At 39.2% G+C, this 144,179-nt stretch overlaps 1 protein-coding gene across 2 annotated transcripts; it reads left to right on the top strand.

Annotated features, from left to right (window-relative positions):
* Positions 1-49,099: 49,099 nt before the first annotated feature.
* ELL2 (elongation factor for RNA polymerase II 2) lies at positions 49,100-130,515 on the top strand. 2 transcript variants are annotated; one of them, XM_007197467.2, is made up of 12 exons: positions 49,100-49,410; positions 68,860-68,907; positions 92,525-92,646; positions 97,413-97,576; positions 112,760-113,019; positions 115,743-115,867; positions 116,030-116,117; positions 117,884-118,451; positions 120,935-121,001; positions 124,301-124,472; positions 126,462-126,506; positions 126,598-130,515. In XM_007197467.2, the coding sequence occupies exons 1-12, from the start codon at positions 49,264-49,266 to the stop codon at positions 126,712-126,714; spliced, it is 1,923 nt and encodes a 640-aa protein (XP_007197529.1). In that variant the 5' UTR covers positions 49,100-49,263; the 3' UTR covers positions 126,715-130,515. The 2 variants fall into 2 exon arrangements, with proteins under 2 accessions (XP_007197529.1, XP_057395704.1); XM_057539721.1 differs by lacking the exons at positions 49,100-49,410; positions 68,860-68,907; positions 97,413-97,576 and having other exon boundaries at positions 92,530-92,646.
* The last annotated feature ends 13,664 nt before the right edge of the window (positions 130,516-144,179 follow it).

Here is a 144,179-nt window from a genome sequence, read left to right as displayed (position 1 = left end):
TAGTAATCATGCTACTTAGCACTCTTTCAGTTATAATTAATAAAGACCCAGTTAAAACTGACCTAAGCCAAAGAGGATATTTATTGGCTCACATGACCAAAAAATCTGGTGTGGATTCAGATACAACTGGATCCAAGTAATCAAATAATATCACCTGAGTGCTCTCCCTCCCTCTACCTCTCAGCATTGCTTTCCTCTTTATGGCTAGAGTCTCTGTCCTAGTGATTTCAGCAAAAGACTTGGACCTATCTCCCACTGGCCTGCCTGAAATAAGTCACATGTCCTTTTCAGAATGAATCAGTGGAGTTAGGAGAATGTATTTCTCTGAATGTCCTGGTCTGAATAATCTGAATAACATACTCATGTCTGGAGCCATGAATGAGGTAAGCCTCCATCCAACCACATGGACTGGGGAGTGAGAATAGGGAAAGGTAATTTCCCAAAGAAAACAAAACATTGTACCCAGGTTGTAGGGGAATGGACACCAGGGAAAGGAAAAGTGAGATACTTACCCTACAGCAGTCATTTAGGTTGTTGACAAAAAAAATGCTCAACATGGCCAAATGAAAGGATAAATAAGATACTTACAAACATAAAGATATTACCTCTAAAAATGATTTATTTTTATATTTGGTTTTAGAGTATGGTCCCAGGAAAAATGAATGAATGAGTGTTAGGTCTAAAGGAAGTAGGAGAATATCACCTCCACATGTTCAATACTGCCTAAGGTTTAATTTCCTTAGTCTATTCATATTGAATCCCCAAACTGTAGAAGTTGGAGAAGGCCTGTGTCTTAGACAGCTGGGCTGCTATAACAAAATACCATAGACTGATCTGTGGCTTAAACAACAAACATTTATTTTACAGTTTTGTATTTTACTGTATTTATTTTACAGTTTTGGAGGCTAGGAAGCCCAAGATCAAGGTGTCAGCAGATTCAGTTCTTGGTGAGGGCAGTCCTGGGTTGTAGACAGCTGCCTTCTCATTGTGTGCCCACATGGTCTTTCCTCCATATGTGCTACTGAGAGAGCTCTTGTGTCTTTTCTTATAAGGGCATTAATTCCATCATGGGGGCACTACCCTTTTGACTTCATCTAAACCTAAATATTTCCCACAGGCCCCACCTCCAAATACTATCACATTGTGGGGTATGGCTTCAACAAAAAAATTTTAAGGGAACACACACATTCAGTATATAACAACCAGCAAAAGAGCTGTAAACAAGTTCAAAAGTCAAGGGAATGACCAAGAGAATGAAGTTTATTTAGCAATTATTCACACACTAAAAATCAACAGAACAGATGGTCAATTCAGTCTTGCACCCAGAAATGGTATTACTCTTAAGGAAGCTTAATCTGCACATACAGTGAGAAAAACATTCTCTGTAGCACCTCTAAGCTTTCTCACTTGGATCAGGAACTAGTATAGAAGTCAATAAATCAAGGAAAAAGGCCTCAAGGGTATACAAATTAAACTATGTCCCACAGGCAGGAAGCCCAAGCAACAAGAGATTACAGAAAATGGAAGCAAACTGGTCAATTAATTGAAGAATATGACATCAAAACCATCTTTTGCAATCCACAAGAATATCTGATAATTATGTGATTGAGGGAAACTGGAAGTGCAAGATATAAAATGGGTAATGCCAAAATAGAGAAGAAAATTACAGGTTATTATGCCAATTAGGGCTTTTAAAACATTTTTAAAGCTTAGATATTTAGCTATTGCAGGGCTGTCATTTTCATTCGCTGGATCTACAGAGAGAAAATAAGGTTTGAGACAAGTTTCCTGCAATGTCTAGTTCTCAAAATATAAAAAGGGATTTTAAAAGTATAGAAAGTAGTAAGGAAATAAGTAAACCTGCCTTAAAACTTGCTAGAGAGCCCAATGCAAGCACTGTAAGCTCACCATGGTTTTGCTTCAAAGTCAGTCTCACTGTGCTGGGGTTTATGCCTGCAAGTTTAGTGCCTGTTCTGATGACAGCAACAGTTAACAGCACATATCTTTGGTGCCCTGGGACAGTTACACTCCTGCTCCTGTCATCAGAAGCTTGATTTCTAAGCCGCACTCTACCAGTAGATCAGCAGATAAATCACTTAATTCCTATGAATTCAGTCTACCATTTAGCCAAACACATGGAAAGGAATGGGGGAGCTAACGCTCAACAACAGATAGCGCAATATTTTGAAGATGTGGCCTAGCCACATACGCTCACTGACCACCCCACCCCCAACTAGTCCTACACAGCTTCCAAGTTCGTCTACTCTTAGTGATTTAGGATGATTAAACGGGAGAGAAGAAGTGAACTTAAATAATCATAATCCAAAACTATAGTAATCCACTAACGAAAAGAAAATGTTAGTCACTTAATCTTAAACATGGATTCATTCATTATTTAAAATATATGTTTCCATGAAGAAGAATAAACTGACTGGCAATATTGAATGATTCAAAATAGAAGACATAGATGTATTAAAATATTTATTAATAATAATGCAATATTTTATCTTAATTGTTCTGAAAATCAATCATAAAATTAATTTTATTTTCTGTATATCTGGATGTTCATTAATTATACTATATTTAATATGTGATATAGTACATATTATACTGTACTCTTTTCTTTGTTTCATCTTTCTTGTTTCCCCAATTAAATTTTTTGAGACTTTATCTTTCAGAACAGATTGAGATTTACAGGAAAATTGTGAAGACAGAGTTCCCATATACCCCACACCCAGTTTCCCCTAACATCTTTCAATGGTTTATTTCAGTTTGAACTGCTTTTATTCCCACTTGATTTTTAATCAATATAACTGATATACTTGATAATATAATCACATGGTACTAAAAAGCTGATAATCAAATCATCAGACCCTGCTGTATTCTTCCCCATGAATAATCACTTTCAGCTGTATAGCTATTTCTCTAGTTATTTAACCTTTGTGCTTCTAAGTAACCTATTTATACTGAAATTCCTTAGTTCATCAATATTAGAAATTTTGACAATTTTTTCCAAATGCTTCATCAGATTTATCACAGACCTATCAACATTATTTTCTGAGCAGTCTAGTGTTATCAGATAATCCATCCATTTCATTTCTTCCCTACTTCCATTAGGGAAGTCCTACCCTCTTGCTCCAGTCTGCAACTGGTGGCTCTCTAGGTTTGATGCAAAGCTGAGACTTCCTTCACCAATCTCCTGTGTTGGATCCCACGTTTCTTGGGCCTTGGGACTTTATCTTTCTTGGGTTGTGCCCTCATTTTGTTGGGATTGATATTCCAGTAGCTCCCTAAGAAAAGGCTCAAGGGAGGTTAATTTTTTTAAACTTCACTTATCTAAAATTGTCCTTACCTTTACAATTGATTGCTCAGCTGAATATAAAATTCTAGGGTGAAAACCAATTTTTCTAAGAATTCTAGTGGCACTGCTTCATTGTCATCTACCTTCCAAAATTTCTACTAAGATGTACTATGCCATTCTATTACCTATGACACATGACCTGGTCTTCCAGCATTTTCTCTTTAATCATAGGGTGCTAAAATTTTATGAAGACTTGCTTTATAAGGGTCTCTTTTCATTCACTATTCTAGGCACTCAGTGGGCCTTTTCAAATGGAAGGCTCAGGTTCTAGCATCTTATTCTCTGCTTTCTATCTTCTAAAATGGTGTTGAAATCTCTTATCTATTAATGACACCATTCCCACATTTTATCAGAAGTCATTTGAGGTAATATTTTAAGTATATAGTCAACTCAATTATTAACTCTAATAGCATGTATATTGTCTTTGGAATAGGGTCTAAAATTTTGGAATGTATAGCATTTCAAGCCAAATAATAAAGCTACTGGAAGAAAACCCAGGCACCTGAGTTGAAGTTATCCAGTTTTCTCATCTGCCTTCACATGTAATTACCCACATAGGACAGATTAAATAAATTATTAAACATTTAGATAGTAGAACATCATGTTATTATTGTTGTAAACCATTTGAGAACAAGTTGGAGACATCGTGCCCTTTACCACTAAATATTTCAGTATGTATTTCCTAAGAACAAGTCACTCTATCACATAATGCTTCTCATTTTATGGCCAGTAGATTGAGGGAACAAGATATGTTCTTGCTAAAATTAACCACATGCATAGGAATTCTGTATATAATGTATCTACACTGGACATAGTCCAAAGAGATTTAATGATAACAATACAGCAGGTCCTTTTTGTAATGATTTCACCTTTTCTTTCTTCCTGTGACAGAGGGCCCATGCCAAGCTCTAGAGGATAGCAACGTGGTATAACCAGCCAACATCGAACATGTTTTCTAAAGCCAAAATCAACTTACATTTTATTGCTTGTCTTTGATATGCAAAGAATTCTAATGTGCTATATTTAAATGTTGGTTTGTTCTGTATGTATGCCACCCCTTCTTCTCACTCTATTTTAAAAGCTGGAGCTGTCCTAATTTATGAGTAAGAAAAAAAAAAAAGATTACTGTATTTGGACTTGCTATTTAAAACGCCTGAATGTACTTCTCTCCTTCATATGTGTTTTGGAATTTTCCCCCATCAGAAAGTTTATCAGGGTCAAGATCTGAGAATTGAAAATGTCCTATACAAGGGAAATGTGGTTTACTTGAAGCTTATAACGGTGGTCAATTAAAAACTGTTTTCTAGCCTTTAGCAAGAATTTGAGACAAATTCCATTCAGAAAAATTTTTTTAATTCTAGGTAAATAAACACCATCAACACATTTAAGTTATCAAAGAGGAACCACTTCTTAAATGATCTCCCTTAACTAGGACACTTGTGATTTTTATTGTGAAATAAACACAGTCTGTGCAAGCAATCACAATGAGAATATTTACAAAAACTTGATAAAATTCAAAAATTGATATTAAGAATTGACACTGCATGTTAATTCAGTGAAAAGGTATTATATTACCATAAGAAAGATTAAGAGAGAATGAGTTAAATAGATCCCTAGAATATTTGAGATGGTTACAAAGATAAATAAATGCAGCAGTATTATTAATAGCAGCTTTGCATTTTTGTGGCAAATGAAAGCCAGTGCTCCTTTCACTTAGAAGTGTTTAATAACACCTTACCAAATACAGTGGACATCTGTTGTTTGTGTCTGCCCAGCATCCACTAGGCACTTGTTCCTCTTTCACCCCATGTGGATCTGGAGACTGTCAATCAGAGGGCCTCACTCGGCTCTGGCTTCATGAGCTGGGACAGTTCCTAGGCCAGCAAATCTTTATACCTTCTTCTGCTGTTCACAGAGGTTAGTGCAAAGGGTGAGCATATGACTCACACAGGACCAACACGGTCTCCTGATGAGATCCATTATACGGGATCTCTCTCTCTCTGATCTCGACTTATAAAGACCAGATAAGTCTAGAGGTGCCAGTGGCCATCTTTAACTACCACACACACAGAATCTGTCTGAGAATGATGCCAATACCCCGAGGAATGCTGAACTGAGTGACAGAGGGCAAGAGAGCCAAGAGTTCTGTTGAGTCTCTACATAGAGCTGTGCTAAATTCAGTTCCACACCTGGACTTTCTGGTTAAAAGAGCCAATAAATTCTCTTTTTTGCTTGAGTTCATTTGAGTTGGATTTCTGTCACTTGTAACATAGCATCTTAATAGACCAAAGTAAGGCCTTTTCAAAACACAATGTATAATTAAGGTATATATAAGTACACTTGAACAACACTTGCTCCTAAATGGTGCATCTACCAAATAAAGATTATAGAGTTAAATGAATGTAATGTAATGTTAGCTTAATTTTCTTATAACTTTGCAAACAGTTCCACTACTCGCATATAAGCAGCCCCAGACTGTCTATTGACAAGAAGAGAAAATGAAGCGTGTGGAGGTAAAGAGAGGAGAATCAGAGGGGAACTTAAGACAAAGGAGCACAGACTCCCCTGGTCTGAAAAGCTTCAAAAGTCATAGGCTCAGTGTCTTGTACATTACACGAAAGATTATTAGGTTATTTAGGTTCAAGTCTGAAGGTGCCGTAGTTATAAAAGGAAGTTCAGAAAATGTATTAGAGAATGTGACTCAGAATCTGAAAGGCAAGTCTTGGGAATGGGGGCATGAAGTTGATTTCTAGCAGATTCATGTTCCTGAAATATATTAAAAACATACTTCTTAACAAAATGTCTTATACTGTAGGTTTGCTCTTTGGGAAAACCTGATATATAAAAAATAGCCATTATAATTTTCAGTGCAATAAAGAGAACTGGATACCCAATATCTGCTAAGTTCTTTATATAGTCCCAAGTGTTATATATCTTTCTCTTTTACTTTTCTTAGGGAAATAAACATATCTTTTTCCCACAATGTGAAAAAAAAAAAAATCTCATTGTCCAAAGTTTGGTTGCAACTGTATAGGCAGGAATTCCTGTCCCACGTCTGATGTGTGAATTCTTTCCTGCAGAGCATGCTCTGTAACCTGATCCTTAGGTCATCTTCCCTCTTGCTTCATTCTCCCCAGTTAACTCCTCAGTCAAAAGAATGCACTTCTAGACCCAGGGAATCATAGAACTAGCATAAAATGTGCAACATAATCTTTTAATGATTTGTTTTCACATCCCTCTCTATTTGGCATCTTTGTCTTACCTTTGCTTGATAGTGCCTAACAGTGCCTGGCTCAGAGTGAGTACTCAATAAATGTTGACTGAACGAGCAAATAGAGCATCCCAAGGAAAAGACATTAGAAATGAGCTGCCACATTATAATGGAAGAAAAATTGACAGTTTGAGATGTTAAGTAATGTTCCAACAACACAAAGCCATTAATGGGAATCTCAGGACTAAGTTTTTTGATCCCTAATGTTCATACACTAAACAAGAGTTTTCAGCCATTTTTTAATAATATGTACCTGGGAGACATGTTCTCAGGGCATAGCCTGGTATGTGGTCAATTCTAAAATATCACTATAGTCCCCACTCTAAGCATATCAAGTGTTTTTTTTTTTTTTTTAGTGATCATTAGCAAACATCATTATGTGAATTCTTAATAATCATAAAATTTTAGAGATATGTCTTAAAACAGATGGTGACAAACTAGTGTGTTCAGACACCAAACAAGCTGAAACCATTAAACTAGACTAGACTAATATGTACAGGTCTTTTTCCCTGAAGCCACCCGCTTGATTTTACCTCAGAGTCATTCTTCTTTAAGTCACCAGATCTTGAGTTGGTGTGTCCCTCTGTTTTATGCTCCTTGGTTATGTACATATATCTCTCTAGACTGTACTTAAAGTTGGAAATTATATCATTCATTTTTGTATCACCAGTGCCTACCCCAAAGCCACGCACTCAGTAGATGTCAGTTTATAAAACAAATGAGGACAACTGAATATTCACACGCAAGATGATGAACTTAGACACTCACCTCACACCATACATGAAAATTAATTCAAATGGATCTTAGACTTAAATATAAGTGCTAAATAGAAGAAAATCTCTAAGGTATTAAATTAGGCAGATTTTTTTTTTTAGATAGACAACAAAAACACAAAAAAATTGATAAATTGGACCTCAACCAACTTTAAAACTTTTGCACTACAAAAGACATCATGAAGAAAATAAAAAGACAAGCTACAGACTGAGAAAATACTTGCAAACACATATCTGATGAAGGATTTACATCCAAGATATATAAAGAACTCCTACAACTCAATAATAAAAAGACAAATGACTCCCTTAAAAATGGGCAAAATATAAGAGCTGATATTTCACTAAAGAAGATATGCAAATAGATAATGGCTAATAATGATATGAAAAGATGTTCAACATCTTTAGTCATTGGGGAATGCAAATTAAAACAAGTATGAGATATCATTCACACCCACTAAAATGGTTACAATAAATAAGGCAGACAATAACAAATGTTGGTGAGGTGTACAGAAATGCGACCCCTCATATATTGTTACTGGGAATATAAAATGGTGCATCCACTATAAAAAACAATTTAGCAGTTTCCCAAAGCTAAACATAAGACTACCAAAAGAACCAGCAATTCTACTCCTAGATATCTATACAAGAGAAATAAAAACATGTCTCCACCAAGCCTGACATAGAAATGTTCCCAATAAACAGGTGACTAGATACACAAATGTGGTATATCCATATAACAGAATCCCATTCAACAAGATAAAGGAAGGAACTATCAACACAAGCTACATCACAGATGAACTCAAAAACATTAGGCAGAGAGAAAGAAGCCAGATACAAGAGACCACATATTATATGATTCTATTTATATGAAGCATCCAGAAAAGGCAAATTTATAGACATAAAATAGATTAGTAGTTGCCTGGGCCTGAGAATGGGAATGGAGATAATTGCAAATGGGCGTAAGGGATCTTGTTGGGAGGATGAAAATGTTCAAAAACTGATTTATAGTGATGGTTGCCCCATTTGGTAAAGTTACTAATAATCATTGAATTATACACTTGAAATGGATGAACTTTATGATACGTAAAATATATATCTCTATGTTGTTTTTGAAAAAGACAAGTGAATGGATCACTGCTCCACTTATATCCCTTGAAAAGACTGTTCTCTTCATTGTCATTTAGTATTCCGTTACACGGATATACCACCAATTACTAGAAGCTCTCTACTCTCCTTATCTTTAAGATTCTTACCCTTCCCCACCCCCTCACCAAAGCTCTCTCAAAATCCCTTAGTATATTTTAGCACACTTGCCCCAGTCCTTCCATTCACAGGGAAACATGTGTCCTTTGACAATGGCTTAGTCACATTTTTATAGAGCCTCTATTCAGTACAGGTCCCTGGCCCCCAGAATGCTGATAGTTGGACAGAAAAGATAGGATTCACATAAACAACTATGAAACAGAGGTTCTGAGGATGGCAAGATCCTACTGGATGTGGATGGGAGAAAACTGAGAAAGTCTTTCTGCAACAGGTGTCATCCAAATGAGACCTTGCCTGACAGAACTCCCACACCTGGAAATGAGCAGTGCAAGACCTCCTTGACCAGGGCCAGTGGCTGAGTACCTCTCTTCTGAGTGCTGTGAGCTGCAGATCTTTGTTCCTGATCTTCCTCTTTTCTTGCCCAACCATGTTCACCTGCTGTTGGCTCTGTTATCATGCCTAACTACTCAAACTCAGGCAGAGAAAGAGCAAATAACTGAGCTTTCACTTGAGCCCTGTGATTGTTATCTCCACATCCTCAATAATTGTGTCTTAGAAGGTACTATTTCACAAATGCTGTTTTTCTCAGATGTAAGCTCCTGTCACCCAGAGATGGTGCCACAGAGGGGAGGGCTAGAAGAGCAAGAGAAGGGGAAGTCCTGCCAGAACACAAGCACTAAAGCTCTGGAAAAAGACACCTTCTTAAGTGATAAACATGTCAGAGGGTACGCGTTCCCCTGATAAATGTGAATCAAACATCAGTATGTAGTATCTTATGTTTGACCGTGCATGGAAAATGAATCCTGGCTTTAGTGGGAAACCCACTGAACCAGAAGTTTGACCCTTACAGAAGCTACTGAATCACTGTATGGAAAAATATTACTTAATTTGCTTCTTTGGTTCCAAAGAATTCTTAGATTTTGAACAAAACAGGTAAAGTGTCACTGTTTTCAATATTTCTGTCCTTTACTATTTATCATGCAATGAACAAATTCAGTTATTAAGCAAATACAGAGTACGTACAATATACCAGACACTGGGCTAACGTTGATGAATGAGATAAATAAGGATGAAAGATGTGTAAGGATTTCAAGTATAGTTCAGTGTTTATAAAAGTATGGTCAGTGGACCGCTTGCATCGGAATAACCTGAAGAGTTTTAAAAGGCAGATTCCTGGACCCCTCTCAGGAGAAATGAATCAGAATCTTTGTGAGTAGAGCCCAGGAACACACATTTTAACAAGCTCTACAGGTGATCTTTTTTTTTTTGGAAAGCCTAATTTTTAATGAAATGCAGTACTTTATATACAGAACTGTAGAACTCAATAGTAATAACAATCAGACATGTGCCATAATAACAATGTACTTATCACAAAATAAGAATCATTGCTGTGCTCCTAGAGAGACCCACATCACAAACAAATGTAACACAGTAGAATAACAGATGTCTCCATTAGGTTCATTGGTTATTATGTGCCAGAGTGCTCTCGTATAATATTTTCAGTGATGATAATTTTTACATATAAGCTTCTAGAATAAACAGTCTCCAAAGAAACCACTATAAAATTATTGATATCATGAAAATAATGATCACTGTTAAAGGAGGACACAAAGGAGGATGAAATTGATCCACCAGAGCCAGGAAAAGTATCATAGAGGAAATACTTGAGTTGGGTCTTACAGCTAGAACTTTAAGCTGGGTCAACCAGTTTTGAAGCTTTGTCTTAGTCAGGATTCTCTAAGCATCACACTCAAGAACTGGATGAATCAAGTTGTTGTTGCCACTGCTGATCCTAAAAAGACTTGGCTTCTGCCATCCACTCTGGAACCAGTAGAATGATGCCTTGTGACCAGGCTGTTTCCTCCCTTAGCTCACTTCTGAGTCAAGGTCTTCCTTGATGCAGCAAACTGGTATCATTCAAGCCACATATCTAGACACTAGCTACAGGGGAGAATGGGAAATGTAGCTTTTTAGTTTTGTTTTTATGCTACCTTGGGAAGGTGAAATTCACAATGCAGGGAAATATCAAAACATGGAGTGGATGGTCAAGAGATTTGGAGCTGCTATGAATGTCATATGTCTACCACAGAGTCTAACTCCAGAATCTAGGGTTTTAGCCGCTCTGCTATACTGCTTCGTACTGTGGCCAGGGGTAAGCAGTACTCTTATTGCCCAGATCTGAGTTTTGCATAGAATGTAGGAGGTTGTCTTAATCTGTTCCAGTTGCTATAACAAAAATACCATAAACTGGGTGATTTACTAACAACAGATATACTACTTTTCACAGTTCTGGATGCTAAGCCCAATACGAAGGCCCCAGCAGATTCGGTGTCTAGTGAGGGCCCACTTCTTGTTTCATAGACTGTCTTTTTCCCTGCGTCCTCACACGGCTAAGGGATCTCTCTGTGGTCTCCTTCATAAGGGCACTAATCCCATTCAAGAGGACTCTGCCCTCATGAACTAATCATCTCCCAAAGGCCTCATCTCCCAATACTTTTACCTTGTGGATTAGGATTTCAATGTATGAATTTTGGAGAGGCATAAACATTCAATCAATTGCAGAAGTGTTTGGAATAGGAAGGGATGAGCACTTCACAGCGGATAGTCTAACCCCCCAAAATACTTAATATAACTATTTCCAAAGTCCCCTCTCCTTTAATAATGCCTAAGCAATCTGAAGTGGCACAGTAAATGGGAATGCAAAAATTCTCCCCTTTGCTAACGACCTAAGACCACAAGAAGTAACTGAATCTGTTGATCAATTGCTTCAGAAATTAATAATCCAGTATCATGTATGCCAAGACCCAAATACTCATTTTCCACCTACAAATTTTAGCAGCACTCAGATGGAAAATACTAAATAATTCAATAGGTCAACTAATGTAATTATCTGAGGTTATACCTTGAAGATAACTTGGCAGCCTTATCAGGCTGCAGACCAGCTCAAATTAAAACACTGTACATGATTCATATTAAAGTTCTATAGAAGCAGCAGGTAACTATTGATACTTATCAATGGAACTTGTCTTTTCTGCTTGTGATATAAAATTCAGGAATTCAACACCATGCTTGTCTAAACATTTAAGCATATAAAACCCTATGTGGGGTGGGATGAGTTCCACTGGGGTGGGTGTTCTATTCTTATAAAATTGTCAACACCTACAAGCTTCATTTTTAGATCATACCTCACTCCTTCTCCGTGCGCTTAAACCACACCTCCTTTGTTCTTGAGCTCATATCAATTGTCTTGATCAGGTTACTGACATCCAAAAAGCTGCTCCAAGGGGTTGAACAATGGGAAGCTATGTACTTTACTTTTGTTTCCAGGAAAAAAAAAAAAGGTTTCTTCATGGTCATTATAAGAGTCAACCGTATGAAGAATATTTCTAACTTTTAAAAGTCCTTTAGAAAATATTGCCCAGTGTGGTACTTAACGTTCTTATGTGAAGATTCTCACATAAAATTACTCTCCCGCTTGTAAAAATGTGTAGTCTTCTGACAGGCAAATACTCTTCCATTTATGACATAATGAAAAGTATATAGAACATGCAGTTTTCATTTTTTTATTATCTACCAGAAACCTTGAAGCTAAATTTACTGCTCAATTGCAATAATTACCTTTAGCTGGTTTTTTTTTTTTTTTGGTATAATTAACTTTTCTCCTTTATTATTTGGTTCATATTATCTTACTAGCATGTTATTAATTTCAAAGTCTCAAGTTATTTTTTAAGTTTATATTTCTATTGGTTAAATTTAACATAAAATTCACTCCCTTTAAATGTACAGTTTGATAAGTTTTCACAATTGCGTATAATCAACTGTAGATTATTACCACAATCAAGTTATAGAACATTTCTGATACGATCAGGGTTCTTGGCCTTCCCCAATCAACAGAAATTGATAAGAGGTGAGACAAGAAACTCAGGCAAGGCTTTACTGGGGCCCCTGCTGTAGCAGGGGGTAGTGAAAGCAAGTAACACGTTCCTTTGCTTGCTCCCCAAGGGGGGTGCAAGCTGGTTCCTTATATGGGGTGAAGATAGGGGTATGTCCAGGGGTCAGGCCAGAAGGGGTGGCTTAGGTTTGCCCACCCCTTTGCTGGTGTTGAGTGCAGGGGGCATTCACAGTACCCTACTTTTGCTTCCGACACCCTGTTTTTGCTGCCAGCTCTTCAGAAGTGGCAGTTGGATTTTGGGGGGCTTTTTGTATCTTGTTGTCCATAATTTGCCCCAACTGCACATGTATGCAGTTATTTTTAGTCCCTTGTAGTTTCTTTATACATTGTTGCTGGAAGAGACGTTTGTCCAGGTGCAAGCTCTGCAGCAAAGGGTCCCAAGTCCCAGGCCCCAGCCTGTCTTGTTTCCAGCACCCAAAAAAATTTCCTCTCTGCAGTTGATCCCTTCCCTTGACAACCAGCCTCAGGCAACCACTGATCTACTTTCCGTCACTACAGTTTTACCTCTTCTAGAATTTCATATGAGTGGATCATACAGAATAAAATTTTGTGACTTCTTTCACTTAGCTTAAGATTTTTGAAATACATCCATGTTATTTTGTATCAATATTCCATTCCATTTTTAATTACTAAATAGAATTTCATAGTATGGTTATACTACAACTTGTTTATCCATTAACCAGTTGATGGACAATTGGATTGTTTCATTTGAGACTATTATGAGTACTGTGGTTATAAACATTCACATACTCTCACAGTTTTTGTATGGACATATGTTTTCATTTCTCATGGGTAAATACCTAGGAAGTAGAACTGCTGGGTCCTATGGTAAGTAAATGCTTATTGTATAAGGCAATGTCAAGTTGTTTTCCAAAGTAGCTGAGCCACTTTGCAATCCCAAGAGCGATGTATGAGAGTTCCAATTACTCCACATCTTTATCAACACTTGATGTTGACGGCTTTTTAATTTTAGCCATTCTATCAAATGTGTAGTAATTTGCTTTTCCCTGATGACTAGTGATGCTGAGTATCTTTTCATGTGCTTATTGGTCATATTCTTATATTCTTTTTTGAAGTATCTGTTCAAATCCTTTGCCTATTTGTATTAGGTTGTTTTTTTTCTTATTATTGGTTATGAGTTTTTTATATATTCTGAATTCAAGCATTTTGTCAGATACATGTTTTGCAAATACCTCCTACCAGTCTGTGATGCCTTTTCATTTTCTTAACTGTATCATTCATGGAACAAAAGTTTTAAATTTTCATAAAGTCAATTTTGTCAATTGCTTCCTTTTATGATTCTGATTTCTTGTGATCTATTTGAGAACTCTGATTAACCCAAGCTTTTTCAACCTCCGTACTATTGACATTTTGGACCAGATAATTCTTTGTTGTGCGGTTGTCCTGTGCGTCATAGGACATTTATCAGCATGTCTGGCCTCTACTCATTAAATACCAATAGCATGCTCCCCACCCTAACTGTGACAATCAAAAATGTCTCCAGACATTGGCAAATGTCCCTTGAAGGACAAGTTGCCCCTGGTTGAGAACCACTGGCCTAACCCAATGTCACAAAGATTTTCTACTATTTTTTTAGAAGTTTTAGAGCTTTAGCTCTTACACTTAGGCTTACAATTCATGTCAAGTTAATTCCTGTGTAAGGTTAATGTAAGAATCAAAATTCCTTTTTTCCAGACAGATATTCAATTGTTCTAGCACCATTTGTTAAAAATATTATCCTTTTCCCCATTGGACTACCTTGGCACATTATTCAAAACTCATTTGATCTTATAATGGAGATCTATTACTGAGCTCTCTGTTCTGCTCCATTTCCGTATGTCTATCCTTATGCCAATACCACACAGTCTTGATTATTGTAGCTTTATGATAAATCATGAAATTAGGTAGTCTAAATACCTCATTCTTCTTTTTCAAAAAAGTTTTGGCTAAACTAGGTCCTTTGCCTTTCTATGCATCTTAAAACAAGCTTGTCAATTTCTTTTTTTCTTTAATAAACTTTTAATTTTTGAATAATTTTAGATTTGCAGAAAACTTGCAAAGATAGTATGGAGAGCTCCCATATATCCCTCACCTAGTTTCTGTTTCCAGATGTTACCATCTTACGTTACTGTGGTACATCTGTCAAAGCTAAGAAACCAACATTGGTACATTGCTATTAACTAAACTAAACTCTTTATTTCGATTTCACTGGTTTTTCTATGAATATCCTCTTTCTGTTCCAGGATCCAATCTAGAATACCACATTGCTTTCAGTCATCACATTTCCCCTCTTTTTCTCAGACTTTCCTTGTTTTTCACACATGATCTTAATGGTCTTGAGGAGTACTGGTCAGGTATTCTGTAAAATGTCCCCCCAGTTTGGTTTATCTAATGATTTTCTCATGATTAGACTGGGGTTATAGGTTTTCAAAAAGAATGCCACAGAGGTTAAATGTACTTCTCATCACATAATATCAGGGGAGACCTACTATCCACATGGCATCACTAATGATGTTAACCTTGAAGTCAATTTCCTTTTTAAAAGCCTGCTTTGATTATTTTTTATTTTTTTATTTATTTTATTTATTTATTTTTGGCTGCGTTGGGTCTTTGTTGCTGTGCGCGGGCTTTCTCCAGTTGTGGTGAAAGGGGGCTACTCTTCGTTGCAGTACATGGGCTTCTCATTGCGGTAGCTTCTCTTGTTGCAGAGCACGGGCTCTAGGTGCCCGGGCTTCAGGAGTTGTGGCTTGCGGGCTCTGGAGCGCAGGCTCAGTAGTTGTGGCGCATGGGCTTAGTTGCTCCGCAGCATGTGGGATCTTCCCGGACCAGGGCTCGAACCTGTATCCCCTGCATTGGCAGGTGGATTCTTAACCATTGCGCCACCAGGGAAGCCCGCCTGCTTTGATTTTGATTGGGATTGCGATGACTCCACATGCCAATTTGCAGAGAGTTACCATCTTAATGACGTGGAGTTTTCCAACCCATGGACATGGTTTATCTCTTTACTTATTTAGGTCTTCTTTAATTTCTCTCACCTCCTCTAAGAATGTATTTCTTACCAGGATCTGCCCACTTCTGTTCATTGCCCTGTGCCTTCAAGTAGCTACATTATTATTATTATTATTACTCACATGTTCCAGAGTCTACAGTTGTTAACCGGAATAAGGTCAGTTCAGTAAGATCTAACTCAGCCATTACTGAAAACAGAGCCCAACATTGCCTCAAATACTTTTTAAAGGTAGACAGGGAAAAGTGGACAGACAAATTTATATTATTATCCTTAAAATACCCTTATAATAGAGTCATAATCACAATCTGTGCCGACCCAACCTGCAATCTTAAAGTTCACCAACAATCAATAGATAGTTTGTGATCATGAAACAGACTTTTTCTCTGAGGCAAATGAATTTGACTATATGAAATTGATGGCTTTATACTTGGTTGAAATTTCAAATCCTAAAAGATCAAACATGGGAGAATAATATTAAAATCTTGGTAAAATTATTCAATGCTGCCCACACTGTGGTAGAATGGGCATAACTCTGTAGAGTAATATATTTTTAATGGGAATACAGGTCTGGTTAACTCTTTTGGAACACAAAAAGCATTAAAATTATTATCTTTGACCTAGTAATTCCACTTCTGACACTCTATCCAGTGAAAACAATGCTAAATAGAGTCAGATGGAAGAGTGACCCTTATACAAATATTTTCGCTAAACATTTTTTTCTAATGTAAAAAAAATGATACTACTTAAATGTCCAACAGGAAAAGAAATAATTATATTCACACAGCCATTTAATAATGATGTTTATGCAATTATTCTACAACAAAGGAGGCAAAAATATACAATGGAAAAAAGATAGTCTCTTCAACATGTGTGCTAGGAAAACTGGACAGCTACATGTAAAACAATGAGATTAGAACATTTCCTCACAGCATGTACAAAAATAAACTCAAAATGGATTAAACACCTAAATGTAAGACCTGAAACCATGAAACTCCTAGAAGAGAACATGAGCAGAACACTCTTTGACATAAATCATAGCAATATTTTTTTGGATCTGTCTTCTAAGGCAAAAGAAATAAAAGCAAAAATAAACAAATGGGACCTAATTAAACTTAAAAGCTTTTGCACAGCAAAAGAAACCGCTGACAAAATGAAAAGACAACCTACAGAATGGGAGGAAATATTTGCAAATGATATAACTGACAAGGGGTTAATATCCAAAATACATAAACAACTCATAAAACTCAATATGAAAAAAAACAAACAACCCAATCAAAAAATGAGAAGACCTGAATAGACATTTTTCCAAATAAGATGTACAGATGGCTAATAGGCACACAAAAAGATGCTCAACATTACTAATTATTAGAAAATGCAAATCAAAACAACAATGAGATATCACCTTACACCTGTTAGAATGGCAATCATTGAAAAGTCTACAAAAAACAAATGTTGGAAAGGATGTGGAGAAAAGGGGACTCTTGGACACTGTTGATGGGAATGTAAATTGGTGCAGCCACTATTGAAAACAGTATGGAGGTTCTAAAAACCAAAAAGTAGAACTACCATATGACCCAGCAATTCCACTCCTGGGTATAGATCCAGAAAAAAATAAAAACATTAATTCAAAAAGATACATGCACCCCAATGTTCACAGCAGCATTATTTGCAACAGCCATGATACAGAAGCAGCCTAAGTGCCCGTCAACAGACAAATGGATAAAGGAGATGTGGTATATAAATATACAATGGAATATTAGCCATAAAAAAGAATGAAATTCTGCCATTTGCCACAATGTGGATGGACCTAGAGAATATCATGCTTATTTAGTGCAATAAGTCAGAAAGAGAAAGACAGATACTATATCACTTATATATGGAATCTAAAAAATAATAAATGAATGTATACGCAAAACAGAAACAGACTCAACAGGTATGGAGAACAAATGAGTGGTTACCAGTGGGGAGAGGAAAGAGGACGGGGCAAATTAGGGGTATGGGATTAAAAGATACAAACTACTATGTATAAGATAGATAAGAAACAAGGATATATTGTACAGCACAAGGAATTATAACCATTAACCTGTAATAACTTTAAATGGAGTATAATCTATGAAAATATTGAATCACTACGCTGTACACCTGAAATTAATACAGTACTGTAAATCAACTATACTTCAAAAATTAATTAATTAATTAATTAATTAAAAATGATTTTATGAAAAGCTTTCAGTATTATAATATTAAGCATATGTATATGCTGTATGAGTTCAACTCTATTTTTTTTTAAGTATAGAACAAAAGACTAGAAGTTAATATGCCATAATTGTAATGGTGGATAGTGAGACTGTAGTAGTTTTCTTCTTCTTCTTCTTCCTATTTGCTATTTTTTAATAGTGAGGCAAGAAAACAACAAAAATTTTTTCAATTTAAAAAAATTTACCTTATTATTGAATTTCTGAGCTGGAAAAAACTTTAGAAAACTAGTTGACCCCCTGTACTTCACTGATAAGAAAATTTCCTTATCAATAGGAGGCACAGAGAGTTTAAAATATTTGTCTAAGTACACAAAGTGAGTTGGTAGTACTCTAAAACTGATTGTCTCCTGACTCTTTGGATATGATATCACATTCTGGTCATTTTTGTTGTGTCCCAGCCTCCATTTCTAGGGTTAAGGGGATGGCATGGTTCACATGAGCAATATTTAATTAAAACAATTTAAAGTTTATTAAATAAAACACCTCAAACAAGGTTAATTTTAATATAAATGCTCTGGAACCTGGGAAATGGAAGGAATTTTAGAGTTGTTTTTCTAATGACTATTTCAAATGCTAAGTAAAAGTGGAGTTTTATCCTAGAAAGCTTTTTAGTTTTGAGATTTAAGATGCCTAATAAAGAACCTATATTATATTTATTTATTAAAAGCTCATCATTCCCTTGTTAGAGTTACTACTGTTTGTTTGCAATTGCCCAAACAGAAATGACAGGGTACAATGTGATCTTATAAATCAGGACTTTCTGTTATGAACTGGTTCACCTTTACTGTTCAGCTCTCATGAACTAAATGATACTGGGCCAGAATTACTAATAATTATCTACTAAATCATACATTGGACATAACAACTTTTAACTTGGTTTCAAATATCCCAAACAATTTTTCCTGAAGTCTTTCTAAATATAAAAACAAAATTTTAGTTTAACATTTCATACCATTGGAAGATAATCCAAAGGGAATGTATAAGGTTAGTGGAGTGTTTATCTTATCAAAAGTTGTCTGGTCTCTTTGGGTTACTGTTTGGATTCCAGCTAATCAGGCCTATTTACTAGTTTAAGAACTTTCAGCAATTAACAGTATTCAAACAGCACCTATCTGCAATGTTATATCAGCTGGGAAAACAGCTATATGAACCAATACAGTTTCCTTACTAAAAATAAGTGATAACACTTTCCACTCACTGAGGAGTTAAGTTTTTAAGTATGTCACACTGTCACACTGCATAACAAAACCAAAGAGTGTGAAATATCTCAATAATAAAAAACCCAAAAGACATGCCATGTTTTCAGATTTTAAAAAATAATAAAGTAATTTTGCCAACAAAAACATCATTGCAGGAAGACAAAACAAATACAAAGTGAATTTAAGAAGTAGGCTGTGGTCCCTTTGCCTTCAAGAAACACTACTTTCCTTGTTTGTAAGACTGCTTGGTTTTATTAGCAATTTTTAACAGACAGTAGCTCAAATCAACAATTCATTTGCTCTTCAGACTTTGACACTTCCCCAGCTGCTAGGCCTGTGCTTAACTAAACAAGTACAGTAGTGCAAGTAGAACATTTATGTAACACAGAAACTATAAATGTTCTTTGAGAAACAAAGAGGCCTATTCATTCTAGAAGATATGACAAAGGGCTAAGAGCATTACATTTTCAAACAGATTTAGAACTCCTGTGAGGAATATATCTCTTAAACTTGTAGTTAAAAGCATCATATCATTTGTTTACTGAAAATAAAATATCCTTTCTTTTCTCTAAATAATTTTTTTAATTCATTTAGCATCTATCTGGTGTTAGACATTGTACTAAGAACTTTACATGTATTCTTTCATGTAATTCTTGAAACAATCCCATGAGGTGTAGATACTAACATTTATCTTAATTTTGTAAATGGAGAAACTGAGACTTAAGGTCACTCAACTATTAAATACTGGAACATGGTTTGAACTCATGAGGTCTGACTTCAGAGCCTGTGCTCTTACCCACTGTGGGCAAATCAAAATGACACTAAAGAATTTTTAGAATAGAAGATATATCAAAATACCTGAAATAAACATTACTGATAATAATATCATAAAACACATCCTGGGGCTTCCCTGGTGGCGCAGTGGTTGAGAATCTGCCTGCTAATGCAGGGGACACGGGTTCGAGCCCTGGTCTGGGAAGATCCCACATGCCACGGAGCAGCTGGGCCCGTGAGCCACAACTACTGAGCCTGCGCGTCTGGAGCCTGTGCCCCGCAACGGGAGGGGCCGCGATAGTGAAAGGCCCGCGCACCGCGATGAAGAGCGGTCCCCGCACCGCGATGAAGAGTGGCCCCCACTTGCCGCAACTAGAGAAAGCCCTCGCACGAACCAAAGACCCAACACAGCCAAAAATAAATAAAAGATTTAAAACACATCCTATCTATGGCCTTTCTTTTCCTGCTGACGGATATTTAGTGACTTCCCTTACCAGTGCTAATTCTTTCTTCCCCCTCTGCCCCTTCTTCTTCCATAACACACATGAATGCATGCACACACTCACACATTTACACACACACACACACACACACAGCTTCACTAATAGTACCTGTGGTACTTAAAAATAGGGCAGGAAAAAGTTAATGTTCTACTTCAAAAAATGGACTAAATGCTAAGTGGGCCTCAGAGCTTGTGGGGTAGGGAGAGGAAGAGAGATCCTTATTTGAACAATCGATTAGCTGTTCCAACTTGTTTGTTTACTTCTAGGTAAACTCATTTACAAGTATATAAGAACAAGAAAAAAAGTCTCCACAGAAGAGCTGGTTCCTGGATTTCCTTCACTACTCTGTTCAAGCCAGAAGGCCTGCTGTTTACCTGACAGAAACAAATGTAGTGGGTTTTCCAGAACAGAATTAAAAATGAATTTTCTCTAAATAAACTTAGCTCTTAGTGAAGCAGATCCTGTAGGCTATCATTTTGCAGTCTAAAGAACTTTCTGTGATGAAGGAAATGTTTAACATCTCAGTCTGATACAGTAGCCATTAGCCACATGTGACTGCTGAGCACTGGAAAGGTGGCTAGTGGGACTTGGAAACAAACTGTTTAACTTTCTCATTTTAAACAATCACCTATAGCTAATGACAATCATTTGGACAGAATAGCTCTAGACTCATCTCAATAACTACCATTCACTGAGTATCTACTATGTGCTACAAAGCTACATTTGAGGAAGGTACAATTTTGTCCCCATTTTACAGATAAGGAAATTGAAGCTAAAAGAGAATAAGTGACTTGCTCATGGCTTTACAACTAAGTGGTAAATTCTGGATTTTCCAGCCATGTCTGTCTCTCTCAAGGCCTGATGCTTTCACTACCAATTGTTCTCAACACTGGCTGGATATTAGGCTGGTGTGCTTTTCAAAAATACTCATCCCTTGGGCTTCCCTGGTGGCGCAGTGGTTGAGAATCTGCCTGCTAATGCAGGGGACACGGGTTCGAGCCCTGGTCTGGGAGGATCCCACATGCCACGGAGCAGCTGGGCCCGTGAGCCACAACTATTCAGCCTGCGCGTCTGGAGCCTGTGCCCCGCAACGGGAGGGGCCGTGATAGTGAAAGGCCCGCGCACCACGATGAAGAGCGGTCCCCGCACCGCCATGAAGAGTGGCCCCCGCTTGCCGCAACTAGAGAAAGCCCTCGCACGAACCGAAGACCCAACACAGCCAAAAATAAATAAATAAATAAATAAATAAAGTAGCTATAAAATTAAAAAAAAAAAAAATTCCACTAGTCTTCACACCAGACAAGAGGTTGTCCAGGGAGTTTAAAATCTAATAAGTTTCAAGGAAGTTAGTTTACCTTTAAAAAAAAAATTACTCATCCCTAAGTCCCATAACCCAGTAATTTCTATTTAATTTGTCAGGGGCAGGGCTCAGGCACATGCATACCTCTGAAACTTCCACTGTGCAACACCACTGGTGTGACCAAGGCCTCCTGGTAGTGGACAACAATTTCCAAAAGGGAGCTGCGATGAAATTCTACCTTTACCTCTTCTCTTAGGCATGGTTAACAGTTTAATGCTAAAAAGAGTCCCATTCCTTCCTTTTGCAGATCAAAGTTAATGACTAAAAGCAGTTACTCTGAGCTAGGGTGAGGTCATATAGCTGGTGCTTTGATGGAGCTGAGACCAGGGCCCAGGTATGGGTTTATATGTAAATGCTGCAGCTTTTGGTGCCACAGGGAGAGCAAACAAGCAAAGGTCAGGAAAGCTCAGCTAAGGGATTTAAAGCCCCATTCAGCAACTCAGAAGCCCAATGACAGACAAAGGCTGGAAGTGCACAGCATTTGACTATTTCTAGTGGTGGGAATGCTTGGCTCTTCCAGACTTGTCAGCTTCACCTTCTCCATCCCCTCTTTCTACTGCTCCAAAGTCCTCAGGAGTGGTCCAAGGGCCTCTATGCAGCATTTTTCACTCTGCCAAGGTTGCTTCTTCTTTTTTTTTTTTTTTTTTGTATTGAGATATAATTGACATATAACATTATATTAGTTCCAGGTGTACAACATGATACAATATTTGTATATTGCAAAATGACCACCACAATAAGCATAGTTAACATCCATCACCAAACATAGTTACAAAAATGTTTTTCTTGTGATATGATGAACTGTCAACATTATATTTAACAGAGGTAACCTTACCCTTGCACATAGTAGGTGCTTAAAATTATGACTGTGAAATTAATGAAAACAGATTTTGGAATTCCAGAGGCAGATTACTCAGCTTCTGGATGGGTTCAGATATCTGAATATGTGTTTGGTAAATAACTTTTCAAAAAATCAAATCAAAAAGTCCCTTCAGAACCTTTGCATGTGACTCACAAAAGTAGGTAGAGAAGATGACGTCAGTCTCCAGGGCAGGATTACAGGCATATCTCCTTTTATTGTACTTTGCAGATATTGTATTTTACAGAAATTGGAGGTTTGTGGCAACTCTGTGTCACACAAGTCTATTGGTGCCATCTTTCCAACAGCATTTGCTCACTTCACACTTCTGTCACATTTTGGTAATTCTCACAATATTTCAAACTTTTTCATCATTATTACAATTGTTTTGGTGACCTGTGATCAGTGCTCTTAGATGTTACTACTGTAATTATTTGGGGGCATCATAAACCGTGCCCACTTAAGACGGCAAACCTAACAGATAAATGTTGTGTGTGTTCTGACTGCTCCACTGACCCAATCTCTCTCCCTGTCCTCAGGCCTTCCTATTCCTAAGACACAGTGATATTGAAATTAGGCCAATTAATAACCATACAATGGCCTCTAAGGGTTCAGGTGAAAGGAAGAGTTAAACATCTCTCACCTTAAATCAAAAGCTAGAAATGATTATGCTTAGTGAGGAAGGCATGTTGCAAGCTGAGATATGCTGAAAGCTAGGCCTTTTGTGCCAAACAGCCAAGTTGTGAATGCGAAGGAAATGTTCTTTAAGGAAATTAAAAATGCTACTCCAGGGCTTCCCTGGTGCCGCAGTGGTTAAGAATCTGCCTGCCAATGCAGGGGACACGGGTTCGAGCTCTGGTCTGGGAAGATCCCACATGCCGCGGAGCAACTAAGCCCGTGAGCCACAACTACTGAGCCTGCGCGTCTGGAGCCTGTGCTCCGCAACGGGAGAGGCCGCGACAGTGAGAGGCCCGCGCACCGCGATGAAGAGTGGCCCCCGCTTGCCGCAACTAGAGAAAGCCCTCACACAGAAACGAAGACCCAACACAGCCGAAAATAAATAAATAAATTAAAAAAAAAAAAAAAAGCTACTCCAAGGAACACACAAATGATGAGAGCAAAACAACCTTTTTGCTGATACGGAGACAGCTTTAGTAGTCTGGATAGATTAAACCAGCCACAACATTCCCTTAAGCCAGCGGTCCCCAACCTTTTTGGCACCAGGGACCAGTTTCGTGGAAGACAATTTTTCCACGCATGGAGGTGGCGGTGGGGTGTGATGGTTTAGGCGGTAATGCGAGTGATGGGGAGCGGCAGATGAAGCTTTGCTTGCTCGCCCACTGCTCACCTCCTGCTGTGCGGCCCGTTTCTAACAGGCCGTGGACCAGTAACAGTCCATGGCCCGGGGCTTGGGGACCCCTGCCTTAAGCCAAACCTTAACCCAGAGCAAGGCCCTAACTCTCAATTCTATGAAGGCTGCGAGAGGTGAGGAAGCTGCCAAAGAAAAATTTCAAGCTAGCAGAGGTTGGTTCATGAGTTTTAAAAAAAAGAGCCATCTCCATAACACCAAAGTGCAAGGTGAAGCAGCAAGTGCTGATATAGAAGCTGCAGCAAATTATCCAGAGAATCTAGCTAAGAACATTAATGATGACTACACTGAACACCCTTCTAATGGAAGAAGATGCCACGTAGGACTTTCATAGCCAGAGAGGAAAAGTCAGTGCTTGGCTTTAAATTTTCAAAGGACTCTCTTTTTAGGGGCCAAAGAAGCTGGTGGCTTGAAGTTGAAGCCAATGTTTACTTATCATTCCAAAAATCCTAGGGCCCTTAAGAATTATGCTAAATCTATTCTACCTGTGCTCTATAAAGGGAACAACAAAGCCTGGATGAAAGTATATTTGGTGACAACATGGTTTATTGAATATTTTATGTCCACTTTGAGGCCTACTACTCAGAAAATAAAAGATTCCTTTCAAAATATTACTGCTCATTGACATCTGGTCACCCAAGAACTCTGATGGAGATGTACTACGAAATTCATGTTGTTTTCATGACTGTTAATACATCCATTGTTCAGCCCATGGATCAAGAAGTAGTTTTGACTTTCAAGTCTTATTATTTAAGAACATTTTATAAGGCTACAGTTACCATAGATGGTGATTCCTGTGATGAATCCGGGCAAAGTAAACTGAAAACCTTATGGAAAGGATTCACCATTCTAGATGCCATTAAGAGCATTAGTAATTAACGGGAAAAGTCAAAATATCAACTTAATAGGAGTTTGGAAGAAGTTGATTCCAACCTCCATAAATGATTTTGAGGGGTTCAAGACTTCAGTGCAGAAAGTAACTGCAGATGTGGTGAAAATAGTAAGAGAACTAGGATTAGAATTAGAGCCTGAAGATGTGACTGAATTGTTGCAATCTCATGAAAAAAAACTTGAACAGATGAGGAGTTGCTTCTTATGGATGAGCAAAGAAAGTGGTTTCTTTTTTTTTTTTTTTTTTTTTTTTGTATTTTGGCCACTCTGTGCAGCATGTGTAATGGTTCTCTGACCAGGGGTCAAATCCGGGCCTCCGCAGTGAAAGCACTGAATCCTAACCACTAGGCCTCCAGGGAACTTCTCCAAGAAAGTGGTTTCTTGAGATGGATTCTACTCCTGGTAGAAGTAGGTTCTGTGGTAGAAGCAGGTCCTGGTAGAAGAAGATGCTGAGAAAATTGTTGAAATGACAACAAAGAATTTAAAATATTACATAAACTTAGTTGATAAAGCAGAGGCAGGGTTTGAGAGGACTGACTCCAATTTTGAAAAAGTTCCACTGTGGGTAAAATGCTATTGAACAGCACTGCAATCTATAGAGAACTCATTTGTGAAAGGAAGAGTCAATTGATGTGGCAAACTTCATTGCTGTCTTACCTTAAGACAGGCATCAATATCAAGGTAAGACCCTCCACCAGCAAAAAGATTACAACTTGCTGAAGGCTCAGATGATGGTTAGTATTTTTTAGAAATACAGTATTTTTATTTTTATTATTTTTTTAAATAAATAAATTTATTTATTTATTTTTGGCTGTGTTGAGTCTTCATTGTTGCACATGGACTTTCTCTAGTTGCAGCAAGTGGGGGCTGCTCTTCGTTGCGGTGCACGGGCTTCTCATTGCTGTGGCTTCTCTTGTTGCAGAGTACGGGCTCTAGGCGCATGGGCTTCAGTAGTTGTGGCTCGCGGGCTCAGTAGTTGTGGTTCGCGGGCTCTAGAGCTCAGGCTCAGTAACTGTGGCACACGGGCTTAGTTGCTCCGTGGCATGTGGGATCTTCCCGGACCAGGGCTCGAACCCATGTCCCCTGCATTGGCAGGCGTATTCTTAACCACTGAGCCACCAAGGAAGTCCAGAGATACAGTATTTTAAAATTAAGGTACGTACCTTGTTTTTATAGACTTAATGCTATTGCACACTTAATAGCCTACAGTATAGTGTAAACACAACGTTTACATGCACTGGGAAACCAAAAAATTCGTGTGACTCGCTTTATTGTGATATTCTCTTCATTGTGGTGATCTGTAACCAAACTTGTGAAATCTCTTAGGCATGCCTGTATTTTTTGTTTCAGGGGTTGTAAAGGCTTGAAAGTGATAAAATAAGAAGAGAAAATGAGAATATTGACCAAAAGTTGAACAGAGGAATTTATACCATACTCATACGTACTCCAAGAGTCCTAATAAGCACTGGAAACCTGCATTTATCCTTGTCTTGGGCTAGGAGACCACTAAATTGCGTTCTGGGGGTTGAAAAGAAAGTCAACAATGCAAAGGAAACTGCCACAAAAATAGAAAATGCTGCTGTAAACAGTACCTTTCAGACTAGCCAAGTATGCCTCTCTCTCCTACAATAAAGAAATAACAAATAAAAATAATTTGTGGTTTAAATTATCCTTAGGAATGGTGCGTGGCTATAAAATGCACTATGGAAATCATCTCTTCATTCAGGAACTCAGCACAGCTGTGCCAATAAGGAGGCTGTGTATGTTCTGAAGCTAAATGAAATTGTGTTCTAAGAATCTGCCTTTAGAACTAACAGCTCTGAAAGCAATGAGCAAAAAAGTCTCAAGGATTATTGTAGCAAATGGCTTCAAATAGAAACATCTAGTCTGTTGGCAAGTGCCTTTTAGAAGGCAGGACTTGAATTCTCTTGAGACAAAAACCCCAATCATTCCTGTGGCCTGCAGCTTACAAAAGTTACAAAACATAGGTTTTTCGAGCTACAGCTGCAGATTCAAAAATTAGTCCCAGTAGATTTTGCTTTAGTGATATAAAAAGTAAAACACCCCAAAGAGAGCAGAAAGAATTAGCTAAGGATGTTAGAGATGTGAAAGAAGATAATGGTAGAAAAAAGCCACTTCAAACATCTCCAGACTTGAATTATAAGCCAAGGTTTCTTTTGAATCTTACATCTACCTCACTCCCTGTCCCCACTCCAGGCCTTTTCCCCCACTTTCTTAATAGTAATATATGCCCAAGGCTTAAAAATAACACAAAAGTATGAAAAATAAAGTGTTAAAATCTTATAACCGCTATCTACCCTCAATCCTATTCCAAATACCTAGAACTTTTAAAAAATCATTGTCTAGCTCATAAAAGGTTAAAGGAACACTGTGTCCAGTGTGTAGTGAGTCTGCTTCTCCAGCCTCAGATTTTCTATTAGGGGCCAGTTGTAAAAGCTAGAAAACAGGAGACACAGAATCAAAAGATGGAGGCTCTAATCCTCACTTCTTCCCAACCATTTTTACGCCTTTGAGCAAAGCACTTCCTTCCCTGGGATGCTTTTCCCTATCTGGAAAATAAGGAAGGTGAAAACGCTGGTTCTTGGTTCACTTTGAACTCAAACCTTCTGTACCAGCACTGTCTAACAGAAACACAAATGAGCTACAAATGTGAGCCATGTTAGTAATTTTAATTTGTTTAATAACCACATTTAAAAAATAAAAAGAAACAGGTGAAGGTAATTTTAATAATTTCACCCCAATACAGTTAAAATATTATCATCCCAACATGTAATCAATATTAAAACATTAAAATTTTAACAATAATATTAACAGTTTACATTCTATTTTTCAAACTTAGTCTTCAAAATCTAGTGTGTATTTGACAAAAGACATCTCCGTTCAGATTAGCTACATTTCAAGTGCTCAGAAGCCACATGTGGATCATTGCTACTGTTTGAGCAGCAGCAGTTTTATATCAGTGCTGGACGTTATTTGAAAAAAGCTCTATTTCAGTGAGTAGCTCACTTCTGCATCTCTATACTTGATTGCCTCTGTTGCCAACAAAACATTATTATTGATTATCATTTGTTGGCAATATCTAATTATCAACGAAAAAGTATTCAACCTACCTAGACTACACATAGAGTTTCAGTATCAGAGCTTTGACTAATTCTAGTGCTGTTTCCCTATAATACATTTCGTCTTCAAGGGAATTTTTCTTGTCTGGTTAAGTCATTCCTATTGAATTTTAGATCACTTACCCTGAGCTTCACAGAACAATTAAGATACAGTATCATTGTTAATTAATAATTTGAAAAGTATCCTATGCTTTTAAAAGCAGATTAAATCACTCACTTGTATCCTATCAATAATGTTCTCCACCTCTCAATCCTCTTACTAAAAAAATACCTAACATATTATAAAGCATATAGCATTACCAAGCAATGAAAGTTTAGCAAGTGAAATTTCACTTAAACATTGTACTGCTTATTAATAAATTCAACAAATAACACTTGATTACCTTCCATAGGCCAAGACCTGTGCTTGGTTTTGAGGATTCCTACCTTGGTGGTTTAATTTCAAAGATTCCATCAGAGTAGTCCATTATCAGAGGCTTTGGAATTTATGTATTGGGGTAAGAGTGTAGGTTTGTATTCTATGGTATCTTTTCCTACAGACAAGCCTTCCCCCACTCCCACCCTGCCCCCAGCCAAGTCAGACACATTTTTAAATAGAACCCTTTCTATCTCTTCAAGTCTATTCTGCCTATAAAACAAAATATGCTGTAATATACTATATACCACCTTGGGTGTGTGCTATAAATTTAAAAGTACTACATATTCATTGTAAAAGAAAATATTCAAAGAACTCAGAAGTATATAAAGTAAAAAGTGAAAATTCTCCCCTCTCTTAATGCATTATTCCCAGGTGCACCCCTCACAGGTGACCACATAGAGAATTTTACGAATATCATCCCAGAACTCTCCAAGCATATATAAATATGTATACACATATGTATACACAGACATATACGTATGCAAATTTTGAGAAAGTACTTTTAAAGTAATACATGATTATGAAGAAAATGCAAATAATACAGAAGCATATAAAAATGGAATGATCATATGCACATAGAATATTTGAGGGAGTATTTTAAAACAAAGTAACACATGATTATGGAGAAAATGCAAATTATGGTAAAAAGCAAGTTGTAAAATACGAAGTAAAAATTTCTCTATCACACAGTCCCACTACCCAAATATGGGAATAAAAAATGCCCATAGTTCTTTCTGTGTGTGTTCCCTTTGTGAAATTTTCTATGAATACACAACAATACACATACATATACACACACATATGCATATATATGCCCAATATACACTTGAATATATATAAAAAATATATATGCTTAATGTAGACATGAAATAGGTTCTTATTGTGAAATCAGTATATACATAGATAAGTATACAAAACAACAAAGTGAACCCCCTTGCAATCACCACCCAGATTGAAATGTAAAACATTGCCAACCTCTTAGAAGCCCTCTTTATGACTCTTAGTCACTACCCTCTCCCACCCTCCATTTCAAAGACTTCCACTATCCTGACTTTTAGGGTAATCAATTCCTTGTTTTTCTTTTTAATTTTAGCACCTAAGCATACATCATTAAGGACTATAACTTTTCCTATTTTTAGATTTTTAAATAAATGAAGTCATACCATATGTATTATTTTGTGTCTTGTTTCTTTTATTTGCAATATTTATTTATTTTCAGCTTAACACATCTTGGGAATCTTAGTCAATATATAGAGAATTACCTCATCCTTTTAATTCCATGATATAGAATTGAACAAATGGCCTGATAAATACCATATTATTTTCACTCTTTTTGATCATTATGAATAATGTTATAAATAACACATTGGGCATTCATTTTTACAAATCAACTACTTTAACTCAAAAAGTAATCTTACTGCTAATATAAAATGAAATGAGGTGGCATGTTAATTATTTCAGAATTCTTAAACAAATTTCAGTTCCAATAAAATAAAATTTTAACAAGGGATGATCCTGTCTTCTAAATTCTAGACCGCTTTCCAAAACTTACATTTTGCTTAGAGCACATTGGTGTTGTGTTTTTCAAAGTATAATCCTAAATTGCTATCACCACAGTTACTGAAGGATCTTATTAAAATGCACATTTCCCAGCATTCAATATCTTTGGAGATGGGCCTGATAAATTAGTTAAGATACAGTCTAAACTGCTATAACCAAGAGACTACAAAATATAGTGGTACCAACAAGATAGAAGTTTACGTCCTTCTCATTTAACAGTTCAGTACAGCACAGGCTGGCCAATGTGGAGAAGGCAGCTCTATTCCACAAAGCTGTCCAGGGAATCAAATTAATGCTGTCTTGTTACTCTGCCAATCTTTGGGACATGGCCTTGCTTGTATGATAGAAGTTGGTGCCTGACCATGTCCATGGGCTATCACATTCTCAGCAGAGGGAAGTGGAAAGCAAGGAAGTAGAGGGCAAGCAATTTGTCAGGAAGTGCAGAAGTTGTGCACATTCCATTCCCAGAAAAATATGGCCACAGCTAGTTACAAGGCAAGCTGGGAATAGGTGGCTTATGGCTCTACTGGCCATGTGCCCTCCTAACACTGGAAGTGGCAGGGTTTAATTACTAAGAGGAAGAAGAGGGTGGATATTGGAGGGGGGGTGGCAATTAGTCTCTGCAGCACCTGGAAATCTACTTTGTTAGATGCTCCAAGTCCTCTGTCCTCAAGGTATGACAGGTCACTGGGCTGGAGAAATGCTCTTTTATATTTGGTTTAAAGTCACTTCTCCCAAGTACCCCTGGAACTTCGTGAGCTATCTACACTTACTAAGAAAACCAGGAATTGGTTTTAAAAAAAAAAAAAATTTAATATCAATAAAGTGCTAATTATATACCAAGAACTTTACATGAATTACTTCATTTAATCATTACAACAAGTTTAAGGTACTGTTTACTAACACCCCTGATTACAGATAAGGAAACTATGACTTAGGGAAGTTCCTTGACCAAGCTGTACAATTAGTCTGTAATTAGTATGGGTTGGGACTTGAACTCAGAGCCTATGTGCTTAACCTTAGTCTGTACAGTGAAGCATTACATATAAAAGGACATCTACCCTTTAAAATCTATATATGTTCAATATAAAATTCACTGATGTTAATAGTTTTGACAGAAAGAAGCAAAATTTGGGGCAATTGTTGGGAGATGATATCCAAGGCTGTCCCAGTCCTAATATTAATGATACTATTAATTGATACTGAGCATTTATACTCTGTAAGGCTCTGTTCTAAGTGCTTCACTCTTGCAAAGGCCCTGAGTTAGGCCCTCTAATCAAACATCTTCAGTTTACAGATAAGGAAACTGGGGCATAGAGATGTTAAGTCACTTGGCCAAGGTCACACGGCTGATAAGAGTAATATGCTTAACCACTAGCCTATACCACCAACATGCAAAGAGAAGCAGGCATAGTCTCTTGGGACTGCTGATAATTATGAGTCATATCTACCAAAGTTCTGATACATATTGCCTTTTTACAGGGTATTTCTTAGGTAACAAGTTTTATGTGTGAAGTTGGAGGCTGTCTGATACACAGATAAGGCAATTAGTAAGTCCTCTGAACATTATGATGTCAAACATCTTCATCATTATCAATTAATATTTATCAATTTCTATACTAAGTCCTGGAGCTCAACTGGGTGTATCTGGTTCTTATTTTCATCATGGCCCCTTTAAGTAAAATGATTCTCCCAAATTTGCATTTGACTTTGGTCATGCAAGGCACACTCCAGGATGAGTGGATGGTACTAGGACAAGGAATGTTGTATTTCCCTCAAATGACCAGTGTTATTTTTGCTCCCTAAGCTTCATCTTACCTCATTGCTTCAGTGAACTTGGAACTGCCACCTCATGGTTTGCTGCATTCTAGAGACAATTCTCACTATAAGAAAAGAATAGGCATTATGATTATATGAATTATTGAGAATTTCCAATGTACTGTATACACCTTTGGGGGGCATGAATTAAAGGGGTAGCATGAAGAAGTTTCTCTGTGGTGAGAGAACAGTTCCATATCTTGATTATGGTGGTAGGCACACAGATGTATACATGGAATGAAATTGCATCCCGTACACACACACACACACACACACACACGCAAATGTATGCAAGTAAAAAATGATGAAAATGGAATCAAGTCTGTAGTATAGTTAACATTATTATATGATGTCAATTTCCTGGTTTTGATATTATATTACAATCTTATTACCTATTGTATTACATACAAGATGTCACCACTGGGAGTTGGGTGAAGGGTACGTAGGAGTCTGTGAACTATTTTTCCAACTTCTTGTGAGTCTACAGTTATTTTCAAATAAAATGTTTTAATGGTGGGGGTGGAGAGGGTGGAAAAGTGGTTCCAAGACCAGCTCTGGCCATCAGCTGAGAACTTGGTAGAAAAACAGAATCTCAGGCCGTACCCCAGACCTACTAAATTAGAATCTGCATTTTAACAAGAACCTCAGATGATTCATATGTACATTAAAGTTTAGAAGCACTGCTATACAAGAAATAAAAGTCATATTCAAGTATTTCTCACTCTTTCAAAAAAAGTTTCTTCATTTCAGTGTCAGAGAGGTTATTCCAGAGGTCCAGGCCTGCTTCATTGGTGTTCAGCCAGTTTGGTCACACAGGGTACTAGCTCAGAAGACCCTCCTCCCCGCCATGAGATTTAATACTCTATCTTGAAATTCTTAATAATTTTATCTTTGCCTTTGTGTTTTTTAAGTGAAGTCCTATGAGACCACAGCCCATGCACTAGGAGCTTGGAGCCTCAACTTACCCACCAGCCCACTTCCCTGCCTCACTGAGATGGGTTCTCAGCTGCCCTGGCACTTTAGAACCCTCACCCCAACCCCCCTGGTCCTCATCCAGCTATTACTACTGAACTCCAGACCCAGCAGGGGTCTGAGCATAGATGGAAGGGTTGCATAGCTCCCTGAGACATCTCAGGGTGAGGCATGTGGCAGGCATCCCCGTCCCAGACTGGCAGTGCCACAGGGTGTTCACAATGTAACTGTGGGTGAAAGAGAGCCTCTCACCCACCTCTGATCAAGGTATTTAGCAAGTTCCAGCATGGAGGTGGCACTACCCTCAGCGGTCCCCCGTCCGCCATGGATTCCCGCGGGCAGTAGCCCAGGGGTAAGGGAGATATCTGGCAAGAATTCTCTGCCTCCTTCCAGGACGTGGGTCTGTCCCATGGCTGGTGGAGGGGGGATGCCAGCAGCTGGTGGATGGTATATGTGCTTAGTCACAGGATGGGGCTCTTTCAGAATATGCGTTTGCCAGGTTAAGTGGCCCTATGCCTGCAGATGTGAAACATTAAATAGCAAATAAAAACACCGTTACAAATTGGAAAGACTGTGGAAGAAAGAAAACAGCTTTATATTTTACTTTTCTTGCTTTCTGAACAGGGGCTCCACATTTTCATTTTGTACTAGGCCTGGGAAATTGTGTAATCAGTGCCGCAGAGGGATTGGGAATCAAAAAATGAACTTTCAGCACCTGCATGGTAAGTACCTGGGCCCAGTGGTGAACTCTAATGGGTACCGAAAGCAGCCTTCATTGTAAGATGGCTCCAGGAATCCTTCAGCAACATAAGGTGTGCTTGTCCCTCTCTTTAAAGAAGACTTTCCAAAACGGAAAACATCAGCCAGCACCAAGAATTGTAAGCACAGCTCTCCCTATTCTTTCTGTTTATGCCTACTTGTACCCAGGTATGCTTCCATATTTTCTAATTGTAAGAAAAGAAGACATAATCAGCAGTAAATATTCTTCCACTTTTAAAAATTAAAATTCCCAAGTGGAAGAATACAGAAAAAAAAAGTGGGATTTTGGAATAAGTCTGGGAAGAGAGAGAGAAAGAAAGGACTTAAGGTTTTAGAGACTATATTTATATTCCTATATGTTTAGTTCTTCCTTAATTCATTCATAAAATAATTACTCATTGAGCCATGCCCTAAAAGATCACTAGTGAACTTAATTTCCTCTGAAGCATTTTTGGAATCCTGCACTTTTTCCGTAAATAAATTTAAATCCTTGCCTTTTTCAACTCTTCCCCATAATTTATTTATGAAAAAAAAGTGATATTCAGAAATAACACATCATTTATTATTTATTGTCTTGTAGAAAGTTCTTAGTAACGGTTGTTTTAGGGTATGGAATTACAGGTGATTTTAGTTTTCCTCTTACTATTTCCCCGTTTGTCTGCAGTCAATATTATAGGGAGCATTAGCAACATTACATGATAGGGCCCTAATGCCTCTGATACTCATTATTCTTTGATACGAACTACTTGGATTTTTTTCAGAAATGTACTTTGATCTTTTGGATACAGCCATCCGTTCACTAACAGGAGTGATAAAGCTAAGTATGAACTTCCCACATTTAAGGGGTGCTAATTCATTCAACAGCCCAATTAAGTCACCACCTGATAACCCAATTTATTACAACATATCAGACTCCAAACACCCAATTAATTAACTCCGCTGCTCTACATGAGCATACATATCCTGACTCTGTTAACTGAATCATGAAGTTTGTTTTTTATTTAAACCAGTGATTTCCATATTATGTTGTAGGGCAGTGAGTCAAAGCAGCCTAAAAACTCCTTATTATATTTTCAATTGAAAAACTGCCTGTCTTAGAATTATGGGGAACCTACAATAATAAAGTATATTCAGTATGTACTAACTAAATAATTGTAACTATTAATTTGTCCTACTTTCAACAGCTTTCAAATAACTTCTGTCTTCCCACAGTATTTTTTAGACAGAACTTAAACTGTAAAATGGAAGGAAAGGAAGCACAGGCATTTAAGACGGTTAACACTGCTAATGAGGCTAGACTTTGAGAATAATCCAGTCTGGTGGTCCTCAATCCTCACTGCACCTTAGAGTCCCCTAAAGTTGTTTAAATATACAGATGCCTGAGCCCAACCCCAGATCAACTAAATCAGACTCTTAGAGAAGGGCTTAGGCATGGCAATCTATTTTATATACTAGTCACCATTCTGAATGCTTTTACATAATCATTTAATACTACACCTCATAACATAGGTACAATTTATCATCATCTCCACTTTACTTGTGAGGAATTGAGGCTTAAGGAGGTAAACTGAAGTAAGCGACAGGTCTAGGATCATTCCAGGCCGCATCACAACCTGCGTTATGCTATGAATTTCGCAACCCTTCAAGCTATCTTCCCAAAGACTAGAACACTGCCATATAATTCTTACCCAGGATATATATACTCAGAAGAAACAGTCAGAAATGAATAAATGTATAAAATGCAGACTGACTTTAGGGAGAGCTAAAAGCACCAGTAAAATAGAGGCGATGACATAAATTTTGTAAAAGACACCTTGAAACAATGAAAATTAGGACAGCATAGTCTGGCTGGTGGTGATCAGGATAATGCTATCATTTATTGAGTGCAATTTTAGAGAAAAGAAAACTAAGGCAGAGAGAGGATAAGTAACTTGCCGAGGATCACACAACTAGTAAGTGACAGGGCAGGGATCTAAAGTGAGGAAATGTGGAGGCCAAACCCATGCAACCGGAAAACAGGGAATGAGAAAAACAAGCCAACTTAGTGATAAAGCTCACAAATATTTATTTAGGCCAACTGTGCAAAATGAAGCCTTCTTTCTCAAGAAGCTAAACTTGATTATTAATATAATTTCATGTTGAATAAAAGTGCATGAGTAAAATAGAAACTTCTCCCTTAAGAGGCTGACAATTAGGTGGGAGAGTTAAAGTAGAGCAAGATGAGATTCAAAAATTAGGTAAGAGATAGGATTGGATGTTCTTAAAAGTACCTTCCAACTCTGGAAGATTCTATGAATCTCTTTTTTGCCTTATCAAAGTTGTGCTTTGAAAAGTTTCGGAAGGTACTACATAAACCACAAGCGTGGGGCTTCCAAGGAGGGAGAAAGAACCTCTGGCTTGGGTGTTATCATTCTGCAATCTGCAGAACTTTGTCTGAATTTGAACACCAAGCCAACACATCTGATTCCTTTTGTTACATACAGGAAGAACCAATTTACATCATATCATATTCATTTGTGCAGTTGCATTGTGTCCAGAAACTAGAAATTCTCCATCTTACCTAACTATCATTAAAGGGAGGGGAAAATCCTAACCAAAATATATTCAAGCTGTTGGTGTGAGCAGATAGAAAGGATGCAATGTTAGGTCTACAAAATACCTTGTGGAGAAGCTGGATTTCGATTGCTTGTGTTTGATGGGATTTTCAAATTACCTTCAAAAGTAGGTCATAAGTGCCTGCCTGAATTAGAGGAAGACTCTCTAGGGACTCCTGCTGTGTTTTAAGAAATCTCCTTTGGAGCACAGGCGGCCTTGTCCCCAGAAAGGATTATATGCAACAATTTCTATCTTGTCTCTAACATGACCAGAATGGGTAGAGACACAGGATTCAACACCCTCTGGCTATTGTCCAGGGACCAATTACTATATTCACAGCTAACTTAATGGGATCCTGAGCAACATCATTAAGGGCACAGTAGGCAATAAATGATTATTAAGAACCTTGTGACATTCCCTAGGTATCTATGCCTGGTCTACCTCTCTTATCTAATACCATCTGTGGATGCACAGATGACCTGGAAATGGAAATTGTGTAACTAATAACTTCTAATTGAAAGAAATCTAAAGTAAGCTTCTGTATACTGCTCATTGCATGTTACATCTTAGTTCACACCTAGGGAATCTAAACTAGTTATGGCTAACCGCTTTGGAACTCTGAAGATCAATCATTAGGTTTCATAACACCTACTTGTTCTAAGTGAAATAGTATTTTAAAAATTAAGTTGAGTGACAATAGTTTTTGTTAGGAGAATTTTGTAACTTCTTGAGAGATGACTCAGGGTGCCAAACAGAGTGAGGTTGTTAAAATGCAGATTCTTGGCCACTCCCCAGACCTGCTAAATCCAAACCTTCAGGGCTGGAGTCTAGGGACCTAAACTTTAACAAGCTCCCCAGGGGATCCTTATATACTTCAAAGTTTGAGAACTTCTGCCCTAGGGTATCACTAAACCAAAGCTAAAAATCACTTGTTACTACCAAATGCTATAAAATGTTGAACTTTTAGCACAACTTTAATTGGCTATAGGAAATCAGCACTTCTTAGTATTAGAAAAATTCCAGTCACAATTTGACTTTCTCATATTTAGGGGCATGATTCAGCAGGTAGCAAAGATGCCATCAGCATCCCTATAGAAATCTGGCCCATCCTGTACAAGGCTGCTGCACACAGGCTCCCTCCCCACCTCTTGACTGGTACTATGATCGGTATGACCCAAACTTCATCACTGTCTTTTCCCTTCATCATCATGCTCTCTCCGTTTCTCTAAAGGACAATGTTAATTTGGGGTATCACGTAAAAACTAGTACACTTTTCCCTTAATGATATTTAAAATTTTTTCTTATATTGTTCTTTTCAGTGTATTTACTGACTGAATGGCACAAAAGCTTGTCCCTATGGTGGCAAAATTCTTTGCCCTCCTAACAAATATTCTGCTTTTAAGTAATATTCATAAGTCTATCTGAGCTAACAAAACGACAAAAAACTCAAACAAACCAGAAAACCCAGGATTTTGGTTTCAGCAGCCTAAGAGAAAGACCATGTCCACAAGATATATGAAGCTATCCCCTCAGGCACATGAGAATTATTTCACCAAATTCAAAGTGTAATCCTATCGTGGGCAGAGAGTTTTTTGCCTTTTGGAGAATATCAGAAGCCTGAAAACTTATAAAACTATTAAAGAATTGGTAACATGCAAGAACCTTTTATTACAGAAGTTTCCATGCTCGTTTGTTTTTCAGGAAGAAATACAGCAAGTACAAACACTTGATGAAAACAACATTTATCTACCTAACTGAGCTCACACAGAAACTAGAAATTGAAACGTACCTGTCAAAAAAAAAAAAAAAAGTTCAATTGCTTAGGCACTAGAAATCAAACCTCTTTCATAAAGAAAACTCTCCCAATCAGACACCATTCAGCATGGCTCTATTAGCGTCACTTCTCAAAAGGCATAAGTCTTAAATGGTATGAATCATAACAGCTGGCTTCCACCAACTGCCACTCCAGCAGACAGGAAGCTGGTCGTCAATTGGGTGGTAGGGTGTCACTGTCGGGGCAGCTCAGCCTGGGTGGTGGTGGGGCCCGTGAGAGGAGGGGAAGCCCATCTAGGGAAGTTTTGCAGGTAGTAGCTTAGTAAATGGTTCTTTCGCAAATTTTTGCATTTAGACTGTGATGCAGAGAAAGCTCTAGTTAAATGTCATAGTCCACTGGGGTCTTTTTCTATCCAGGGAAGGAATATAAGAAGTATGGCTACAGCCCATGCTGAATTTATAATCAATATATAAGCTGAATGAAGACAAAAGACATTGAAATTGTTGAGAAATAATCCATTTGCTTAGATAATAAGATTTAAAAGGAAATTGACTAGAATGCTATAGAGAATTTGTTTCTTCATAGCAGAGGTGTTTAAAGTTAATTCTGTAAAGCTACAATAATCATGACAACGTACGGTATTGGGAAAAGGATAGACAGATCAATAAAGAAAAGAGTCCAGAAATAGACCCACATAAGTACTATGGCCAACTGATTTTTGACATAGGTGCAAAGGCATTTCAATGGAGAAAAGACCACCTTTTTAACAAATGGTGTAAATTTATTATGTGGGAAAAGAAAATGAACCTAGACACTTATCTCACATCTTTTACAAAAATTAACTCAAAATGGGCCACAGACTTAAACGTAAATGTAAAACATTTAGGGGAAACATATGAAAAATTTTCGTGGCTTTCAGATAGGCAGAGAGTTCTTAGATTTAACACTAAGAGTACTGTCTTTAAAAAAAATTGATAAATTGGACTTCATCAAAATTAAAAACTTATTTTGCTCTGCAAAAGATACTTTAAGAGAATTAAAAAACAAGCCAGAGGGCTTCCCTGGTGGCACAGTGGTTGAGAGTCCCCCTGCCAATGCAGGGGACACGGGTTCGAGCCCTGGTCTGGGAAGATCCCACATGCCACGGAGCAACTAGGCCCGTGAGCCACAACTACTGAGCCTGCGCATCTGGAGCCTGTGCTCCGCAACAAGAGAGGCCGCGACAGTGAGAGGCCCATACACCGCGATGAAGAGTGGCCCCCGCTCGCCACAACTGGAGAAAGCCCTGGCACAGAAACAAAGACCCAACACAGCCATAAATAAATAAATTAAAAAAAAAAAAAGAAGACAAGCCAGAGACTGGGGGAAAATATTTGCAAATCACATACCTGACAAAGAACTTGTATCCAGATTACACAAAGAATTTTCAAACCTCAACAATATGAAGACAAACAACCCAATTTTAAACATTGGCAAAAGATCTGAAAAGACCCTTCAAAAAAGAAGATATAAGAATGGCAAATAAGCACATGAAAAGGTACCCTACATCATTAGTCATTAGGGAAATTCAAATTAAAACCACAATGCGACACTAATATGCATCCTCTGGAATGACTAAAATTAAAAATGAAAAGTTGACAACACAAAGTGTTGGTAAGTACACAGAGAAGCCCAAACTCCAAAATAAATAAATAAATAAAAAGGAAATGGGATAGCCACTTTGGAAAATGTTTTTGCAGTTTATTATAAAGTTAAATACACACTTACTATATACAGTTAATCCCACTCTTAGGTATTTGCCTGAAGGGATAAAACTCATGTTCACATAAAAACCACTTGTGAATATTTATAGCAGTTTTATTCAGAATCACCAAAAATTAGACAGAATGCAAACATCCTTCAACTGATAACCAAACTGTGATGCATCCATAATGGAATACTATTTAGCAATAAAAAGAAACAAACTACAGATACATTCATCCACATGGATGAATCTCAAATGCATTATGCTAAGTGGAAGAAGCCAGACCAAAAAGGCTACATACTATGATTCCATTTATGTGACATTCTGAAAAAGCAAAACTGTAGGAATAGAGAACTGATCAGTGGTTGTCAGGGGTTAAGAGGGAGGGGAGAAGTGCCTGACTACAAAGGAACAGCATGAGGGAGTTTGTTGGGAGTAATAGAACTATTTTGTTTGTCTAAAACAAAAGTAAATTTTACTGTACGTAAGTTAAAAATAAATTTTAAAGAGTTTATTCTGAGCTAACACTTGAATATTTTACAGCAAACCTTCTGGAATTGCCACTGCAAACCAAGACATGCTTCAAATTTTCTATTTTTAAAGTAAATTTCCAATATATCACAAATTATGTTCTGTTTTGGAAAACAGTCAAAAATAGCATTCAATTGATCTATTCAAACCAATATGCTTAGAGTGAGTGTGTAAAAAACAGGTTAATTTTAAAACCACAAGACAGAAACATTTTTTTTTAAAGATTCAGGAAACTAAAAATGAAGCAAAGATACTGATCAATTCAAAATCTACATAGGACAGACCTCTTCCTCCATGCAGAATACAAGAAATGTCAACATTTGACAAAGCTAAATCGTGCTGCTTGGCTTTCTATACTATTGAAGTTTAATACAATCTGCTGACTCCAGTACCATTTTTTTTACCACGGGTCAGAGTTACAATAGATCATTAACATTCTGGACTGTTGTTTTTAAGAAATGTGACTATCCCTGTTAGAGACTAATACTTTTTTTTTTTAATTGAGATATATAAATGATATACAACATTGTGTGAGCTTAAGGTGTACAACATATTGATTTTGATACATTTATATTGCGATATGAGGCTAATACTCTTGCAGGTAAATCAAATCATACTTTATACTTTTAATATTTTTTATGTTGGCTCAGTTGAGAAATATTTTTTTTTAAGATTTTTATTTTTTTATTTTTTTCTTAATTTATTTATTTTTGGCTGCGTTGGGTCTTTGTTGCTGCGTGCAGGCTTTCTCTAGTTGCAGTGAGCGGGGGCTACTCTTCCTTGAGGAGCACGAGCGTCTCATTGCGGTGGCTTCTCTTGTTGCAGAGCAAAGGCTCTAGGCACGCGGGCTTCAGTAGTTGTGGCACGCAGGCTCAGTAGTTGTGGTGGCATGCGGTATCTTCCTGGACCAGGGCTCGAACCCACGTCCCCTGCATTGGCAGGCAGCCTCCCAACCTCTGCGCCACCAGGGAAGTCCCTCAGTTGAGAAATATTGAAGAGAACTATCACAATTCAAATAACCGGAGTATTTAAATTACCTAAAATAATCTTACACATAAGAGAAGTGATTTATTCAAGGCAAAGATAGAGAATCAAGAGGTACAGAATCAGAATCAGAGAACAGTTCTTCTCATTCTCAGTTAATGGCCCTGCTTCCAAGACCAGGTTACAGATTGACTGATTGATTGATTAGCTGTATCGGGTCTTAGTTGTGGCACGTGGATCTTTCATTGTAGTGCATGGGCTTCTCTCTAGTTCTGGCATGCACACGGGCTCAGTAGTTGCGGTGCACTGGCTCTCTAGTTGTGGTGTGAGGGCTCCAGAGTGCATGGGCTCTGTAGCTGTGGCACGCGGGCTTAGTTGCCCCGTGGCATGTGGGATCTTAGTTCCCCAACCAGGGATCAAACCGGCGTCCCCCGCATTGCAAGACAGATTCTTAACCCCTGGACCACCAGGGAAGTCCCCAGATTACAGATTATAAGCACATTTCTGTTAATTAGTCATCATTAAAATTAATTTGCTATAACAATTTGAAGGGGGCAGTACTATGCAACCTTATCAACCCTTGGAGACAAATGTATTCCTTTCCTTTTCCAGGCATATAATATTCCCTACAATTGAACTGAAATTTTAATCCACTCAGGATGGACAACAGTCAATGTACAGCCATGAAACTTTATTCAGTAAATATGTGACTACTACCGGTAGCAACTATCTCTTACTCTTAAATACTTTTTGCAAATAATCACTTTTTTAAAAAATTTTATTTTATTTATTCTTTTATACAGCAGGTTCTTATTAGTTGTCCATGTTATACATATTAGTGTATACATGTCAATCGCAATCTCCCAATTCATCACCTCTCCCTCCCCCCGCCACTTTCCCCCCTTGGTTAGGAATTAGTGCCTGAATGGTGCTTCTCATCTAATATCCCTTATTCTCATATCTTACATCCCCTGTTAGACTATGCTGCCCTGTTTCGAATTCTGTAAATATTGTAACCTATAAGGGTCATGTTGGTTCTTAAATTTCCAAAATCCAAAGCAACAGCGAAAGCCATGACAGATCAAAAGATCAAAGATGATAAATATGATACTTGAATAAACTGCTGACTGAAAACAAAATGGGATCAGGGCAAATGCAATTCTAATTCTCTAAGTAGAAACAGAAAAGCTTCTGTGTTCATATGTGTGATATATATATTTTCTACTTTTTACCATAATACGTTCTGGAAACCATGCTATAAAGTGAGTGGTATTTTGCTTTTGGAACAAGTGATATCATTGGGGATTGTGCTTTTGACCAAAGACTCATTATCAAATAAATCATAGATATGAACAATATACAATAAAAGCAAAGATATAACAAGTATAAATCCTTATAATTTAAAATTATAAGACAAGCATTTTCTTTTTTTCTTTTTGGCTGTGCCATGCAGCTTGCAAGATCTCAGTTCCCCAACCAGGGACTGAACCTGCACCCTAGGCAGTGAAAGCCCGGAGTCCTAACCACTGGACCACCAGGGAATTCCCAAGATGAGCATTTTAAATGGGCACCTGTGCACACATTTGTTATACCAAGGGTTCCAATATATCACAAATTATCTATGCCACACATAAAAATAGAATTAGCTTTCATAAATCTCACTAAAGTCAATATGTTAGCTATAATAAACCAAAGTTAAATGAAACATTTTATTTACCTTCTAACTATTTAACAGAATATTTGGTGTTTGTGTGGAAGGGGTGATTCAAATGAACTTAAGTCCTTCTTTCAAGACCAACAACAATATAAAATAGATAACTAATAAGAACCTGCTGTATAAGAAAATAAATAAAATTAAATTTAAAAAATTTTAAGGGCTTCCCTGGTGGCGCAGTGGTTGAGAATCTGCCTGCTAATGCAGGGGACACGGGTTCGAGCCCTGGTCTGGGAAGATCCCACATGCCACGGAGCAGCTGGGCCCGTGAGCCACAATTGCTGAGCCTGCGCGTCTGGAGCCTGTGCCCCGCGACGGGAGGGGCCGCGATAGAGAAAGGCCCGCGCACCGCGATGAAGAGCGGTCCCCGCACCGCGATGAAGAGTGGCCCCCGCTTGCCGCAACTGGAGAAAGCCCTCGCACGAACCGAAGACCCAACACAGCCAAAAATAAATAAATAAATAAATAAAATCAAGTAAAAACTTTAAAAAAAAAAAAAAAATTTTAAAAAAAAGACCAACAACAAAACCAACCCCCAAGCTGCCCCCCAAAGTAGAACCAACCATTTCCTTTTTATTAATTTTACTGTGACAACATGACACATTCAGTGTAATTCCTCAGACCTTAGAGCCATGTTCAAAGACAGAAGTGCTAGATTTGGAAAAGGAAATTTTAGGTTCTGACCAAGCTCGGTCACTTACCAATCGGGTGACCACAGCCTCTCTGAGCCTCAGTTACCTTAAAGGTAAAATTAGTATAAAACAATGACTATCTCACGGAGTACAGAGAAAATTCACAGAGATAATATAACTTAATTGTTTTTAAAATGCAAAGTCCTGGGCTTCCCTGGTGGCGCAGTGGTTGAGAATCCGCCTGCCAATGTAGGGGACATGGGTTCGAGCCCTGGTCTGGGAAGATCCCACATGCCGCGGAGCAACTGGGCCCGTGAGCCACAACTACTGAGCCTGCGCGTCTGGAGCCTGTGCTCCACAACAAGAGAGGCCACGACAGTGAGAGGCCCGCGCACCGCGATGAAGAGTGGCCCCCACTTGCCACAACTAGAGAAAGTCCTCACACAGAAACGAAGACCCAACACAGCCAAAAATAAATAATAAATAAAAATTAAAAAAAAAAAATGCAAAGTCCCATCAGGAATTCAAGCTATTATTAATTATCAATATTGTTCTAGATGTTGATGGCATTTGGTCCACTATTAGCATGTTTTAAAGTGAAAAGCTGAACAGGCATTTTGCCCTATCTAATCTTCCTACTTCCTCAGTTTATTCAGAAATGCATGTGCTCCTTTTCAGTACAAAACAGCATGGAAACAGTTAAGAGTTGTGAGGTCACTCTTTACCACGCTTCTCATTCTCAGAGCTTATTTGACACCTTTCAGGGCACTTTGCACTATGCTGAAAAGCCACAAAAACAATTATCATGTGGGAGAAAGGGACATTTTGGTCACTATATTGTGCAATTCTGTGGACAGGACATTTTTCTCAGTCAGTACAGAGGGAAAGAGTCTTATTGGTGTGCAGGAGAATTAAACCAAAGTCATTTTGCTTTCAAAGACATACAACTTCCTAGAGACTGCTCTTCAAGTGGGAAAGGCAAGGAAAAAAGAGGGAGAGAAGCCCAGAAAAGTGTCAGTCAAGACTGGGTATCTCTGTCTTAGGAAGCCAGAGCTGTATTTTCCATATAGCTGAGAGAATGAGAGAGAACCCCGCCCACCTCACCTTCTACACAGCAACACCCAGAGAAAGAAGGAATTTGAACTGGAGGGGAGGAAGTGAGAGGGGGTTGGGGGCAGGGGGATACTTACTCCCAGATTACAATTTTTGAAAAGAACCAGAGGGTCCTAGGAGGAGGAAAGAACTTTGGAGACTAAGAGACTGTAGAGAGAGTAGTCTAGAGCTGGGATAGCTTCCCCCAAGATTGGGAAGGGAAAGAGGCTGCCAGTCCCAGGAAGGGTTCAGCCCAAGTCCACTGTCTTTTCAGCTCCCCAGGAAAGGACACACCTGGAGAGGAGAGTTGGACCTAGTACCCCAGTTCCCAGATGAGCTATACCTCTCAGGAAATCACATAGACCACCATCATAAATGTTTCAGTGCTAAGTAGTGACTAGGGAAAGTTCAGCCTCCCTTCTCATAATCCCTATCAACGCCACCCTCAATGCAATGGCCATATAAACACACAATCTAAAGTAAAACCAGTGTGTTTGCTATGTAAACCCAGTTTTAATTCACATCCCCTGGTTCCTTCCATGCACCCAATCTTAAACCCTTCCTAAAGGGAAATTCTTGAGCTTCTAAAGGATTATACCAGCACCAATGGACATAGACCAGAGAGCCCTCCCCATGTATTCTGGGACCTCTGTAACACCTGTAGATTTATTGTTCTACCACACAGAGAGATGGGGGGCTCAGCGCCAAATTTACCAATAATGATGATGATGATGATAAATAATGCAATATGACATTTCTTACACTTGAATGGAATGGAGTAAAAAACAATCACACATGACACAACAATTGCTCAGCTTAAAATCTGTGTTTAGGCAACAAATATTTATGTCCCTTTTGTAGGTATTTCACTTTTATTCTCTATGAACATTTAGTGAAGTTCCTTTTAAACCATCAAGCTCCTACTTCAGCTGTGTCCAAGGAAAGGAGGAGATTTTTGCTTCTCAGCTATAACTCCATAACATCTGTGTTCTCTTTTCATAACAGAAGCCACTGCCTTGTATTAAGACATTAGTAGAAACTATCTTATAAGTGGCTTTAAGAAATAACTCACAAAACTACTAAGACGTGTATAAGACAGAATGGCCTTCAGCACTGAAAAGCACTAAAGCAGAGACTGAAAACTAGAAAGCTGTGGGCTAACTCAGGCCAAGAGACTTTTTTAACGTCCACAAAACGTTTATTGACATTTTTAGTAAGGTGCCAACAAATAAACTCAGAAAGCCCATGTAAAAATCTTCAATTTACAGCTTTTCTTGAAAAATTAGAAGATTGGACAACACTGGGTCCCTGCAGGTTCACCTGGCAACAATCAGCCAAACCAGAAAATCACTGAGCCCTTTAAACACCCCCAGCTCACCACAGTCCAGCACCTTCAGTCCCTGCGGCAAACTGGCCACTTCACTCATTTCGGGTACCTAATGGTCCCTGAAGGCATCTGAACTGGTGACCTCAGTTCCAAAGGATAAGTAAGAAATGCTCATTAAATACGTGGCAACCCAGAATAAGGGGTGGCCCAGCACTTGAAGACCAGCGATGGTCTTGATGTTCACACACCCTCTGCACCGCGCGCTAGACATCAGAGATGGAGCAAGTCCTGAACAAGGTTACTTCCTTTTCACTTTTTTCTTCCACTGAATTATCATATAAGACAGATTTCTTCTCAGTTATTCAGTCCAAACAATAGCTACGCAGTGTATATAGTGACTAGAATGACACTGAAAGAGCTGATTCAGACCCTGCTTCTCCTGGTTGTAATAAGTTAGGCAGGTTGCTTTTAAATTAAGTGTCTCAGTCTCCTCATTAGTAAAATGAATGAGTTTAGCTAGAATGGTCATTAAGGTCACTTTTAGTTGGCCTCTCCCCATCTATACCACCTCTACTTATCTAGAATCTATCTAGTCAACCCTCAAAAAATGTTCAAGTTCCACACCGCCACAAAACTTCTGCAGACTTCTCCTTCCTTTGAAGTTTTAAGCTCATAAACACTACCACCCAAATTAGCACTTACTAATTCTCTAATCACTTTGTTTGTTGGTTCTTTCCCCATATTCAAACAGAAGATCTCTTTAAATAAGAGACTACCCCGTTTATTTTTTAAATCTTCCACAGTATTTTACATTTATTTAGCATTCAATAATTGTTAATTAAACTGAATAATGAGACAGAAAATATAAGGTGGTAAACTTCTCAAAGAGCAACTTTCACCAGCCTCTTGAGAAGGAATTAACCTTATCAGCGTCACAACTTGCCCATTTGATTCAGGCAGGCATAATGTGTACTATGCAATGAAGAGACACACAACTAGATTATCCTATTGTTTTGTACATGTTCATTGCTTCCTTCCATAGTCGAAATGCTCAAAAGAGGAAAAATACAAACAATAACTCACTACAATAATATACTGTATTACTCAGTGAAAGACTAGGTTACTCACTAAAATACAGCATGAGAAAAATTTTCCTACCACAATTAAGAAAAGAAAATCAATTTCTGTTAAGGGGCTGCGGGTCAGACATTTAAAAACTGCAGTGAAAACCACCCTTGCTCCTCCCCCACCCCTTGGATGTCATCAGAAGTTCTGAGTAAGAGGAGGCCAAGTTAAGATGCCATGTGGGCGGGGATTTACCCACCTTCACCAGAAAAGCAATGGTAGACAGGTTTTACTTGTTCTGGTCAAACTCTCCTCCCCACCCCCAAATAATTAAAACTTTAGATATGTGGTCAGTCAGTCCTTCCCTATCAAAAAGCAAAGTAAACAGGAGAAAAGAATAATTCAAGTATAAGATTACTTTAAAAAATTTTTTTTGTGATTGCCTTAATTTATTCAATGAATTTAAGATAATTAACACTCTAGTAAACTAAATTAGCAAGTGTTAATCACGCCTTAACAGCTAGCCGAATCTAGCGGATTGAAGTTAAATCAATTTTAAAAATGCTCTCCTGTGATGGAACAACATTTAATACAGGCGTTTCCACTTAACCCATATTCTGTGGAAGGAGAATTCGTTCTGTAATTTGTATTATACACATACAATGCTTGAGGATCTGAATCAAGAGGTAGTGTACATGTAGGCTAGAGAATTTATTAAGGGGAGGGGATGAATCATGAAAAAAATCTCACTTGGACCTTTCTGGAAAATCATAGCCCTATCCAATTTAAAAGTATGGGAAATACTGATTAAATGCCTATAAATTTTTCTGGGGAATCCCTGTAAAACGCAACAAGGTTTTACAATCTGAGGAAAACAAAAATCGCCTCAAATTAAAAAAAAATAATCATTTTTAAAAACTGCCTTGCAACAGTTTCAAGCCTTTGAAAGGTTTGTTTTTATCTGGTGGTGCTGATCACCCAGTTAATTCATCCCCTCTGACGGGAAGCCTGTCACTCCCTCCACACACTGCCTGAAGAGGGCTCCTGATTAGGCTTCCTCCTTTAGCCACGCCTACACATGGAGCATCGCGAGGAACGGAAAGTATGCCCAGCCTCCGCAGCCCCTCACACACCCATCTCCTACGCTTAACATCAATAGCTTAAACTCTAGGTTTTTCCCACACCCCTGTCAAATGAAATGGACAGAACTCAAACGAACCTAAGAATGATGTCGCTGTTTCTCTTAATTTAGGTCAAGGACACTTACACTCTTCTACTGCCCTTTGAAAGGAAAATCCTAAGTGCCGCTCCAAGTCCCATAAAAAGGCACAACCCTGCTCCTATGGCGAACTCCAACGGAACGGAATACCGCTTCTCTGGGATCACAACAGGGCATGGCGTGGGAAAAACCTTTAAATTCCGTTTTCTTTAGTACTATGCCCACCACACCGAAGGGATTTAACCTTTAGGCATGGTGTTGTACTTAAGATGCTCCACACAATCTAGCAGAAACTCTTAAAACCAAGGGCCAACTCACTAATTTCAAATTTAGGGTGAAATGACGGAGAAGGGCATCCTCCCCCATTTCGGTCGCTCAGCAATAGCAATGAGTTTTGAGGAGAGACTCTCCAGTGACTCCGCCTACAGCGACCTCCCTCACACGCACACATCCTACTCCACAAACTAACGCAGCCGTCGGGGGACGAAGTCCTTACTTGGCCTCACATTCGGGGTGGGGATCCTCCTCTCCAAGGACGACCAGCGCAGGAAGAGACTCTCCCCTACACTCCCGGCTCTCTACTACTATACCCCCATGGGGCGGGGCTTCTACCCCAGGTAACCAGACCAGGCAATCTGGACACCCAATTAGCAGGGGATCCCCCAAACCAGCCTGGCCAATAGCGGCCAGTGGGCCAAGACGACCAGACGTGACGTCAGGTGTGATTAACTTGGCGCGTCACCTCGACGTCAGCCTCTTACCTCTCGGACGTCCCGTCCCGGGAGCAAACTCCAGCGACTTTGGGCTCCGCCCCCGTGAGAGTGGAGGGCGGCCAATGAGGACGGCTCTGAGGGGACCGGGGCCAATGAGACGAGCCCGGGGCGGGGCACGAGGCCGGAGGGTGGGGCGGGTGGCGGCGGTGGCAGCCCGAGGTCTGGCTGCGCGCAGTATATGACAGTACGTCAGCAGCGGGATGGCCGTAGCTGTGGTGGCGGCTGCAGAAGCCCGAGCAGCCGCGGCCGCAGTGGAGGCTAGAGCCCGACTGGCGTCGGCGGCGGCACCCCGGGGAGTTTAAGATGGCGGCAGGGGGGGCGGCGGGCCTGCGGGAGGAGCAGCGCTATGGGCTGTCGTGCGGGAGGCTGGGACAGGACAACACCACCGTACTGCATGTGAAGCTCACCGAGACGGCGATCCGCGCGCTCGAGACCTACCAGAGCCACAAGGTGAGCTGGGCAGTTGGCCGGGCTCGGGAAGGAAGAGGGCGTCCCTCGCCGCTCCGCCGCGCCTCTCCCTGCCCCCGGCACCTGGCTCGGGGCCGGTGGAGCAGGGGCTCGCCGAGGCTGCCGTCAGCGCCCGCGGCGGCAGGGCTGGGCAGGGCCAGGCAGGGTCGCTGACGCCGCTGTCCCGGGCCAGCTGGGCGCCTGGGCGTTGGGAGGCGGGCGGGCGGGCGGCCCCTGGCGGCGGGGCCGAGGCAGCCGCAGCCCTGGCTCGGCTGCGCAGCCGCTGCGGGACTTTCCGACGGCGCCCGGGTTTTCTAGCCTTTTCTGTCCCGGTGAGGGAGAATGGCAACAGGGAGACGAGTGAGATGGCTCTTCTGCCCACGGCGTGTGGGGGGTGGGGGAGGGGGCGGAGGGCAGCGTCCGGGTAACGAACCCGAGAGGACCGGCGGGCACTAACCGTCCGCGTTTTGGGGGTACCACCGCGGACCAGCAGAGACCGGGACACAGGCGCTCCGCGTATGAAGGTGGGACACACATTGTACTCGCAAGAACTTGGGGATACAGGCGCTGAGCGTATGGGGCCGGGGCGGGGGGCACACCGTGTACTCGGAAAGGCTGAGGCACAGACACTCCGCGTATGAGGGAGGAGGGGGACACACCTTACACTTCCAGAGATTCGGGCACACGGGCGCTTCGCGTTCCCGGAGACACAACACCGCGTAGCGAGAGCCACACACAGCCAGTGCTCACCCGGGAGCAAAGACATCGGTTACTGAGGAGAGAGAGTCTCCGTGGCTCCTCATACCCGAAAGACGCGTCGCTCGCGTCTGAGGCGGATTCACAGACATGGAGACTTGGATCGAGGGGCCCGGGCGGGGGCGGGGCGGGGAGTGGGGAGGGGATACACTGCGTCCCGGGCGGACTCGGGTTTCTCACCCCGCACCGCGTCCCGGAGAGAGATCCGAGGACACACACAACTCGAGCACAGCGAAGGCTCTCACGTACTCGGCAGTTGGAGGACAAACCCAGGGACGCGTTTTCACGTTAAAAAAAAAAAAAAAAAGTGAGGGAGAGAGTGGGAGGCATAGCGAAGAAACGCCGCCACCGGAGTGCCTGGGGAAGCCGTTTATGGAGATGCAGTACTGTGAATGGGTGAGGGAGGCAGAGTGGACGCATCGCATAAGGGGAGGGATATACCATATGAGCGACCGGTAACAGTCACTCTGAGAAGAGAGACCGTCCGTGGAGCAGAGAACCCACGGGGCATCCCGACAAATAGCCGAGCCCATGCCAAGGAAACACGCTCGGATTAACTGATCTCATAAAGCAGGCACAGAGGGCCAGAGGGACACCTGGACATGCTCCTAGTTGTTCAGATAAAAGTGGAGAAAGGAATTAACATCTGTTGAGCTCCCACTAGTGCCAGGCCCTTTAAATGCTTGGAAGGAAGGCCCAGAGTTGGAGGCAAAACCGCAGGAGAGGTGTGAACCTGGGCCAAGGGAGACTTACCTTCAGGGGGCCCCTACATAAGCATGCACACAGGAGGAGGCACACAGTTGTGCACAGCTTGAGGAGTACATGAGCTCACGTGATAGTGTACATGTAAACAGCAGGAGAGACTCAGAAATGAGCATGCCCTCAGGATGGCACTCACAGAATTGAGTGGACACATGGATGTACATTCCAGGGCATATGTGTTACCCACCAGAGAAGCATAGGCAAAAAACACTCAGACTCGGAGGTGGAGGGAGGAGTGCATGCACAGGGAGAAAGATACTTTTCCTACACCCCATGAAGTCTCAGGGAAAAAGGGTCTCATGTATGACTGGGAAGTCACGCAGCAATAGGAATGCGAGGAAATACAAGAAATAAAAACTGCATGTGTCAGTAGCTACTCCCAGACAGGTGCATCTGAAGGGAAGAGACCAGCACCAGCACCAGCATGGAGTGGGAGGCCCATCTGGGGGAAGCCAGATAGGCAGGCAGAGGCACACAGGGGCAGACACTGGAGAGAAACTCAGCCCTGCAAGATGGAGAGATAAGCTTGCCTGTTCCAAGGGGAGGGTGTGGGAAGGAATGACAGTGGGAAGAAGGTAGGTCAGGGTATGTACAGAGAAAAACACCGGAGAGGAAGAAGCCAGCAGGAGGAGGCCAACCTCCAGTCAGAAACAGACCCAGGGAGCAGATAAAGACTGACACACAGGGGTGGGGAGAGGCATCTCTGGGGACAGTAGGTCAGCCAGCCACCTTGGGGGGACAACTGGCGAACTGTACAGCTGATTACAACAAGATTGACAGACACTGACAGGGAAGAGGTGGGTGAGGAGGCCCACACAGGGAAGGGATGGTACCCGGGGAGAGTGAGGTGACAGAGAAGCCCCCGGTGCTCACTGAGAATGCTGTTTGTTTTTCTCCCTTCATTTCTGCCTCCTACACCTTAGTGTTTACATGCTTGGGATTAAAGTTGGAATGCTTGGATTCTAAAAGCCCCACATATAGTCCACTGTCTTAAGAAACAGCAGATCAAAAATTCTTCCTCTTCCAACCCACCACTTAGTTCTTGATTTTTTTTTAAGTTATTTATTTATTTTTACAGTCAAAGGTACCAAAGTCAATGGCTTTCCTTGCTCCTGACTACTTCTATTGCCTATTAATATCATTACCATCTGTTTCCATCTCTGTGCATGCAAATTAATGTGTCTAGTCAATCTGTACAGAGGCAGAGCAGGGAAAGGGAGAAGACTGCCAACTCCCTCTACCCTTCTGAGTTGGACCCAGGTAGATTGAGATAGTCCGTGGATTCCTTTTCTTCTAAAAGTTGGTAGTAGAAGCAGTACTATGCAGGGAGAGGAGGAAGAAATAAGCTCACTTCGCCATTGCAGTTGGACACTGCCTTGTTTCTAACTTAACCAGTTCCTGTCCCCAGGCCTCACTGTCACTTTGGCCACAGAAACACTTCTTAAGGGGCTTGGAAAAGCAGGATTTGGGGTGAGACTGTTAACTTCAGACAGCTGAAAAGTGGGAAGAGACAGAAGAAACAGAAATGAGGTACTGTTGGAACTTACTACAGTATCCTCTGGTGTGTTCAGCCAAGTCTCCCACAGTGTGTCCTCAGTGTCCCACCTTCTGACTAGGGCCAGACCAGGGCTCCCCCATCAACACAGTAAAGTTGCCAGCAGTGGGCATATGGCCGAGCTTTTATCCTCCAGTAGAAGGATACATACTTGGTCTTTTACGCTTTCACTTTCCACCCTTATCAAATTAGGGCTCCTAACTTTAAATTGTAGCTGCGTTTGGAAAAATGTTGGAATGCATTGGCTAGTCAGGGAGAAATTTCTATTCTCTCCTGGGGAGGGGGGCAGGATGGCTTTAACTTCTCATATAAAACTGCCCCTACCATTCCTGTGCTTAGATAGGAAGGTGCTTGATGCTTGACAAGTGGCCTCCAAGTGGCTTTGGCCCATGCAATGTTATGACTGTTATGCCTCCTCTTCTGATGACTTTCTAAGAGCCAGAAATTTCAACAGGTTAATTTCCTAAATTAAGCATCAGAGAGTTATTTTTATCCAGATTATTTTGTCCGTTGGATTTACTCTCCTAAATTAATCCACTTGACCTAAGACTTCAGGGAGGTAAATTTAAGAATTTTAGGAAACTATGACTTAGGCTAAATACAGATGTTCTTTAGATATAATTGAGCAAGTATCTGAACTTATTAGAGTTCATGGAAACAGAATCTTTAATTAGAAACAATTCCTCACTGTTTCAAAAGACAAACAAACCTAATTGACCTTCATTACTCAAGTTTTCTATTTTTAGAGAAGAAATGAGGAAAGCTAACTTGGGAACCTTTTAAACAGAGATTGGGGTGCGGGATAGAAACATTGTGATTCCAGGAATGGGAGTTATAGTTGGAGTAAATATCTCCTAAAAGTTGTTTTTCACTCAGTTTGAATACAGAGACAGTTTCAAGTTGATTATATTTTAAAAAGTGTTAAATGGAAAGTTATTTTCATGGTTTGCAGAATGAACTCAGAATACTTATACAGATATTTAGTATATATTGCAAAACTACTTTTTTTTTTACTATAGGTAGGTTATTTTGAATGAAGGTACAGGTTACTAAATAAAAATCACGTATTACAACTTTATAGTCATTCTAAACTGATGTCTGAATTTGTGGTCTATATAAGCCCCACATATTTTAAATGAGCATATGTTACTGTAATTACATATTTCTCCCAAATGTATCCTAAAACTATTTCAAATTAAACCTCAAAATTCTAAAATTTATTATAGCCAATTCCTTCAGTAATGTGTAGCTGGCGTTATTTTGACATTTGAGTAACTCATTTGGTAGTAACAAAAATCTTATCAAAATTTTCTTTTCAGATTCTCTCATTGCTGAGCCTGTTGTTGTTTTTTAATGTTTACTCGAAGTTTCAAAGGTGGTGGCTCAAATAATACTGTCATGTTTATCCAACTATTACATAAAAAGTCTTGCATAGATGCATCTGGAAGCAGGGGCCATTCATTCTCTATGCCTGAAGATGAGAAAGCAGATGACTTTAAGAAGGATTCTGTTAACACATTCTCTTGCCAACTCCAATTATTGGCTTTAAATTTCCCTGCTTTGAGTAGTGTCTTCTAGGAAAATGATAGTGTTTTGAAAATTTGTACAAATATACTTATGTTTCATTTTGCATGAGGAATTCAGTCTCTTTCAGTATTACTAGTTACTGTTATTTCCAGTCAAAGCATAAAGTCTTATTTAAACCTCTAAAGTTACTGTCCTTCACAATAGCTCCCTTTAATGTGTTCCGTGATCTTATAAAATCACTGATCCTACAGGTCATGGAGTAGGAGATATCCTCTCCTTTCCTTTATTTTTACCTCGTGAACGTATCAGCATTTGATTCATTGTGGTTTAAGGCACAAAAAGACTCATACCTTACTTTTTCCTATCTCTTCCTTTTTGTGCCTGCCCTCAAACAATTTTGAGTGTGTACATGTGTGTTCAATAATCTGCTTTTACAAATACAGTAGACCCTGTTCTCCTTAAGGCACCACTCAAGCATCCAGACCTGCCAGCACAGAGCTGTCACTGCTGCTGACATGTTTACTAAGTAAAACAATGAGGTTTGCCTTAGCAGATTCCTTTTGTTGCAGTTTTTAAATACAGCCAGTTTTAATTAAAGTAAGTTAATCTTACTGACTTTAACTTAGACCCATCTTCAGGCTGAACTTGATATTAAAATGCTTTTTATCAAGTAAAGTCAAGTTTGTGCCCCATTTTGCAATAAGTGTTTGAAAAGTTTTTACAGATGATCAGGTGTTCAGTGCAAAGAAGGGTGCTCCTCCTAGTGAAAAGCAGTAGCCAGATTGCCTAAAGAGATAGACAGGGAACCTTGGCACCAGAACTGAGAGGAGAAAGAAAGAACATATGTGAAGGATTGGAACATGTTCAAGAAAAGAATTTAAAAGGAAAGGGGTGTAAAATTCTCAGAATGATTTACGGGAAAGCTTATCAAGGACAGTCACCAGATCCAACCTTTCCATTTGCTCCATTTGCACTTGTAAAAAACTATGGAAGCTGTGCTCATAGCGCTTATTAGGTAATTTGTGATAAAGCCGGCAAAGTGAGGAAAATGAGAATTTCAGGAGAGCCACTGCTGGGTCATTTTTAACAACTTGCAGTGACTACAGAGAGGCTCAGGACTGTGGCACCAGAGTTCAGCCCAATTATTTGCCAGTTTGGGTCAAATGTGTTTGGAGTATTTGAGAAGATGTCTCTAAAATGTGATGATATGGGCGTTTCTTCAGGTAAGGTGAGCTGAGTTTTAGAATAAAGAAAAGAGCATGTATATAACCACAGCACATTTGACTCTCCTGCATACCTCAGCTCCATAGGACATTTCCCATGACTTAATGCAGAAATCTAGAAAAGCAGGTCTGGAGTAGAATACAATAAATTAATGACTGTGTCTCTACAGCCAAATTGAAGCTGAAAAACATGGCATAAATCAGCTCAGATTTACCGAGGAGAATTGCTTTCTTTTCTTTCCCTCCCTCCCTTCCTTTCAGTTTATCTACCTATCTATCTATTTTGGTTGTGGCATTATGGCTCTTTAGAGCCACATTAAATCTTTAGGAAGAACTGGTTTAAGGGTGTCCACTGATACTTTGCCAGCAAAGGCCAAACCTGGAATCTCATGGCTAGCAGTTTAATATAGGATATAAAAAGAGAGAATCTTATTAATTAGACTATATGCTCCGTAAAGATTCATGAATCAAATTAGCACCTTGAATTGAACTCAGTAGTCAGAGCATTTGCTACTAGTTTAATAATAACTAGGTTGTTAGACAAATAGCGTAAGTTTCTTTCTTGTTGGGGATCCTATATGTTATTGGTCTAAAAAACATCTTTGGGTCTTACAGGAGTTTAACAGGCAGAGACTAGATGGGGGGAATCACATCTCCAGCAGAAGGAATGGCACAGGAAAGGAAAGGACAGCAGTAGAAAAGCTAAGGCAGGCTTTGAGAATTGCAAGGAAGACCCTGTTCCACTTAACCTCGAGTGTAGGAGAAAATATAGTTGGATTTAAGAGAGGAAAGGGAGACTGGAGCAGGTTGGAGTTTATTCTCTCAAAACTGGAGAGACACTGAGTAGAAATTTAAGGTGATTTGAGCTAATGCTTTAGGATTATACTGGCCTCAGTGTGCATGATGAGTATAAGACGAATCCGGAAGGCAGTAGACAAGTTAGGAGGAAGTATGTGGTCCAGGTCAGAGATGAGTGGGATCTAAACTAGGATGCTAGTGGGAGACAAGACATTACAGATGAATAGAATCTATAGAATTTAATAACAGATTTTAAAGGAACAGGGTTAAGTTGAAATTTCTAGCCATCAGCACTAGGAGGGGTACCCTTAGTAGAAAAAAGGGAAATCAGAAGCAGTTGGGAGGGTGGGCTGGGGTGGGAGAGATAAAGTACCATTTTAGTGAACGTTCACTCAGTCTTTTGTTTGGTGACGAGACTTAGGTTTGATTAGATGTTTCATATTTGAGAAGTATATTTGGGTCTGAGGCTAGACTAGAACAATGCCATATTTACATGTCTCAAACTTTTCCATTTGGATGGAAATTTTGGGGATTGGTAATGTTTTGGGGGAAGTTGAAATTATTAGGTGGAAGAAATTTTGGTTTTGAACAGGGATTTTCAAATTTTGCTTGTATTTTTATAGGCTTCCTTTATCCAATAACGTTCTCTATAAATTGCACTTAAGAATGTCGTAGAGTACAGATAATATGAAAATTGAATTTGATTTTAACATGAAGATCAGACTTTCCATGGTTTCTGTCCCAAGTGATTATTGAAACATTAAGTAACTCTCTATAATGTGCTTGGATTTACATTTCAAGCATCATTTTTAAATGATTCCTAAAGGCCTTGCAAGGGTCAGTGTTTTCACTTCCAGATTACTTTCACTTCTGTTTTGGTGTTTTGATTCCCTTTTTTTTGTTTGACAGTTTGTGAAAAACAAACGAAAAAATAATCATGAGTACATGAAGCTTCTGTTATACATATACATTGTCATGGACTAGTTATGGGCACTTGGTTCATGGTCCGTGGAGATAACCTTGGCTAGAAGACTTTTCCCATGAAGACTGAGCTTGTTCAAGGGTGGAGCCAGGCATGAACTTTCTAATAAGATTCTTTGAGATACTTTAGGATCTAAATATGCTTACTTGTAAATTTACGTGTCAGCAGATTTTTAAAAGACATTTACTTAGTATCATGGCTTTTGGTTTTCATTGTTGGAAACCATGATGCCTCAGATAGCCAGAAAACACATCCATGTGGTAAAAACTCAGTTGAGTGTCTTGAGATGTTTTTTCTTTAATAAAAGACTAAGAGGTAGGAACAGGAATTATAACTATAACTGTCAAATATGCATTTATTCATTTAGCCAATGTTTGTTTATCTTCTGATATGTGCCAGGCGTAGTACTAGGCACTGGATATATAAAGTTGAATAAGTCAGGGATGGTCCAGAAAGTGCTCGTCCTTAGTAGAAACAAGCAGACATTAAAAATAAATAAATACATACATACATACATACACACATACATACAGTAAAGTCTCTGTGCAAGGTGACACCTAAAGAGAGGATTATGTTTGAGGATGTGTCTGAGAAATAGTGTCTGCTTTTTCATCTCCCATCCTCTGCTCAGCCCACTCCAGTTGGGTTGTGTCCATCACATCCCTGAGATTGCACCTGACTAGGTCCCTTGTTGTCAAATCTAGTGGTCATCTCTCTGTTCCTGTCTTACCTGACCTCAGCATCATGCCATCCAGTTGACTACTCCTTCCTGTTAGAAACACTTTCCTGATTTTCCTCCCACTTCCCTGGCCATTCTTTCTCAGTCTCCTCTGCTGATTATCCTCTGCTTGACTGGCCTCTGAAAGTTGGAGATCCCAGTTCCCTTCTCTTTATCTATTCACTTCCCTAGGTGAGCTCATCTAGTCCTATGGATTTAAGTGTCATCTATATGTTAACGACCTCCAAATATTTATCTCCAGCTCTGACCTTCCTCCATTTCCAGGCACTAATTTTCAACACCTGATCTCTTTATCAAAGTTTAATAGGTTATCTCAAACTTAACAGACCCAAACACAATTCCTTTTTTTTTTTTAAACATCTTTATTGGAGTATAATTGCTTTACAATGGTGTGTTAGTTTCTGCTTTATAACAAAGTGAATCAGCTATGCATATACATATATCCCCATATTTCCTCCCTCTTTCGTCTCCCTCTCACCCTCCCTATCCCACCCTTCTAAGTGGTCACAAAGCACCTAGCTGATCTCCCTGTGCTATGCAGCTGCTTCCCACTAGCTATCTATTTTACATTTGGTAGTGTATATATGTCCATGCCACTCTCTCACTTCATCCCAGCTTACCCTTCCCCCTCTCCATGTCCTCAAGTCCATTCTCTACATCTGCGTGTTTATTCCTGTCCTGCCCCTAGGTTCTTCAGAACCATTTTTTTTCTTTTTTTTTCTTAGATTCCATATATATGTGTTAGCATACAGTACTTGTTTTTCTCTTTCTGACTTACTTCACTCTGTATGACAGCCTCTAGGTCCATCCACCTCACTACAAATAACTCAATTTCGTTTCTTTTTATGGCTGAGTAATACTCCATTGCATATATGTGCCACATATTCTTTATCCATTCATCTGTTGATGGACACGTAGGTTGCTTCCATGTCCTGGCTATTGTAAATAGTGCTGCAATGAACATTGTGGTACATGACTCTTTTTGAATTATGGTTTTCTCAGGGTATATGCCCAGTAGTGGGATTGCTGGGTCGTATGGTAGTTCTATTTTTAGTTTTTTAAGGAAACTCCATACTGTTCTCCATAGTGGCTGTATCAATTTACATTCCCACCAACAGTGCAAGAGGGTTCCCTTTTCTCCGTACCCTCTCCAGCATTTGTTGTTTGTAGATTTTTTGATGATGGCCATTCTGACTGGTGTGAGGTGATACCTCATTGTACTTTTGATTTGCATTTCCCTACTGATTAGTGATGTTGAGCATCCTTTCATGTGTTTGTTGGCCATCTGTATATCTTCTTTGGAGAAATGTCTATTTAGGTCTTCTGCCCATTTTTGGATTGGGTTGTTTGTTTCTTTGATATTAGTTGCATGAGCTGCTTGTAAATTTTGGAGATTAATCCTTTGTCAGTTGCTTCATTTGCAAATATTTTCTCTCATTCTGAGGGTTGTCTTTTCATCTTGTTTATGTTTTCCTTTGCTGTGCAAAAGCTTTTATGTTTCATTAGGTCCCATTTGTTTTGTTTTGTTTTTATTTTCATTTCTCTAGGAGGTGGGTCAAAAAGGATCTTGCTGTGATTTATGTCATAGAGTGTTCTGCCTATGTTTTCCTCTGAGAGTTTTATAGTGTCTGGCCTTACATTTAAGTCTTTAATCCATTTTGAGTTTATTTTTGCCAAGCACAATTCTTGATTTCACCCTTCAAACATACATCTTCCTGAGTGTTCCCCATTTCAGTAAGTGGCAGTACTCATCACCAGTTGACTAGTAATTGACTAGTATTCCTTGATTTATCTCCCCTTTTCTTGACTTAGTTGATCCATCAGCAAGTTCTGTCAGTCTTCAAAAATCTGAAATCTAACCTCATCCATCACCACCACTCCAGTCCCAGCCACCATTATCTCTCTTGAGGACCACTGCCATGGACTTCCATCCAGCCTCCAGGCTTCCACTCTTCCCCCAATAGTCCATTCTCCACACAGCAGCCAAAGCGATCTTTTTAAAACACGAAGTGTGTGTGATCATGTAGTTTCCAAGTTTCAAGCCTTCTAATGGCTCCCTTTGTTGTAGATGCTTCATTTTACAAATTTCTACTATTTTAAAAATAATACCCATCTTCCAATCCAAGTTTATTTTACTGTTTCTCCTTATACTTTACTAGAGATCATGATCCCAAAGAACAAATCTTCATTTGCATTTATAATCAGATTTGACATGTAAGCTTATTACACAATTATAAAGTCCACATTAAGTGCTCTCTTGGAAAAAAATGATGGGATATTATGCTTCATATATTGTTATAAGGGCTTGTCACAGTAACTAACTTTTTAGGTGGTTGTTCAGTTTGGATTTTTGCCTTCCATATTCCTTTAAAGAGTTGTATGAAATAGTAACGTTTAAGACAATAATAATTTGTTTTTTAATTTGGCCTGCATCAGATAGCTACAGTTTTCCAGAAACTATCTTTAAAAACAAGGACTGTGTTAAATAAATTAGATGTTTGACTTCTCACTACTGTTTCGAGAATCTCCTTTATATTTCATTCTTTTCTATGCTGTAAAGGCTAGAAAGAAATTATTCTTTATTCCAAATGCTCTTTAATCTGGTTCTTCCAAATCTGCAGAGAAGGAGTTTCTCCGATGTGTAAGGTTGGATTGACTGACAAAGCAAAATACTAGATTTTGTGAAACTTAATGACTCCCTCTCTCCCTCTCCCCCGGGGGGTGGGGGAGCATCTAATAAAAGATTGGGGCAAAGAAGGAGATACCGTTTACTAAGGTATCTTTGGATTACCTCAAAATTTCACATTCATACTATCATTCTAAACATATTACCAGCTTTTGACGAGAGCTGGGTATATTTGATTTCAGGATTAACTGATTTCCTGTGCTACTGCCTGCTTATACTCCATCTTTTTTTTTTTCTTCCTCTTCTTTCCCTGCTTAGATTTTATTTTTATTACCATGGTTAAAATATAATTATTGGATAGTCTTTGGTTTCTCTATCAGGTGATGTTTTAAAGAGCAGAATTAAATGACTTCTTAAATAAAAGAATTATAACCACAGTTCTTTAAATGGTATAGTACCTCTTTTAGGAAAGAAAGATCTATCTTAAATTGTATCCCAGGATAAGTCATAAATACTTTTTACTATTTACTTGCATAAGTGAAAAGAAATTCAAGTGTCTGATATTTTCCTTAAGTTGTAGTGCAAAACCAAAAAAGTGATCCCCAAAGAGCTATTGATTCTTATCAGTTCTTAATTCTGTAGCGTTCAGATATTTCACATTTTATATAACTTGTTAAGGAGGAGCAGGAGAGGCTAGCTGTGTAGAGTGCTTAGTTCTTAAAGTGAGACAGGCCAGAGTTTGAGCTCCAGGTCACTTATTAGCTGTGTCACCTTATGTGATTTCACAGGATTTACCTGTGGAATCCTGTGGAAATAATAGTATATACCCCACAAGGGTGTTCTGAGAATTCCCACAGGTGATAGTAAAAGTGATTACACTGGCCTGACACATTTTAAGCGCTCAGTAAATAGTAACTAGGTGGCTATAATCATTTCCTAAAACAATCTCACTTAAAGCAGTCACCTGACCCATCACCATTTATAGACAGTTTTCTGGTTTTGACACAAAGTTCCAAAATTATATTTGACTTTGGAATTTTTGTTTTTTGCACTATCTTTAAATATTTTTTAAATTAATTAATTAATTTTATTTTTGGCTGCCTTGGGTCTTCGCTGCTGCATGTGGGCTTTCTCTAGTTGCGGCGCACAGGCTTCTCATGGCGGTGGCTTCTCTTGTTGAGCATGGGCTCTAGGCGTGTGGCCTTCAGTAGTTGTGGCACGCGGGCTCAGTAGTTCTGGTGCACAGGCTTAGTTGCTCTGTGGCATGTGGGAATCTTCCTGGACCAGAGCTTGAACCCATGTCTCCTGCATTGGCAGGCGGATTCTTAACCACTGTGCCACACCGGGGAAGCCCCTTTTGCACTATCTTTAGCTTGACTTATAATGCAGCTTAGGTACGCAAATAAAATATGAAGTATTTAATAAATACCTATTGGTTAATTTTAAATAATTCAAGAGTTAACTTTAAGTTGAGTCAAAGCTCCATGATGGGTTCAGAAGGGAAGCTGAAGATATTTCAAGTACATCTCTAACCTTAGAGAATAAAATTAGAAAGATCTCTATAATGTGTTTCTTAGAGAAATCACTCTTTTCTAGAACAGAATGCTATTTCTTATGGTTGTATGTTGACAAAACCAATAGTGGTTGATAGAATAAAAGTAACCATAGGTTTAATTTGGATGGATAAGCACTATGTAAATAATCAAGAGATGGTTATAACAACCTTTATAGGATAAGTAACTCTTTTATTTATCCCCAAAGAAACCTGAGCTTTGCTTCTTCCCTCCTACCCTAAAAGAATCGTGTCAGAAATTAATATTACTCAGCACAATTAAAATTACTTAGTAAAATTACTTAGTAAATTACATATTACTTTTATAGTCCTTATATATTGCAAGGCATAGTCCCTGGAAATAAGTGGACATAGATTTCTTTGGTCATAGAGCAGTTTTTATTGCAGTAGAATTGGCTTATTATAGTGGCAGATATCAAGAACTAAACTTTTGAGCATTTTAGTATTGTCTACACTTTTATTCTAAGCTTAAGAATGCCCTACCTTCTCTGAGAAATACAGAGGGTTAATTCAAGGAAATCTAAAATCAGTGAACCAACCAAGAGTTTAACAGAATCTTTTGACTATAAAACATCACCTTGTTGAAGCATTTATCAAAACGGTTTCCCTAGCAGTTCCAGTCTGCATTGTTTCTTGGATGGATGAAGATACTAGATCACTATCTTATTTATACCTCAAGTACTAGTCAGTTAAACCCTAGAGTTACTTGATTTTCAAAAGAGCTAGTTGGTGCAAATATTTAATTAAAGCTAAAAATCAAAAAGTTGAAGTCCTATTGAAATTCCATTTGTAATGGAACTGTACTTAGTAAGTTAAACATTATTCTAAAACATGCCATATCATATTTGGCCACCTGTAATTACATTATCTTTTAAAACTGGATTGCATTAAAAAATATACAATGAGTTGAGGTTATGTTTGTGCAGTTAAACTTAGGCTAAAAAACATTTAGGTGAAAAACTAAGGTGCTTGAGACATTTGCTTATAGTGGTATTGACTTTTATTTATTTATTTTTTAAATGTTCAATTTTTTTTAAGATTTATTTATTATTTATTTATTTATTTTATTTATTTATTTTTGGCTGCGTCGGGTCTTAGTTGCAGCATGCAGGATCTTTCGTTGCGGTGCGTGGGATCTTTGCTGTGGCACTTGGGCTTCTCTCTAGTTGTGGCGTGCGGGTTTTCTCTTCTCTGCTTGTAGCACGCAGGCTCCAGGCCACATGGGCTCTGTAGTTTGCGGCACGGGCTCTAGTTGAGGTGCGTGAGCTCAGTAGTTGTGGCGCTCGGGCTTACTTGCCCCGCAGCATCTGGGATCTTAGTTCCCTGACCAGGGATCGAACCCACGTCCCCTGCATTGTAAGGTGGATTCTTTACCACTGGACCACCAGGGAAGTCCTGGTATTGACTCTTAGAACTTATTCCGGGTACCTTTCCCATTAACACAGTAGTCAGAAGCATAAAAAGTGGTATAGCATTCTAGCTGTCTCTCTTGTTGCATTTTTTAAAACATTCAAGAACTGTAGCATAGTACCTAACATCTTCTTGTCTAAAATTGGGATTAAAATCAATAAAGGATTTGAGGTTCTCTTATGTATTTTTCTCTTCTAGGTTGTTAGATATCTTAAAGGAGTTTTTCAGCAACAGTAATCCTAGTTTATCCTGTTTGGATAAGCACCCACAACCACTCCATAGTTGAGGGTTTTATTTTTTTAATGAAAAATGTTAACACAAATATTTATATATGTTCCTTTACTATACATGGTCCTTACAGAAAAAAAAAAACTGTTGTTTTTTTGGTTTTTATTTAATCAGAAACTGAACCTTGGAAATTATAATGATTTTATGAAATTCATTTTCTTTGGAAACAAAATGCCAGAAGAATTGAAGGAGCATTTAAGTGCTTTTCATGTTCAGCCCTAGGAGGTAACCTGTTACAGAGGCAAGATAAGGAAAGGGTACTGTATTTGAAATTCAGAAGTCTGGATTTGAGGTCCAACTCTGCTAACCACTAGCTTGGTGATTCTGAGCAATGAACTTTGCCTGTTGGAGACTCGTTTATCTCCCTCTGAAATGGGGGATGATGATGCCTTTCTACCACCCACGGCTGGTTTTAGGAGGCCTTACTTGAGACTATGGATATAAAAATACTCTGTACATTACAAAACTATGTAAACAAAAACAAGTTATCATTTTTGTTGAGGAATCAAGCAATACAGATAGAACTCTAAGCATATCAGGAGTTTAGGTTCTAAATTCAGGTCATGAGGCAAAAGATTGGGTAGAGCCCGCGAGCCACAACTACTGAAGCCCGTGCACCTAGAGCCTGTGCTCCGCAACAAGTGAAGCCACCGCAATGAGAAGCCCGCGCACCGCAATGAAGAGTAGCCCCTGCTCACCGCAACTAGAGAAAGCCCGCGTGCAGCAACGAAGACCCCACGCAGCCAAAAATAAATGAATAAATTTATTGAAAAAAAAAGAAATTACTCTTGAAAATCCCTAAGTTGATGTAAAGCATTAGTGGTATTGTTTTGTCTATACAACCCAGAATAGTAATCTATAAAGTATATAATGCGTATAGTTGTATACCGCATATATAAAGAGAACATAGCCAAAGTGATTTTATAATATTTTTTTATCATAATGTAGATAAATACTTGTAAGTTAAATATGTGTTAGACTCTTCTGTATCATAACAACTAGGAGTAAGAAAACCTATGAAAAAAATACACCCCCAGTGTAGTGGTACCATAGACACAGGCATCTGGAAAAAACAATAGCTAATGGTAGCTGAAGTGGGCATAGTTCAGAGTTAGCAAAATGGTGGCAGCAGTGTTTTGTTTGGTGAGAAAAAGGTTTAACATTTTAAAATTTGAGTCCTTTCTCAGTTGGGCATTCATTCCCCAGGTACTCGCCACTGCCCTGTTGCTTTCCACCCAGTCTCTTTCACATTTACCTGCATTGGGTCCTTAAACTCATTGAGTCTTTGATTTCTGATTTATCTAAAACAAGGCCTAGCTGAGGAAATTAATCTTAAGCTTGAATGTTAAGTGATTAGTATGGATTGGCAAAATAGTGTTTGGGAAGGTATGCCAGGTTGAAAGAACAGATAGGAGGTAGAAATAGAGAGGAAATTGTTTATAAAACAAACAGACTGAAAAAGGTTAACACTGCTGAGCCACAGTTGGGAAGTGGAAGATGAAATTGGTTGGTGCTATAGTTGGACCGTCTGCTTTCTATGCGGAGGAGTTTGTTTTGCTTTGATAGAACCCACTGCAGGCTATGTGACATGCTGAGGGTGGTATCTGAGAAAGCTTCTGTTAGCTATTTGAACGAGTAGCCTTTGGAAGGAATTGAAGGAAGGGAGGAAGGCCTTTGTCTAGGTGCGTGGTGATAGGGACCTGAAACAGGCTAGGAGCTTTCAAAGTAGAGACTAAGCTTAATATGAGGGAGTCTGGGGCAGACTGGCCCCAGATGATGATTGAGAGCCCTGAGCCACCTTTGCTTCTTTTGTGCGTGTGTGCACGTGTACGCCTGATATTCAAGCTTTCATCACATTTTATCATTCATTCTTGGGAAGGTCTGCTCATTCCACCATCTCGTGTTTGCTCCAGATGAAGCCATACTAATTTAGGCCTTTATCACCAGAGTGTTCCTAAATAAAACATCCCCTGGAGCTGATGTCTAATCCTTTTCCCTAGCCCCAATTGATCTCTCTCTCTGTCTTTCTTACACATGACTGAAAGAGCTGCTTTCCCTGAAACACTTCCTTATTTCAGCAACTCACTTTCTTATTCCAAAAATCAGAAGAGCCTCCAGTTGTTTATCATGTCAAAGACAAGACTTAAAGGCCATCCCTAAAGGGGTAATGGAAGGGATTAGGATAGGGTTATTTCACAGGGTGATGAACCTTTAGAAATTATGAGGTCTGAAATTTAAATTACTGTCCTATTTATTCTGTAGTGGATAGAAGCTAAAACTGAAGACAAATTTTGAGGTCAAGGAGAGATTAGCCAGGGATCACCAGGTCCAATTCTCATCCTTTATGTTATGTTTCACGTGTGAAAAGACCTGCCATCTGCCTGCACAGTACCCATTCCTGTCTCCTTGCTTTTTTGCTTAGGGTACTCCCTCTCCCTGGAGTTTGTCTTTTCAAAATTGCTACTCAAGAGCCATCTTTTCCATGAGCCTTTTCTCTTTTCTAGTATCTCTTCTAACCCATACTTTTCTCCTTTGTGAGAATCCTTACTGCACCTCCCAGCAGTACTTAGCCTAGTACAATATTTAATAATTTTCAAATGTTCTCCAACTAAAATGCGAACTCTCTGGCATAAAGGAGCAAGTGCCCATGAATCTACCATAACAGATGTGTGTGGAGCCCAAGATAGTAGAAGAAAAACAGTATGGCAAAACAGGAAGATTGAGTCCTAGATTCTGGTCCCAGCTTAGTTATTAATGGGACGCGTGGCCCATTGTGGTTAAGGGTGGGGGGTGGGGCTGGGCACCAACTGGAGTACCTCTGGACCTGGAATTCTGTGATTCTAGCAGTGTGCGATTGCCTAATAGAGTACGGTGAGGGGAGAGGGAGAAGAGGCTGTGCGTTAAGGTTGTGAACCTGGAGAACCAACAAGATAGAAGCACCCTTGCCAGAAAGTAGGAAAGAGGTGCCAGTTTGGCGAGGGGCGGAGGTGGTTTAGTGTTTGCCAATTTTGCTGTCATTGAGAGTTTCTAATGCAAAATGTCCTAGGCTGTAATAAGTTCCAAGTTGCAGAGAGATGCCAAGTTGAGGAATAGGAAAGAGATTCAGAGTCATCACCAAATAGGCAAGGTGAGCCTCCAAGAGAGACTGGATCTAGAAAGAGGAAAGTGAAAGGCATGATCAAAGAGCTAGGAGGGGGCTTCCCTGGTGGCGCAGTGGTTGAGAATCTGCCTGCTAATGCAGGAGACACGGGTTCGAGCCCTGGTCTGGGAGGATCCCACATGCCGCGGAGCGGCTGGGCCCGTGAGCCACGGCTGCTGAGCCTGCGCTTCTGGAGCCTGTGCCCCGCGACGGGAGGGGCCGCGATAGTGAAAGGCCCGCGCACCGCGATGAAGAGCGGTCCCCGCACCTCGATGAAGAGTGGCCCCCACTTGCCGCAACTGGAGAAAGCCCTCGCACGAACCAAAGACCCAGCACAGCCAAAAATAAATAAATAAATAAAAGAGCTAGGAGGAGTGGTGTCTCCAGGTGACATCCAGTGGAGAAGTGAGCAATTTGAAAATTGAGGAAAGTTAGCATTTGTTTGACCAAGAAGAATTGATGATAGAGAAGTTCAAATTCCAGTGGTGAGCTGAAGATAACCTGCCTGCAAGGAGTCAGAGAGGAAAGTGTAACCAGCCTCAGAGGAGATGTTCATTGTTTGTGATTTGAAGAGAGAGCAGGAGGCAGGGCTGATTGAAATATTCAGAAAGCTAGAACCTGACCTGTCTTACCTAAATTGTAGTGCCACCTACTTACACACAAAGGGGGCCTCCCCAGGGCTTCTGCAGGCAAGCTACCATTACTTCAGGTAGAGGTTTAGCTATGGAAGGTAGGTTTGGGTGAGGTTTTCTCCCTCTAAGGAAATTCAAGTTAGCGTTAATCTGTATTTTATATTTTCATAAAAGACTGTGAATTAGAATGAATCACTATGAAAAATTGTTACCTACTTCTCCCACACCAAGAAATAAATTTTGTCACCCAGTAGTGCTTTGATTCTGCTGATAAGTCTAAAGTTAAATTATCTTTTTATGGTGGTAGAACAATGGTAATAGTATCTATTATGTTTTCTTCAAGAAGATGTTTACCCATTTTTATAAATAATAATAGAATGGTTAATGCTACCACTTGATTTTATATTCAGATGATCTGTCTTTTAAAGTACTTATCCTTTCCTTATTTCTCTTTAGTTTATTGTAATCATGATTAGTAAACTTTTAAATCTGTAGAGAAGTTTTGGGAAGTACCTGGTAGGTAGTAGTTAATGTGCAGTGGCTGAGGGAGGGGCACATGGGTGCCTCTGTATTTTTCTTTAAAGTAGAGTTGAGACCAGAAACCACTGCTTTTGTTTTTGTGTATTGGGTTTGGATACAAGGGTATGAAGAATAGTTTACAGGCTGATGTGTTACTATTAAAATGCTACCCAAATCTGATTTCCCCATGAATTTCTGTTAGAAGTTTGGAAAAGCGTTCCAATAGTGGTGAACCAGCCCCATACTGGTGACTTTAGGTACAGGAAATCATGCCTGAGACTATGGTAGATGTTTACAGTTTCAGCTTTTGTTCTAAATACACAACTCTATGAGAAAATATAAAAATTATGAACAGGACAAAGCTCATAATAAAACAAAACATTGTTCTAGAAATTATATTCTCCTGGGAGAATCTTGTGAGAAAATTGATAATCTGTTTGACTCTCAACTAAAAACTAATCTCTCATAAAATGTGAGAAAATGGAAACCACAGTTCATTCTCAAATATTTTAATTTTATATTTCTAGCATCCTCTTAAGAGTTTTGCAAAGTTTCTTTGACTATCTCTTGCTTTCCCCTAACTTTTTAAAAAACATATCAAGAAACTAAGCAATAATACTTTTTCATGTAGAATTGAATTAGTACACTAATCATTTTTTGCCAAATCATGTCAGTCATTTTCAAAAACCTGATTAGCTACACTGCCAAAAGATACCTTCGGTTGTGTATTCAGAGAAATGTCAGTAGTGCAGTATCATTTATCAAGGCATCTTAATATAATGACATATAAACCTAAGTATGTAATGAAAAGGTTTTCACAGACTATAGCACTGACCAAGTGCATAGATTTAGAGTTTAATCATTTAGTTCTGTGTCCCAGTAACCAAGGTTGATGTGTTTGTTTCTTATGTTTCTTTTAATAGAATTTAATTCCTTTTCGACCTTCAATTCAGTTCCAAGGGCTCCAAGGGGTGAGTACTCTTATTGTTTTAGCAAGAAAATCTAATCTGACACATTATTATATTTACGTCTTAAAATTTGTTTTCACCTGTGCCTCTTAATATAATGTCGCTCATATTTTGTGAACTTTGTGACTAAATGTAAATTTATGACACCTTTAAGACTTGAATTATCTTCTTGATTTAGCTAAGTAATTCAGGTATAGATATTGAGAGTAGTTTTTTTCCAAGTCATAGATAATTGATTTTTTAACGTTTTTATTGAAGCGTATCATACATCATAGTATTATGAGATTATATTTTGTTTACCACAATTAAGTAACCATAAAGAATTATTAATTTCAGGCAAGTTACAATTATGTGATTGTTGTTAATATTAACAAACTTTTGCTGTCTATGGACTTAATTTCTTTGATTGTACATACTAAGAAATGAAATGTATATATAGAAAATTGAATTTTTCTAGTACACAGAATAAACAGAGTATTGTCTATTTTATTGCTGGATTTAAAAGTATAATAAATGATAACTCCTAATAAAATGCACCTATGAATTTTTTATTTGTAATAGATGATAAATTTTACAGGAATAGTGTCAATATTATTTCATAATTATTACTATTTAATATTAATAAAATAAATAGACTCAATCATTCCTTCATTTAAATTAATATGCATTTCTGAATTTGTCTCTATATACTGTCTACAGTATGGAGATTTGGAATATCTGTAAATGGATTTTAGAGCTCTAGAGAAAAGGCAACCTGAGGGGGGAAGATCATATTCCTGTTTATTATAAATCTATACACTTGTGAATTTTTGTTTATGTCACAAAATGCAAAAATTCAATGTGAATAAATACAGTCTTTCTAAACTTTATAACTTGAAAACATTTCAAGAGTCAAGAGATTAATTGTATCATTCAACACCAGCTAAGAGTACTTCTAAATCTTGTGGAATGCTAACCTGAAGGAGATGTTTGTGTGTGGATGTCAGAGGTTTGCTTCTACATGATAGCTTTACAATGAAGTCCTTTTTTTCTCCCCCCAGTAACTGAGTGTTCATGAATGGGATCCTAATTGGAACAAGCTTTCTTCTGAATTTTGTTTCATAGCTTTTTAGATAGTCTCTAGTGCATGCTGATACTATTTTTGAGGTATTAGTGTCAGTTGTTTACTTGAGGCTTCTTGAATTTTCTTACAAATTTTAATAGCATCAACAATATCTGAAGGGATGTTCGAGAGGCAGGCCTGACTTCTTGAGCTCAGCAGGGCTGTGCATTTCAGTAAAGGGTTATCTGGGAAGAGAGGGCAGTACCCAGGGGAGAAGAGTAGGGTTTGAGCTGCTTTTCCCTCACTAGCAGCTGACACCTTGTTTGGTGTCTGCTTCTTCCCTCTTCCCTTAATTCTTTTATTCTCCCAGTTGGGACCTGGAGGCCAGGGAAATGCAAGTGAGAGACATTTTCTTAGGAGGCACTAGGTTAGACTGAATAATGAGGAACCAATATGTGCAGGCTTCCAAGCTCTTGATTCAGAAACATGTAGCTTTTAGCAGTCTTAGAAGGAATATGGTTTTCTGTAGCATACCAGTTACCCCCCAGGCCCTAGGTACCTTTACAAAGCAGGCAGTTTCTGTTTGAAACCTTGGACCTCCCTTTCAGAAATCTCCTACGTACCTCCCCCAAACTTTCCTATCTCTGTGTCCATGCTTCCCCAGTTTATCTTTGCAAGCTCCATTCTCTCTACCTACTCTATTCTTTGTCTGAGTATAGTTCACTGATAAAAGTAATTTAGATATAAATGACTGATAGGTTTAAATCTTAATGCGTGTTTGAATTTTAACAGATAAGCTTTTTAACCAAATGAATGGTTATTGGAGTTGGGAGAGTATGAGTGTAGGGAGAGGAGGGGGTGCTGCAGAATGAGAGCTATGGAATACTTGGCCCTACCTTGCTTATTCTGGATTCTGTCTTCTCCATCCCCTCACCCCCCACTGCAGTCCCCTTTTTATTATTCTAACTGGGAACAAAATGTATGGACTCAGCATTGTTTCAGAGCCTGCAGCTGCATTCCATCCACCCCTCCCCCCCTTCTCTTTGCAGCGCTCTCACCAGCCCTTTGGGACTTAGTAAAAACAAAGAGTCATTACTGGGGAGAGAGTGGGTTGGCACAGCCCACAGGGAATACACAGAGCCACAAATGTGAGGGTCTTCTGTACAGTGTTCCTCTGTTTTTCTTGAGAGCCACGATAATTTAACATTGCCTGTGCTGATTGCTTTAGAAACTATCTGAAGAAGTATACTTAACAGAGTTTTCCTACATGGAAAATGTTTAGGACTTTAAATTGGAAGGTTTTAATTTAGATTTCCCACAAAAGAGTTTTTCTCAATGAGAAATTTTAGTTGTCTTTTAATATAGTGTTTCAGACACTTTGAAACTTTCTCTAGAAAGAATGTGGCAAGTCTAACAAATTTACAGGCTTTACATCAAATGTGATTGAAAATATACATTAACTATCATGATAGTGTCCTATATAGACATATTTGAAATACAACTGAAATATTGTTAAAATATCATTTAAAAAGTGAACATTTAGTGTTAAGATTATTTCCTCTTTCCCTGATGCTAAGCACTGCATGTTTATGCTGTTCCTTGTTACTAATTATAGGATTTTTTTTTCCCCCTCTGTAATGTCTTTAGAAGGTCAGAATTTGGGTCTTGGCAGGTTAACTTTTAAGCATATTTACTATTGTGCCTTAACACGTTCTCTTTTTTTTTTAATAAATTCATTTATTTTATTTATTTATTATTTTTGGCTGCGTTGGGTCTTTGTTGCTGTGCGCGGGCTTTCTCTAGTTGCGGTGAGCGGTGCCTACTCTTTGTTGCGGTGCACGGGCTTCTCATTGCAGTGGCTTCTCTTGTTGTGGAGCACGGGCTCTGTAGTTGTGGCGCATAGGTTTAGTTGCTCCACGGCATGTGGGATCTTCCTGTAACAGGGCTCAAACCCTTGTCCCCTGCATTGGCAGGCGGATTCTTAACCACTGCACCACCAGGGAAGCCCTGAACATGTTCTCTTAAATTGAAGTTTTCTTCTAAAAAAAAATGCAGACTGGACCATTAAACGAAGTATAGCAATATGCTCTTAAAGAGTGAAAATTCTGAGAACCATTGATTACCTGGATTTTTATCATCACAGTTGGGCAGCAGCTTTTATAGCATAAAAAATGAAAATTTGTCTTTCTCACTTCATCTCACCCTTTTCCCTTAGTGGAAAAGGGTAGTCAGGAAACTGAATGGTCATTGAAGGCATTTTATGGATTCTGAAAAGATGAGGAAATATCTCTAGGAACAGTTAATTGTGTTTTCAAAACTCATAAATATCAGGAGCTGAATAAATCAGCCAAAATTACCTTGTTGATTTTTAAGAGTATGGCTCAACCAATTATCCTTGCAGTTCTAATACATACCTAGGATACTCATAACTAAAGGTTTACTAGGATTGTACATTTTTATAGACCATTCTAACTGAATAGAAAAGGTAGCTGGTAAGATTCACATGGCTACAGTATTGAGGTGTTCGAGTTATAACATTCAGAGGGGTGTAATGGTATAATGCACATGGTTTCCAAAAGCTGCATCTTTATTGTTGAGCAAGCTTTATCCAAATCAGGTTAGTTCTGTCTCATATTTTAACTGGATACTGAAAATGTGGCAGGGGAAAATTTTCCAAAAATGTGTGTTTCAGTAAGGTTTTAAAAACGAATTACTCTTTATTTTTATGTTTGTTGAAAGTTTCTTATCTAAAGACACACAGCTGATGGAGACACAGCTGTAACTACTGTCTAGGTCTTCACTCTGCCAGGGAAAATTCTCCCCACTATACCAAACAGCTGTAAAAGGAGAGGTACTGGAAGTAAGTTAACTCAGTATTTTCAAGTAATGGCAGTTGTTACTGATGCAGTTATCTACTAAAATAATTATTCAGTAAACTATAAACAGGTGCCTAATCAGTGGGTGTGCTAATAGCTTTATTGTTCTGTTTGTTTCTTATTTATTGCACAAACATTCTTTTAGCCCTTACTGGTGCCAAGTACTTTGCTAAGTGCTTTGTGTGCAAAGATACAGGGATGGGTAAGACATGGGGTGTGCCCTCAGGGAACTCAGAATCTGACAAACATATATAGACTAATACTCAGGAAAGAATTAATAATGTAGGACTTATCCAGAACCCTCCTTTCAGAACTTCTATAGGTACAGGGGACTCTCAGGAACAAGGCTTATGTATTTCTGATTGGTATGAATCAGGGTTTTAAACAAAGGTTTTGGTAGATGCAAAATATTATATCGTGGAAATAGGTATGTAAAATTCCAGAAGGTCTATTAAAATCTATGTACACACTCATACACAAAAAGGTAGATCTGTGGTATGTTTATAATTCAGATAAAATCTGAAATGGCAACGTTTTCAACAGCAAATAATGGCCACATCTGTTGGCCTGTGGCAGCCTTGCAGAGTGGACTTGCCTGTGGCATCAGGGACTCATGTGCAGGGAATGATTGTCCCAGGGCAGTGAGAAATAATGTTAACTTTGTCACAGTAAATAGGATTCCAGACCTCAGTATTAACTCAGTATTTGTTATGAGAATGTTGTTCCAAAATTCTCTCTAATTTAATTGCTTACTTCAGACTCAGCAATCCCAGAGGCTTTAAAAAATAGAAGTTCGCTTTGCATATGTAATTTAGAAATTAACCTTAAGATGAGGACAGAAAATATTGTCTATAAGTACCATGTCATGTCTCCTGTGAAATACTGAGTAACACACACTTTTCTAAGAATGAGCAAGGAACAGCCAGTCAAACAGCTTTTAAATGTACGTCTTCCAAAAAGGCACACTGACCTTCTGAAGATGAAATCAGCATTTAACTGCTAACTTAAAAGGCTTGAATAGTGTTAAAATTTTTGCAGTAGAGCCATAAACTCTAAAGAACAGAGTTGGATTTTCTTTTTTTTTTTTTTCTTAACTTCCAAACTTAGCAAAGCATTCAGAAGTATTTTGTTAATTATTTATTTTCCTTTTGGGGGGCTGGAGAGAAGATTGGGTTTGAAAAACTAAATTATACAGTATTTGAAATTAGTAGCCAATTTCAACCCACCTGAAAATACTTCCCACAGACTACCCTTCTCTAATCTACTTGATACTCGGGAAGCAAAGATAACTATCTGCTTGAAACAGCAGCAGAGATAAAAATAAATCCCCAGCACTGTCATTCCTTCTTAGATGATATGCCTGCGCTCTGCTTTCCCCTGCTGTTTTTGGTTTGGCTAGTCCACTGGTTTTGCCAACGGTTGTGTTTAGTCAGTCTGCTCAAAGGTTGCTGACTAACAGCTACCTTTATACACTCAGCTCTGAATGTAATTAATACTACAAAGGTGTTAAAATTAAATCCTTTTATGGCAGTTCTGGTTTAATTTTTTTAATATTACAGTGGTTAACATGTGTAGATAACATATTTGCATTGAATTATAACCCATTAACCACATGTTAATTTACTAAGGTATTAATACAATAGTAAATTACCCAATTTGAAAGAAATATTTAACTTTGATATATATCAAAGATTATATAATTTTTTATGTATATAGTATAATATACTGTGTGTGTGTATGTGTGTGTGTGTGTGTGTGTGTGTGTGTATGTATATATATGTAAAATGTCATATTTGGCCAGTGGTATGGGCTGACATTCTGGAAACTCCTATTATCTCAAACAATAACTGAATAATAGTTTGAAGCTATTGACCAACTTCTCTACTTTATGTTGCCACCCACCTCTGCTCTCCTTTTCTTTCTGGATAAGAATTACCTGTGGGGTTTCTAAATAAAAAAAAGTAGAGAGCTAAGTTCACAAATCATGGCCAGGTACCACTACAGACACCAGTGACATAAAGGAGACGTGCAGAATGGTGAGGGTGGGAGGGTGACTTTGACTGTATGGTTGTGTTGCCTGAGGAAGCTATCTCAGCGTACGCCACACAGGCTCCATCCAGTGTGGGCCACAGCAGGACAAGCCTCCCAAAACACACTTCATGAAGGAGTTGAAGACTAAATCATCCTGCTCTGTCCTTCACCAAACTGCAGTCACTTTGGAAAGCAGCCATTGGAACTATGATTTAAATCTGAATTTGCTACAAATACCATTAACTGCATTCTTAGCGGTCAGTTAAGCTTACTATCTTCATTCAACAAGCATTTGTGAATATTTGCACTGTACCAAGCACCACGGTAGACAGTGTTTGGACAAAGGTAAATAAGACCTTGAAATGCCAGCTCTTGTTCCTGACACCATCTGTTTGTCAATAAAATCTGCCACTGATGGCTTTGCCTTTTTGTTTCCCACCGAAAACTGAAACTTGTGAAATTCAGTTGTCTATGTTACAGACATTGTCACTTAACAGCACTCACTTATTTAAGCTTGGAAAATAATAATCTTTAACCATTTTATAACACCTATGGTTCTTATAGCTAACCCACCCCTAAATTTGAGCCACAAGCAGTATGTAAATATCTTTTGACCTCTTACTCTGTGCAAGGCCTTATCCTTATAAGAGCTTTATTAAAGAGCTTATAAGAGCTCTATTAAAAAGAAAAGTCAAAATTTAAAGCAGGAAAAACAATTTAGCAGAATATGTCCAAGCCCCAGATCTTATTTCAAACAATATTTAACACAACAACAACAAAATTACTATATGTTGTTGATTCCAAGGCTTGTTTTCTTTTTAACATTTAACGTCTTTGGAATTAGAATGTATCTCAGTATCAACAGCATCTTAGTACTGTGTCATAGTTTGTCAGCATTTTATATTATGCAATGGTACATAGCCATACAGTTGCTGGCACCTAAACTACAGCAATGCAGTGGAAGTATTTAGAGAGTTCCTGTATTCTGCAATAAGATTTTATCTAACTAGAATCTTTTCAAAAGTTTTCTTTCCTGACCCTACCCTTGACTAGTTTGCTTGTTAGCTCCATGTGTTAGATAATCTGGAGAATTTATAGGGAAGGTAAATTTTTATAACTATTCTTGTGATTTAAACTGGAAGGAACAAGAGTATGAAATTAAAATGTTCTCAAATTTGTTTTTAGGCTAAAAACCTTTACTTATAAAAGTAATTTGTTTGGAAAACAAGTTTAGAAGAAAAGAGTTTTACTGACTTAAAGACTTAAAAAGCTCATAGACATGCTTTGAGGCTAATGAATTTGCCCTTATCAGGCTAGGAATTTTCAAATCTCACCAACTAGTCTTTGTACTGTATTTACCATAAATGCACAGTCATCTATTCTATTATTTTGCTTACAGATTCCAACTTTTTTCAATAATTTTAGCTAAAATTTATTGAATATTTATTACATGCTTAGAATCCTATACTAAGCACTTTATATATATTATTCTCATTTAATCCTCACAGGGATGTCATGAAGCAGATATTCCCATTCTGCTAGTGTGCTAACTATGGCTCTGAAGTTAAACCACTTGTAAAAGCTCACACAATTAGTGACTAAAGGAGCCGGCACACAAACCTAGGCATCTAGTTCCAGAGCCTGTTTTCATCACTACACTGATTTACCTGCCTGTAATAAATGTTCAATGAGCATTTTATTCTGACATTCATATGAACATTTGTTGAGTATCTCCCCAGCTAGCAAGAGGAAGCAGGACAGTCAAGGAGGTCTCAGAGAGGTAGTAAGCACATGTGGCAAAAGTTGCCACCTTCTTAAGGAGCTTGAATTTCACCTTGGAGATCAGTGCTTCTTATCTATAAAGTCTCCCTGGGGGTCTATGATGAGGTCTGGAAGTCTGGCGTTTAAAATTTTTCCCCCTAGATTTCATTCTAATAGCTAGGTTCACTATAATTAAGAATATGATAAGAATATGCACATATGTAGGTATATACACATTCTCTTCTCAGGAGAAGGTTCATAATTTTCATCATTTTCTGAAGGGGACCACTGACTACAGTAGATGCTTTTAAACACATTTAGTAACAAGTCACAGTAAGAAAAAACATTTTACATTGTGACCCTTTACAGATATCAGTGTACACATTCACACAGCTAAAATAAAAGTTTCACAGCACATTATTTATCCTTTACCAGTATACTCTGACATTTTCTATTTCAATTTAAAAGAATCCTGATCACAATCCACTAAAATAGTGTCATAACCTTCCAATGGGTCACAGTCTGTGGTTTAAAAAACACTACAGAAGATGATCATCTTCTTTTTTTTCAATTTTAGAAATTTTAGCCAGGGAGTCATGTGATCAGATTTGCATTTTAACGTGTTTATCCAGTAGCTACCTTAACTTTGTTATTCCTTCTGCACGGGGAGAAAGGAAAGAGAGGAGTTGAGGATGGCGCCATATTTATGATGAGCGTTTGGTTGGATGGTGAGGCCATTATTCAAGATCTAACATAGACGAAAGAACAGGCTGAGGCAGAACTCATGGGGTGTTTAATTTGGGACATGATGTCCATGAGGTGTTCAGATAATAACTCCATACCTTAGGTTCTATCAAGATGGAGCTGTCCAGGAGACATTGGTATTGGGGGATTTGGAACAAAAGGATTTTCAAGAAACTGCTCCAAAGGACATTTTATAGTATTTAATTATACTTGGCAGTCCAGTAGTGAGAAGACAAAAAGTGTGTTTATAGTGGAATTCTGTTATAAAGCTCTATTTAAAGACTTATTTTTTTTTTCAATTGTTAAGAATACTGGTTTAGTTGTGAATACTTACGAGTGTTGATACTTTTAATTCTTAACACTTAGGGGATTTGAAGCCCTTTTTGCCAAATTTTGTTCACACTAGTTAAGAACAATGGCAGGCTAATAGAGATAAACAGTGGCATACTGATTTCGTGGAAGAGTACACAACAGTGAAAAGCAGTGACTTAGAGCTCTGTGCAATGTGGCAGTGAAAACTCTAAGTGGGTAGAAGACTACATATGTATGGTATGACACCATTTTTATAAAGTTTAATAACAGGCAAAGTCAAACAATATATTGTGTGGGTACACACGTGATAAAATTATTAAAAACAATAAAGGAATGATAATCACAAAAATTAGAATAGTTGTTATTTCTGGTAGAGAAAGGCAGGCAGAAGGGATAGGAGAGGAGCAATGGGTAGATATATTATTGCTAATGTTAAGTTGGACAGTGAATTCACAGGTGTTCACTATGTCGTCAAGCTTCATAACAAGCTGTATTGATTTTGTAGAAACAAATGTTACATAAAGTTCTCATTATCATTAACTTTAAATATAATAATATAAATATATATACTTGTATATTTATAATCTGTCATCTTCATGGATTAAATGAGAAAAACCAGAACATATTTCAATAGATGTCAAAGTGGCATTTGATAAAAATTCAATATTAAATCTGGATTAAAACTTAAGTAGGGAATAGAAAGAAGAATTCTTTCTTAACATGATGAAAATTATCTTTATCAATCTAATAGCCAGTTAGCATACTTAGTGATTAGACAACAGAAATGTCCTTTTTTTTTAATTTTTATTTATTTATTTGTTTTTATTTTTGGCTGTGTTGGGTCTTCGTTGCTGCGCATGGGCTTTCTCTAGTTGAGGCAAGCGGGGGCTACTCTTTTTTGCGGTGCGCAGACTTCTCATTGTCGTGGCTTCTCTTGTTGCAGAGCATGTGCTCTAGAGCACAGGCTGAGTACTTGTGGCACATGGGCTTAGCTGCTCCGCGGCATGTGGGATCTTCCTGGGCCAGGGATCGAACCTGTGTCCCCTGCACTGGCAGGCGGATTCTTAACCACTGTGCCACCAGGGAAGCCCAGAAATATCCTTTTTAATGTTAGCAATAAAATACACATGGCCACTCTCATCTCTGTAGTTTAATATTGTTTGGAGAATGCTCATTAATGTAATGAAAAAGAAAATTAACTAAAAGCTATGGATAATAGATAAGTGGGGGCAAATTTGCCAGTATCTGCAGATAAACCAAGTGAAAAACTGTAAAAACTTACAGGATTTCCTTCAGTAAGATGGTCAGTTCAGAAATAACTGTTTAAAAACCACTGGCTTAATAGTGGTAGGGTGGAGTGGAGAGGAGTTTCTTTTAAAATGGGAGAAATAGCAGAACATTTATAAACTGATGGGAGTCATCCGGTAGAAAGCAAAAGTTGATATGAGAAAGAGCAAGACTTGCTGGAGCAATGTCCTCGAGTAGGTTGGAGAGATGGGGTCTAGATGCTCAGAGGAGAGATTGGCTTTAGATAGGAGCAAAGTAAGTTCTTGTATGGTAGCTAGTGGGAAGGTATGTATATGGGTGCAGATTTTGAAATTCTTATTGTTTGTTAAACCATTTCTTTAGCCGTATCTCAAACCTAAAGTGAAAACACCTAGGCCAAAGTCTTATCTTAGAGCTTAGCAAAGTGGCACACAGAAAGTGCCCAATAAGTGATAAATATAATTTTTAAAAATCACTGGCCTCCCTAAGCACTAGCAATTAGGAGTTTCAGTGTAAAAATGATCTCATCTATGGTAGCAACAAAAAATTATAAAATACCAAATATTAAGTGTAGTCAAGTTACTCTGTCTAAAGAGCTGTAATACTTTCCTGATGGGTATAAGAGAATATATAAGTGGTAAATGGCAAGACTGTCCATGGATTTAGGTTGGAAACTTTTGAAGTTGTCATTTCTTCTTCCTAATTAATAATAAGATATCATATATACCATTATATTAATTTAAAAAATACACAAACACAAATAGAAATCTGCAAAAGAAAATGAAATGCTATACACCAGAATATCATTGCTTTACTAATTACCCTACTAATGAGATAGATTTGTTTATCTATATTTTCTAATTGTTCTATAAACATAAAAGAAACATTTTGAGATGCCAAGTTTAAATATGTCAAGAATCTAGGAGAAAGGCTGAATATTCAAGGTTTAAAAACAGGTTGACAAGAAAAAGAGAAGGCAGGTCTCGAAGTTATCTATACCTAGACACCAGCTAAATATCTTTCTAGTCAGCTACTTAATGAGTTGCTTTGTCATCTATCAGGGGAGAAAGAAAGTTTTCTCCCATCTGTGATCTTTCTCCCCAGCGGAAGGAAGGTAAAGGCAGAGTTGCTGGTGTTATCAAGAACATGGGAGAAGAAGCCACTTTCCTTTCTGAGTTAACAGTTGACATTTTGGAACAGTGGTCTTGTGAAGTGTCCTGGGAATGGGTCCAGTCTAGAAAGAATAGATTATGGGAATGAATAGTAGTAGTCAGTTGAATTTAAAAAGATAAGATTCCTAGGGAGCTTCAGGCAATAAAACTCAGAATGCAGTAGAGAACTGATTAAAGATAGCTAAATTGGGCTCACAGTGTTAGAGGGTTGGTACTTAATTAAGCAGCCATAGGAAAAGGGCAGTCTTTTATAGAACTTAAAAAGTTGAGAGTGTCTAATAATCACTCAATAAGTTATATTGGGGATATCTTATTTTAGAGTGAGAATGTAAGGCATAGCCGTATTTATGAATATAGTAATACTCTACTAATCAATACTAAGAAATTCTTTCTTAATACTAATCTGAATGCATTTTAGTTTTCTCTTAATCTCGTTGTATTAGTAATTCATTAAAGTCGGTTTTCACAGATTAGGAAGGAGGGACAGGAACTTGAGGTGTTCCATTTCCACTGAACAGTAAGATGATGCTGACATATTTCCACAGCTGTTTAAACGTTTTGTATTTGGCTGTAAAGAAAAACTTTCTACTAGGGATGCTTAGTGTTTCGTTTTACTTTCTCAGGAAGATAGTGTTCTGTTCCTTCCTTAGAGAACTTGAAAAATAAGATAATTGTGAATCCAGGATTAATTTTGGATAAAGTCTTAAACTTCACAATTTCAGAATCTGTAAAAAATATATATATTTATGTATATAACTTTTTTCAAAAATATTTAAGGCGATTGAGTCATGAGGAGCCAAATGTCTCATGAAACCTAGTGATATGGTTATCATTTTTAAGGGGCAATGCAATGAATTATTGCCAAGAGGATAAAATGTTTTGCGATCTTGTATAATTTCATTGTTCTAGAGGGACCCATGTTGTCTGCCTCCTAGCAGAATCAAATAACTATGTAGAAGATAATCAATCAACAGTTTTATGATATAAATTATTAAAATACAGTAATTACCTTAGTTGTTCATATGTAAAATATCTTCACCCTTTCTTTACCAACATGTCTCTTTCTCTATTTGAAGGGGATGGGTTTTCTGGCTTTGCCAGTGGCCCAGGCATACCATCCTTAAAAATGAATTATTTTTGTCCTGTATTTCTTACAATAATAAATCAATTGATCTAAGAGACTTCACAGGCCCTCTTATTTACATCAGAACTGCTAAGTGTCTTAGAAATGAGAATTGCAGTTTCTAATTTAGTTCTTGATCTACTGTGCATATCAATGTAAAATCAGAAATAAACTTCTTGAAGGCTTGAAGGAAATCAACAAGTGAATTTGACGTATGAAAACTGAAAAGAAATAAATTTTCTATTGAAATGGACCCTACCTTAGGAACATATTTTCAGGGTAGATGTTTGGAAAGAGATCTATAAAAATTAGAATACTATAGGTTTTATTCATTTTTCAAAACTATCTGTAGCTTTGACACACAAAAAAACCCCACAAACTTTAAAATATTGTTTGCATTTATGAAGAGTGAGTACTTTAAAGTCACAAAGTCGTGGCTCCATAAGGACTCTTAATTCTATGTTGTTTCTTTGTTGTGCTGCAGCTACTGAAGGCAGCATTTTTTTTTAACAGATAGGGCACTTGGGAAGCAAGGAGTGTTTGTTTGCTACCCTTCTAGAGTAGCAGCAGGCATCTGTAATTTTTCAGCCTTCCATGGACACCTGTTGTGGCGGATTCATTCTTTTTTCTTTTTTTTTTAAATTATTATTTATTTATTATTTATTTTTGGCTGTGTTGGGTCTTTGTTTCTGTGCGAGGGCTTTCTCTAGTTGCAGCAAGCGGGGGCCACTCTTCATCACGGTGCGCGAGCCTCTCACCATCGCGGCCTCTCTTGTTGCGGAGCACAGGCTCCAGACGCGCAGGCTCAGTAATTGTGGCTCACGGGCCCAGTTGCTCCGCGGCATGTGGGATCTTCCCAGACCAGGGCTCGAACCTGTGTCCCCTGCATTGGCAGGCAGACTCTCAACCACTGCGCCACCAGGGAAGCCTACTGATTCATTCTTGTACCTTATCTCTGTGTATGTTGAGTTTGGAACAATTAGAAATATTGCTAGTCTTTTGGATTGTTTGTTTTCCCAGATAGCTTCTTTGACTTTTATTTAAGCTAATACGTAAGTTTTGACCTTGAAGGTTTCTAGCCCCTTACTTTTGTAAATACCAAGAATTCAGAATAAGTATATTATCAACTTTTGATTATCCACAGGGCGCTTATCAGTCCATTACCATTTTTAAATTACTTTAAAAATCAAATACATCATTATTTGCTGAGGAATAGATCATTATTTGCACCATTATTTGCAAGCACTTTAGATGAGTTATCTCTTTAAACTCCAACAATCATATAGGGTGAATAATATCATTATCCACATTTTACTGATGAGGAAACTGAGAATTAATGAGATTAAGTTGTTTGCCCAAGGTAACAGATGGTAGATTCCAGAGCCAGCATTGGAAACTGGGCAGGGTTGCTCCAGAGCCTGTAATCTAGAATACTAGATGTGGTCTGATTGCCCTGTTCCCTTGTCATCTGTGTGTAAGAGAGAAGTTCTCACTTTTTTCTTCTCAAACCATTGAGGTATACCCAACTTAGAACTGGAAATACAAAGGGATCCAATAGTAAAGAAAGCATTTTAAAAAGGAAGGGGAGGGCTTCCCTTGTGGCGCAGTGGTTGAGAATCCGCCTGCCAATGCAGGGGACATGGGTTCAATCCCTGGTCCCGGAAGATCCCACATGCCGCAGAACAGCCAAGTCCGTGCACCACAACTACCAAGCCTGCTCTCTAGAGCCCATGAGCCACAACTACTGAAGCCTGCGTGCCTGCAGCCTGTGCCGTACAACAAGAGAAGCCACCGCAATGAGAAGCCCGTGCACCACAACGAAGATCTAACGCAGCCAAAAATAAATAAATAAAACAAATAATTTTTTTTGTTTAAAAAATAAAATAAAAAGGAAAGGGAATAAGGCAGAAGGACACCATTTCCTATCTTTGGTATCCTTCAAATATTTGGCACTAATTCCCATCAAGAAATGGCACATAAGACTTCATATTTATACACATTCTTTTGTAATTGTCATTTAAGATGTGACTAAAATGTAATTAATAAAATGATATCCCCTGACTATCGTACATGTTGTTGCTGTTTCTCTTTCCTTAACATGCAGCCATGGTTTTGTGTCTTTGGTCCCCAGAGCCTGGGTTCTGTGATGTTACCACAGTGGCTGCCTCAGCCGTCCCAGTCCCAGTCCGCTCAACCACAGCGGCTCTGACTCTATTTGTAATACATGGTGGGTCTCCCCATAAGATTTACTTTGAAAAAAGCATTCTGTAGCTTAAAAAAAGTTTTTTAATATGTTGATGTTGAAAACAGAAAATTAAGAATTGAATTTATTTCCAAATCTATATGGAAATATTCTTCAGACTTAAATACAATTTATGTTATTGAACTTATAAGTTTTCATGGCAACATTGATTGAGTTGGAATGAAACCATGTGTTTTGCAAAATCTAAGGCCTGGGCCACTTTTACCAATTTATGTTAATCTTGAGCGTTCACATCTGTCAAGTACCAGCCTTCCTCCCTAGGTTTAAACAATCATTGCTGACTGCCATACCTGACTTCTAGTCCACCCACGTTTCCCCAGCAGTTCCTCCTGGCATATTACAGAAAGCTCTTCTCAAGACTCCAGTAGAACAAGGAGAGAAGATTAGCAATGAATTTGGAAATTGACATTCATACTTAAGATTTTTTTTTTCCTTGTAGAATTCAGGTTTGGGCTTTGTTTCTGAGAAACAAACCAATTTTTTAAACAAAATTCTGCTTCCTACTTGACCAGGAGAATTGCTAAGTTTAGAATTATTTAGTGTGATTTCCCTAAGTCCTTTAAAATGCAAAGTGGTTTTAAAGACGCTGGATCATATTTTCAGTGGAATTTGGTAAGGCCAGAGTATTCTGTGAGTATTTTTATAAAGATGAAGATACTTTTAAAAAAAGAAAAATGTATAATATATAATAAATTTAAGTTCCACAAACCAGGCAACCACTTGACCTAGGTTTGTGGGCTAAACATAGCACAAGGAGGTAAAAAACTTTTTCATCCTGATGTTTGTACCACACAGTGCATGCTGCTTGGGATTTCTTTTTTTTTTTCCTCCTTTCATTTTGCTGTTTATTTTGCCTGCTCTGCAGAGCCCTGGTTTTCCTCTGATCTATTTCAGTTATATCTCTAATTTTTTAGTAGTCCTGGCATAAGTCTTCTTCAGAGTGAATTTAATCTAGTCCCAAGTTTCTTCAGATGAATCCAACAAATATTTATTAGGTATCTGTCATGTTCCAGATATGTATGAAAGTAAGACCATGGTCCTTGCCTCCAAAGAACCAAAGAACTCATAGTCTAGTGGGGAGGAAGACACAAACAAGTACTTAGCATGCAGTAGAAGTAAGCCCAAGGGGCTGTGGGGACAGAAAAGGGAACCCATCTCACTGGGGAAGGGAAAGGCTCCTGAACTGAGTGTTAAACAAAGGATAAGCTAGTGCAAGCCAAGACAAGAAGTGGAGACATCAAATACAAGGTGGAGAGTGAGGCCCAAGTCTATTGGGAAGGAACCACATGTGTCCTATGAAATCTGAACAAACTTCTCAGATTCTATTGGTGGCTCTCTCACTTTTCTTCTAAAAGCTACTTTGGCACTTAGCTCAATTTTGCAGTCATTTTTAAATACAAATTTTCTGTTCTCTCACACTCCGTAGTCTGTATACCTTTTCCCTGTTCTCTAGTATCTGCTATTTGCATCTTTCCCCTGCCACTAACTGTCATCCCCCCCTTTTTCCTGGAAATACCGAGCTACCAGCCAACTACACCCAGCCACCTGGGCCCTTCTAAGTAATTTTTGGCCGTGAAGTTACAAAATGAGTCATAACAAAACTCATTTTGAAGCCCCTTTTTAGCTGGTGAAACCAGCATTGGTCAATTGTATTTTAGTGCACTTAGCTAATATGGATTCAGTTACATTAAGGTACTCATCATCATATCCAAGAATAAATATACACACACATACATACACACATGAGTATATATACACATACATGTATATATAGGGGCACACACACACTCAAGCAACTCCATTCTTCCAGGGGAAAATGCCTTGGTATCATCCTTGATTTCTCTCTTTCTTTCATTCCTCACAGTCAGTGTGTCTAGGAATCCTGCTGCCTCTGCGTGCAAAATATATCCTGATTCCTCCACTTCTCCCCATCTCCTGTTGGAAGCCCTCATCATCTCGCTCCTGAATTTCTGTACATATGTGCTACAATGGCAGGGATCTTTGTGGTTTTATTCATTAATGTGTCACAGAAGCCTAGAGTAGTGCCTGACACAGCAGGCAGTCAGTTAATATTTGTGGAATAAATGAATTAAATGAACAAATTAATCAATCAGTGTCACCTTACTGGATATACCAACATTTAGAAGGTTGGTTTCATATTAAAGAGAACCATATTAAGAAAGCCAGAAATTACTCAAGGCAGTTTTTTTCAGTTTCAGTTATATAGCAACTTGGGTATATTTGACTTTTAAAAATTAGCACTTTACTCCTGTAGGTGGTATTGCTTACTTGTAACCAATTAAAATTAGTTTTGAAATGTTGCCATCAATGATGTTATCCCCAAAACAGCCATAAATATAAAAGAATACATTAGGGATGAGAATGCAGTTCAAAGGAATGAGTTTTCTGATAAGACTATATCCTATGGAAGTAACAGAACCAAGAAGTCTCGTTGCTGGCCTACTGTACCCTTTCATCGAGAATTTGTTAAGAAGTTCTATTACTGGATTTAAGGAGCTACATGAAGCTTAATAGAAAAAGCTATACTACTTTACTTTTTTCCTTAATACTATACATCTTGCCAAAGAGGAAGAATGCAAGGAAATAAATGGACTGACTTTGTCCTGAATTATTCATATTAATTGGTACATGGCCTGCGTTTTTTGGATAACTGCCAATATTTCCCTTTGTGCAGATAAATTTAGCATTTTGCACTACTCTCTGTAAAGCCTCTATCATGTGGAAATTTCAGATGTTTATGATATGTGTGGGATCTTCTCCACTCCCTGTCATTCCTTGTCAATAGGAATATTTATCTCTTACTGATTTCTCTAATACTTAAACTTGATCAATTGCCAGTGAAAGATACCCTCCCCTCCCCTCCCTAGTCCCCCACCTCCACCGCAGCATTGGTTTCTACATCTGGACTGATCCGAGAGGGGTTTTTTTCCTTCCCTAAACCCATAATGTTAGGCCTAAAGTCATAACCGCAGCTCTAGTTTGAAAAATAGGACTTGCGGCTTTCAGGTTGAGATTTCTATTTTCTGTTCTGATTCTAGGTTTATTCTGTCCCTAAACTCTGGAACCTGAACAGTACATGCAAATATCAATACATTTCTCTAGCTAAACCGAATTTTCTAGATTATTAAGAAATTACAGAATTATTTTTTTTTCAGAAATTACAGAATTATTAAAAGTCAGGAGAGGATTTGAGAACAATGGAGAATTCTAATGTTTAAGTGTTTGTAGCACTTTTTGTATCCAAACTAAGATATATAGTTTATCTATAGTAAAATAATAGATATTTTAGTCAAATAATATTAAGAGACAGGCTGGCGTCCTAAGATACTATAGGAATGGAAGAAGTGGGTTCTGAGGTCATAAAAATTGGGAAACCGCTATTCAGTATGAAAGAACCTACAGCAAAGTAAATGATTTTGTTTAAGCTGGCATTTCCCAAACTTATTTGAGGATAGAACCCCTTTTTAATATAAGGAAACTTTTCAACATGCTTTATAATATTGGTGGAAAGAAAGCAGACACTTCAGTTCTAGTCCTGGCTGAGGCTTTAATCACCATTTTTATTCATTCAGCAAGTACATATGGAGTGACTACTTTATGCCACACACTATTCAAGATGCTGGCAATACAGGGAACAAACCAGACAAAAGCCTCTGTCCTTCTAAGGATTATATTCTAGCCAGAGGAGAAAGACAACAAACAAAATCTGTAAGTAGTGCAGGTACTAAGTGTTTTAGACAAACATGGAGCCAGGGTCAGGAGGTCAGGAGTACAGGGGTTACAATTTTAAATAGAGAGGTAACCTTGAGCAAGTCACTTAACTTCTCTGTTTCAAATCTGTAAAATGAAGACATTCGACTAGATGATCTCAAAGGCCCTGCCAGCAGGTCTGCTTTAAGGACCGAGAGTTGTCATGTCAAACTCTGTGGTATTGCTGGGTCATGAACATCTCATTGAGCATTTGCAGTCACTTTAGTAGAAAAGGCTGGATATTAAAACTTATAAAATTGCTGTCAAATAAAAGCTTATGTAAGCTTAAATCATTTGTAATACCCACAACAGCACAAAGTGTTTATATTAAATAAATGAGGGAAAAAAAACCTTGATGGTCCTATTTTTAATCTAGTGTGTACCTCAGTCCAGTGGAGAAACCTCTGCAGTAAAAGTACCAGTGGCTTTTAAGCAGATGTTAGCATGCCTCTATGAGAAATTTGCAGCAATGTGCACACTGCACTTCTATCCTATATCCTTACGTAAATAGGAGGTCTGTGACTTGATATTGAAATGACCTTTCAGGCAGGATCCCAGTGCCACATGCCTGAACTTGTGTCTCAGAATAATTAGAAGCTTTGATTTACACATCTTGGTATACAGTGTTTATGTTAATTATAAATGTCTGAAAGTTTCCTGAAACTTTGTCTTCGTAGCTTTTTATCAAAGACAGACTGGAGTTTGGGAGGAGGGTTGTGGATTGTGGTCCTAAGCCTTTGATTTTCAGGCTCTCATATTTGGAATGAAAATTAAAATATATATTTTGAGTTGCCCAGAACATGGTAGTATATTTTTATATTCTTCATTGTGAATAAGAAACTGTTTGGAATCATAGTCTTTGATACTTTTAAAATAATATTTCATTCTTAAGACATTTAGCTAAAAATTTCCAGTAGACCATGGGTTGCTAAATATAAAGGTATTCCCACTGACTTATAGGAAAAGCTCAAAATATTATAATTAAAATTGAGAAGTTCCTATCATACAAAGGGATGCTCCTCCAAGACTGTTTCCAAATCAGACCTCAGAATTTCTTTTCCCATGGTGATTAGCCCTGTCTCCAGAAGCTGATCCTAGGCCCCCCAATAACAGTCATTTCATTTTAACTCCCTCTCTTCATATTCCATATTCAAAGGCCAGTTTATAAGAAAATGTTTCGTAACCATTCTGGAAGAAAAGACTGACTCCTGTTTCGCTATCTAGACAGGCTGTGGAATAGGTTCCTATATATTAGAGAGAGGAGCGATAAGTATCCACAAGTTCCTCTGAAAGTCTAGTCTCTGAAGTGGGGACTCCGATCCCACTTTAGCTGTGACCCTCAACAGTCCCACAGGCTCTGGTCCACTCAGAGGCCCCCATAGTTTAGTTCTGAAGCCCCCACTCCTTCACCCCTCCTGCCTGCCCTAATTGTCATACACAACCTGCTCTTTCCATTAAGGCTTTGCCCAAGGAGCCAAACTGTTAGGCCAGCTGTAAACATAAGTACTCTTTGTACATACATTTCATTCTGAAGAATATATTCAGATACTAATGCAAATAAAATTTGTATCTAATTTGTACCATCTCCTTCAGGAAATTAGATATACTAAATCTATAGACCGTATAATTTAAGCTTTTGAAATTTTAAAGATATGAATATTGCTAGGCAACATCTTGCTCTCAGATCTTTTACAGGAAAAGCCTGAGGTTAGGTCAGGCTGTACCATCTGCATTGCTGTTGATCTGAAAACCACCGAGGAAAGGAGATGTAGAAACTTAGTTGTGGCAACTCAGAGCTTCATGTTCTCATCATTCCTTAACCTCCTACCCCACCCCAGCTCCTCGGTTGGAGAAACATACCATGATATGCATCAAGATTCACCTTTGGGTTCCATCATGAACATAATTTGCCCTGATGCCTGCCCCTGCCCCTATCTGCTCACTGCTCACTGCTCACGTACACACCACAGAGTGGGACAGTGGGTTGGAGAGACTTCTGAGAAGTCCTGCTGTCATTCTCCATGATACTACCTCTTTTTTTCTTAAACGGGTACTTTTATTTCTTTAAAGATACCATTTCCCCCTCCACTTCTTCATTAATTTTCAGAAGTCAATAAAGTCAGAATTCCCTGACTTCTTTTCTACCTCTAGCTCTAATACCATAGTTTCTTAACTTGGGCCTTACTGACATCTTAGACTGGGTAACCCTTTGTTGTGGGACTGTCCTGTGTACTGCAAAGTGTTGGGCACTGTCTCTGGCCTCCAGTAGATGCCAGTAGCACCCTCCCACACCTCATGTCCCCTGGGGGCAAAACTGCCCCTTGTTGAAAACTGCTGTTCTAATCTATGTGGGATACAAACTTTCAAACACTTCAGTGGGTACATAGCATGGGTTGTGTATTTTTTTTTATTTTGGTTCTTTTTGATCTGATTCTTTCCTATTCTGTTCATTATGATATTTTTTAAATGACTATAGCTTTTTTTCTATTCAAGATTCTTTTAAAGAATAAGAATATGAAAGTCTTCTATGCCCACCATCAGGCCAGACCCTAATGCTTTGAGTGGTGTGCACAGTAATTAATTCATACAAGGTATTTTTGTTATTAAATCCTCCAAATTTACACAAAGACATTCTGTGTGTGTGTTTAAAAATGAAAAAAATGTATAGGAAGATAATCTTTCACCTAAAGAAGTGTAAATGTTACTTAAGAGGAATCACAATTTAGATGATAAGAAAGGAAAACTCTACACTTAAGTATTATAAAGGTTCGTTAAGAACTGTACTGAATGAAATGCTCTGTTTAGTAGATGTCTGAGCTTAAGGACTCCAGTAATTAAGTTAAAAGTTTTCAGTGAAAGAATACCGAACATTTGTAGAATTTGAGTACAGACTCTAGTCACTCCTGCAAAATACAAAAAAACTATATGCTTCTACTTTTTTAAAATACAATTTAGAATCTCCCAAAACGGACAGTCTTTCATACTCTGATACGTAAAGTGCTCCTGCATTCCCAGACCTGAGCCACACAGGAAGGAAGACCTTAGGCCTAAACTGAAGCCAGAGCCTGGCCTGGAGATGAGCCTACAACCACTGTGGAAAATCTCCCCAACCAGGTTCTGCAGATCTACAGGGACAGTTGAGGGGGAAGGTGAATGGGAGTTAAGTGAGTCATGGCTGAGGAAGGGATGTCATTCAAGTGTTCACACCTACATTACCTGTCTACCTCCTGTCCTAGAACTTAAGGAAGCTTTGGGCTACCGGGCACATCCCTTCTCTGACAGCAGAGCCCTGCTATTATTAGGAAAACAAAAGCAGACGTCAGTGAATGCTGTTACACCAGCCTGTGGACAGACTTGCTGTTCCCTTGCATCTCACACAAGCATTCCTTTGGCTCCTGCTCTGCTCCACCTCTATAGGATTAAGAAGTAAAACATTCCATTTCATTTCACCAATGTGTGTTTGCTGACTGGGTGTTCAGTTTGCATGCCCAATAAGACAGCCTGATGAATACTTACAGAGTAAATTAAGGCTTGTTCACAAAGTTCCAGCATTTTAGAACTAGGGGAAATTGGGGGAAATAAAAGAGTAACTTTAGGGCCCCCCAGAGATATGATTTATAGAGTGGATAATTAATGTAGAAGCTTGTTACCCTAGCAATTAGAACTAATTTAAAAAGGGAGTCAAAGATAGTTTAAATTCATGAGTGATGGAGGATCTATGGAGTATTATCTAATATTCAACATCTTTGGTGAAATTTAGGCTCTCAAGCTCTACATGGGTCTTCTGAATGAATCTCCTTTGAAAAGATGTTTACCTTTGACTTCTTTTTTCTTCTCCTTGTTCGTTCATTCCTTCAACAAACATTTATTGCATGTCTGCTATGTACCAGACACTGCAAATTGTCTCCCTTCTTAGCCTTCTTCACTCTTTTAGGGGGAGGGGTGTGGGATGGAATTGGTGGCTTTAAATTATTTTCTGTAGATAAAAGATTAGGAGTCTTCTTAGAGTGAGCAAGTCAGAGTTGCAGGATGTCCTCAGGGCCAAGTAGAGTTCATACACGCTTATGCTTACTAGCATATTCATGAGTGATATATACATATATATATATATATATATATGCGCCAGATATATATATATCTGGCAGCCAGTTAGCTCTGAGTCTTAATCTTCCATTGATGTAAAGGGCAGATTTGGAGAAGAAAGAGAATTAGAAAACACTTTCTCCCTCCTTGCTTGTCTACTAAATTGCCAAGACCATGTATTTGGAGGCTGGAGAGTAGGAAGTCATATTTTACTTTCTTTCCAATGCATCCTATTCATAATTATCTTCTAACACCATGGTGGCCCCTGTAGACCCAAGGGAAGAAAGGTCTTGGGAGCTGGGAAGAGTGGAGCAGTTGAAAGACAGAAGTTTCCAGTTCATTTATTCACAAATGTTTATTAAGCTCCTCCTATGTGCCAGGAAAATGTACCCGGTACAGGGGTTCAGTAATCGAGAGTAACCCTGTCCCTTCACTTATGGGGCTTCCCATCTAGCAGAGAAACCAGACCTTGAGCAAGAGCATAGGAAACATCTGCCTGTTCCACAGTGTTGCCTAGGGCTCAGCCTTGGAGTGCCCTGCAGAATAATCTCTGTAGGCTGCTGACTTTGTTCTGTAAACATGAGGATGAGTACAAGAATCATAGGGCAGGGAGAAACACCCAGCTGCGTTTTGGTGTGAATGTAATTATGGTATTCACCTTATGCTGCTAGTTATTCTTCAAAAATATTGCTTCAAGAAGTAAGAATTAAAATGAAATGTGTATGTAATAAGACAGCAAAAGATTGGGATATGGACTCTTATCTCGAGACCATCTAAATATCTAGAAGCTATTTAGCAGTGAGTCATGTAGCCAAAGGCAGAACCTGTGTATCTCAAAAGAGGAAGAGCTTTTTAGCAAGTTCACGAATAACTCTTCCATGTGAACTGTAACCGTTTTCTAGTTTGAAAAGAAGGGGGTTCCTCTTATAAACTAATTACTGAGCCGATATGATTACTGACACTTTAGGGTAGAAAATGGAAATAAGAACGTGGTGAGTTACAAGCATGCTCGTCAGATTCCTTGAATGATTTGGTAATATAAATGCTATAAATTTAGATGCTCAAGAGGGCTTCAGTAAAAAATGAATGTCGCTTGAAAAGCAGTTAAGTCAGTCATCAGATCATTCTACAGCAAATTTATAATTTGAGGTGTTTCTCTCTTTGTCCCCCTTTTAGCTTGTCAAAATCCCTAAAAATGATCCCCTCAACGAAGTGCATACCTTTAACTTCTATTTGTCAAATGTGGGTAAAGACAACCCTCAAGGCAGCTTTGACTGCATCCAGCAAGCCTTCTCCAGGTAAGTGCGTTCCAAGGTATGCTGAAGGGAAAATGATTTTTCTTTGAGGGTTTTCTTTTTTAATTCTACAATAAAATACATGGTAGTCATTTTGTAAATATTTACTGACTTGAATTGTAGGGCTCGTTTATTTATTTGAGAAATATTGAGCACATACTATGTGCTAGAAATTATATTTGTCACTGTGGGATACAATCACAAAAATTTTAAGATTCTTGCCCTTGAGGAATTTTTAAGGTATAGATTTTATACCTATAAAACATGGTTTATTTTGTTTATGTTAATTAAAGACAAGTTTGAGGGGTTTTTAAGTTTTTATTCACTGAATATAAATAAGAGTGCTTTATAGTATCCTCAGGGCTCACATAGATAAAGGAGGAAAATATACATGTGTCTTATATATCCCCTTCCTCCTTCGCTGTGCAAGGCTTGTTTTAAGATAGGTTTTTAAAAATCTTTTTTCTGCAGCAGAATGGAAACTAGAAATTAACCCCAGTATAGCAGTCATTTCTGATTTTCAGGGGAAAAAAGGAGGAAGGAAGACAAAAATACACACCCATAGCCCAGGGTACCCATTGGAACCCTTATCTACTTGGGTCCTCTGTAAACAATAAGCTACTTGTTTCACTCTTCTTTGCTGTGGTTGTTTCTGATTAAAGAACGGGCCCCTCGAGTAGGAGTTTGTTCTGCCTGTGGATAAAGACAAGGCCTTAGAGCCCCCAACCTCCCGAGAAACACTGACATTGGCTGAAAGTTCCCCAAGGCCCCCAGGGCCATCCATCCCTATCTCTCCTCTGTGTCATACTTGAAACTTTAAGTGCTTGCTGTGTCGGGGAGAAAGGAAGGGAAAGTTGTGTTCCAAGTGAGCACGGGAGGCAGAGATACAAAAGACACTTCACTGAGAGAGGTCTAAATTCCTTCTCCCATTTAAGGCGACTAAATAACTTTTTGCTTTATCTTAATCTGCCATTTTCCCTGAGTATATGTTAATTTTGCTTTCTAAAAATTGCCTTCCCCCAAACTTATATTTTTTGGTATAAATTGCATGTGTTTTAGACTCTGTAGACTTTTCTGCACTGTCCACGGTGATAGCCACTGGCCACATGGGGCTATTTACATTTCTATTGATAAAAATGAAATAAAATTTAAAATTTATTTATTTCTTCACTCATACTAACTACATATTATAGGCTAAATAACCACATGGCTAGTGGTTCTCATAGTGGACAGCACAAACACAGAACATTTTAAATTGCAGAAATTTCTGTGGGACAGCATTGTAATAGATTATAGAATCACCAAGTACAAGGGTCCTCGGTGATTGTGTAGTTCCACCCCTTCACTTCACAGGTTACATAGCTGGTTGGTTAGTGACGGCTGAATGAGAACTGAGTTCTCCTAACTCCTACTTCAGTGTTCTTTACACACCACAGGGCACACCGATTTCTAATTGTGCCATTACCTGTAACACTTGTCTTAAGAGAATTATTTTAGTATAGTGAGAACGTTTTGACATCAAATTGAACTATGTCCCATTAGGAATTTCATTAAGGAACTTAATTCCCTCTTCAAAACCAGGCCTATCATTATAGGTAATACGGTTTCTCCCTTACATCATAAATACCCTGTGTGTTTATTTCTACCTTGTTTGGAGAAAGATTTAAGGTCACTTTACAAAACTATACATGATGTGCCAACAGAAAAGAAACAATTATTGTGAGAAAATTGTCATAAATACATTCATATGATCCAAGTGTGGTATGACTATAAATTGAAATTTGCCATTATACAAACAAAAGCACTCAGAGTTCCAGTTTTCATCCTGGCAAGAAAACCTTTTTATAATCTGGCTCCACCTTTTCTATTCAGTTTGATTTTTTATTTTCCATATATCTTGTCTCTCCTACAGTTGTGTAAGCTCCTTAAGGGCAGGGGCTTTCTTACACCCATTTTCCAGTCTTACAGTGCTGGCTGAGCTCCATAAATAGATGTTAAAAAAAAATATATCAACTAGTCTCCTTTCTTATCTTTCTTTTTAAATCTCCTTGGGCCTCACTTTTCTCATATATAAGATGGTGGAAATCCCACACTCAAAAATTCCTTGAATCTGCCCATTCACAGGCCTAGTGAAAATACATAATACAGCTCTGTAAGTAATGCATACTCAAGTATAGGAAACAGTGAGCTAGGCTAGAGAAGGACTGTAGGAACGTTTATACACATATGTCAAAGTATTTAAACTTTTAAGGTAACTAAGTTCAAAAGGGATGAGTGGAGAATTCTGGAGAGTACCTTCTTGCCCACAGGGTTTATAGCTCTATTTTGTTTCATGTAAAGATCTGTTTCTTGACCTTGGATGGTGAAAACTGTATCTTCATTGTGATTGGCAACAGGTTCAGCTTATTCTCACTATGTAAATTACTTAGTAAATAATAGGGGGAGATGTTGAAATTCAAACTTCCTGCCACCAGACCTTCACACTGCAGACTTTTCTCTACTGCAGTCTTTTCTTCCTACTCATCCTCCCTCTCTACCCCTTCCTTTCCCTCCTTTCACTGGTTTTTCAGCTCAAGTAGGCCTCATTAAAAAAGACAATAAAAACAAAAACCGCCTCCCTTATACTCACTTCTGGACCTGAAGTCTGGCTTCAATCCCCACCAGTCCACTGAAATATGCTCCCCGAAGAGAGCCTTTACCTCCTTGCCCATGAACCCAGGGGATGCTTATTGCTTCCTTATTCTGGACTTGTTGCCAACATTTCACACTGTGGACCACTCTCTGATTCTTGAAGTATTCTATTCCCATGGCTTCCATGACACACTGCTCTTCTAATTTCCCTCTACCTCTTTGGTCTCCTGTGGTCTTTTTATCTTCCTATTGATTATTTTAAATATTAGTGTTATTCACAGTCCATTCCCTCCTGAGACTGCTCCTTACTTCTTCAAAGTCACCATGTCCAACACTGAATTCATTTTCTCTCTCCCACCCGTACTCCAGTGTCTCACATGGCAGCTCCACACACCTAGTAACCTGGGCACAATCTTCAACCACCACCCACCCGACACCCCCCCCACCCCCCCCCCCCCACCCCCCCCCACCCCCCCCCCCCCCCCCGGCTAATCTCTGACCAAATCCTGTCAATGCTGCCTCCTCACTATCTCTGGAATCTGTTTACTGTTCTGCATTCACACTGCCCTACCCTGGTTCAAGCCATCGCTTCTTGTCTGTAATCCTTCAATAGCCTCCTAACTGGTCTCCTGCTTTCACAAGAGTGCCCCCTTCCTTCCAATCTGTTCTTCATCCAGATTGATTTTTCTACGGAATAAATGACACTGTTTTCAGTCTCTGTTATTCTTGGGGAAAAGTCCAAAATTCATACTATGACCTCCAAAGCCCTGTGTGATGCACTTCTTATACCCTCTTTTCAGCCTCACCTCTAATTGTTCTTGCCAGCTCTCTTTGGTCAAGCTGTAAACCTTCTCCTTGTTCCCTCTGGGCCTGCACATATTGGTTATCCCTTTAGAACACTTTTGTCCTTCCCCCTTGTCTAGTTATCCCTCTAGATCAGCTCAATCACCACTTCCTCTTGGAAGCCTTTGCCTTGCCTACAAGTCCAGGTGAAGTACCTTCTTGGGGGTTCCCTGTCCCCTGTCACTTGTCACACTGCATCATAATTTCCAGTGTGCTCATCCTTGTCACCCATTAGACAGAGAGCTCCTTGAAGGAGGGACCGCATCTGTCAGTCCTTGTCACAGCCCAGGTACCTCACACATTGCCTGGCACAGCCTCTGCCCAATAAATATTTATGAGATGAACGAACTGATTTTTTTAAAATAGCATTTGTACAGACAGTTATTAGCAATTTACAAAAATTTTATCGACCCTTATTTCTTAACATCATAACAAAGCTACTTCCAATTAAGTTTAGAAATAGAATATCAGAGCTGTAGTGACATTTTCATTACTTCTACATTCTAGTCTGTTTTAAGGCCATAGTCATTTCTTTTTAAAATACTAGCGTAACTGTTACCATAATCCCCTAATATTAGCATAATACTTTGAATACAGAGCCGTCTTCCTGGCCAGTGTTAATATTTGTGATTGTGTAAATAAAAGGTTTCTTTTTTTAATATTTCTGCAAGAATCTCCTGTCCAGTATTTTTCAGTATTTGCCATACCAAAAGATCATGTTATAGAGATTTAACAATGGTAAATATAAAGTTAAAATTTTTTAGGGTATTTGGGTGAATAGTAATAAATTAAACTATGATATTTGGCAGTATTTTAGCCTTAAACTTAATATCTTATTAAAAATAAAAAGCATTATTATGGTGGGTCTGTTTCATCTAGTCAGTTCTAAAGCATACGTATTATGGTTCCATTAAAAGTAAACTTTTAACATTTCTCACATCAGTGGTAGGTAATTCTTTTAAAAATGACAGTAGAACTACAGTGCCCATCAAGACTCTGGTCTTCATTCCAAGTACTGATTTTTTTTTTTTTTTCAACATTTCATGGATTTGGTCTCTGAGATCTCATTTCACCCATTCTATCCAGAATATGGGGGGAAAAAAATGTGATATCAAATGAAGAGGAGAAACTTAAAAATTTTTAAGTAAGCTTTACATTTTAAAATGACTAATATTAGTTATTTTGAACTGCAAAGTTATTATTAAAGCTGCTGGTTTTAGGATTATACAATTTCTGCTTGCCTTTATTATGCAAAATGTGGGACATATCTAACAAGGCACCATCTTACCTGACAGCTCTGGAGCATCCCAGCTCAATTGCCTGGGATTTATACAAGATAAAATTACAGTGTGTGCAACAAATGACTCATATCAGATGACACGAGAAAGAATGACCCAGGCAGAGGAGGAATCCCGCAACCGAAGCACAAAAGTTATCAAACCTGGTGGACCATATGTAGGTTTGTATAGATACCTTTCTCCTTCTTGCTGATTGATTGGAATAATTCAAGATCACTCTAGGTAAATATCGATAATATTACTTAATGAAAACACAGAAATTAGTTTTCAGAACACTTTGAAAAACATGGTCAAAAGTCATTTATTCTCTTCATACTGGTGATAAATTGAAGAGATTGAAAAGTTTTATTTCTTTCATAAATCCCAGATCCTCTATTGGCTATTTGTTTTTACTTTACAATACTGGGATCTGCTCAAGTTACTTTACTATGTGAGATTGTGATAGTGGTACTGTTGTGTTTTCTTTGTCACTGGATGATGTAATTTCAGTGGTGGACAGTATAGTTCTTATTTTGTACTTCTGGAGAGTTATTTTTATAGTAAAATCTATTAGTAGAACTTATGAGTTTTCTATTAGCAGAATTTCAAAGGATCTTTGCACAACAAAGAATTTTTATTGCAAAAGTATAAAATGTGCTTATAGCAAAGCATTAGGGTGATGCCTCTTTGGTACCTCAATTGTGATGTCATCTCAATTATGGATCCTCATCCTCATCTCTCCATTAATTAAGAACCTGCCCTACCCCCATCACCTTTATCATCAGCTCACTCAGATATCCATCAAATCGAGGGGAATTAAGACCAGACCAGCAAGATGAGTCTCTCCTTTACAAGCAGTGACCCTGACAGTTTTAAAGAGTTAATTCACAGTGACTATTAACAGTAATAGAGAGAATCACCCAGAGTGAGGATGAGCTCTATGAGGCCTCGGTCAGTTTAATAACACAAGTCACTGGATAGTAAATGATGAAAGGATATTAATTTGAAAATGTAAATGCTAACAAAAAGTCTCTTGAATAACCAGATCCCTTAATCAACATCTTTCCATGGTTTGGTATAATTCTACTTCTGTATTTTCCCATGCTGACCCAGCTACAATACATTCAGCTTTGAGAAGCTCCACTAGTATCTTTAATAAGTATTTCTTTGGAACAGAGCCAGTGCTCCTGGGACTTGGTGCTTAGCTTAGATACATTTAGTTTGGTTTAACAACAATTCATGGCTTCCCCAGGTATCTGTACCCACGGGGCCCAGTTCCCTGCCCAGTAAGTTACTAGCAATGAGATTTTTCATCTTCTCTTTCCTGCTGAATGAGGTAACAACTTTCAACCTCCTTTCTTTCTTCTTTATTCTCACAGGTAACTTAATTAACTTTAGTAGGCTAAATCTCAAATTGTTTTTAAAATGTACAAGATGTGCTGCTCTTAAATTTAAGTGCAAGCTATGAATTTGCTATCCCTATTGCTTTGAGAGTGTTTTTTAAGTCCAATACCACCAATTTATAAACAGTAAGACAAATTGGTGTGTTTGACAAAGGAATAGAAGACTCAAGCAATCAAAATGATTTTTTTTTCTTCCCAATATAACTATCTGAAAACCTTCACCTTGATTTATTCCAAAGCTTGAAAATTAGCGATGATCACCGTACTTTTCCATTGAAAGATTCTTGGGCGTCCCCTATGTTCATGTGTTTTTGTTTGTTTTGATAGGGTCGGTACAGTTCATTCCCAGCTTACACAAGAGACTTTTCAACACCCAGAATCACGCAGACCATACATGCCCTAATGGTATGGGAATTTTGGAACTTGCAGGGTTTCTTATAGGCACTACAAATAATTTATATACATTTTTTAGAGTGACCACATAGAATTTGAGGTTATCTAAATTTAAATCTGAACCAGATTACATCTATGCCATTTTAAGAAGAGCACACATATGTTCCCCCCTGCAGAGCCCCACAGTGACCTCTGCCAGCCAAGTGCTCTGTTTAACCTTCTCCTCTGTGCTGTGTCCTCTGTGCCCTGGGCTACTCACCATCACAGCAGTGTTCCTCTCTGGTCTTAAATCTTGCCATTAACTTCCTCAGCCCTTTATTCTCTAGGTCAAGTAACCCCAGCTCCTTTTAACTTTCCTTAATATGGCCTGTATCCCAAGCCTTTAACTATTTTTACTGCTCTCCTCTGGACTGCCTCCAGTTCTTCACCTCAGAATTCCAAACTGCACACACTACTCCTAAGAAAAGACTAATCAATTCTGAATACAGTAGAGCAAAAGACTAGTATCCGGATTGGCTTTTCTGGTGTTTCTTTTTGATTTTTTTACTCTTCTTTGTTATGGCATGTTTTGGTCTTTTTCTTTTAACTTTATCCATTGCCAGGCCCTTACCATGTTTCTTTCCTTCCAGGCAGCTCAGTTTGTATCCTCCTGCTTTTTTCAGTATCTCAAAACTGACCCATTCAGTTCTTCAAAATGCTAGTCAGTCACCCTTCAATACTAATATTACTCAGCACTTCCTGGGTGCTTGTGATGCACAAGGCACTGGTTAGCACTTTACATGTAGTTATTCATCTAAATCTCACAATCACCCCATGAGCTGGGTTATGATTGCCTCTCCATTTTACATATCAAGTTGTTGGTATCCGCAAATAGCAAATGATAAGAGTTTGGCCTCATTAACAAGTTATGTTTTTTTCATAAGACAATAGGAGATACCTCTTTAGTTCTTAACTGAATATATCATATAAAATGATACCATGGGGCTTCCCTGGTGGCGCAGTGGTTGAGAATCTGCCTGCCAATGCAGGGGACACGGGTTCGTACCCTGGTCTGGGAAGATCCCACATGCCACGGAGCAACTGGGCCCGTGAGCCACAATTACTGAGCCTGCGCGTCTGGAGCCTGTGCTCCGCAACAAGAGAGGCCGCGATGGTGAGAGGCCCGCGCACCGCGATGAAGAGTGGTCCCCACTTGCCACAACTAGAGAAAGCCCTCGCACAGAAACGAAGACCCAACACAGTCATAAATAAATAAATAAATAAATAAAAGAACGTGAATTTCTTAAAAAAAAAAAATGATGCCAAAAGCTGACCTCTGCCAGCTTAGAAGCCTCTGCAGAGAAGGTTTCTTTTAATAGTGTCAGCCCGAGTAGAGGACAAATAGGAATAATGTTGGTCTCACTGTGGGGGGTATGGTGGCATCATCCAGGCCTCTGATAGTTGAATTAGGGCACAAGCCCAGTTTAAGGAAGGGAAGGCTGTGCTCTTAGGGGTCAGCTTGTCTAGGCAACCAGGAATGTGAGCTTCTGTGACCCTTTAGTGGGCTTGGGGCGGGGAGTGGGGGAAGGCCTATTTTGCCTGGAGAGGAGCACAGGAGAAGCTTTAACCTAGAAAACATTGTTATTATTTCTTCAGTAATATTTCCAGTTCTAGTTATGCCATTCATATCAATGATGAGCATTGTTGTGCTGTTATAATCCTTCCCCTTTGTTTAAAAAAAAAAAAACAACTTATCATTTCTAGTTTACCAGTATCTTAAGTCTGCTCACTGACTCCTATCTAAATTCTGGAAATTTATTGAATTGTAAATTTTGGTTATTTTATATACCTAATATCTATTTAGGTATATGAAATAACCCAACCAACCTAATTTCTAGGATCCTTTTTCCAGTTTTCCCAACTTTTCCCCCCATCCTCCTTATTTTTGATGTTAGTAAATGTTTGAGTGACCTTGGACAAATCAATTAACATCCAGAGACCTTAATTTTCTCAAATATTAAAATAAGGGGTTTGGGGCTTCCCCGGTGGCACAGTGGTTAAGAATCTGCCTGCCAATGCAGGGGACACAGGTTTGAGCCCTGGTCCGGGAAGATCCCACATGCCGCGGAGCAACTAAGCCCATGTGCCACAACTACTGAAGCCCGCGCACCTAGAGTCCTTGCTCCGCAACAAGAGAAGCCACTGCAGTGAGAAGCCGGCACCGCAAAGAAGAGTAGCCCCCACTCACCACAACTAGAGAAAGCCAGCCCGCAGCAACGAAGACCCAACGCAGCCATAAATAAATAAATAAATAAACTTATAAAAAAATAAAAAATAAATAAAATAAGGGGTTTTGAACTTATATAACACCTAAGGTCCTTTGTAGTTCTAACAGTCTATGACTGTTTATATATGTTTTGATAGTAGACCTTTTGAAGAAGTGATCTCAAATGCTAAGTAGTGGAGATGGATTCCATTGCAGTGGATTATGTATTTAACCATGACAGAGTCACACCGCTGTCGAGGTCCTGCCAGGGTTTTTAAAACCTTGGGTCAGTGTTGCCAGGGTTTTTAGTTAGGTTCCACAGAACAGAAAAACAACTGCAGAAGACGGTTGCCATCCCTGCTCTCTTTCTGATGGTCTGTTTTAACACTTTTCTTTCAGATTGTTTACTCAGAGTCATTAGACGGAGGGCTAAGTACTTTTACCATCTCATATTAAATGGAGAAGCTAGCAGTGGACTCCTTGTTATGAAACAAAATGGTTCAGATATAGTCCCAGATTACCCAACTCTGTCCGACCCGCTGCTGCTGTTTATATAAGGAGCCCAGGGAATTGATTAGCAGTTGGGTCTGGGAGGAGAATTAGGTTCTCCCACAGGCTTTATTAAAAGGGCTTTTCTGAGGCAAATGTAAAAAATAAAAATAAAGCCTTTCTTCTTCCCACTTTGAACCACATTTTCCTGCTCTTTTTTTGCTTTAGCATCTCAATTCTGTAACTGCTTAGAGTACTAATGTTTTCTTCATTTGTAGCCGTTCTTACCTTAAATCAGAGGACTCCTTCCTGGTTGAATAGGCACAAATTGATGGGGAGGCAGGGAGCAAGTGATCTGTGTGCAAAACTCTGTGGCCCAGTGTGGCTGGATTCTTCTTTCATCATTTGAAAGAAATGGGTTACCCTACAACTTGCTGTTTAAAATGAGGTAAAGGTGAAGTGAGTGTTTTGTGGGTAGGAGATTCATGGACCAATGATAGCCTAGCATTAGGCCCCAGGTGAGACTCCAGTGCTGTCACATCCCTGCCCAGATTCTAATTTCTTGTCAGACATCATACTTTGACCCCTTTTAAGGGCAAAGTGAACCTCCCTTATTTGGCAGCCCTATGTCTACTTTGGGAGGGTGGGGTAAACTCAGGAGACCTTGGGGCTCTCCTGAGACTGTGGACCAGAGGTTGGTGAGACCTACAGAAGAGGTAGGGCAGCCTGCAACACAGTGATAGTCCTGTTTTTGTTTTTATTTGTATTTGCCTTCCTTGCTGGCCAGTCATGGTGTGTGTGAGTTTAGTTAAAAACCATTCTCTGCTCATCCCCCTCCCCAGAGAGGAGTGTGGGAGAGGGATCCATAGTCAGCTTGGTTTGGGGAAGTGGAAGTTAAACAGGTTTCAAGGGGGAGGGAAGTGTGGAATTTATAGCGTTTCCTAAACGTGTCTGACCTAACTCTATTCTTTCTTTCCAAAAATTCCTATTGAAATTTCAAGGAAATAGTATTGTTTGCTAACACTATTGCAACTGAGAAGTGGTGGGTTGGAAGGTTTGCAATTGCCACTTTAGAAATTTCAATGTGTCTTCAGACTCTGGCAGCCTGGTAATGTGCAAAACTACAGGACAGGCCACCTTGATTCTGCTCCTCTGCTGTCTGCTTGTTTACTTGCTGTCATTCACTTTGACACTTTGCTGGTCATTTCACTTTGCAAGTCATCAAAATCTAGGTCTGCTGATAGACAAAGCAGCCATAGCACTGCCTACAGGAAGCTTGCAGCCTAACATGAAGCAAGGGCAGACATTAGGCATTTGTTCATAAAACCTTTCCAACAAAGAAGTACAAGTAGGAAAACTTGGGTCTTAATCACAGAACCTTCCAAATGCTAAGTCAGCACTCTACTATTTGAGCTTATCCCATTGAAATCCTCAGTTTTCTCATCTGTGAAATAGGACCAAGGCCTACCTCATCAGGTTACTTTATGAGACTTTATATGTGTAAAGCTCTCAGCACAGTGCCCCTCCCCCGTCCCATAATCGGTGCAAGATAAATATTAGTTCCCTGCACATCTGACATTGATCTAACTATCTCTGAATTAAGAAAAACACAGAAAACAGATCTAAATCTATCTCCAAAGCTCTAATTGTACCTTAATTTAATAGCTTTTCTTACCACTGGGCAGTGACCCTTTAATGTTGAGTTCCTTTGTTGTGCAGTATTTTGATCTGATATTTACAATTGGTTACATCCAGATAGTAAAGAAATATAAGAGCCAGTGAGACCTTTCTTTCTCCTTTAGGTAGGATTGTATCTAACAAACAGCCCCTCTGGCCAGGCCTTGGGAACCCAGCATGGACAGAAGTACTATTCAGTAAAGCTCCTGCCCCATTAAGCTGTTTTCACCCAAGCCAACAGCACTTTAGAGACTGCTTTTACTTATCCATTGTTTCTAATTGATAGTATTGTCCCTAATGCAGTTGTTCCACCTTGTATGCCATTACCAATTCTTCCCCCTCTTTAACCAATGGGCATAGAGTTGGAGGCTTTAGTAGTGACGTATGAGATTTCACCTCAGAAATCATAAAGTGAGGGTCTAATACAATTTCATTCTAATCTCTCTTTCTTCAGCAAGGAATGGTTACCAGGTATTGTCAGTGACCAGCCATGTACTGATGGCTTCACACATCCATATGGTATTCAGGTCACTACAGCCCACAGTATTTTCTAGAAATAGCCACTTGCCAAACACTTGTCATTGTTAAGTTTAAGCAGAAAGTGGGTTAATTATGTGAATGGCACTGGCCTGTGCAGAAGTGGTGTGAATGCCTGCTTTTACCACTTTCCATTCCTCTAACTCACCTTGTAGTCTCAGCACCACAGAGGAGAGATCTGCTTGTCTGGCCCTCTTAGACTGTGTTGGTTGGTTGGTTGGTTGGTTGGTTTTGTTTGTTTTTGCTTTTTGACTCCTAGAGTATGTTATGTCTGTTGAAAAAGAATATCACTCATGAATGCTCTGGTGAATGTTGACCCCAAATTATGCCTGACTCTCCTCTTTGTGGCTTCTGAGTCTGTGAAATTAAGCTAATGACGAGCTCAGCCAACAGTGTGTCCTTAGTGAGATAGGTATTTTTCACATTTCACATATTCGTTGTATTCATATCTGCCAACGAAATGACATACAATATGTAGGTTTAAGTTCTGTAAGTAGCACAGGTGAGCATGGAGATTACTTTATGTCCACTTAACATCAAATGCCTACAACCTTAAAATTTCCAGTGTGTTGCTATGGTGTGTGTCACTAATTATCATCCGTGTGTATAGCTAAGTGGCCAAAATACTTTTATAATACATATTTATTCCAATAAATGCTTCTGTCAAAAAATTCTGAATCCACATTTTAGGCCATTTATTCAGAATGCTTTCTGTTTGCATATCTTTTTTTTTTTTTTTTCAAACATCTTTATTGAAGTATAATTGCCTTACAATAGTGTGTTAGCATCTGCTTTATAACAAAGTGAATCTGTTATACATATACAATATGTTCCCATTTCTCTTCCCTCTTGCATCTCCCTCCCTCCCACCCTCCCCATCCCACCCCTCTAGGTGGTCACAAAGCACCGAGCTGATCTCCCTGTGCTATGCGGCTGCTTCCCACTAGCTATCTATTTTACATTTGGTAGTGTATATATGTCCATGACACTCTCTTACCCTGTCACATCTCACCCCACCCCCTCCCCATATCCTCAAGTCCATTCTCTAGTAGGTCTGTGTCTTTATTCCCGTCTTGCCACTAGGTTCTTCATGGCCTTTTTTTTTTTTTTTTTTTTCCCTTAGATTCCATATATATGTGTTAGCATACTGTATTTGTTTTTCTCTTTCTGACTTACTTCACTCTGTATGACAGACTCTAACTCCATCCACCTCATTACAAATACCTCCATTTCATTTCTTTTTATGGCTGAGTAATATTCCATTGTATATATGTGCCACATCTTCTTTATCCATTCATCTGTCGATGGACATTTAGGTTGCTTCCATGTCCTGGCTATTGTAAATAGAGCTGCAATGAACATTTTGGTACATGACTCTTTTTGACCTATGGTTTTCTCAGGGTATATGCCCAGTAGTGGGATTGCTGGGTCGTATGGTAGTTCTATTTGTAGTTTTTTAAGGAACCTCCATACTGTTCTCCATAGTGGCTGTATCAATTTACATTCCCACCAACAGTGCAAGAGTGTTCCCTTTCCTCCACACCCTCTCCAGCATTTATTGTTTCTAGATTTTTTGATGATGGCCATTCTGACCGGTGTGAGATGATATCTCATTGTAGTTTTGATTTGCATTTCTCTAATGATTAATGATGTTGAGCATTCTTTCATGTGTCTGTAGGCCATCTGTATATCTTCTTTGGAGAAATGTCTATTTAGATCTTCTGCCCATTTTTGGATTGGGTTGTTCTTTTTTTTGTTATTGAGCTGCATGAGCTGCTTGTAAATCTTGGAGATTAATCCTTTGTCAGTTGCTTCATTTGCAAATATTTTCTCCCATTCTGAGGGTTGTCTTTTGGTCTTGTTTATGGTTTCCTTTGCTGTGCAAAAGCTTTTCAGTTTCATTAGGTCCCATTTGTTTATTTGTGTACTTATTTCCATTTCTCTGGGAGCTGGGTCAAAAAGAATCTTGCTGTGATGTATGTCATAGAGTGTTCTGCCTATGTTTTCCTCTAAGAGTTTGATAGTGTCTGCCCTTACACTTAGGTCTTTAATCCATTTTGAGTTTATTTTTGTGCATGGTGTCAGGGAGTGTTCTAATTTCATACTTTTACATGTTCCTGTCCAATTTTCCCAGCACCACTTATTGAAGAGGCTGTCTTTTCTCCACTGTATATGCTTGCCTCCTTTATCAAAGATAAGTTGACCATATGTGTGTGGGTTTATCTCTGGGCTTTCTATCCTGTTCCATTGATCTATATTTCTGTTTTTGTGCCAATACCAAACTGTCTTGATTACTGAAGCTTTGTAATATAGTCTGAAGTCAGGGAGCCTGATTCCCCCAGCTCCATTTTTCGTTCTCAAGATTGCTTTGGCTATTCGGGGTCTTTTGTGTTTCCATACAAATTGTGAAATTTTTTGTTCTAGTTCTGTGAAAAATGCCAGTGGTAGTTTGATAGGGATTGCATTGAATCTGTAGATTGCTTTGGGTAGTAGAGACATTTTCACAATGTTGATTCTTCCAATCCAGGAACATGGTATATCTCTCCATCTATTTGTATCATCTTTAATTTCTTTCATCAGTGTCTTATAATTTTCTGCATACAGGTCTTTTGTCTCCTTAGGTAGGTTTATTCCTAGATATTTTATTCTTTTTGTTGCAATGGTAAATGGGAGTGTTTTCTTAATTTCACTTTCAGATTTTTCGTCATTAGTGTATAGAAATGCAAGAGATTTCTGTGCATTAATTTTGTATCCTGCTACTTTACCAAATTCATTGATTAGCTCTAGGAGTTTTCTGGTAGCATCTTTAGGATTCTCTATGTATAGTATCATGTCATCTGCAAATAGTGACAGCCTTACTTCTTCTTTTCCGATTTGGATTCCTTTTATTTCTTTGTCTTCTTTGATTGCTGTGGCTAGGACTTCCAGAACTATGTTGAATAATAGTGGTGAGAGTGGGCAACCTTGTCTTGTTCCTGATCTTAGTGGAAATGGTTTCAGTTTTTCACCATTGAGGACAATGTTGGCTGTGGGTTTGTCATATATGGCCTTTATTATGTTGAGGAAAGTTCCCTCTATGCCTACTTTCTGCAGGGCTTTTATCATAAATGGGTGTTGAATTTTGTCGAAAGCTTTCTCTGCATCTATTGAGATGATCATATGGTTTTTCTCCTTCAATTTGTTAATATGGTGTATCACATTGATTGATTTGCGTATATTGAAGAATCCTTGCATTCCTGGGATAAACCCCACTTGATCATGGTGTATGATCCTTTTAATGTGCTGTTGGATTCTGTTTGCTAGTATTTTGTTGAGGATTTTTGCATCTATGTTCATCAGTGATATTGGCCTGTAGTTTTCTTTCTTTGTGACATCTTTGTCTGGTTTTGGTATCAGGGTGATGGTGGCCTCGTAGAATGAGTTTGGGAGTGTTCCTCCCTCTGCAATATTTTGGAAGAGTTTGAGAAGGATAGGTGTTAGCTCTTCTCTAAATGTTTGATAGAATTCGCCTGTGAAGCCATCTGGTCCTGGGCTTTTGTTTGTTGGAAGGTTTTTAATCACAGTTTCAATTTCAGTGCTTGTGATTGGTCTGTTCATATTTTCTATTTCTTCCTGGTTCAGTCTCGGCAGTTTGTGCATTTCTAAGAATCTGTCCATTTCTTCCAGGTTGTCCATTTTATTGGCATATAGTTGCTTGTAGTAATCTCTCATGATCTTTTGTATTTCTGCAGTGTCAGTGGTTACTTCTCCTTTTTCATTTCTAATTCTATTGATCTGAGTCTTCTCCCTTTTTCTCTTGATGAGTCTGGCTAATGGTTTATCAATTTTGTTTATCTTCTCAAAGAACCAGCTTTTAGTTTCATTGATTTTTGCTATTGTTTCCTTCATTTCTTTTTCATTTATTTCTGACCTGATTTTTATAATTTCTTTCCTTCTGCTGGCTTTGGGGTTTTTTTGTTCTTCTTTCTCTAATTGCTTTAGGTGCAAGGTTAGGTTGTTTATTCGAGATGTTTCCTGTTTCTTGAGGTAGGCTTGTATTGCTATAAACTTCCCTCTTAGCACTGCTTTTGCTGTGTCCCATAGGTTTTGGGTCGTCGTGTCTCCATTGTCATTTGTTTCTAGGTATTTTTTGATTTCCCCTTTGATTTCTTCAGTAATCACTTCGTTATTAAGTAATGTATTGTGTAGCCTCCATGTGTTTGTATTTTTTACAGATCTTTTCCTGTAATTGATATCTAGTCTCATAGCGTTGTGGTCGGAAAAGATACTTGATACGATTTCAATTTTCTTAAATTTACCAAGGCTTGATTTGTGACCCAAGATATGATCTATCCTGGAGAATGTTCCATGAGCACTTGAGAAAAATGTGTATTCTGTTGTTTTTGGGTGGAATGTCCTATAAATATCAATTAAGTCCATATTGTTTAATGTATCATTTAAAGCTTGTGTTTCCTTATTTATTTTCATTTTGGATGATCTGTCCATTGGTGAAAGTGGGGTGTTAAAGTCCCCTACTATGATTGTGCTGCTGTCAATTTCCCCTTTCATGGCTGTTAGTATTTGCCTTATGTATTGAGGTGCTCCTATGTTGGGTGCATAAATATTTACAATTGTTATACCTTCCTCTTGGATCGATCCCTTGATCATTATATAGTGTCCTTCTTTGTCTCTTGTAATAGTCTTTATTTTAAAGTCTATTTTGTCTGATATGAGAATTGCTACTCCAGCTTTCTTTTGAATTCCATTTGCATGGAATATCTTTTTCCATCCCCTCACTTTCAGTCTGTATGTGTCCCTAGGTCTGAAGTGGGTCTCTTGTAGACAGCATATGTATGGGTCTTGTTTTTGTATCCATTCAGCCAGCCTGTGTCTTTTGGTGGGAGCATTTAATCCATTTACATTCAAGGTAATTATCGATATGTATGTTCCTATTCCCATTTTCTTAAATGTATTGGGTTTGTTATTGTAGGTGTTTTCCTTCTCTTGTGTTTCTTGCCTAGAGAAGTTCCTTTAGCATTTGTTGTAAAGCTGGTTTGGTGGTGCTGAACTCTCTCAGCTTTTGCTTGTCTGTAAAGGTTTTAATTTCTCCATCGAATCTGAATGAGATCCTTGCTGGGTAGAGTAATCTTGGTTGTAGGTTTTTCTCCTTCATGACTTTAAGTATATCCTGCCACTCCCTTCTGGCTTGCAGAGTTTCTGCTGAGAGATCAGATGTTAACCTTATGGGGATTCCCTTGTGTGTTATTTGTTTTTTTTCCCTTGCTGCCTTTAATATGTTTTCCTTATATTTAATTTTTGACAGTTTGATTAATATGTGTCTTGGCGTGTTCCTCCTTGGGTTTATCCTGTATGGGACTCTCTGTGCTTCCAGGACTTGATTAACTATTTCCTTTCCCATATTAGGGAAGTTTTCAACTATAATCTCTTCAAAAATTTTCTCAGTCCCTTTCTTTTTCTCTTCTTCTTCTGGTACCCCTATAATTCGAATGTTGGCACGTTTAATGTTGTCCCAGAGGTCCCTGAGACTGTCCTCAGTTCTTTTCATTCTTTTTTCTTTATCCTGCTCTGTAGTAGTTATTTCCACCATTTTATCTTCCAGGTCACTTATCCTTTCTTCTGCCTCAGTTATTCTACTATTGATCCCATCTAGAGTATTTTTAATTTCATTTATTGTGTTTTTCATCATTGCTTGGTTCCTCTTTAGTTCTTCTACATCCTTGTTAAATGTTTCTTGCATTTTGTCTATTCTATTTCCAAGATTTTGGATCATCCTTACTATCATTATTCTGAATTCTTTTTCAGGTAGACTACCTATTTCCTCTTCATTTGTTAAGTCCAGTGTGTTTTGAGCCTGCTCCTTCATCTGCTGTGTGTTTTTCTGTCGTCTCATTTTGCCTATCTTACTGTGTTTGGGGTCTCCTTTTCACAGGCTGCAGGTTCGTAGTTCCCGTTGTTTTGGGTATCTGTCCCCAGCAGCTAAGGTTGGTTCAGTGGGTTGTGTAGGCTTCCTGGTGGAGGGAACTAGTGCCTGAGTTCTGGTGGATGAGGCTAGATCTTGTCTTTCTGGTGGGCACGTCCACGTCTGGTGGTGTATTTTGTGGTGTCTGTGGCCTTATTATGATTTTAGGCAGCCTCTCTGCCAATGGATGGGGTTGTGTTCCTGTCTAGCTAGTTGTTTGGCATAGGATGTCCAGCACTGTAGCTTGCTGGTCGTTGAGTGAAGCTGGGTCTTGATGTTGAGATGGAGATCTCTGGGAGATTTTTGCCGTTTGGTATTACGTGGAGCTGGGAGGTCTCTTGTGGACCAGTGTTCTGAAGTTGGCTCTCCCACCTCAGAGGCACGGCCCTGATGCCTGGCTGGAGCACCAAGAGCCTTTCGTCCACACGGCTCAGAGTAAAAGGGAGAAAAAATAGAAAGAAAGAAAGAAAGAGGCTATAATATAGTGAAGTAAAATAAAGCTATTGTAAAGCAAAGCTATACAGACAAAATCTCACCCAGAAGCATATACATATACACTCACTAAAAAAAGGAAAAGGGGAAAAATTAATATCTCCTGCTCCCAGAGTCCCCCTCCTGAATTTGGGCTGATTCGTTGTCTATTCAGGTGTTCAGCAGATGCAGGCACATCAGGTTGTTTGTGGAGCTTTAATCCGCTGCTTCTGAGGCTGCTGGGAGAGATTTCCCCTTCTCTTCCCTGTTCGCACAGCTCCTGGGGTTCAGCTTTGGATTTGGACCCGCCTCTGCATGTAGGTCGCCTGAGGGCGTCTGTTCCCCGCCCAGACAGGACGGGGTTAAAGGAGCAGCTGCTTCGGGGGCTCTGGCTCACCCAGGCCGCGGGGAGGGAACGGTACGGAGGAGGCGGGGCGAGCCTGCGGCGGCCGAGGCCGGCGTGACGTTGCACCAGCTCGAGGCGCGCAGTGCATTCTCCCGGGGATGTTGTCCCCGGATCCCGGGACCCTGGCAGTGGCGGGCTGCACAGGCTCCCGGGAGGGGAGGTGTGGAGAGTGACCTGTGCTCACACACAGGCTTTTTGGAGGCGGCAGCAGCAGCCCCAGCGTCTCACGCCCGTCTCTGGGGTCCGCGCTGATCTCCGTGGCTTGCGCCCTTCTCTGGAGTTCGTTTAGGCGGCGCTCTGAATCCCCTCTCCTTGTTCGCAGCGAAACAAAGAGGGAAGAAAAAGTCTCTTGCCTCTTCGGCAGCTGCAGACCTTTTCCCGGTCTCCCTCCCGGCTAGCTGTGGTGCGCCAACCCCTTCAGGCTGTGTTCACGCCGCCAGCCCCAGTCCTCTCCCTGCGATCCGACCGCAGCCCGAGCCTCAGCTCCCAGCCCCGCCCGCCCCGGCGGGGGAGCAGACAAGCCTCTCGGGCTGGTGAGCGCCGCTGGGCGCCGAGCCTCTGTGCGGGAGTCTCTCCGATTTTCCCTCTGCGCCCCTGTTGCTGTGGGATCCGCGCTGATAGCCGCGGCTCGCGCCCTTCTCTGGAGTTCGTTTAGGCGGCGCTCTGAATCCCCTCTCCTTGCCCGCCGCGAAACAAAGAGGCAAGAAAAAGTCTCTTGCCTCTTCGGCAGCTGCAGACTTTTTCCCCGGACTCCCTCCCGGCTAGCTGTGGTGCGCTAACCCCTTCAGGCTGTGTTCACGCTGCCAGCCCCAGTCCTCTCCCTGCGATCCGACCGAAGCCCGAGCCTCAGCTCCCAGCTCCGCCCGCCCCGGCGGCTAAGCAGACAAGCCTCTCGGGCTGGTGAGTGCTGCTCGGCGCCGAGCCTCTGTGCGGGAACCTCTCCGCTTTGCCCTCCGCACCTCTGTGGCTGCGCTCTCCTCCGTGGCTCTGAAGCTTCCCCCCTCCGCCCCCCGCAGTCTCCGCCCGCGAAGGGGCTCCTAGTGCGTGGAAACCTTTCCTCCTTCACGGCTCCCTCCCACTGGTGCAGGTGCCGTCCCTATTCTTTTGTCTCTGTTATTTCTTTTTTCTTTTGCCCTACCCAAGTACGGGGGGAGTTTCTTGCCTTTTTGGAGGTCGGACGTTTTCTGCCAGCGTTCAGTGGGTGTTCTGTAGGAGCAGTTCCACGTGTAGGTGTATTTCTACTGTATCTGTGGGAAGGAATGTGATCTCTGCGTCTTACTCTTCCGCCATCTTCTCTCCCCCCTCTGCATATCTTTTTAAAGTAAAAACTGAGGGGCTTCCCTGGTGGCGCAGTGGTTGAGAATCTGCCTGCTAATGCAGGGGACACGGGTTTGAGCCCTGGTCTGGGAAGATCCCACATGCCACAGAGCAACTGGGCCCGTGAGCCACAACTACTGAGCCTGTGCGTCTGGAGCCTGTGCTCCGCAACAAGAGAGGCCGTGATAGTGAAGAGGCCCGCGCACCGCAAAGAAGAGTGGCCCCCGCGTACCGCGAAGAAGAGTGGCCCCCGCTCACCGCTACGAGAGAAAGTCCTAGCACAGAGACAAAGACCCAACACAGCCAAAAATAAATATAAATAAATAAATAAATAAAGTAAAAACTGAAATATGAAGTCTTTATTCCTTCCAGAATGAAGAGGTACCTAAATCAGAGTTGTGGAAATTGAGAGGCTCATTATATTATCACCCGCAAATGTGTAACAATGTCATTTCTACTGGACTTTAGGGAAAAGAGTGCAAATTCGGAAAGCACCTCAAGCTGTTTCAGATGCAGTGCCTGAGAGGAAAAGATCAACCCCCATGAACCCTGCAAATACCATTCGAAAGATACATAGCAGCAGCAGTGTTTCTCAGCGGCCATATCGGGACAGGGTGATTCACTTACTGGCACTGAAGGCTTACAAGAAACCTGAGCTGCTAGCTCGACTGCAGAAAGACGGTGTCAATCAGAAAGACAAGAACTCCCTCGGAGCAATTCTGCAACAGGTGAGGACAGCTGGAGAGACTTCCTTCTGCTTACCTTCTTGTTGGGGAGTTCATTTAAGAAGGCTTGTTTCTGTTGTTGTTGTTATCATTATTATTGAGGTAGAGAAATTTCAGGATCGTTTTGATCAATGGTATATGAATATTAAGTTAAATCATCTTGATTTAAACATTTAATTAAAAACTAATTGAAATGTAGACATTTATACTAGGTTTTATAAGTTAGAGCCTTCTGAATTATCAAGTTTCGAGTCATTATCTTCATTTGGGTTAAACAAACTTTGCCCTGAAATTCCATTAAAAAAAAGTAAACGAAGTTTTGGTTATCTGCTTTTAGTCTTGAATCTGCTAAACTATTGCCATAATTTTTATTGGTTTATGTAGGTGAAGTTATACAATGTGTTTTTATCAGTCTTTGGTCAGTATAAGCTAGAATATTTTTACCTACTAAATAGTTTTGAATGTGTCTTGCCCTGCATGCTGTTTTTGCCTGTAATACTCTGCCTTTTTCAACCATTGGGTATGCTGAAATCAGTCACCTGTCTTCATTAAAGGATATGACTATGTAAAGTATTAGCTCTAATCAGTTACTGTATAATCACAAGCTTAAGTATAAAAGTAAGTAATTTTGTTAAAATCAACAGTTCATCAGACTGTAGCTCCCTGTATTTTTTAGAATGACTTTGTGTCATAAATGTTGATTAGTATTCAAGTCCACCAGAAATGGAAGTCTGCTCTCTTTATTTTTTTCTAAAGCAGTAACATTTCCAAAGTTGTTCTTAAATTTCATCATTAAAAAATAAAATAAAATAAATCTGCAGGTTTTCATGTATTTTTCAAAGAATAACATTTTTAAGTCCTTTTCATCTGTTTTCTCTTATATTCAAGACATGATACCAAATGTCATGAAAGAGTAAAACCATAATCTCCAGTTCTGGGTTAACCAATCCCCAAGGTATCTTTGGCAATTTCAGGGATCTTATTAAGTCATTTGAGCACTTTTTGGAAACACTTAATTTAAACCCATATGTCACATAGCAATTTTAAGAACTCAAGAGACAGGATGAAAGAATGAATGAGGATGAGGGTATAGGTGTGTGTGTGTGTGTTCAGTTTTTTATTTGGGGAAGGGGGGAGGTTCAGGTTATAAGTCAAAATATTTGGTGACTGAATCTCCAGAAAGGTTGTAAATTACCTCCTAGGTTAGAGGATGAGAGGGCAAAATGATGGCAGAGGCAGTTCACCCAGAGGCTGCTACTGATGTATGTCAGTAGTCATGTGATCATGAATATGTGTATAGATATAATTTTTAAATGTAGATATACTTAATTCCTGAGCAAGTGGGATATGAGTGTCATTACTGTTGTTTATTTGATAGAATCTAGAGCATAGTCTCATCCTAGCTGCATATTAGAACCCCTTAGAGAACTTTTTTAAAATGCCAGTTCCTGGATTTCGCCCCAGACCAACTAAATGGAGCAACTGAATGGATATTGAGCCATTGACTGAGATGGGGAGGGATGGAAAAGGAACAAAAGTATGCAGAGGAATCAGGAATCCTGTCTTACATACATGCTATTTGGATGATGTCTATTAGACATATCCAAATGGAGATGGATATTCAGTAGGTAGTTACATATATATAAGAGTCTGGTGTCTAGAGACAGTTGAAGCTGGAGTTATAACTTAGGAGCTAGCAGAATATGGATTGTAAGATCGTTGTATTTATTCCACTTTGAGAAATCTGGTTGTATCTCATGTTAATTTATTTGCAAATTTGAATTTTAAGATAAGCCTATCATTTTCTACTGTATATCAACATTAATGTTAGTATTCAGCTGAGCTGTGAGAAAAGCATAAACTATCATATTATATTTTATAGTACTTTTAAAAAACACAGAAAGAAGTGAAGTTTTTAAAAAGAGCATTCCAGTAGGAAATGAAAAGAAGAATACCATTCTGCCAGCCTTGAAAATGACTCTTGGTTCAGCCCCAGAATCCATACATTCATGTTGTTAATGGAGCCTGGGCCTGGATGCGCAAGGAACCGTAGTTAAGGGATAAGAAAAGATTACACTTGCAAATAATAACAGTAATTTGGGGGTTATTTTGGTTTCTGTTTCCGTTTATTGGTTTGGGGGAATTTCAAGGACTGAAAAAGTGGTTCTTCAGGAGAACTGGCAGCTATAACGAGCAAGCTTAGCAAGCCAAGAAGATGACAGACAAGATTATCAGAATTGATACTGTTTAAGGAGATAATTTCTGTTGATTACTGGAAGGGGAAGTTTGTAAACCAACATATGGGCACTGTTTGGTTTCTACTTAATACAAGTGATCAAGGACTTGTATTGTAACTCAAAAGTAATGGAATTAATAGCCAGAAATAAATAATGAAGATGTTAAGAAAACTCTTTTGGATTCCTTTGACTAGAAAAAACAATGATTAAAAAAAGAAAATCTTCCTCCACTTTTTGCATAATGTAGGATTACTATTTAACAAATGCAGTGGCCATCCAGGAAAAAAATATTTAACTATGTATATAAAGTTTTATTTAATTCCCCAAATGAAGTCAAAAAGCATTTATTGAGATCTGGCATATGCAAAGCTAGCAGTCCCTTTGGAGCCATTTGATATAGTTATTTTCAGTATAAATCCAAAAGGTTGCCTGTTTTAGGTTAAGAAATAGCAAAAAGAACTAATGCTCTCTTTTCACACCATGTACCAGGTAGCCAATCTGAATCCTAAGGATCTCTCATACACCTTAAAGGATTATGTTTTTAAAGAGCTCCAAAGAGATTGGCCTGGATATAATGAAATAGACAGACGGTCATTAGAGTCAGTGCTCTCGAGGTACGTTCTTATTTTCTTTTCCTTTAAAAATTATGCAAATAAGTAATTATTATAGTCATTGTTATTTTAGTGTTGAGATGGGAAAAAAGAAGCAAGGGTAGGCTTTCTATCATGAACATTTGAAAATTGTCCCCCTAACTGGAACATGTGTGTCCTTTCCAGAAAACTAAATCCATCTCAGAATGCTGCCAGCACCAGCCGTTCAGAATCTCCTGTATGTTCTAGTAGAGACGCTGCATCTTCTCCTCAGGTATTGCATAAAATTATATAATCATAGCCCTGAAATGGACTTTAGGGGCCACCTTGTTCAGGTTTTCTGATTTATACGTGAGAGAAATGAGACCCAGAAAAGTCGCACAGCTTCCCTACCCAAAGTTCATGGCAGAGCTTACTCTAGAATTCAGGTCCCAGCTCCCAGCCCAGAACTCTTTTTAACCATATAACACTACATTAAGTCAAGGTACTTAATGTCTACTCTGATTTTCAATCCTTGAAGTTCACGTTTTGTTATAAGACTATCTACTTTTCCATTTGATCACTGATTTATCCAGTCCTATATCCAGTCTTAAGATTATATAGAAAATAGAAGATATTTAAATTTATCTGAAGCACGTTCTGGAAAAATATTCTTGGGTAAAAATGTTTTTAAAATAAGCAAATAAAAAACTCTGCTATTTCCATATGTTTTCTTAAAGTACTTTTTGATTAGATCCCAGTCAGAATATTCCAGTGAGACTCCATTCCAGCTTAGAGTTTCCCCCAAAAGATTCGGTTGGAAAAAGATGGGGAGATCCTGGGCAACATAAGAGGTCAAGCCCACCTGGTTCTCAGACAACCTTGAACTCTCAGGTCTTTGAGACTGGCAGTGAGACAGACCGCTCTACCCCAGTGCTGCTGACAGAGTGCTCCTCTCTCTGGACCCCCCTCCCAAGGCTTAGGGAGACAGGACAGATGTGTGGGGAACAGTAAGCATGCCCTGGGCAAAAGGTTATTCACATGTCAGAAAATGTTAGAAACCTATTGTGAGGAACAGAGGAGGAACAAAATAAAAGCAATTCTGTCCTTGCATGTATGTTGTCTACAGAAGCCTCAAATGCCAACTACTATAAAGCTACTTATACTCTGATCTAATTATGTACTGGGTGTGAGATCAGTGGCCCTAAATTCAACACAGAATAAATTAATGTGATGATTATTATTTTCTTTCAAGCTAAAGTTTTAGCCACAGTATTACATTGGATGTATGCTTTGTACTTTTCAACTATCTGACTTTCCTTTTTATTTTAAATACTGTTATTGTTGTTGCTGGATTGGGCTAATATTAGCATGATTTTTGAAATTTTTTGAAATAGTAACTCCATATAATTTTTATGGACTAGTTATTCAGACTTACCTTCCAATCCAGTGAAAAGATATATTTAAGGGAGAAAAAAATTGGATGGCATTTCAGCAATGATAGAGATATGTAGAGAAATTATTCTGAATGTGCTGGTTGTTTCCATCTTAAGACAGCCAAAATATGTATAACTGGAGCATGTTAGCACATTCGAAGAGATCAAATAAGTGTAGGCTTATTGCCCTGTACTTACCATTGTTGGTTCTGACAACCAATAATGTTAAAAACTGCTTCTTCCTCTCACTGAATATAACTAGGTCAGCTGTGGCCAGCAGAGGAAGGAGGCCACCTCTATTTAATACACTCCTGAGTGGTATAATCCACATAAATTGGCCTAGTCTCTCAAGGAACTTAGGGTGGGTCTGTATGATCAGAAAGTATAAGTACTTCAAGAAACATATTTGCCAGATTCTGCTTTTTTACATTAGACATGAAAACTTATTGTAGATTGTGCTTAAGCTTGGAGGATGGTTAACACAACGCCGGTAATGAATTTAAATTGGTTATAAATTTAAGTATGAATAAAATTACTCAGTTGTTCTTCTAGTAACGAGTGACACATGTATTGAATTTTAGTGCAAACTGGCTCATCTGTTTTCCCTGTTCCCCCCCTATCCCAGAAACGGCTTTTAGATTCAGATTTCATTGATCCTTTAATGAATAAAAAAGCTCGAATATCTCACCTGACAAATAGAGTGCCGCCAACATTAAATGGTCATTTGAATCCCACCAGTGAAAAATCTGCTGCAGGCCCCCCGCTGCCCCCTGCAGCCGCTGCCATCCCCACGCCTCCACCGCTGCCTTCAACCCACCTGCCTGTCTCCAATCCTCCTCAGACTGTAAATTCTCACTCCAATTCCCCTAGCACTCCAGAAGGCCGGGGGACTCAAGACCTACCTGTTGACAGTTTTAGTCAAAACGGTAGTATCTATGAGGACCAGCAAGACAAATATACCTCTAGGACTTCTCTGGAAACCTTACCACCTGGTTCAGTTCTACTAAAATGTCCAAAGCCTATAGAAGAAAACCATTCGTCTCACAAAAAGTCCAAGAAGAAGTCTAAAAGACACAAGGAAAAGGACCAAATAAAAAAGCACGACATTGAGATGATTGAGGAAAAGGAAGAGGACCTTAAAAGAGAAGAGGAAATTGCCAAGCTGAACAACTCCAGTCCGGATTCCAATGAAGGTATTTTACATTTGTAAAAACCAACTACATGGGTTAAATGAATGGGAAGAGCGGACTATCCTGAGTGTGAGATTATGCTGTTTATACTTAGTAATGCTTTTTTTTATCAAATGACCTTCCGTTTAGTTATTAATCTTAGTATTGTCCTTTTGAGCAAATTTTTTTCTTGCATTTTACAGCAGTCATTTTCTGTCTCTTTTCAGCCAACTATTAAACATGGTTTCTATGTTTCTTAAGATGGTGACATTTGAAAATGACCCTGTCATCCTCCAGAGACCCCCTTTTAGAAGGTGAACTTTGTTGCGCTTTTCCAGAGCTGTCACAGTATTGTGCAACCTCAACATGACCTATTATATGCCATTATTGAACTGATTTAACCAGACACACAATTAGCAATAAAAGTACTCAGGTCCTTCTTTACCAAGAAGCAGGGTCAACCCTGCTTTAGTTAATAATAGCACAGGGGAAATGTCAAATTCTTTATAAAGCAGTCAAGGTAAAATTATATATGCAGATCCATAACATCATCTTCATTCAGAGTGAAAGCAATTTGTCTTCTGCAAGGCTGCTGGTGATTAGCTTGATAGATCTTGGGATTTTTTTTTTTTTTCAATTTTGAGAACACTGTTTTAGTTAGCTAACATCAACTGTTATTAATAAATTTAACCATTTCAAGCTTTTGGAAGCTTTCAAAGCCAAATATCTAGAGACCCAAAGAAGCCTAAAATAATGCTTTACCTCTAAAGAAAAGCTAATCAGTAGAAAGACTGCTTACCTGAGGGTAGTGATCTTTAAAACCTAATGACACAATTAGATTTCTCTTATTTCATATATATAGAACTTAATATCTTGCATACCAACATACAGAAGATCCAAACCCATCATTTAGGACTGCTGCCAATTTTAAACCCAGCATAACTAAGGTAAAATTTCCCAGGAAAGTACAACTTTAGAAAAAGTACTTTAATGATTAGACTTCAAGGAATTTTACCTTTCTGTAATTTGCCCACAGTACTGAAAGTCTGTAATCCTTAGATTTAACTGACCATTTTTACCATAGGAGAAAAGCTTTGATTATGGAATAGTATGATGCAGTGCCTTTATTGACCTGGATTGAGTATATTGCTTGTCAAAGCATATCTGTTGAAATATGTAGATCAGCATGGTAGTATATAGTGGCCCAAGAGGTAGGTGTAAGCTTTTTCCCTCAAACACTATCATACTTGAATTTGCCAGATCAGGAAAAGAAAAAGAGGTAATAAAACTTCATGTTCAGAGTTAGTAAGCCAGATTCCTGGGTATGCCCCACTCTCCACACTTCCCACCATCAGATGGTAATCCTGAGTCAGAGACTGGATCCCAGAATGTTGAGAACTATAGCAGAGTTCAAGTTTTCTCAGAGCTGGAAGCCGAGAGAAGCAGGCCTAGTCTCTGAATCCTTCACTGAGGATGTAGTACCTTTCAAAGCCAATCGAGATTATCACAAACTGAGGATAGATTCAGACCCACATCCTCTGCTCTACTGGAATTTATCTGGTGTCTGTGACAAAGGAGAAGCCAGGTGATGTGCACTTGATGCCTTTTCCTTTAAGGCTCAGGCTGTTGTAAAAACAAGCTTTTACCTAAGCCTGAATCAAATACACACACACATACACACACGCACACACGCACGCACACAAAATAAGCCCACAGAGTCTGCATAATTTGTTTAGTGTGCTTTGTCCTTTAAAATATTAAACCAAGAAATTATTAAATTCTCACTCATTTTATATTGAACATGTATGTTTTGCTAGCAGGCAGGGTTTGGGTTTGAGTTATTAATTTAATTCTACTTGAGGGTTTTTTACACTATCACAGTGTAGTCCTGAGCAACTGGCACTTTATTTTGTCCTCTTAAAAACAAATCTGTGTAGTATTATGTGGGTTAGATATTAGAGGAGTATAAATTGGTGTTCACTAATAACTTATTTTAAATTACTTCAAACTGATAGGAAAACTTCCTGCCCAATTCCACTGTCTGCATACAAAAAGAATAGCAGTAAAAATACAGCCATCGAAATAGTCTGCTACCTGACTTCACTATCTTATCTGCCTTTGAATCCTATGAAAAGTAGATGTTGATGTAAAGTTTGTATCTCCCATTGTCTGGCTGCATCTGCCACCACAATCTTTGAATTGCTGGGCAGATGCCACAACTGTTGTTGAAAGAATAGAAGATTGACCTTGGGTTAAGATGGAATTCCTTTATTGTGCAGACACTGCAGTAGCCAGGGTGCTTTCAATGCCTGGCGTCGGTTCTGCTGGCGCTGGTCATAGGGCCTCTATTGTTCTTGTTCAATTGTATTCCTTGCTCACTATTGCTTATTGAGACGGAAGAATAGAATTTGAGGAAAAGTGTTCCAGATGTTTCTGATCTATTTTAGAATTATAGGCATTTTGTAACCATACCCTTTGGTGAACACTTGAATTTTTTTTCTTTGTAGGAGTTAAAGAGGATTGCACTGCCTCCACAGAAGCTTCTTCAACAATTGAACTCCCAGATTATTTGATGTAAGTTCAGATGTCTGCTGATGGGAGAGAACTATTTAATTTTAGAAAGTTTGCAAATTCTTTTCCCATGATTTGCAAATCAGAAAAGTAAGAAGTTCCAGAAATAGAGTCCTGGAGCCACCCCTGCAATTGAAAGGCTGCCATTAAGCCTGCTCGTCCCCAGTCCACCCTTGTCGGCTTGAGCAGGTTGTGCCTATCCCTGCTGTGAGCTCTGTTCGGTGGCCTTTAAGTATAGAGAAGCCTGTCCTTTGTTCCGGGGCCAGGCCAAGCGTTTGATTATGGAAGATTTCAGGGATCTGACTCTTCAAAGTCAAAGCAGTTTATCAATGCACAGTCATTCACTTGGGCCCCGCAAAGGGACAGTTTATTAGTGATAAAGTACTTAAACCTCTGCAGTTAACACAAAGTAGAGACAGATGGATTTTTATTTAAATAAAGCTTTGCCGTCAAATTAACTTTAAGAGGAGAGAGCATTAAAATTTGATCATTTCACTTTAATACCGGTTATATTTTTCTTGTTATGACAACAAGTTGCTCAGTGCTGAGCTGGGGACTTTTTTGTAACTGGTTATCACAGAAATTATAACTTGGACACATAATTCTAGCTTTTTTACAGACTCAAAGGCTTCTGTAAGAAGAAAATAATCAAGTTGCAAAAGCCTGGAAAAATGGAGAGTGAAAGAGCAAACAGATTTGCCTACCAATAGCTTTGAAAATGAACAAATATACAAATAGCTTAAATGTAGACTGGAAATGGAATCTGGGCTGTATGAACATTTTTTTCTCTATCAGTAGCATCTCATGGTGGACAAAGTTAAACTATGCAGTTTAGCGCTCCATGTCCCATGAAATGTTCATTTCCGGAGTAGAGAACATTTTATACTAAAAATGTGTTACTTTTGCTTAACAGTAGTGGTGAAAGCTACGCTCACTGGGGAATGATATAGCATGAAACCGTAATGCTAGTTATCATCTCTTAACTAAAAGGAACCCAAGAAGCCGTGCTGAGCACTCTCTCATCTGAGGTGGTGTATGGTTTTAGAGTTCTTTTGGGGAGCTTGGAAAAGCTGCTGCCACTGCGTTGGCCCCGGAAGGGCCGGATGGGGGACAGTGCCTGGCCCCACTGACGTGGGCGTTCACCTCTCCAAATGCGTTTCCTGGAAAGTCTTGTGAAAGTTGCCCCCTCAAATAACAGCCGCAGTACTGTGCTCTCATTCTCTTATGACGAATTTTGAATTTCTCTTTTTTCTAATAGTGCTGTATACGTGTTACGTAGGACAAAATCATGTGGGGAGACTGAAAAATGATTCTAACCTTTCCCCCATGGATTCAGTGTTGCTGTGTTTTGTTGACTTAAGCAGTTAATTCTATATTTAATAACTTGTTTTTAACGTACTGATCTACGGATGGTTGCTGCATCTGCCTCAGTGCATTTCTGTATGTTTGTTATTTTCTAGCTCTTTTAAAATCATGAAAGTACATAACCTATGTGATTGTTTGCTTAAGAGCAATTTATTTTAACAAAAGCTATCTTATATAAACATTGCAAATTTTCTTAAAATGATGAGAAAGCATGAATTTTCAGAAAAATCACTAAAAATACAGAACTTAAACTTGTTTCTTAAGAAAACCAAAAGGACGTACTATAAAACCTTTAATGATCAGCCTCTGAATAATTCATACTTAACCACAGTATTCCTAATTTTTATATAATAAGAATACTTCTGTTACTTGTGGTTGTGAATTATCCAAAGTATTTAACGTTTTATTCCATCACTACATTAAGAGCCAGCTGTAGAACCATAACAATTTTTATTAAAAATAGTGACATTCTTTTTATTAAAATGCCAGTATAACCAAATAATCTTCTATAATAGCAGCACAACTGTTGGCCAGTTTGGTACTTTTCCCTGAGGGAATTATTAAATAAAATATGGAGGGTGTGGCCTCAGGTGTGATTTTGAGAAAGTGGGATAAATATTTTATATAACAAATTGAACCTGAGTTTCACGATCAGTTTAGCCATTTTGCTTATGTATGCTTATCCCCAGGAACCTCTTTCTCTCCCCCGGGCTCTCTCTGGTCTGCAGTCAGGACAGCCCATGTCTAAAGAGGCCTGTTTCACTGCTTGGCTGGTAGTTTTCCTTTTATAGCAAGGACACTAGCAGGGCAGCTTTAAATCAGCATACTACCACTGTCTCAATTACACTTAGAAAATTGAACCTCCACACTGTCTAACTCAGCATGAATAAAAATATTAATGAGGACATTAAGGTTGCTCACTGCATCACTTTTCTCACATTTCCAACTAGGCATCTGTGCTATTGCATTTTAAATAAAACTGGTAAGAATGTCTAAAACCATTTTGGAAAGGACTGAACTCCCAAAGTTTTCCACAATGAAGAGTATATGTATACCCACTGGGGCACCCTGAAGCTCCTGCCACCTGCCTGAAATTGCTTTGAAATCTCAATTTTTATCTCAAAAAGTCAAGGGAATTTTGCATTCCATGACAGGAGCACAGCGTACAAAGACCCAGGCCCAGAGCCACAAACAAATAATATTAACTTTAATATTAAAATGCTGTTTTGGCTTACCACCACTGAATAAACTGACACTCTGGGAAGGTGGCCTTCATTCACTAGGTCCCGAGAGATATTCACACCCTGAAGTAAAACATTTGTGGCCTTTTTATTAAGAAAATAAACTAATAGTATAAAACTGGCTTTCTGTTACACAGAGTATGACATTAAGTGTTTGAAAAGAACTAGAGAAATATACCTTTTTTCCCCCTTTTTTTATTTTTTCTGGTCTAACTCTCATTTTTAAAAAATGATAAAACAAAGCAGCATGTCTACAAAGAGCTTTGACTTCAGCACTTAGTGACTGTGGGACATTCTCCTGGTTTCACATTACCCCTCCAATCCTTCTGTTTCCATGTGACTCGTAACAGATGGGTTGGCCTCTGCCGCTAGCATGGTAGTAAATTATTTGGGGTAGAGAAAGGTTTAGGAAGCTACATGTGTGTAAGTGTTGTCTTCTAGTTGCACTTTAATTCCATTGCCACCATGTTTTTTTCACATTTATTCTTCTTCCCGAAGTTCTTAAACTCTCCTGTGGGATAATTTTACCAGGAAGGTCTTTGAAGGAGTGACAGGGCAGCAAGCAGTGGCAGAGTGGCATTCAGTCTAGGGAAACACGCATAGATATAGTTTCCAAATATTTGTGTTAAATCTCAGACTTCTGCATCATGTTTATTCTGTAGCTACTCTCCGTTTATCTTTTGTCTTTTTTACTAGAAAATATATTGCTATTGTCTCCTATGAGCAACGCCAGAATTACAAGGATGACTTCAATGCTGAGTATGATGAGTATAGGGCCTTGCATGCCAGGATGGAGACTGTGGCTAGAAGATTTATCAAACTGGATGCACAGCGAAAGCGCCTTTCTCCAGGCTCAAAAGAGTATCAGGTAAACACATTTGTTCCTAGATGGACTGACTTTCATATTTTACCTTCTTTCTTTCTCTGCCCTTCCCATTCTCAGCCATCCTCCTAGCCTTCAGAGCAAGTCCTCTCGCAGACCAGCCTCTCTGCAGCTTTTGGCCTTCAAAATTAAAGGCCTTCCTTTAAAATTAGCTAGGAAAATAAATATTTGAAATAGTTCTTGAAAATAAGTAAACATGATGATCCTATATTTCCTCCAGTGGAAAAACTATATTTTCATATAATATAATATGTATAAAATGTATAATATATACTTACATACTTACTGTAATATAATGTGTAGTGTACTGAGAAAAATACAGACAACAAAATAGGAAAAACAAAAAGCAAGATTTGGCATCAAAATATTTGACCGCATTACCAACTCAACTCAGACTATAGCTCTTACATCTGGTGCTAATTCCCAAAATTACTATTTCAAGTAAATTTTTAAAAGAATTTTTTTTAAACCTCAGTCTGGCATAGAATATAAAGGGGGCTTAACACCACTTAGGTTTGGGGTTTAAATGAGGAAACGCATGGTGCTTCCAGCTTCCCAAGACTGCCATTTGTTAACAGGTATTAATCTGTTTTCACTTGCCTACATTAAGTGGTAATATTGCTACAGCTGACAAAGAGCAGTAGAAGCCTGACCTGCCTACTGATTGTTCGTAGAGCTCTTAGCCAAAGGATTGATACAAATGTATGTTTCCTTCCTTGTGTATGACAGATAACTTTGTCACACTTCACAGCCGCAAATGGTGCCTCCATCCTAGCCCACTGTTGTTCTGACAGGAACCTACATGAGAAAATGGGGTGGGTTTTCCCACAATGGGGAAAACAGCCTGAGAGCATCCGTGCCCTAGAGATTCATTGTGTCTTCTATTAGTGGGCCTTAATCTTTTAAACTAGCTGCCTAGAGTTATAGAAAACTTTGCCAGAGGAGTGAGTGGTTGGCAGTGCAAGAGGTCAGTGATATGGTTTGGGGTTTATTTTTTTCTATATAGTTATTTACCAGTATACCATGATTATATTTAAACTAAAATGTAATTCTAAGAATTGCTGAGTGGTTAGGAGCAGGCTCCGAAGCCAGACTGCTTGGATTTGATTCCCAGCTCTACTTGTGTGACCTTGGGCAAGCTACTTAACTTGACTGAAAATTCTAAAAATCCCCATCCATAAAGTGAGGTGATTATAGAGTTGTGCAGAATAAATGTTAGCATTTGGAAACTGCTTAGATCCATAGTACATCAGGTTATGTAGTACATAAGGGTTAGCTCTCTTCCCCTACCACCCAATTTTCCTCCCTAGAGGCAATCAGTATTACTGGTTTCCATCGTATTCTTTCAGAGGTCTGTTTGAGTATAAGATATATATACACAAGCAAATTCACAAATATACCATATGTAATTGAATCTAAGCTGTCATCATTTATAAGATGCACCATTATCTTATGTTCCAGTAAGTTAAGGTATGATACATGATTTATCAGATTTCATTAACAATTCCTAGAATATAATATTCTGTTTCTCCCTTATAAACAAATGATACCAAACTGTATAAATTGTTCTGTGCTTTGCTTTTTTCACTAGACAATATATATCTTAGAGAATTTTTTTATGTAAGCACATAAAGCACTTCCCCCTTTTTTAATGGCCTCTTAGTACTCCTTTGTATGGATTAATGGACATTTAGATTTTGTTTACTTTCTTTTGCTTTACAAACAGTGCTGCAGTGAGTAACCTTGTACATGTGTCATTTCACTCAGGCACAATTAAATCTGAAAGAAAAGTATAAGTGCTGAGTCAGTTTTGCATTTGCAGTTTTAACGGCAGTTGCCAATTGCCCTCCTTAAAGACTGTACCAATTTACATTTCCATCATTAATATTTCCCACACCCTTGCCAATTGTGTGTTATCTGTTTACATTGCAAAGAAAAAAGTTCTCTTCTGATTTCTAATTATTAATTTTCTAGAATGTTCATGAAGAAGTCTTACAAGAATATCAGAAGATAAAACAGGTAGGTATCATCACTGTTAGTTTTCTGACCTTTAGTTGAGAAGTGTTATGAATTCCACAGTCTTACTCCTCACTGTTTTTTTCATCCACAGTCTAGTCCCAATTACCATGAAGAAAAATACAGATGCGAGTATCTTCATAACAAGCTGGCTCACATCAAAAGACTAATAGGTGAATTTGACCAACAGCAGGCAGAGTCATGGCACTAGAGCTCTGCTTGGACCAGAAGATGTGAATAAACTTAAGCTTATTTATTTAAAATTCCAAATGAGTTGCTCTCAAATTCTAAAAAATGAAACTTTGCCTGTTGGAAGTTTCAGTATTGGTAAACTTGAGTTACCTTCCCCCCCAACCCCCATTTTACTTTGTTTCCTTGCATTTTTGAAGCTGCTTTTTTCTGGTCCTTTTTTCCTTCTTAAGACTTGTGTTTGTCAATAGAAATAACTTTTTTTGTAGATATTGGGGATCCAGTGTCTGTACTTCAAATCAATTTTTTTTCCTTAAAAAACTGTGTTTGTCATTAGAAATGATTTTTTTTAGATATTGGGGATCTAGTGTCCACACTTCAAAGTTATGTGTGTTTAAAAAAAAAAACAGTAATGTACAAGGTGAAATGCTTTTGGATAAACATAAGCCTATTTTCTGACCTTTCTTAATACGAACTCTTTGCCTTAAATGGTAGAACATTTAGAAATTTGCACAAAATACAAAAAAACTTAAAACATTGTTTTGGAGGGTTAAGAAATAGAAAGGTGTGTGAGTATGTGTATAGATCTATATACACATGTGTATATATAGTCTGACTTGATCTAGAACAGTAAATCTGCCCTGCAAATTAACCCCCATTGCAATGGTTGCCTTAAGGTGTTTGCTAGTTGTGTACCTAGTGTGGTTAATCATTAGCTACACTGCTTCCCACTTGATTAGAGCAATGGGAAGCACACTGTGGCCTACCAGCGTCTGAAAGCGTGTGCTCGACCTGTATGTGTGCAGAGGTGGTGTGGATGTGAGCGTGCGTGAAGGAAAAAAGCTGCTACTCTCAGTAGGCCAAACGCTCAGGTGAAACAACTGATGAGTGTTACTGTAGGTTTTTTTTTTCCTATCAAATTGCTACTTCTATCGTGGAAGACAAAAGCATTTCCATTTCAACAGTTTGTCAACTTTATTAATGTTGGGCAAAATTGATATGTTATGAAAATGAAACAGATCTATAGTTTGGGGCAAAATTATAAAATTAAACGTGTAGGTAACCTATTTATATACTGCTATAAAGTATTTTTGAAGAGAGATATGCAAAGAAGCTATTACCTACATGAAATGTATATTTAAAGATTTTTTTTTCATCCTGGCTGCCAGGAATATAAAAAAGAGTGGATATATTTAACCATAACATACTGTGATTCATCAAACAGCACAAACTTTCATTTCATGGAGTTTATCTGTTGACGTTGATTTAAACTATCATTTGTTTTATCATGTGGGAACATAAGTTATGTGGTCAAAAATATAAGGATTTTGAACTAATGTTGATTCAAGTTGTGTTGTCTTATCGTATTGTTTTTCAAAGTGCTGCCAGTTTAAAAGGGAAGCATTATGTTTACAAATATGTTTTGAAATGTTTGCCAAAATTTTGGTGGTATCTTTAATAAAGATGTTTGTCTCCAGCATCCAAAACAATAAAAAAATAAATAACTTTGTTGTGTATCGCTGTAAACCAGAAAATGTTGGTGTCTAGAAAACCTGAGAGAGCATGTAGATGAAATTTTCTCTTTGGAGTTCTTCTAAAACATTAACAGGAAAGAGTAGATAATATAGTAAAAGTATACAAAAGTATACTATACAAAGACTGAAAGAAGACCCTGTGCACTATAACTCTGTAACATTACCACAGCAATTTGATTTCTACGTAGCATGGACCTCCTAGGGAATTCGATTTTCTTTTAGCATTGAGATCCCTGGTGCTCTTCCTTTTACCTCAGAATTGGTACAATCATTACTCAGCGTTCACTGATATCAAACTTTCAGTTGGAAAAAAAAAAAAAAAGCAGTAAAGGAAACTTAATTGGGGATAAATTTGGTCCTCATATCATGTGGTAGAGTCTCTTGAGGGATTTGTCTGTAAGTAATGACCTCATGGGTGTCATTTCTTAGAATATCATGGCCTTTTAATCAAAGATAGTATGCTGCTACTTGCTATGAGTGGTGTTTCTCAAAAGCAAGGTGCTTGGACCACTTGCATCACCCAAATTAGAATCTCTGGGGATAGGGCCCACATAGCCCCATTTTCATAAGTATCCTCCAAGTGATTTTGCAAGCTAAAGTGTGAGAACAATTGGCTTGGAAGTAACGCTAAACCTTTAGGTCTCTAAATCTCAAAGTCTTGAACTGAAGAAGTTCGGCTATTGGCTTTTTTTTTTAAGCCCCTCCCTGTCAGCAGGTGCAACTCACTTTTCCTCTCTACATCATTTGTGGCACCCTCTCAGTTGTTTCACTGCTAACACTTATTTTAGAACTTGTTTACAAACAAGGCAAGCCTTCCAGTTGGCTAATTGTTAGCCCTTGGAGCTCCTACCCATCTACATCAGCACATCTTCTGGTTTACAAATTGGGTAATAATGGAAGCTGGAGATGCTTTATGAAAATCCAGCATTGCACACCCATAGACTTGACCACCTACCTATAAAAGCCTTAATTTAGATGTTTGTTGTGTACATTGGGCAGATCCTTGCAAAATGTATATCTATCATCAGTTGCAAATTTGAGAGTTGTGAATCTCTGCATCTATTACCTAAGGCTGCATCTCTTTTAAAGATGGGCGTGAGCCTATTAAGATATTTATAATCATTCTTCATCTCCTACTGCAAGATTTTTAGATTCTCTCAAATAATTGCTGCAGGAATGGGTGGCCACTTAGTATCAGTTACTCTGGTAGAATTTATTTCGTTTTTTGTTTTTTTGGTTTTCTTGAGAGAAATAGTAAGTGTAAAATAGCATTGTCAAGATGAGACAATGAGTTTGTTATTATTTGCTCATCACATTTCATCTAAAATAATTTGAAGCACTCTTGATGATTTTTACCAACAACCATAAATTAACTCCAGAATGAGCGAGCAGCTGATTTAATACAAACCCAAAATAACATTAACTAGATGTGGTTTTGTTTTATGTGAGGACTTCACTTCCTATCTCGTTGGTTATTTATTTCCCCTGGAATACTTCAGAGGGGTTAACTTTCAACTGTAAGTAGTGATAGATGTTCAGTACTTGCTCTCACAAAAGTAATTGGTGTGGTCAGTTGATATCATAGCTCCATGCATTGATTATAAAAATCCAGTATTAATTTTCCTTCATCTCTGATTGATCTTTTAACCTTAATAGTTTTCTTTTCCCTTAAAATATTTCACCTTATTCTGTAAAACAAATGCATATTTTCATGTTTGAAGCAAGGTGTTGAGATGAGGTTTAGACACAAATGGTCCATCAGTTCCGACACTCTGCTTGGTTGCCTTACCCCTTCCACTAGTGCGTCCTTTGTTTCTGGAACTTGGCTGAAACTCTTCAGCCAGTTCATCGTCTTTCCAGCTGTGTGAGTGTTGAGTCACGTATGAGTGGTGTTTGCCTTTACTACTTTTAAAGTTCTTACTGTTTATTACTTGCCTAAGTGTTGCTAAATCCTTTTATTCTGTACCAGATGGGGAAAAATTATAGCCAGCTTTGAGAGGAACCTTTTGGGAAAAGATATTAACTGACACGACTAAATGAAGGCAACAGATGTTATCAATGTTCTTTGTAACCTGAAAACTGAACAAGGCTATGAGGCTCATTTCAAAATATTTTGAAGTGTTAAAAATATATACATATATATCTACGCTGCTTCTCAGTTGTTCTACCCAGACCATGTTAGCAAGGTAAAATGTCACAGAGACTTTTCAGTTAACTGAGCTCAGCAGCTGTGGTGGCCCCTGTTGTTCTACACCAATTTCAGTTCAATAAAAATGTTAACTTTGCAATTCTGGTACTCGTTTTTCCTTTGTCTCATTTCAAGGCTCTTAATTTTGTCTTAGAAAAAAACATCCCGCAACAAAGTTCTCTCTGATGCCCTAATGTAAATGATCTTCCTGGGACAGAGAAGATTACTTGTTGGTGACTCTAGGAAGTGGGAACACAGGGTATTTGCTCCAGGACCCCCTGCTGCCTGTTTTACAAGTGGAGGACATGCCCTCCAAAGGCAGTATCTCCTAGGGGAACAATAATCACAGTTACCATTTATTGAGGGTTTTCTGTGGGTTACACACTTTGTATGTATTGTCCCATTTCTCCTCAGCACAACCCTGCTATCCCCATTTTATAGGCAAGTAAACTGAGGCTTAGAGAAGTTAAGACACTTGCCCATCACACAGCTAGTAAACAGTGGCGCCTGGGAAGCCTGACTCCAGTATCTGTTCTTTACCACTTTTCCGTACTGCCATTCATATGTTGGTACCTGTTTAGGGTTAGGGTAACCGTCACAAAGTGACAAGTCCAGTAACACCACACAGGGCTAGACTCTTTTGATTCAACGGAGACTAGAATGTGGGTGTTGGGGTGATACCTAATGGATTACTCTCAGTGAGTTGATTTTGTCAGAAATGATAAATAAATTTGAAGGAAGGCCAAAATACTTTTTGAGAAAACATGTGTGTCCTTTATTTTCGAATGTGTGCCGTCTTAACAGTGGGCTATTGGAAGGAGATTGTGGCAGTGCAGGCAGAGAGGAGAAGCAGGGTTACAGTCGTGGAATCACATCATTGTCTCTTCATACTAAAAGGCTGTCTCAGTAAAAGACTCCAGCTCTAAGGGGTATCTATCCAGTGTGAATTAGATATAAGAACATTCTAGTTGGATCCTTAACATGCAGTTTCTACAAGTTTTCTGAAAGCCTAATGGAGGAAGAAAGGAAGCAAGCCTCAATTAAGCACTAGTATTAAAAACCCAGAATGCTCAGTGCCAGCCATGATTCTGGTTGGGTTTATGAGGAGCCCCAGGAATGAATGAGGTTCCCAATGTTGTAATTATTTCAGCAGCCCTCCCCCACTGGACATTTGACATTGTGCTTGTCTTTTAACTCCTTTCCTCAGCTATAGAGTGAAAATATGCCTTCTAACTGGGGTATGGCAGAGGCTCAATTATTGTTTGTAAAGCACTTGGAGGTTCTGAGAACAGCCATCTGCTGGATGCACTAGGGAGGAGCATTATTTTTCTAGGTGAGGATGAGTCTGCTTTGATTGATTACAAAGGGGACAAAGGTTGAGAGAAGCTTAAGTTTTCGAGGTGGAGTGTTTGGGGTTTTATTGATGTAGACCTACACGTACCTGCCCCACTCATTTTACCTTTCTGAGATTGGGGCCGGAGTCTGGCTGTGGCAGTAGGTGGCTCTGATATTTTATGATTGCTTAATTCTCCAGTTGGGGTCAGATGATTCTGCTGTATGACGGTGGAGATGTGTTATTATTTACAACTCCTGCCTGTTTAATTCAGTGGGGCGGCCAGGCTGGTTTGTCTTGCTGTAATTAGGTACTTGGGACAATCTGGGCATCTGGAGAAGGATGATAAGAATTCCTTATCTGGTCTGTGAAATACGGGAGAGTGCTTCCTAAAGACTGAGCCCACATTATCGGCCACCATGTTTGAGTTCGAAAGTTGGGGCCTCTAAGAAATGACTGACTGCCTTTCTATACTTCATGGACTCCAGGGGGCTTACAGAATTCCACTGTGGTGTAGATAGGCAGCAGCATCTACCAGTCTCATCTCCTGCTACTCCCACTCCATACCAGTCACAAGGGCCTGCCTTCAGTTTCTCCAGTAACCCTTCTGCACCACCGGCTCTACCCTCCATCCCTCTCTCACTTAGCTAAGGCCTCCTCACCCCTAAGATCTCCCCCTTAAACATCACTTTCTCCAGGAAGCATTCTCTAACCTCTCAGACTAACTTGGGTCACCCTAGTATATGTTCTCTTTCATCTTATACTTCTCCTTTGTGGCATTTGTCACAATTATAATCAAATACTAATTGTATCATTAATTAAATAAGTTCCATGAGAGTAGAGACTGCCTTATTCACTAGTGTGTCCCCAGCTCCTAGCCTGGTGCCTGGCATAGAGAAGGTGCTCGATAGTAATTTACTGAAAGAATGAATGAGGCAGGCTATCCATATATGTCATTTAAAATTCATGTGGCCAGAGAATTTGGATTACTGCGAAAGTCTGCTATATCATTCAGGTTTGTGTGCCTTGCCACTTTATCTTCCCGAAGTCGTGATTAAGGAATGAGTTACTGATGGCAGACTGACTTTGGGAATCCCTTTGCACTGAATAACTAACTGCACACCTTCAAAGGGTATAGCTCTTTCCAACACTGGCATTCATACCTCTAGTCACCTCTGGAATATGAGCATCTACATGGTCTATAATGGTTTGGAACATAAAATGAAATGGTTTAAAAAGTTATTTTTATTGTTTATCATAACTGACAGGTTCTGGTTTCATTTCCCCACTTCTCAGGGACATGGTAGAGGATGGCAGTCTAAGCGTCTCTAGCCTGATGTTTCTTTAAATTTGACATGTGCTTTTCTTGACCTTTTTTTTAATGCCTAGTGCTTCCATAACCTTCCAAGCAGTAGACATTTTGAGGATAATCAAAGGACTTTGGGATTCCTGTAATGATAGAGCTAGCAGGGCCTGTCAACAGCACCGAGAACAAACAACTGTCTTCATTTCGTAGATGATGAAATGAAGATGTTTAAATGATAACCACCAGAGCAGGAGGAGACCCCAGGAGCTTACACTTCCTCGGGAGGAGCTGAGAACAGCCCAGCAGCCACTGCTGGCAAGTGATACGAAGACAGGGAGGAGGGGGAAAGTGCCAAACAAGAGGCGTCACACCACCAGCGGTTCCGAGCACAGTCAGGCTGCAGAGCATGGCCGAGCCTGCAAAGCCCTCCAGCCTCAGCTTCCCACCCTGAGTGGGGTAGTACCTGCCTCAGAGGGTTGTTGTGATCACATATATGTAGAGTGGTGCTTGGCACCTAGTAAGTTTTCTATGTGTATTTTTTTGCTGTTTGTTTTCTAATTATTTCTTTCCATCTTTTTTTCGACTTGGAGAGTTTTGTAGCAATATACCTGACAAACAAGCAGCCAGCCAGAACTGAAAACCCTATTAGATTTTCGCATAACCGTGATTGAGTCCCTGTGGTAGATAAACACAACCTAGAGCATTTCAAAGTCTCTGCTCCTGATTGCTCTGCAGAATGTTTTCTCTGTGAACCTTTTCAAGCACCACAGTAGCTCCTCTTAACATCACAGCTACCAGTAACTTACAGTGCTGATGCACTTGTTCCAGACTAAAGCTTAACTTTTAATATTCTCTCTATTAATTCTCTTTTCCACGTGTCTTCATAGGGGAGAGTTTTTAAAAGAGCCTTGTCTATAAGTGCTTCTCGCCATCTAGTTACCGGAGGGGGTTGACACGGTTCATTTCAGTTACAATGCTTTGGGGAAAAGTTTCCTGTGAAAATGACTCCCCCTCTTACACCTGTAAGCTTTCCCTTCTCCTCCCAAGGAATAGAGTTCATTTAAGGCAGCCTTGTCAAAGGGGTGCCAAGAGGGTCTCCAGGGCTCTCATGGCCACCTGAGCTACAGACTCTGCAGCTGAGAAAAACTGTAAGGGGGCACTAGGGACAGGGGGCAAAGCTCCTCCTGTCTCCGCTCGTGCCACCTTCCCCTCCCGGCCCCTGTTGGCAAGCCTTTGTTGCTGCGGTAGCCAATTATCACCTCCCCACCTGCTCTTCCCTTCTCTTAACTCACTGCTCTCACCTGAATGATCTATTATGGCCTCTCCCTTCTGTTAACCTGCACGTATTACCATTTCTCCTCTGTTTTTGGTTAAAGATGACTTGGCTTATCAATAGTGAGAAGGCCAGTTCAGAACCAGGGACCTACAAGCAAGACATGCAAAGTCTGGAAGTAAAGTTGAAAATGCCTTGCAGCGTAGAGAGCCAAAAATGGAACATGGAGTCCTACACCCCGGGGCCGAGACCTGGTTCTGAGATTTACCGACCTGAGACCCAGGGCAATTTGCCTAAACTCCTGAATCTTCCTTCCATCATCACTGGTAGGTTGGGATAATACCTACACACCATGGTTATATTAGGATGAAACAGAGATCGTTGCATCCAACTAGAGGGACTGGGTAGGGCAATCTCACAAACCCACTTTCGTGGCTGTTTCTCTGTCCCCAGAGATGAGATCTCTGGCAAGTCTCATAATTCCTCTAGGACAGATACTCTTAGGTGGTAAGTCCTGTGGTCACTTTTAGCGTAGGTCTCATTTCAGGAACTAGTAAGTCCAGTCTGGTGTAATAGCCAAAACTCTGAAATGCATTTAAAATTAAATCTCCCCTCTTCCAGCTTAGGCCTGATTTAGGCTGGAAGCCAAGTGCTTCTTGCCACCCTGCCCCCTCCTCCCACCTCTTGGCACCTCCCAGGGCTGAAGGAACAGAGGGCAGAGGGGAGGCATAAGGGGAACGAGAGGGCCTATTTGACGGCGCCTCTGAAATCTGCCCTTGGCTGCTTCTGGGCGTTGTCAGAGCCCGTCCCTCGGTGCCTGGGACAGCACCCTGCTGAGCTCTCCAGCCTCTCAGGGTGTTTTCAGGGCATCTCCTTGGGGTGGCCCTCCAACAGCACACCCCCGACCTCTTCAGGCAGGAAACTAGCAGCTTAGAGCCCTTTTCTGAAGAACCAGGCCAGCATATGCCAACTAGAGGTGTTTGGTCTCTCATCACCCTCCCACCCCAGCCGCAAACAAAAGTAAGCACTTCGGGCCTGCTACCTGTGCAGGTGTAGTGACCTCCAAATGCATCCTCCACTCTGGTGGAGGGCTGGAGGTTTCTCAGACGTAAATCAGTTTCCAGCCCCCTCTGTGACCCCTAAGCTTGCAGAGTCAAAAAGCAGGTTTTCTTTTTCTTTTTGACTTTATAGAAGAATGATTACATGTAAAAAGCTGTACACATTTAATGTGTACAATTCAATGAGTTTGAGGACAAGTGTATACCGTGAAAGCAGCAAGGCCACAAACGTACCCATCACCTCCCAAAGTTTCCTCTTGCCCCCTTTATTGTCATTATTTGTGTGTGTGTACACGCACGGGATAAAAATATTTAACAGAAGATCTATCCTCTTAGCAAATTTTAAGTATACAGTACAGTATTGTTAGCTATAGGCACTATGCTGTATAGCGGATCTCGGAACTTATTTCTCTTGCATAACTGAAACTGTGTTCCCTTCGACCATCACTTCCCCATCTCCACCCCACCCCCACGCCAGGCCCTGGTAATCACCATTCTACTCTGCTTCTATGAGTTTGACTATTTTAGATTCTACACATAATTGAGAAAACATAGTATCTGTCTTTCTCTGTCTGTCTGGTTTCATTTAGCATAATGTCCTCCAGGTCCATTCATGTTCTCACAAATGGAAGGATTTCTTTTTTAAGGCTGAATAATATTCCACTGTATGTATATACCACATTGTCTCTACCCATTCATTCGTCTATAAACATTTAGGTTGTTTCCATATCTCAGCTATTGTGAATAGTGTTGCAATGAACATGGGAACACAGGTGTCTCTTTGTGAACTCAATTTCAATTCCTTTGGATAAACATCCAGAAGTGGGATTGCTGGATCATATGGTAGTTCTACTTTTAATTTTTTATGGAACTTCCATACTGTTTCCCACAGCAGCTGCACCAATTTGCATTCCTGCCAACAGTGCACCAGGTTCCCTTTCCTCTGCATCCTTGCCAACATCTAAGTGGTCTCCACGAAGCCACTCTCATTAGCCTGTGGTGAGGGGAAGCACGCTCTCAACTCTCCATAGAAACCCTCTGATTTCCCACATCAGCTGACTGCTCAACATCAAGCCCTTATGCCATTGTGGAGCCAGGAGCTAAGGGGAACAAAACTGGGTTTTCTGATAACCTCCTCTACAAGCCCAGCATCTTGCTTTATGTTATGGAGGTAGATGCCATCTATTGTCTTGTGACTTCATCCAAAGCTGTCAGAAAGAGTCCTGTGTTAAACCCTGTCATGTATGCTCTTGAGTTCCTCAGTCACAGCACTGGTGCATTCATCCAGTAGTTACGGGCACTAGGCATGGTGCTAGGTGGTGGGAATGTACCAGTGAACAGGACAGATGCGAATTACACAAATTGTTTGATTCCAGTTGTGGTAAATGCTGCAAAATAAATCTCTGAGAATGAATAATAAGGGGACATAGGGCAGTGAGGGAATGGGGCAAGGCCTCCCTGGGGAACTGGCATGGAAACTAATACTTGAAGGATGAGAGGAGTCAGAAGAGAGGAAAACGTACCAGGAAGAGAGAACATGCTGGAAAGGCCCCAGAGGAAGGCCTTTAGCACTCACTGAATGCATGTTTATGCAAATCGCTTCTCATTCACAAGAGCCATTTAGGGTCTGGCGTTTTTGGTGTTGAACTTGTTCCCTCAGGTGCTTTGTCCTTGCTAAGCAATTCTGGGGAGATGAGGCCCAGAGATGCCCTGACATGGTTCCCTCCTGCGAACCACTGGAGGTTATCGCCTATCAGAGGCGTTTGGGTACTTGAGGTTCTTTCCTGGTGGCCTTCTCATGTGGCTACTAAGTTCTGAGGAAAGTTTCCAAAATAGAGAGACCTCAGTTTAGCAGCCAGTGGCTCCCAAAGCGGTCCGTGAGTTTTCCCGTGGGAAGGTCTGGGCTGGGGAGGAACAGTGGCTGCTCTCCCAGGGGTCGGCGAGCCCGCCGTCTCCCCTGAGGCTGGAGGCTGGTGCAGAGTGTGCACACGGGGCGCCACGACTGGCAGGTGCCCTCCAGCGCTGGAGGCATTTGGGGCTCTGGTAAGAAGCCTTGGCCACGTTGATAGAGCCCTATCAGCTAGAGGCAGGTTCTCTGAGGAAGAAAGAAACAACATCTGTACTATCAAAACTGCCAACCCGTCACCTCTGTTGTCAGCAGCCAGGGGAACCATCCGTGTGGTGTGACTCTAACAAGGGCATCGGTGGGCAAGCAGGAAACCAAAACAAGAGTGGTGAGAGAAAGATGCCCAAAGGACGGGGAAGCTGAAAAAGCACTTCTGGGAATAAAATGAGGTAAAGCAGGGAGGCAAGGTGGACACCTCCTTAAAGACCACTTTACAACGTACAGTGCTTTGTGCCTTGTCTGAGCACTTTCTCAGCTGTTCGCAATTGATCCTCCCTTTAAACCCTGTATAGCGTGGAGTGGGACATCCCACCAAGAACAGGCCAGAGGGTGACGTGGTATCAGCTCTAGGACAAGAATGCAAATCTTGTTGCCCTACTGCACCCCACTTCCTGTCAGTGTGCCTTGCCCTCCCAGGCTTGGTGCTGATCCCCAAGATTTACCTGGCGACAGAGGAGCCCCTGTAAGGCCTCCTCACAGCCCACTCATGTTCTGCCTTCTTGAAACTGTTTTTCCTCTAAGAGTACTGAAGTGAACGAACCTCTTTTTACAGGAGGTAAAATATCCATTTCCTTAGCTGTGCTCTGGGCCAGCTACTCCTCGTTGCCTGGGCTCCTTCAACCAGGTAAATACCTCAATCTGCTCTGCAAATGCCTTCTTCTCTGCTAACACCACCCTTGAGCTCGGGCCTTTGCACAGATCACTGATGGTGCTCCCAGGGTTCCTCCACTATTGCAACCATCCCCTCCATCTGTGTTCTGCGCAGAGATGGGGTGCACGGCATCAGAGCTGGACCAAGTGTCCACCTGGGCGGGAACAGAATCTTAAAGGACACTTCTAAGCAAATCAGTTTCATCAGATTATCTTTCTAAGTCACTGACCATGAATGTTATGGTCATTTGATGAAAAAATTAAAATTTGTCCTTTGTCTTTTCTTTTGTTAAAAAAAAATTATTTCTACTCTTGCAAAAATTTCAAACAGTACCTAGTAAATAAAAAGTAGAAGACCCCTGTTCTCACTCACCTACCTTAGGCTCCAGAGGGAGCCACTAATGGTACATATGCATGCACAGTTTTTTCTTCTGTTCAAATAGGATATCAAACTATAGGTCTGCAACTTAATTTTTTTACTTAACAACATTGCTTGAATATTCCATGTTAGTCCCTGTTGACTTCTTTCATTCTTTTTAACAACGGCATGGTATTCCACTGTTTATATCATAATTTTATAATTTAATCACTCCTGATTGAGAGTCAGATTATTCCTAGTAAGGAAAAACTGAAATCATCACCAACAATAGCCAAATAAATGCTCTTTTTTCAACTGAATGGTTTAACGTTTTAGTCACTATCCCTGCTGACAATCCCTACTTTGCCTCGCTCACTAAATCCTCTTAAAGCATGAGAAAAACTCAAAATACAAAGACTGTTTACAGGACGTTCAGAAATAATTTACAAATGTAAAAATTTTAAATGTTGTGAATCAGTTTCTAAAAGTGATCAAGGATATTTTGTTTCTTGAATTCAGCAACCTTTGATGCTATGAATGAGGAGAGAAGAAAAAATGTTAATTTCCCTATGGAAAATTTTGGACTATTACATCATATTATATATTATATTGTATGTTTATTTTATATGTTTATATGTTTAGGATTTACAATAGTTACATTCTGTTTTTTAACCGTAATTTTACGTGCGCTTGGTTTAGCTCTATAGTAAACAAATTCTGGGCTCTACCTCATCCTTTAACACTATGCCTTCCCCTTTCCTGAGACTTAATTTGGATTCATCTTGTGGTTGACTAGACTTTGTGGTCCACTTTTTTCTCTAATTGAATACCTCTGTTGAGAAATCTGAGGTCAGCCTGCTCTTTTCCCCCCTTCTAGGAAATTTGCTTTTTCTGCGTAGATGCCTAGGAATTCTTACATTGTCCTTAAATTTCAGTAACTTGACTTACATGTCATTGTGTTGATTATTCTGTGATCAGTTTTTTCCCCTGAATCTCTTCATCTGCAGAGTCAGATCATACTTTTTATCAGTGGAGTTTTCTTTAATTTTATTTTTGACGTTTTTATTTCCGGCTGCATTTGTTCTGTTCTCTACTTCAGGGATACCATTATCTTATATGCTGACTGGATGTTGGCTGTCTTTAATAACTGTCATCTTCTTTCTACTTAAATTCATTTATTTGAGGTTTTTTTCATCCTGCAAATGTTATTTTATTCTCTCTAATCTGACCTCTGCTTTGCTCAATATGTTTTCAACATCTGTTCTAATGTGATTCTCATTTTTAGGATGTTTTTATTATCTTCAATTTCTTTCATAACTCTCAGCTTACTTTAACTTCTTTTGCTTATTCTTCTTTGATCTCTTATATTCCATTTTCAAATTGTTTTTAAAAGATGTATTTTTCTTTTATTTCTTTGGGAGTGGAGATAAATATGCATCTGAGATTATTTGGTTTGCTGGAATAATTCTTTTTAACAGTAATCTTCATCTGCATTCTGATTGTTGAGTTTCTTGCCTCCTTTTCGTTTTCTGTTTGTTTTTTTAATTTGTTTTTGATGTTATTAGTATGCCTAAGGCTACATGAAAACATAGACTCTGCTCTGAAGGGAATGCACTTCTCTCCTGGCTTGGAGAGGAAGGTAGTTATGGAGGGGAGTCAGTGGGTAAGGTAGGGCAGCTACAGGTTTCAGATTGGGTCTGATTCCTCAGTTTTTAGCCATATTCATCATATTCTCTCGAGTGAATGGATCACCCAAGCACAATGTCAGTAAGGAGCATGAGAGACTCTGGCTCTATCTTTTGTTTGGTTATTTCTGTTTATTTGTAGTTCCTTGTTTGAATCTGATCAACCACTGCAAATCTGGTTGCCATTACCACTTTTTCATCCTCTCTGCCTTGCCTCCTAAATAGGAATTCTATTTAGAGGAAAAATAAATATGTCTTGCCCAATAACATCCTTCCATCTGTCTACCATCCTCTCTGCTCTACTATGTAGAACAATCCCCCAGAGGGTGCATTTCTCTTGTGTCCCAACCACACCTTCAGTCCTTGCTCTGAGTAAAACAGCAGCACCTGGGCCCCTTATAGCACTCACTTTGAGAGAAATCTGAATCCTAATTGGAACCCAGAAGGTGTGTTTCAGCTTTCTATAGCCTCCCTTGATTCGGTCCTGATTCACTATTTTTGGCAGATAATGTGATTTGAGACTTTAGCTATTTCCTAGTTTCATTGCAGATGGACTTTTTCTATCAAAATTTCATCATTTTAAATTTCATCCCCTTTGTAGGTTTCATGGAAGGAGGTAAAGAATATATAAATTTACACTACCATCCTTTAGCTAGAACATTATTTTTTTCTTCGAACTCTTTAGTTAATAGGCTCCCTGGATTACAAGCATTTTGCTTCACTTAGTTTCATTCAAAAATTTTTATTGAGTAGATATTAGATGCAGAACAGTATGTAAGATGCTGCTTAAGATATAAAAATGAGTAAGACTCCAAGACCTACTTTCAAAGAACATATAGTATAACACGGGTAAGATGAGAAATCTATAAGCAACAATAGTAAGATGCATTAAATGGGGTCAGTGAATGATCACCATTATTATGATGGTGATAATGATGATGAAAGGCCCTATGGAGAGTGTGATCACACCCTCTGAAGGGATGATAAAAGTTAAAAGGAAAGAGAAGAATTGGTGGGCAACATTCATCCTAAGTAACTTGAGGTAGGGTGTTATGATGACAAGACAATGGGCTTTACAATACAGACATGGGCTCACCTCTCAGATTGTACAATTACTTTACGCCCTCAGTGAAATCACTCCTCTCTGATCATCAGTATTGTCTTTGTTAAAATACTCAGTGCTTCCAAACTGTTGTCAGAATCAAGTGGAATAATGCATGCCAAGGTCCCTGCACAGTGCCTGGCTCATAGTAAGTGATTCATAAATGTTTATTTTCTTTCTGAATTAACTCTGTTTATCATACTTCATCCTTTCATTGCCATATCTGTTCTGTCATATTAACTATTTAACACAGAGGAAGATTTTTTTTTAAAAGATGAGTGTTCTTATGCCCTTGTTAATTCCATCTGCTATATAATTGTATAATGCAACTATATCATTGCTCTGTTAACCTTATCTCTAAAAAAATCCAATGAGACAATCATGAAAGTGCTCCTCAAACTGTCAAGTAATAGCTGGTGTAAGGAAATGGTATCATCATAATGTACACTTTATCTTATATTCTGTCCTTTTAGAAGAAATCCCAACCCCTCCTTTGAATGCGACATGCCTGTAACAGATTTGAACTGGGCTTACCCTGGTGTGTATTTAGACAATTTCTCTACCATTTCAAGGCCATCTCTCTGAGAATATTTAGCATCTGCTTGAGGCTGGTTTAGAACCTCGCCAGTGTTTTCCATAGAGGTGCAATATTATACACATAAAAAAGAAAATAGGTCAAAATCTCCTGTAGTTGTGCCGCCTGGTTCCTCGGCTAAAGGTCATTCTTAATCCTCCTGCAGCTCCCAGAACACCGTGTGCAGTGTGTTTTTTAAAAATATTCCAGGAAGGAAATGGCTTCTTTAAAGAAAAGCAGGGAACACATTTTTATTGGGAACAAAGGACCCCAAATGTTTCACAATTCCATTTAAAACACTGCAAAGATGAGTTCTAGGGAAACTTCATGGTAGTATTTTTCCTATAGTTAAATTTTGAGACCACATCCCTGGATAGAACAATGGCTGGGACTTTAACCATTATCCTTCTGTGAAAGGGGATGGAAAATGAGAGGATTCCATGGGCCACTGTCACCACACCCACGTGCCGAGAATGGTATTATCGTGGCTGGAGCGTTTCTGAGCTGGAACCAAAGTGAGACTACGCCACTTCTCAGAAACACAGAAACCAAAAGGAAGTCTGAGAATGCCACAGGGCACACTCAGACTGCTATGAGGACATGCACTGAACAAAGGGCACAGATAACCGCGAGGCCAACCTGGAAAGCTGCCCCCTTGCCCCCTGGGCATTCCCACTTCTCATGAGGGGCAGCAGCTGCTCCCAGATCTCCGCCTTCAGCCAACCAAGTCCATCTCCCAGAGACACTGGCAGTTCCTCCATCACCCAGAGTACTGTCCCCCAGTTCGATGATACGGTATTCAGAAACGCAGTTATTTTCAGAAGTGAAGTTTTTGTTCTCTGAATATGATCTCATTTCCACATTTCCTAAACCTACCATGCAACTTGAATTCCCTTTTTGCTATTCAGAGCAGTTCCCTCATCCAGTTTTGACTCAACCTTTATCAACGGATGTGCCACAACCTCAGCATTTGTTTGGAAATACTGTGCGTGAGACTCAGGAACGAATGAGTAAGTAAACATGAGCACGTAGGTATCATCCCTTTGACTTACTATCCTTTATTTTCTAAAAGGGATGCTTCTTTCTCCAGGTATTAGCCAGTAACACATACAAAAACAAAACCATATGTATCCGCATACATAGACACATACACATATAATACATGTATGCGTCTATGTATGTATATAAAATTTGGCTGATGCCAATATAATTTACTGCAAAAGTTGTACACATTAAAAGAAAAACATTGTAGCAACATCTCCTAAAAAAAAATGATGCCAAAATTAAAACCTATGTCACTGAAAGGTTAAAGTATATTACTTCTAAGATCTGTTAAATCCTTTTGCTTCCTGAAGCATACATTCTATATCAGTATTGCCTAATTGTGGACATCAGTACATTCTTTGCTTCCTTTAAGCCCCTAAAATAAAACTAGCTCCCCCAAACCAAAATAGTAGGTTTTGCTTTTGTTTCTACTCATGTGGGGGAGTGACTGAAAACGTGTTCACTGTGAAATTGGTAAAAACACCTTGTTTGGCCCACACCGTGCGGCTGCCCCAGGCCTGGGACCCGCGGCTGAAGTTGTACAAAACTGCCCCACCTGGGCTTATTTTGATGCCTGAGCCCAAACATTCCTTGCCTCTTCCTGCTCCTGCCCTCTGTCACATCTTAATGTGGGCCTCAGCTTACCTTTATCGTGCTGTTAGCCCACTTTTTTACTAGCCTTCTTGGTTTCCCTAAGGGCCCTGGAAACCCTCACATAAAGTCAACATGACTCTAAAAGTTTATTTTGACACGTACTCTAAAACCTTGACCAGCTGTTGTAGGGATATCTGGTCATCTTAGCAAAAGCACAAAACAAGTATACATTGCCTCTAGTTCCCAAATGCATTTCACCTTTATTTCTTGCCATTAAACAGAAGAATGCCATTTGGAGCGAAGCTGTGAAAGCTGGGTTTATATGTAGATACACCAAGAAGATACAAGTAATGCTGTTCATCTTAGTCCATGTGTCTGTCCTTTGGACCAGAAGCAAAGAAGCCACTCTGCTGGGAGTGCTTACCTTGGGTCCACAGACACCCAGGGGGCTCTTAGATGGTATTCCGGGGATCTATATATTTGGATGGGAGAAAGACTCACTCATTTATTTTCACTAACCTGTAGCTGAAATTTAGTATTTCTTTCAATTATGAAGATAGGCAACAAAGCATAATAGTTACCTGTGACTTTGTCACCAACCATTGTTGTCAATACCTTGAAATATCATTAACATTCATCACTACTTTGAAGGTACAGTACT

Source organism: Balaenoptera acutorostrata, chromosome 2 (assembly GCF_949987535.1).
Source record: "Balaenoptera acutorostrata chromosome 2, mBalAcu1.1, whole genome shotgun sequence".
Taxonomy (NCBI): domain Eukaryota; kingdom Metazoa; phylum Chordata; class Mammalia; order Artiodactyla; family Balaenopteridae; genus Balaenoptera; species Balaenoptera acutorostrata.
This window is presented reverse-complemented; position numbering and strand designations above follow the sequence as displayed.

Bases quoted from the DNA above. Each gene is read 5' to 3' on its own strand.
- ELL2 (XM_007197467.2), top strand. From the start codon at position 49,264: ATGGCGGCAGGGGGGGCGGCGGGCCTGCGGGAGGAGCAGCGCTATGGG. The intron at 92,647-97,412 runs GTAAGTGCGTTC...CTTACCTGACAG, and splicing joins ATCCAGCAAGCCTTCTCCAG to CTCTGGAGCATCCCAGCTCA. The intron at 115,868-116,029 runs GTACGTTCTTAT...TGTCCTTTCCAG, and splicing joins TTAGAGTCAGTGCTCTCGAG to AAAACTAAATCCATCTCAGA.